The sequence below is a fragment of the Poecilia mexicana genome, unplaced genomic scaffold (assembly GCF_051168715.1).
Source record: "Poecilia mexicana isolate PSO_F unplaced genomic scaffold, ASM5116871v1 scaffold_10, whole genome shotgun sequence".
In the NCBI taxonomy this organism is placed as follows: Eukaryota; Metazoa; Chordata; class Actinopteri; order Cyprinodontiformes; family Poeciliidae; genus Poecilia; species Poecilia mexicana.
Window position 1 is genome coordinate 18,202,602 of NW_028263379.1, and position 144,179 is coordinate 18,346,780.

A 144,179-nucleotide genomic window follows, 5' to 3' on the forward strand; every position below is an offset into this window, starting at 1 on the left:
CACACAAATTCCCTCTCTCAGCACCTCCAGAATTGGGTTTGAGGTTGCAGAGTATTTTACTTTTGTTGTCAAATTGCTTTGCAAATGAGGCCCACCCTGGCAGAATTTCAAAGCGTCTGTGCTATATGTGCAGCTTCCTTCAGGCACTGGTTTCTGAACCTTCATCATTCTGTATGCATATGCACAGTACTGCACTAAGCGCACATGGAAGACTAGATAAACATGCCAAGCTGGGAGGAAGATGGAAGCCGGCATGCTTATGTCTTGTCAAGCCTGTCTGTGTGTTGACTTTGTGTTCCCCAGCATGACTGACATGGTCTATCTAATAACATGGCAGGTAGACAGTATGAAAGCCTTGTAGGGATCTACCCATTAAAATGATATTCAATCATTTTTTGATGGGCTTCTTTTTTTTTTTTTTTTTCCATCGCCTGAAACCACGCCTTGTAATGATGCAAGGTCCAAGCACCATTCACACTGAAATGTTGCATTGCTTGGAGACTCATCAAAATAATTGTTGTGATATGTTCAATTCTTGCCTTGGCAGTGACAGTAATGTGAGATGATTGTGTGATGAGGAACATTTTTGTTTCATGTTGACTTCATTTTTGCTATACGTCTTCCTGCTCCATGGTCATATGTTTCTATAATGGGCTCGTCTTTGTGATGCAAGTATTGGACACAAAGATGCTGCTTTGATTGCAAGTCCCATTCAGCCTCTAAATAATAATAGTGCTTGAACTTAAATATTGCAATGTAGCTCCAGGCTACTGTTAATGAACAACAGCAGGGTACAGTTTGAGCTGCAGTGGGGATTAAAGAAATCCAAACCTAACTTTGTCTTTCAAAGGCAAATAATAAACAGTGGGGTCACTTTCTTTAAACCCCAAGCGACTGTGTCATTATCCTTGGAGAAGAGAGGCATAATGTCTTCCATCTGAGTTTAGAAATCTGTGCAGGTTTCAAAACCTACAGAGCTTTAGAAACAACCTTATGTTTTAATAAACGTATTACAGTGATAAATACTCATGACATCCAACTTCATCACCTTGTGTTCTCGCCCCACCTAACCCATGTAAGCTTTTATTATAGTGTTAAAAAAAACGCATTCAAAAGATGTATGTGTATTACAGTTTTTACATTCTGCATTTTCACTGCCTGTCGAGAACTATCCTCAAATTGCAGAGAATAAGCAAGCCAGCAGAAATCCATTGAGAGGGATGGAGACAGAAGGGGCACGAGAAAGGGAATATATTTGGAGCTATGTTCTGTAGATCAAAAACATGGCAGTCACATGATCAAAGGCATTTGATAATCCTTGAACTACATTGCTCCTTTAATCCTAGTCAAAGAACTGTATTTTATTGGTCGGGGTGAAGAAGGGGGTAGGGTGGGATGCAGTGTTGGGGTAGCAAATGGAGCTAGAAAAGAAATAACTAACTGATAGGAATACAGTTTACTGAATGCCGTGCTGCACTTTAGCACAGGCTGGGCAAGATCACAGCATAAAGCCTCCTTGTATGACCACAAAATGGAGGCAGAGTCGTTGGGGGTGATGAGCACAAATGTGCCACGAGTCCCTGTCCACTCAGCTCTGAATGGTGCTTTTGTTTCTCTTCCGTGAGGCTTCTTGGGGAAGCCATGAATGTGACTACACTGTTGTATATTACATCTGCCACATGAACCGGTGTTGGGGTTGTACATCAGCCTCCGCAATTATTGCCAACCCTGGTGAGGATGCCTGCCGGAGCCCCAAAATAAATAAGTGCAATAGAGACTTGGTGGCCCCCAAGATGAAAATCTTTTCTGCAGTCCTTTTACTGAGAGTTTTGTGAATTTTATATCTCTTCTATTTTCCTACTCATAATGGTGAGGAAAAACTTCCAGTAGATCCCTATTGTGTCTCACGGTTAAAGTTGTTTAGAAACTTTACAAATATTGTTCTATCACCATTGGCACATACCTACCTCATACTTAAATGACTTATTTTGTTGTCTTTTCAACTTTTAAGTATTGGCTACAAGAAAGAGGCACCCGTTTCACCATATTTATAACTTACAAAAAAAAACAAAAAAAAAACAGACATAGGCTAATGAACTTTTCCACATTTTGTAATGTTACGAACCCGAACACATGTATTGCTCTTACTCATCTTGAGGTATTTGGTAAAGAAAAATTGGCAAACGTTTACATCTCTGATTGTGCAAAGATGCAACAGACCTGCCCTAAAAGTCCGTCCATCCATCCACTATTAAACACTTTTGTCCCTGGTGGGGTTGGGAGTGGAGCTGGTGTCCATCACCCCAAAAGTCTTGAAGCTGAAATGCAATACACATTCTGCAATGTCTTGAGTCATAGAAGCTGAAAACAAATGCAAGCCGCACTTTTTAGATCTATATCACAATTAAAATTATTAAAATTAAATCACTTGTCACTGTTTTCCATTGAACAATTAAGCTGTGCTTAGTGTTGGTCTACCACAAATCCCAATGAAATAAATCAGATTGTAGTTGTAATATGAAAAAAAAAAAAAGTTGTGTGAATATATTCATTCAGGAAAATATCAGAGTTGCCAATAATAGTGATCTAAGTGATTTTTTTGTAAATAAAAATGGGAGTTTCTTTCCCCACTGAAAAGAACTTCATTTTTTTTCTCCTAATATCTTCAGAGAGAGAATTTGACACGGCAATAAAAGGTTCATTCTGTTATGCTTTTGGCACTTCAATACCAGCTGTGTCAATAAGTGTGCAAGGTGTTGTATGTCCCCTGTTTTGCAGCACAGGTAATTAAGACTGCTTATGAGTTGTAGGAGCCTGTGATGGAAGGTATCGGGTTGAAGAGAAAAAAATGTTTTGAGGAAGAGCAAAATCATTTTTACTAAATCAGCATGTCTCCACGAAGTCAGACGAAGAAACCTCGTATTTCAGTTATCGTTCCATTTCCTCAGAAAATTATTTCTGTTATATATCATAGAATTGTGCTCTCTGGGCCTCATCAAATTACAATAACCACCCGCAGCACTCTGAAAATACAAAAACATCAATATGCGGCGTAATCAAATGCCCTCTGTTGCAAGCTCTGTCAATGTTGTTTCTTTATCAGATACAAAATGTCCCTGACCAAAGTTGAAAAGGGACAGCTGTTTTTTGTGTTTTGTGCTCTCACTTTGGTTTTCTCCTCTGAATGTGCCATTCTCCATATCTCTCATAAATCTGAGGATGAGCCATTAGCTGTTTCTCACAAAAGCTGCGTGGTTTCCCACTGATGAAATACTAATGATTAATAATTAGTGTCTGCAGGAGTGGGATTCAGTAGGACTGGGTGACATAAAAAGTGACATTTTGCTCAGCTTGGAGAATAAAATGAGAATAGAATCTTTAAAATAAAACAACTTTCACTGCAGCTAAAGATTGGATATTTGTATGTACAAACAAAAGATTTTAAATTATCTCTGGCTGGCATCAGGGATTCTTATTTAAATGAACAAAAGTCCATTCTGACTTTAGAAACACATTTTATACATGTCAGTCTTTATTTCACAACATTATTTGTGCTTTTTAATGAAAGCAATGACTTAAAAATCTGCCTATTACTTGTTTTTAATTAAAAAGAAAATTCAACTGAATAAAGTTTTTTTTTCTGTGTTAACAGAAAATACAATATATCTTAAGTTATTTACAAGCTATAGTGCAATAAGTTCTGTGAGGCTGTTCTTTTTCATTTCTAACTTACTGATTAACCTTCAGTTGAAAAGGGCCAAATTTTCTGTGTTGAAAAAGCCTGGGTCACTTCATAATTAATATGGAAAAAAAAAAATCACTTTCTTTTCCATTTTCGCTTGCGTAAGAATATAGCCACAAATTTAAAATTCATTATTTTGTAAGCAAAGTTTGGAGCCAAGGTCGAGTGATTCCCTCAAATCTCTGCGCAAAAACCAGAAAAAAAGAACATTGAGAAAACAAACAAAAGCCACTTTTTGCTCATATTCCAAAAGATGAAGAAGAAAAAAAAAACGTGTATTTGCCTGTCGTCGTTAAGATATCATGTCTATATTACATCCTCAATCTGTAGGGAAAATTTTGTCTGCTAATTCTACCGTCACAGAAAGACCCATTTAGTCATTTATATTTTATACCATGGTGTTTACGCTACGCTGAAAGCCTGCTTGTTTTTCTTTTTCTTTTTTTCCCCCCCCTCTTCCTTCGGCTGCTGCGGCCAGTGAGGTGTTCTCCTCCTACGCGGCAATGAAATATAGATGTTAAGAGTCTGGAGAGCTGAGTGTCTCATCTGTCCTGGTGATACCATAAGGCAACCATTAATAGTGTCACAGCGCATCAGACATACCACAGGCACATAATTGGATATGAGGACATAACTGAAAGCACCTGCTTGGAAATCAACAGGGCCTTCCCAGGGGGTAGACCCTTAGTAGATTCCAAAAGACATTTTCCGAGCCCATCCACTTTCCTGCTGGGTTTGGCCTCACCCACTGCTCTTTTCATTTCTCACCCAGGTCAGTTTAAGAAGGCTTGTTGTTTACTCTTTTTTTTTTTTTTTTTTTTTCCTGCAGTTGCTTTGTGAGTATGCAAATACTTTGGATCTCTGCATAATCACAAGCAGCAGGACCATCTGTTGTTGCCTTGTTGTCGTACCTTGTGTGTACTTTTTAATGGTGTTTTCTTGTGTCTGAGTGATGTATTGGTGTATTAACAATGTGATGATCATTTAACCTCAAAAAGTGCTATCAGGCGCCTGTGCAAAAGTCCTGAACATATGCTCAGTGAAATCTTCTGACAAAGACGGATTTATAATCCCTGTGGAGAGATAGAAATATGGGCAAAAGCATGGGATTTATAATCAGGATAGCAAAATGGTCAAGGAGAGGAAACTAGTGCTTGGGCAAAACACCAACCTCCATGATAATCACGCATTGGTGCATCTTAATAAATTAAAAATATCCCAGAAAGTGGATTTATTTAGGTAATTCAGTAAAAAAAAAAAGTGAAACTCATGGATTACAAAAATGCATTTGCAAGAAGTGACATATTTGAAGCATTTATTTCTGTTAATTGTGATATTTCTTGATTGAAGCTAATGAAAACCCACAATTATTCTTCTCATAAATGTAGAATATTACAAAACGCCAATTAAAAAAGCCCCTTTGAATACAAAAAAAAAAAAAAAACAAACAAAAAAAGTATTTTATGGCCTGGTTACTTAAGCAGGTCATAAAATGGAGTTTATATGTCATGTAAATTAAGTTTGGATTATAAAAGAGGCTGGCAATTCAGTGCTGTACCCAACATTGGAAAGTTTAGTGAAAGGTAAAACTCTGATAGAAAAAGGTGCACATACAACAGCAGCCTTCAAAAAAATGAAGGCTGCAAACACATGAAATCCAAACACATGACTGTTTGTTTGATTCAAAAATTATCCCCGTCCGACACACTTTATGATGTATTGTCAAGAGTGTGACGAGGTATCAGACCCAACAGAAGAGCTGAGTTCTGTTGTTCTTGTAAACTAGGGTTCCTTGATGCCTCAGCTGTGCAACAAGCTGAATACCTTCATGCCAACTACAGTATCTCCTGCAAAAACAACCACAACCCATCAAAGATTGAGAGCATGTACTACACAATACTTGCATACGTGCAAGTTACTACTACAATATTACTATTAAAATAACATGCAAATTGCAGTAGTCATGCAAATGACCATTTTCTGAAAAAACTGGAATTTGCTTTTACATTAGCTGAAAGTCAGAGGTAACAAAATTAACAGAACAGAGCATTACGTGTACGAATTTAAGTTTTTGAATTGAATTACTGATTTAATTAACTTTTCGTAGACATTATAAATTTGAAAACCTGCATGTCACTCATTTGTGAGACGCTGTGGATGAAAACTGTCTGCGAAATGCTACATGAATCGCCTCACTCCCTACTAAGTGAGGCACAGAGAGATGGGGCTCCTGAAACATTTAAAATGTGACGATCAACAAAAGCTGCTGCTTCTGGATTAGTGGGTGGCAGAGAGTGGAAGTGGAGAGCCACTTAACCCCCATGAAAAAATATAACAAAAACGCTAAACAGCAAGCACCAGGACATAAGCTGCAACTTCTGTCACTAAAGATTTGCCTGGAGATGCACTCTACACGTCCCTGATAATGTGTTTTTCTTGTAGAACCCCGGCCAGACGCCAGAGAAGTCTTTCAACTCTCCACCACCCATTTGTCCTCATAAGGTAAGCTCCTGCTTCATATAAGTCAAGGGATAAAACATAATTCTGTAAAATAATGGCAGATATTTTAGGATGTTCTTAAGTTACAATTGATATCTCTATTTTGTTTTTCTTTTTTTTTTTCTGGAAAGGCTACTCTTTAGTTTTTGCCGACCTTGTGTTTTTTTTTTGTTTTTTTTTTCACAAGTCTGATCAAAGCCTCAATGAGTGTATTACTATTTTTGAAATTATGTATAAATTCTAACTTTTTACTAGAGATTCTAGCAGAAGCTGCTTTTATTTCAAACCAACAATTTCATTTTTGGCTCTTCCTTTGAGCATTCTGTTAATCATTCAAGACCTATTTAACATGAGGCGAGAAGGGCAGAATTATTCAATGCTAATTAGTAGTTATCAGGCACAGTCAAAGTCATTATTTCCCTCTGATAGTCTCAAGTCATCTCAGTGCAGTAAAGTTACTCTCCCTTTCAACCTTTCCTCTCGGTGCGTGCTTCTTGCAAATGTGATAGGGTGCTATACAGTGAAGTTCGCACAATTTTACCTCACTTAGCACCAAACACATCAAAAATGCCTACGTCCTTTTCTGGATGAATGGCTGTTATGGTGGAGAGTGGCTCATTGCGAAAGTGGACCTTGGTAAAAGGAGTCCAGTGGATGGAGGCTGTCTGACAGCCTGTCATCAACTGTTCAAAGCCTAGCACTGCTCTACATCCCTAATGCACAACCAGCTGTCTAAAATGACTCTCGGTGCATTCATATCCAAAGATAGTTGTTAGACAGTAAATAATAACAAACCAATGTGTTTCTCCTCCCATTCCGTTGATGAGAAATCTAATGGAAAGCAATTTACTTTGTCGTTTGTATGCCAGTGCCAAAATAACACGTCTGGTCCTCAACCCCATGGCCTGAACTTTGAACGTGGTTCCCTCTCAATTTGCCAGATTCTTTCATCGTGTCAAATGTCTGATATGCGTTAGGTGTCCGAAGCAGTAAAAAATACTTCTAATCACGCGTTGAGTTGTTTTTGCCCAAGTGTGTTTTACTTTTTTTTCTAATTTTTTTTTTTTTTTTTTTGCCTGTTCTTGTTTTAGTAAAAGCTAAACAGATGAAGAAAAGGACATTATGGCCCTCCAAAAACTGCTGCGTAATAGACAGTAGTTTGGGTTTTTGCTATTTTACTCCTGGATCAAATATGGACAGATCCAGGCCTCAGTTGATGTAACACTGAAGGTTCAGGTTACTGGTTTGGTTTTTAACCAGAAGATGGGTCAAAGCGACAAAAGTTTAACAATGAGGCTAACAAAAATGTCTTGAAAAGAAAAGCCAGTAATAAAGACAGTTTTCAAAACAAAAGTTTTACTCAACATATAAGAAGAGTCATGGTGGGACTCAAACGTTTTTAACCTAACACAACAAGTTGGACTTGACAATAGAGAACCAACTTAAGTCAATATTTTGAGTCAGTCTTTATGTTAAAGTGTTAAAACTGACTGGTGTCTGATCCAATAGCATTAGCCCAGCATCTGGGGAAAAGAAACAACCCAGCACTTTTCACTAATTTGTGACTTTTAAAGACATGATTTATTACAGAAATAACTACTTTCCACAAAAACACCGCCATATAACTGTTTCCTTGTTATGGCACGTAACTGGAAACACCCTTTTTTTTTATAATTTAGAAATAAATTGTAAAATACTCACATTGGTAAATGTTTTTTTTTTTTTTTTTTTAACCAATGTGTTTTTCTCTGTACTACAAATTGATAACTAGCATAATCCAATATAAGTCGGCATTGAAACAAGTTTTTGTGCAGGAAATACAGCCTTACTTTGGATGCCTGTACAATGTCTGCCTGCTATATTTCTATCTGATTATATCCTGACTGGACTTCTTCTCTTTCTGTCTTCAAATAGTTGACCGGGGCTGATGTAACAGGGGAACACCGTGGGTTTGCGGATGGTGTTATTCACGTTTTAGCTGTTAGCAGTGGAACATAATCTCCCTCTAGTCAGCTCACATTAGTCTCCATGATCCGCACCAGCCCAATATGTGCAGTGAATGCAATGGGGCCAGCTGGGGTAATTTAGTATGTCAGTCAGCTCAGGAGGCTGGTAAAATGAGTAAATGGCTGAATACGATTTATATGTAAAGAGTATTCTGATTATTATGGTTCTCAGAATGGAATACATTCTCTCTTTTGAAACTTTTTTCTTTTCCTTCTACATTGTGTGAATCCCCCAGATAGACATTGAAGTGAACAGAAGCCTTTAAAACTGACTGCTCTATGATTATATTAAGAGTGTGAGAGGGAGCGAGGAAAAAGGAGGAGGGAGGAGATCTGATGCCCAAGCACTAAGTATATATAATTGCTTCTTGACACACTGGCCAAATTCTGCAGTGCCAGGATCTGAACGAAGATGATTAACGGCTGTCCTGGTGGGTGGGCACTACAGGTCGTTCAGGGCCTTTGGTTTCCATAGTGATACTAGTCTAAAGGCCATATATTGCATAGTGAACATCCCCATGGTCCACATATTATCAAACTACAATTATAACTTGCATCAAGAGCATTGACAGGGCAATGCACAATTCTTCTATTTATCTGCCGAGCATTCATTCCACTTTTTTTTTCCTCTCAATTGTTCACCTCTGCTTTTCTTAAACGGTCCTCCCTTGCCAGTGAGAAGATAAAAAGTGAGAAATCTTGCATTATGTGAATAATTGATGTGTGGGTTCACCTCACACCGTCATTACAGTGCAGCATTCAGTGTAAGAGGTGAAGGTAAGATCATATTTCTGACACAGAGCTTGAGGCACTAGAAACTGTGTTGGTTTTTCACAAGGTATTATGCAGTATGCATTACAGGTTCACATCACTGCATGACAGGGAACGGAATGAAATATAATCACTGATGCAAGCATAGAGACACGCCATCGCATCTGTAGAGTCGTAATTGTGATCTGTTCGTTTCTTTGTCAAAGTTGAACGATTTTAACTGGAACTATTTGAGATGGCCTGATGCATTGACACCCATGCACCAGCCAATTTATTAGGTACACCTGTTTAATTTCTTGTCAACACAAACTGCAAATTGATTTGATCACATGGCATTATCAAGGAATCTAAACGTAGTGACAACATTGCTACACCAATGTAGAAGAAAGGGCATTAGAGTGACTTTGAGTCTACTAGGGCTGTTTGTGGGGTACAGGCCAGTCAGAGCATTTCAGAAACAGCTACTCTGTGGAGATTTTTACTTGCAGAAAACTGTTATAAATGAAAATATCCATTGGATAGCCATTGTATGGACCAAAATGCCTTGTTAAGGACCAAGGAAAATAGGGAGAAGAGAATGACTAGACAACATTAATTTGGATAAGGTTTACCAAACACCATATTTAAATTCACAACAGGATGTCGCTGCCGGGATGCGCATGAACTTCAGAGAACATGTTGGGTGCCACCCTGGTCAGCTAAAACAGCAAAGTGAGGCTACAGCTTAGACATACTAACCAAAATTGTATTAATAATTAATAATTTGGAAAGTGTTCACTCATCTCATAAGTCTCAATTTTAGGTCTAATCTGGTGTCACCTGCTAAAAAACACTTTTTGCTTCGTACAGTCTGGGTTCTCTGGGCTGTGGAGACCTGATTGCTTCCTGGAGGCGCGGACTGTGTTGGGGTTTTAAATTTTACCCAATTGCTAACATTTGCCAGTGACGTATGGAATGCGGCAGTTCAATGCTAAGGAGCTTACCGGTAATTTCCTGCACTGTAAACAACCATCCTCCACTGTGAAAATTGCGAAACTGCACAGGAATGCAATAGCCAGACTAAATCAGATGTAAAGAGCATACAAAAGATGGATCCATCTTTTGTATGCCTTAGCTCTTCATGCCTTGCATGAAGAGCTAAGGTGCTGTAATCATGTGTGGGATGGATATTTTTTGAGCCCCTTAGTAGCATGGGCATTTTTTAAATGCCACAGCCTACTTTAGTATTACTGCTGACCATGTCCATCCCATTAAGACCACAATATCCCTTTTTTTTATATATAACTGCTACTCCTAGCAAGTCTATCCATTGTGTCACAAAGATCAGATTATTTCAAACTGGTTTCTTGAATATGACAATGTGTTCACTCTACTCCCATTGTGTCCACAGTTGCCAGATCTAAATCCAGTAGAGCACCTCTGGGATGTGGTGGAACGGGAGATTTGCATCAGGGATGTACAGTCAAGAAATCTGCCTCAACTGTGTGATGTAAGCAACTGCTGTCATGTAAATAAGGAGAAAAATCTCAGAGGAATGTTTCCGAGACATTGTTGAATCTTTACCATTGCAGTTCTGGAGGCAAAATGGACTCTAACTCAGTACTGGCAAGGTGCATCTAATAAAATAATAGAGCTTCTATGGTCCATTCATAAACATGCACATGTCTGTAAACATAAAAAAGATAACACATGCAGAGAGGGTTTTGGTAGAGTTCATTCACCCCTGACAAAATGAGCTTGCACCGCAACTTGTTCCTGCCAATTCTGAAATAACTTAAATCTTGCATCTCATTTTGTTACTAGAAGAGAGTGCCTTGTAAAGTGAAGTGAGGAAGACCCTTTCCAAACACCCTAGTACTTGAAAGCACTTTGCCCTGGTGGTCTTGGATAAAATGCCTACCAACTGCCATGAGTAGAGTCATTCTGCAACTAAAAAAGGCAACAGAACTTGCACATCTTGGTGAATAATTATGCATGATAAAAGTGAATCTGTCAAGCTTCAGAACTAGATGATCAATATGTAGCAATTTAGCTGAGGTTTAAGCATCACGACTGTTGGTAGTTACTGAGGCATCTTTCTGTAGACCAGCATTCATGCGCTTATACATTAAAGTGCACTGACACACACATATTCAATCAATCCCCCTCTCTGACATACAAGTACACATAGACACAAGCACAAAAGTCAGCTGAGGTAAATGTGATCTCAAAAGACAAGCAGCAACAACCCACGGCTCCGTCGCAATGCCTGGGGTTGCATTGGTGGCTATCGTCAAGCAAATAATGCTTTGTGACTGAAAAAAAAAAGCCAATCCAAAGGTCATTTGTGACCTCTGGGACCAGTACTGTGCAGCATCTGTCACTAGCAAACAGCACATGTCTGTGTCAAATGGCAAAAGGTATGCAGTGCAGTCATCCTGCCATGTAATAAAGGCAGTGGGGCCTATATATATCTAGCGTCCCTGTCACAACCACATTAACAATCCTCTGCACTACGCTGGCTTATCGGCAGAACATTCAACATGTCGCGCTGTACACATGACTGGATTGGTAGGTTGGAGCTCGTAATGGCATGGCCTGCACTATGCAAACACTTCGAATTGTACACACATCTTTAAGGTCTCACTTGAAATGTTATAAGGATAAATATGACCCAATTCATTTTTTTTTTATATTCAGTCTATTCCAAATGAGCTTCAAAAAAGTTGTGAATGGGTTGCCGTTACACGGCATTTCCTTCATCTTATCAGCACCAAACTACTCTGCAGTGTTGATGCCACTTTCACCCACTCAAACACAGAAGGGCAAGAGAGCTGCCATTAAAGATGGAGGTATGCTGTTGGGAACAACTTCAGGTTAAGTGTCTTTCCCACAGATGGCACTGGACTGAAAAGGGATCCCTGTGATTTGCTGACAGCCTACTCCTTTTCCTTTGACCAGTGCTAATGATTAAATTATATGATTATCATCTGTGAATACTTGTCTGCTGTCAAATGACAGAAAACCTTAAAATTGTTGAAGAATATTCACAGATTTTAACACTCTTTTGCAGGACATATATTTTTTTCGGGAAGACTCACCATTTACACAACAATGGCTAATAGCATCAGAGGCTTAGGGGAAATTGATGTAAGATAACGCGTAATACATATTTCCCTCTAAGCCAATTTGCAATGCCCATATATCTGCATCAGACTACACATCTGTGTGGAACAAATCAATAATATTCCATTTCTAATCAAATTCCTCTTTTTGAATGGTGAAATCTGATCTACATGGACACACTTGCAAATCAGATACCCCAACGGCTGCATTAGAAATAGATACAGAGACTTTTCTGGTTTTATTTGAATTTATTCTATGGTTAAACTGTGAAGAAAATGCATACTTATTTATTACCTTAGATTTCTCATGAAGTGTAATTGAGGAAGAATTGTACATTACATGTTCAAGGTGTGGGGCCTTCCAAATATCTTTTGGGAGGGGGGCAAATGGAGTTACAACATAAAGAAAAATAAATTGGAAATGGTAAATGCCAAGATTTAGTGAACTTCAGCAAACTTGTGCCAAATACAAAATAGACAGATTTTTGGTACCTGAAGCTATAGTGAAGGCCAAGTGAAACATTAAAGAAAATAAAATTGACCTTTCTTGTTAAAGTTGTGATTTTCGAGATGAAGATGCTCCACTGTCACCGTGTTGTCTGCAGAGCTTTAGGAGTTTTTTTTAATTTTATTTATATTTTTTTAAACAGGAGGGTAAATGAACTACAGTCACCGCAGTAGATAGTTCACGGCAAATGACAAGGTAACTAAATCATTGTATCATGTGGTGCTACACATATCTAAAGCATGTAAACCTCACAACATCAGTGAAACGTGTGAATGGAACATCAAGTGTAGCAAGATTAAGAAGGTTTACATCCATCCATCCATCCATCCATCCATCTTCTTCCGCTTATCCGGGATCGGGTCGCGGGGGCAGCAGCTTCAGAAGGGAGGCCCAGACTTCCCTCTCCCCAGCCACTTCTTCCAGCTCCTCCGGGGGAACCCCAAGGCGTTCCCAGGCCAGCTGAGAGACATAGTCCCTCCAGCGTGTCCTGGGTCTTCCTCGGGGCCTCCTCCCGGTGGGACGTGCCCGGAACACCTCACCAGGGAGGCGTCCAGGAGGCATCCTGACCAGATGCCCGAGCCACCTCAACTGGCTCCTCTCGACGTGGAGGAGCAGTGGCTCTACTCTGAGTCCCTCCCGGATGACCGAGCTTCTCACCCTATCTCTAAGGGAGAGCCCAGCCACCCTGCGGAGGAAACCCATTTCGGCCGCTTGTATCCGGGACCTCGTTCTTTCGGTCATGACCCAAAGCTCATGACCATAGATGAGGGTGGGAACGTAGATCGACCGGTAAATTGAGAGCTTCGCTTTTTGACTCAGCTCTCTCTTCACCACGACGGACCGGTACAGCGCCCGCTTCACAGCAGATGCTGCCCCAATCCGCCTGTCGATCTCCCGCTCCCTTCTTCCCTCATTCGTGAACAAGATCCCCAGATACTTAAACTCCTCCACTTGAGGCAGGACGACCCCCCTGACCTGGAGAAGGCACTCTACCCTTTTCCGGCTCAAGACCATGGCCTCGGATTTGGAGGCACTGAGCCTCATCCCAGCCGCTTCACACTCGGCCGCGAACCGCTCCAGTGAGAGCCGCAGATCACGTTCCGATGAAGCCAAAAGGACCACATCATCCGCAAAAAGCAGAGATGCGATCCTAAGGCCACCAAAACGGATCCCCTCAACACCTCGGCTGCGCCTAGAAATTCTGTCCATGAAGGTAATGAACAGAATCGGTGACAAAGGGCAGCCTTGGCGGAGTCCAACTCTCACCGGAAACGAGCCCGACTTACTGCCGGCAATGCGGACCAGACTCTGACACCGGTCGTACAGGGACCTGACAGCCCGTATCAAAGGGCCCGGTACCCCATACTCCCGGAGAACCCCCCACAAGGCCCCCCTGGGGACACGGTCGAACGCCTTCTCCAAGTCCACAAAACACATGTAGACCGGTTGGGCGAACTCCCATGCACCCTCCAGGACCCTGCTGAGGGTGTAGAGCTGGTCCAGTGTTCCACGACCAGGACGAAAACCACACTGCTCTTCCTGAATCCGAGGTTCGACTATCCGACGGATACTTAAACTCCTCCACTTGAGGCAGGACGACCCCCCTGACCTGGAGAAGGCACTCTACCCTTTTCCGGCTCAAGACCATGGCCTCGGATTTGGAGGCACTGAGCCTCATCCCAGCCGCTTCACACTCGGCCGCGAACCGCTCCAGTGAGAGCCGCAGATCACGTTCCGATGAAGCCAAAAGGACCACATCATCCGCAAAAAGCAGAGATGCGATCCTAAGGCCACCAAAACGGATCCCCTCAAGGTTTACAATGAGTTTTTTTTTTTTTTTTTTTTTTTTTTTTGTTGTTAGGGGAGTTAAGCACAGTTATCTATTTGCTCTCTGTAGGAGGGCAACCTTTCCCATACTTTAAAAATCTCTTTTACAGTAAATTTCTTTTACAAATCTCCTGCACTATAGACTCATTTCTCTCTTGCTGCCTATCCTTGAAATTCTCACACTTGCCACCACGTCTCGGCCCCACATCCTGCTAAACCAATCAGGGATTTGAAGTCTTCACTTCCAATCAATTACCACCCAAATCAGTGCAGAACCCTTTGATATAGAATCATTTGTCAAATCAGTGCAGATGGCTGAGGGCAGGTACCCCTGTGCCATAGGCCATATCCATGTGGAAATCAGTGCATAGCTTTGGCTCTCCTCACACTCCCCAACCTATTAAAGGGACGTCTTTGTGTGCTCCAGAATTACCGTCCAGCTGCCTGGATAGCTAATGTATAAGCATCTTAGCTTGTCCAGGAACTAATACCTGAATTAAATTCAGAATATTTTCAAGAAGGCCAAAATCAGATTTTTGTACAGATCCTGCTTAAATTGATGGCATAAAAGCTACCCAAGGTGCAATTTCAAAATATATGACTATCACTTTTGACATGTTAGGATGGAATATACCTTAGTGTTAAAGTCGGCACAATGAAGCAAAAAAATAGCCTGAAACATTTTCAGACATTGTGTGAAAAAAAACTGAACTTAAATGGACAACTTCACAACTCTTAAAATCAATACCAAAACTACCACTATGATACTGAGGAAAGAAGTTTATCAATACTAGTTAATACCGTTAATATGGGTGGATGATAGATCATGCAACCAAGATGAAACAATATAGGAAGGTGGCTTTAAGAAGTTAGATAGGATTTAAGCAATCTTTGGGGGAAAACTAAAAATATGTCATAAGCTCAGAATCCCCACAATCATAATCTTGTACAACGGTATCTTCTGTGCATTATTGATTTTGTTTCCACTAGCAACCATATATTATCGTCTTTAATAAACACACACATTTGTGTTTATTTAATGGATATATGTTTTAAAATAAAACACGAGTTGATGAAGAGGCAGGCATTATGAATGACGTAAGCTGAATGGTATACTTTTTAAATTTTTTTTTTTTTTTTAGAACACTTGTATCTGCTGTACTTGGTTAACAAGCAGATTCCAGCAAAACAATTATTGCTATTGCTCATAAGGTCGAAATTTCCCTGACAAGTTATATTTTACCACATGGAATATTTAACAGAAATTAGCCTACTGTGATCCTGAGATGTGAGTGACAGCTTAGTCCAGGACACTGCTAGCACTGAATATATTTGCTAGGACTGCAGTGATTATATCAACAAATTCACTGTCAAATATGCTGACAAAATACTAAATCCAGACACTATTTCTTCAAATAAGTAATTACACTGCCTGATATGCATACATCATTGGCACGCACAGTGTTTATACACAGGGAAATCAGTGTGCACACAAACCCTTAGATGCATATAATTATTTTTTGTGTGTGGTTTCAAGAGATAAAGTCTTCTAACACGGCATCATAGTTTTATATTTTGAGACTTGAGGGAGACAAGACAGACAGTTTTTCTGGTATTTGGACTCCGAGGACCAGTGTCCGCTCATTTCGTGGCTTGGATCAACAATCTTCTGCTCTTGGCAAATGCTGTGATCATCTCAAAACACTCACTAGTGTCTCCGGCCATCATTTTAGCTTTTTGCACAGTTAAAGGCATTTTTTTTTCTACCTCAGTTTACGATGTTGCCACTGCTATACTATCTGACAAGTTGGGTTTTTTTTTGTTCCAAGCTGAGCACGCATTTTGGGAGTGATGATGCACAAAAGCTGCTTTACTACCTAGAGAATAAACAATAAAATGGTATGTGACTAAATATCTGGTCGTTACATATGTTATATCGCTCTAAAGTGAAAACAAGAAAAAAATAAAAGTGGAAAATAATAAATAAAAAGCAAAAAGAGAAAGTAAACCTTATAAATACTATACATTTTTATATTTAATTTATTGTATCTGTCTTTTTCTCCCTGTTCATCTAGTTTTTGTAGCCAAGTCTACAAAGATAATGAGAACGGGGGAATGTATGAGTTTGTTTTTTATGTTGCTTGACACGTTAGCCATTAGCTTGGAGTAAAAAGACAGAGCTACACAACAGGCTGGAGTGGCGCCTTGTTACAGTGTGAACAGATCGCGCTCTAAATACGCGGGTTGTGCTGGGAGAGTTGCTGCTCTGCATGAACAAGCTGTGTGAATCCGGAGAACACATCTTGTGACCCGATCATTTCAACGTATTGATCGCTTGCAGATGTGCTGTCAAAAGTAACATTTTCCTTTAGCCTAATTAAATAATCTTATTACTGCCATTTTATACCATTCAAATTGTTCCATTTCTGCCTGGAAATGTAGCAAATTCACTTTAGTGTTCTTGCTCCTGACTTGTCCTGGCTTTTGTTATATCTAACCACAACAAAAGTGACAATCAAGAAGTTGGCGTTAAACCAGCACAGAACCGTAAGTGCAATGCTTTGTATGACACTTTTGTCATTTTGCATTGTTGGCCTGTTGTTTTGCTGCTGAATTAGTTCTGGAGGATTATTATTTTAAGAAAAAAAAAAAAAGACTTTGCTCTTTTGAGAGCAACCCTTTGTTTCACAACTGTTTGTAAAAGTAGTATGCATGAGACTATTGAGAAAGCTGCACAGTTTTCAGTTTAGCACAGATCCAAACTAACGAAGCTTTATGCTTGTTATAGAAACAGCCAAAACGCTTCGAGGTAAACCCTAGTCGCACATTGTAATCATTACGTGCTTCAGTCATGTTTTGCTTTTAATCCTATTTCACATAAACTATTTATTTAGGCAAAATGTATTTTAATAGCCGACTCATTTTGTCTTGGAATTATGCAGTGTTAACAGGCTGGTGGAAGGAGAGTCAGTTCAGCCATGATAGGATTTTGTCTCGTAATCCTATTTCTTTTGCATGACAGTTTGTTTGACTGCCAGGTTGTGATGATGGTGATTCTTAACTTGAAAATCTAAAGTACACTCCGTGGGTTTTATGACTGTTATGCATAGAGTTGCATAGCTAGAGGTCAGCTGCACAGCAAGATCTTTTAGTAAGTTTACTTCTGGCATTAATATTAATATTAGGTAATGTTAACATTAAATTATGAGAAGGTCAAGAGATCCTGATGTTAGATTCTCAAAAGAATCTACTTTAGCAATCATGTTTCTGGTTCAGCTAAACTCTACTCGTGGACTTTTAATCTTCCTCTGTGTGCATGCAGTTTTTCACTATAATTTACTTTAGTAGAAAAAAACCTGCAGGATACAAAGATATTTGGTGCTTTTACCATGGTTACAACATTTTTTCACAATTGTTTCTTGTGGGGGAAAAAAAGTAATGGGCAACTGCATACAGAATAATTGCAGAACTGACTGGCCACTGACATTTTTTCAAGTAGATTCGATCATTTTACCAACCTTTTCGAATGTTAAATGATAAGTTTAAAGAAAAGGGTTGATGTATGTTGGTTTTATCTCCTTGCCTCTCCTCACATCTGCAGAATTCACTAAGAACTTGACTTGTTTATTTAATAGGTCATATCAAAGACCGTCTGTGCACAGTTCTGTCTGTTACCTTTGGTAAGCATTCTGTCTCTGTCTGGACTGACACAGTGTGCATTTAAATGAAGTGATGAGTGGGTTAATTTTCCCTTATTGGACAGGGACAGGGCTTTAAATTGAAATCGATCCTCGGAACCACAGATTTTGTGTTTTTTTTTTTTTTTACTACTGCATCAGTGGAAAATCTAGGCAAAGCAAAACAAAACAATTTTTTCCTCTCTAGTCAACCTGAAGGTGTGGTTAGGAAATATTTTGATATTGGTTTATGTGTGTGATGCTATGATGTGGTCATTTCAAAATTACTGTAAGAACCATTAAGAAAGTATCACTGTTCATTTGAAATAATAAAAGTTCCATAAACAATATAAAAATTGAGCAATGTGAAAAAAAAAAATCAGTTCTTTTTCTGTTGCTCGTTTTGTTTTCTTCAGCTGTAACAGTGATTGCATCTAACAGGAGGACTAATCAGTCATTTTTTTTCTCAGTATGTGTGTAGTAGAATATGAATGAGTAACAAATCCAACAAGTATTATGCCGGATGTCAGTCGCTTTTTCTTTCAAACTCCACTGGAGAGTGGCGATATGTTTGTTCTGTGTTCTCCAGCTCTCCTTCCAGAGTCAAAATAACTTTAATACGCTCCAGATCTGCGCAAAATAGGCCATATATGAAAATGTGTAAGGTATAATAAGATATGTTATTGCATAATAGCTGTTTAATGCTAGACCATAATGAGCAGAAATTCTAAATCTTACATTATAAGCATAGAACATTCTTATGTTGTTTTTTTTTTTGACATTGTATAATTTTCTTTGCTTCAGAAATGCAACCCTCAAAATTTCCACTTTAATCACTTTCTTCCTAGATTTATTTAAATGTTTATTGGTATCAGATTTGATTTATTTTTAAGAATTTTAATTGAAAACAATGGTTAAAAAATAATTTAAGATACATATGATACAACTGATATATATGATCCACAGTTCAGAAGAAAGGAAAAAAAAAAGACTTTGGTTTGGCCTCATTCTGTTTTTGCTTTTGTTATGCTTGGCCAATAATGACGAATACACTAAAAGAACAGCATTCTGATACGCTTCTGTGTGCATGTGATTAGTTTCTTTCTCTTTCATAATAGGTGTGCAGTTTGTACAGACATTAGTATTTTAATCTTTTTTTTTTTAAATTTTAATAAATGCAGTATGAAGAAAAATCCATAGACAAATGGATACAAAAGAATAAATAACCAATAAGAAAAATGTAAAAATCAAACATTGTAAATAAGTAGCTTTAGAGTGTAAAATGTTTGAGTTATGAATGTAGCATTGATCATAAAAAACTAAAGATCCGTAGACGTGGTCTTGGAAGAAACTTTCTTGTAATGATTTTATTTATGAGCAAAGTTTTGTTCAATGCCTTCACGTTTCAATTATGTATCCTAGCTCTTATTTAATTCCCCCCTCCTCCCATTATAAATCAGTGCAGCGCTGTGTGCTGACACAGATGCCCCTCTTAGTTGTTTGTGCAAAAAATAAAAGTCTCTGTTGTTTTCGATGCACATTCTTTTGGAATATGTTCTCATATCAAAACCGATGACTGTCTCTCTGACCCAAATTAAGAATGAATACCATTACTCAACACAGACCTGCAGACAAACCTGTTTAAAGCAGTACTGCTTTAGGCAATCAATGTATTTGCCTTTGCATAATTATTTGGAAGCCAATTCCACAAATAGAAAAGTGTACATGTTCATTGGTTTCACAATACACAACACTTGTTGGTAATAATCAATTTACACTTTCATCCCATAAACATTTCATTTCATGTATTTGTTGAGAAAATCCCAAAACATGTAAGTTTCATTCAAATCACTGAGATTTGAGACGGTACGAACAAGAGCCACCTCTTTCTTTTTATTTGCCTGCAAAACACAAAGAATATTGGTTAAATTCATTCCAGATCTTTGAAATACCTTTCCGCAAGGGGGGGAGGGGTGAAGGGGGGGGGGGGATTGAAATGATGACAGGAAATTTGAATTTTGAAATGATTATAACCATGTAAGCTCTCAAGGCAAGAACAAGTTGCATTGCTCAGGATATTTTTCTCGCCCTCTGCTTTTGCATATTTCACACAGGCAAAGTCTTTAGAGATGCAAGTCATACTGAGAGAATTTGACTGTGCATGCTAAAAAGGCATAAATACAAGAGGGAAAAAAAAACATAACCAACAGATGACCTTATTATGCTCAGTATGTACCATGCAGTTTCGGTATTGCCTCTATTTGTCATTATTACCACCTGCTATAACTGTGAGTGGGAGGAATATCAATTTGACAAAGACGGCCTCTGACTAAATGTTAAGGAGGCCCCCTGTCACGTGAGACGCATCCCTACTGTTCTGAGTGGGTAGATATAGCTGTGTTTTACTACTTATGGATATTCAATGGGAGAGCACAAAGCGGGTATTGCTGTAATAAGGCATTTACCAATGCAGAACAGTGCTGTGCACTGTGAGAACATATGTTAATGTGTTTGACTGCGGCCAGAGAAACAGCAAGATATTTGGGCAAAAGAAGAACACATGGGACAGACATCCCGCAGCATACATTTGCCTTGCACCAAAATATTTCTGGTGCACAGCGGTGGAAGAGGGGCTAAAATAACTCTGCCACTGAGGAGGACTTTGTTCTAATGATGAATCTCAATTTAGTAGGACAGGCCTACTTCGAAACGGACAGAAAAACTCAACACGTTTAATGTCGGTGTGTGATTCAAGTGGGAGTACGTCTTCCTGTGTTCAGACTATTTCTCATTTACCTCATTAGAAGTCGCCATTGTAAGAGAAGAAGAAGTAAGATGCGTTTTGAAATATTTTATTAGATATTAAGTAAGCTTAGATCAAAATGAATTTTCACAGACACAGATGATAAAATGTTTTGAGGAGTTAAAAATCTACTTTTGTACTGCTGGAACAGTGGAAGCTTGTGTGGGTTTGTGGTATTTTTAATCTACATAAATCTTGTTCTTTGTTTGCTTTGTTTTAAATATATATTTTAGGAACGCTGAATGTTACTGTGGATACAGTTTAGTGATAGAAATAATGAAATATATTATTTTAAAGTATTCCTGAAACTAAGTGCATATTTTGAATACTTATATTCACAATCCATCTGTCATATATTTTAATGTAAAAGCAGCAGCTCTTTGTTTAAACAGATGTTTAAATGTTAAACAGATAACCATGTTGTTGTTGCAGTTTATTACTGTATTGCAGAAAACCATTATGCTGCCATTTTTTACTCCTATGACAATGCAGTCTTTGGCAAACTAAAGCGAATGCATTTGTGTCACAACCAGTCTCGCTGTTTAACATAAAAATCTTCTATTTTGGTTAGAAATACTGAAAAGATTGAAAAGTGGTGCACAGTGTTTAAAGCATTCGAGAATGGACAGACATCTATAGAAAGTATATGAATTTTAAAATGTTTTGTTAAAGCCTAAACTTTATCCCATCAACAAAATGTAAGTTCTGTGTACAATGATATACTGAGACAAAATAAACCCACATACTATGTTCTTCATGCAATCTACATGTACAATCAAGTATTGCAAATATTTATTAACTGTGAATTTAATCTTGTAATTTAGAAAAAAATGTCAGTTTAGTGCAGGAATTCATTAAACATGCAAATAAGGGTAATCCTAAATAAAACCTGTCAGCTTTGCATTCAAGAGCAGACTGTTATATTCAGCCATTATTAAACTATTATCACTTCATGTTGTTGTGTCCTCATTGGAATTTATAATGGGGCCACAGACATTTGGATTGTTAATTTTTCAGAGGCTTTGTGAAATCTTTATGCCTGTGGTAACATGTGAAAAATGACAGTGAATACATTTTGAGACCCAGATGACTTCCACTGAATAACATTACAGCTAACATCTGTGTGTTTAAATTGAAGACAGAAGCAACTCCCTCTCTGCAGGAGATCAGTCCCTTGGATGTTTCAGGAGTCATTAATCAGTATCATCATTGTGCTTTTTGTTTGTCACTGACTGACGGTGAGACAGACTCTTAGCTTCAAACACGAGCTTTGCGATTCAGTGTGTCACTGCACATCACAATCTATGGACAATACCTCTGTCAGTCTGTATGAAGAACACTGTCAGATATTTCAGTGGGAGACAGATCAAACAGATGAACAATTCACAGTGCTGCTGAATCTTGATAATGACGTTTTGACACATCAAGTGGGCTACCCATCCTCTTTTCCATATTTCCTCCTTGATAGTACACTTAGTGATCACTTTGTTCTGTGCACCTCCCTGTTTAATGCAGCTTTCTCCGCAGACACTGAGTCAAGCTGCTGTGACTCACTGTGTACGCAGCCAGGACAAGTAGGGGTTGAGCAGTTCAAAAATTTCTGGTTAACTGAGCATGTAGTTCGACACCGTTGAAAAAGGTATTCATCTTTATTCCACTTACATAATGGCTTCATTTTCATTTATAACCAGATGTAAAACATTATCGGCAATGACAACACTTGCTTTGATGTTCAGCTTGTGCAAAACTGTTGAAACTCCTAATACGTATATACAGGGACAACATTTTGATTTGTGACATGTTAGTGTTTTTTTGTTTTTTAAATTATTATTACTTTTATTCAATTCGTAATTCAAATACTGGACAAAGATTTTGCTTTCATCCACGTTAATGTTTCATGTCGTAACAAATTTACCACAAACATTTACCCACAACAACTTCCGTCTCTGCCAGAGGAAGGAAATGGCTCATGATTCAACTAAGCTGATTCAGTTTAGCAATGGCATCATATGAGCAGGACTATTATCATCTGTTGTGATGATGAAAAGACGAGAGATGAATTCAATAAATCCACACTAGATTGTCAAGTGTTAATCACCCTGATCTCCTAAGCTAGTCTCACCACTTAAAAAAGATCAAAGACAAGATCCCTAAAAAATAAATACAATGAAAGACTAAATTTAAAACCTACAGAATCATTCAGAGGCGTTTGCACAGTAGTCTACTTTTTTTTTTTTTTTCTTTACAAGTTTTGAAAGATGCTCACCCTGCGGTCTCGGCATGATAAATCCCTGGACTAAGACCACGTCCACCGCTGTAATACTCCTGCTTGCTGGGGCGGGTGTTTCAAAATGCTGACACTGAAGAACACCTTGTTCCTCTCTCAGAAACAATTTCATGAACCTGCATTATTTGACACCCTGAGAATAAGAATTTTGTTGGTCCCCCACTTGGCTAATCGGGCAACGGCAAAGGGTGTTCCATTCTAACAGCATTTATTCCCCACTGGGATTCTCTGACATATATTTCTTTTTAGGATTATATTATATTTCTATTTAGGATACACAATTAAGTGGTTTATCCCTGTCGCATCGTTTCTTTCAGGACAAATCGCTGGCTCACCTTCTCACAAGTATTTTCTTAATCTTTTGAAGCTGTACACGTTACACAAGTAACTACCTTCACCAACATGGGAAGAGAGGCTAATTGTGACATGCCACAGCAAAACCAGTAACAAATAGCAAGTGAGTGAGCAGAGAAAATCTGAGCTGTTTCGAGGTGCTTCGGGAACTCGCAGCTGATTAACATGCTTTGTTTCGCAATTCACACACTTTTGTTATTGGTTTTGGCCAACAGGAAAGTCTGAAAGGAAGACATGGCTAATTTGCATCATCAGCACGTCACCATAACCTGCAGCAGTAATAGGCATGGGGTGTTTTAAACTTAGAACCCAGAGTTTCTGAATCTGCAAATAACTCAAATTAACCTTTTTTTTCTTTGACAATTGTCCCTGGTTTTGTCATGACCAATCAGGTTTGTTTAATAGCACAATGCAATAGTTCTACTTATGTAAGAATTAACAATAAGTACATGTGTAGTTGGACTTTTTTTTTTTTTTTTTTTTTGCGGTGCTATAATAATCGTGTTAATATGAATAAATTAAAGAACTCAAAAAGATACAGTATATTTTGGATATTGCATTTCCATGTACTAGCTGTCATATATAGATGTTTCAAAATATTTGACTTTAATTATACTAATCTTAATACAAATGTGTTCTTTTTCTACATCAGAATAAACTAGGTATTAGAGGGCTGTTTTTGTTTTCGTCTAACGGTATATATTAAATGGGCAAAAGTTAATAAAATTATATGAATACGCACCAAAATAAAGTGACACATTAACAGCCTTATTGGTGTGAGGCAGTAGTTTTGCTGCAGACTTCTGCCCCCAAGGAGGATGTTTGAGTACAATGATGGAGATTCAAGAATTCTCAGACATGCATGATAGAATCCAATAGAATCCAGGGTATAAATAAAATAAAATAAAAAATTATAAAGCTAAAAAAAAAACAAAAAAAAAAAACAAGAAACAAAGATTTTACACAATATCCTCTTCTCCTGTTCTCCCACACACTTCAACATTTAATAATAGAGACACCAAACATAATTAGAAGTCATCCAGTATGAGTTTCTAACAGTACGATGGAAAAAAATACCACAATTTTCTGTATTTAGACGACAGCAAAACTGAGTAACATAATTGAATTGCTTTTAAAGAAGATGGCTTGCCACATAATTTATTTCGAGAGTGTTCCCTTGATAAGAAATATGGGTAGCACTCTTTTTAAGTTTATACAAAATTTGTTGGTGTTTTTGCAGCTAGAAATTTTTAAATTATTGAATTTTGTCTATTCTGTAAAAGAGAGAAAAAGGTAGCGGGGACAGATGGAGAGGAGCAGGAGAAAACGACATCCATGCTGCACTTCCTCTGAGGTTTTATTAATGGGAAATTAAGCTCCAGGAACAGTGAGACTGAAAACTTTAGCAGTTTTAAGCATAGCTTTATAACATCTTGGTGTACCTTGATTGCAGTAACCAGCCTATGTCTAAACGTATCAGAAGAAAGTAGTTCACATAATCGATTGCTTTAAGAACAAGTTGAGATTTAAAAGTTTAGTCTTATGAATTAGGGGCAACATGGTTCAGTTTTACTTTTTCTTAGAAAGGACTAAGTGTTTATCCTTAATAATCACATGGAAGCCTGGATACAAGCAGTAAAAAAAATGTCACATTTTGATCGGTGCTCTGCATGTTTATATTAAGTTTTTCTCTATAAATACAGCAGTCGTTAGCCAGGCTCGACTCTTCATTCAGATGATGTCGTGTTTTCAAGATGAGTCCACAAAATTTCTTTAGTTTCATCCAATGACGCGTGTCCTGCCCCATATCAGAGTCCAATAAAACATGTTAGTGATGAAGTGAAATGAAATGTTCACAGAATAGGAAAATCTATAAAACATGTAAAAATAAATGAAAAAATAGAAACTACATCTCCTCAATTTCAGAATGCTTCAAAAAAGGAGGAAAATAACATAGAGCTGAATAAAGGTTCTGCATGATATTACCCTTGATGTACCTAATAAAACTGTCAATGAAGATATTTACAATACTGCTAAAGGACTACGGTTCAGTCAGTTACCGCTGGCTGAAATATTCATTCCCTTACTTGGCTTCTTAACTTTGAAACCATGACATCCTAAATTTGCATAGTGGTAAAGATCAATGTAGCTCTTAGAGAATTCTGTGGCACTTATTCAAAACAGTTCCCCTTTTCTCCCCCTGTGTAGTCTGTAGCAAAAAGGGTGAACAGGCAGTGAGTGATGTGGGTAAAGAAAGTCAGACGCCTCCTTAGTCGTAGTCAGTCTCAGAGGATTTTGTCATGTTCCTTCACTTGGTAAAGTACCAGCAACTCACCCCACATCACTACTGAGTCAGTGCCTGTTTTTCACTATTTGATGCTGTTTGATGTCTGGTGAGATGTGAAACATTAATAGTAAGGCAAAAAAAAAAAAAATCTGTAAGACGAGTGTGGAGTTTTAAATCCTCTTTTAGCGCATGAGTGACTTAGGGTAGGTGATAATTGTTGAGTTAGATGTCACTGTGTTATGAAGGATGTCCTTCAAGCTGTTTCCTGATTTTCAGGGGACAGCTTGACAAACCTCACTTTGAATTTGGCTGAAAGCATGTCTAATTGAATTTTGATACGTAATTAAATCAAGCAATAAATCAGCCCAGATCCCACTGCAACTGACAATTCAAGACTCCTGAGCACCAAAAGCTAATTATGATGAAGTTATTATCTCGGCCAAAGGGAGTTCTCTGAATTGCTTCCACCCTGTATTGTGTGTCTTCACTAGTAGTACATACTCAACCTTGAAGAAAGGGCAACTCTCGCATGATAGGACTGACGGATCCCATAAAAGTCGCCTGCGTGGTTTGCAATGTGTCCTGGCCGACACGCCATCCCACCCCAAAGCAGGTGATTTCTTTGGCGCTGAGAAAAGGGGAATTTTTACGGCGTCACATGTTGGCGCACCAAGGCGAAAAATAATCGTATCTGTTTGTTGGGAGCAATTAGGGCTGGGTGTAATTTCTGTCAATAATCCCTCGATGTGTAGGAAGTGGCTATATTGATTTACCATGGATTTAGAGCCTCATCCTCATCATCTGGTTCCCAGTCTCATATGGTTAATCAATTACATCCCCTGTGATTTGAGCATGCCTTCAGACGCCGTGCTCGGCGCATGTAATCTCTTGACATAGGGTATTAAATGAAGTCTAATTATAACTTTGCAGCTATGTGCCACATCACACTGTTTTAATACCTTCGCTAAGAAGACAAATTGGTGCGTCAGTAAATCAAGGTGTTTCACTTTGATTCAGTACTGAATAACATTTAAGTTTCTTGCTAAGGCCATCACGTGATCCTTGTAAATAAATATGCATGAAAGAATAAAATACGTTTTAATGATCTTTCTGCATGAGAGAAGTCCTGAGTATTTGAGGAGGGGAAGAAGGTCTAATTTTCCACACCTGCCTAGACAACCGCACTAGAGCTGTCTGGTATGGCTTCATGAATGAAAAGTCCCATACAACAATTACTGGAGCAGTCGTCTACTACATAATGACGAGTAAAGTGAAGGTAGATGATATTTTTCTTATTTTTTCCCCCTTTTTCTCTTTTGTCCTCTTCTATATTCCCTTTATTTTTAAATTCTCCCAATTTGTTGGACCAATTGAAACAGCAAAAGGTTAGATTGTGGAGTAATTAACAGCAGCTGGACTAATGAAATCAGTAGAGGATGGTGCACTGGGAGGATCAATACCTCACTAAGAATGAAACAAGAAAGAGGGTTGTCCAGGGGAAAAACGTATACACAGACTACTTAATAATAATAAACTGATGAAAAGGCAACAATATGTCTACTTGTAAATCAAATCTGGTCTGGACACAGTGACATTATCGGCATCTTGTAATTCTGTTGGAGGAAAATTAGTGTCTGTGCTCGCTCAAGAAGTTTACAGGATTTACACTGCTCTCTGTGGTTTGCTGAAAGGGTTTTCCTTTATTGAATGTCAATAGGAACATCAATACACTCTGGACAACAACACCAATGCAGAGGTAAATGGGTATTCTATTTATCTGAGGCTACACTTAAGTATATTGAAGACTTTATTAGCCCCTTTTGATGAGGAGGTGTTTTGTTTTGCAACAGTTTTATCACTGTGTCTGAGACAGGCTGCGCTTGCCAGAAGAACTGGGGATGCAAAACCTGATTTCTGCTGTGTGCTTCTTGGCCGAGGCATTACCGTTTCTTGTTTCTGTGCAACATGGCACACACATCCAAGGTTTCCACTATTTTATTATGCATGCGTATGTCTGAATTTGTTTTGATTGTGTTGTGGCTCGCCTGGCAATTGTCACTTTGCTCCGATTGATAGAATTCAGACGCATCTTTCCTCATCTGCAGGGAAATCTCTTGACAGCCAACCCATGTGTTTTTCCACAACCTTCTATAAACAAATTAGGTGGTAAACTGTGGCTGCATTGACATTTTGGCATAATGAAGTCTAACAAGTCCTTCTCGACTATTATTTTTGCAAACTTTGTGCAGCAGGGAAGCTGAAATACAGAAGATTCTGGTGAAAATAACCAATGAACCATGAGGAGAAAGTCAAAACAAATTCAGCAAGTCAAGAAACCGTAGCCGATAAGGTCTTTGCTATGCGTCGTGCATGCATCAACTTTCAAAGGTATTTACACTATCAAATAAACTGCTATGTAGGAGGCTGTAGAGACCGAAGCAGCAGATCTCATTATTTTACAACTATTAGGAGCATAAGGACCCCAGGGAAGAAGAGGGTTTAATAGTAGAGCTTCAAGTTATTACATCATGAAAAATCTTTAAAGCATTTATTTTTTTCTTCTTTTTTACAACCAGCCCCTTTCAATTTCACAAATCCTGTCATAACACAGGTGTACTTAGGTGAAATGAGGTAACATAACATGGCAACCATCTGGAAAGCACAGATGTGGCATGGGACTAAAGCAACGGAATAAAGCAGCAAAGCAAAGACCATGTAGAATCCAGTTTTCTTAAACTTTGACTCTAGGACTCATCTTGTAAAGGATAATAACTGATGTGGCATCTTAATAAAGATTTGGGTAAAATCCTGCCAATTTTCAAACCCAAAACTTTTCTCTAAAATGGACTGGGGGAGGATCTGTTTTTTTGAATCTGAATCATCTGCTAATAATTGTGTGTTATATATATTTTTTATCTTAATGCTGAAATGTTAGAATTGTTCTTAGAGTTTTGCTGTTGACTTTTATCTCACCTCATGAATAAGCTCCTGCGTATGGCTATAACACCCTGGACTATAATCAAAAAAGAAAAAGAAAAAAATTAAAACGGTCCTTTATGGTAGTGCTGAACCTTCAAATCAGATAGCAGCAAGTGCCAACACTGGGGGTGTGCCCACATCCCACTCATGAAAAATGTAATAGAAAATGGTTTGTAGCACAAATGACAAGAACCTTTTTTTAATGGTAGAGCGTAAATTTCATGTGCTTGCATATTTCTCTGGGTGTTTTTGCGGTCTTCCTTTTTTCCTCCAGATCTCTCAGGTCTGATGATCACTACTCTTCTACAAAGGTCCAGGCTGATACGCAGAGGTAATCTGCAGTTTGCAGATTAGGTGGTAGATCCAATTACCCCTGCATAATAGGAAGACTCTTACTATTGTTTTACTTCATCTTAAAACTAACCCATATACACTAGCTATTTTACTTAAAAACAGCTTTAGTAAGTAGTTCAATTTTATTGCCTTTACTTTTGACAAAGTAAAGTTCTTTTTAACTGACCTTTAAATAAATGTGATTTTCTTTTTTTTCTTCTTCTTTTTAAATCTTTGATTTTCTTTTAAGCCAGAGAAAAGAATGTTGATTAAAATAATAAATTTTCACATAAACTGAGAAAATGTAGGTATCTTAGGGAGCGTATATTTTTATTTTTTATTTTTCTTTTAACCTTAGTAGCTTATCTATTATCCAGCAAATACGATTTTTTTATTTTTTTCCAGGGTGACTGGCACATTTTTAAATCTTTGACTCCTGCTTGAAGTGTGATTACTATTGTTTGGACCACCTCACACAGTAACTGTTATAAAAATATAATAATCATGATAACTATTACAGTATGTTGCTATGCATACACTGATTCAGATACTTAAACAAATGAATGCTCCAGATGAATAACCAGGCTCTCTGACCCAATTCTCTCAGTTGGAGCAGAAATGCATTTTGACATATTTTGATTCTTTTTATGCTCTAAATTTAAACTTAAATGTATACTGGGTGAGTCAGATTTATTAGCTCATATCCAATACTAAGCTGAAATATTTTTTAATATCCTGGATATGAAAGCAGTGGGCTCATTGTCTTACATGCTGCATATCTAGTTTCCACAGTAAATGTAATATTAACTACCCCCACTCACCTACGCACTGTTGGATTGCACTTTTTTTTTTTTTTTTACTTTGCCTATGATTTTTGATTATTCTACCTCTATGGCAAACTGCCATGCTGCGGCTCAGACCTTTACTGGTGAAGAGGAGTTGTTGCTGCACTTCCAGTTCACACTGGAACTACATCTGTGCTATAGTCTGTTCAGTCACCAGATTATTGCAGAAACGGAAATAATCGCTTCCACACACTTCTCATGACATGTAGTAATGCTACAGTACGTATCTGTTGCAGTGGATGTTCATTTTAGTCCCATCTACATTCAGTCTCATGCATTGAGCAGCCAGAATATCTGAAAATTGTGATACATTTGGATAGAGAAACAGAGCACAATAAGGCCTGGTGTTTTTAATCAATTATTTATCCAATATTTTAATGATCAGAGTGCCTGGGGTGATCAAAGGCAGGGCTGGAGCTTCACTGCCTTTGCTCGCTAAGACATCTCTCTGTACTTTGATGTGGTTCACCAACAAATGCACTTATCCAAAGCATAACTCTCTCCCTGGGTTGGAATTGAGTGCTTTGAAACTACTAATTTCAGAGAAATACAACACAGAAAGACACAGAGAGAAGGTCACTGACCAACCAAAGCTAAGGTAGAAAAAGGAGATTTACACTTTATAGTCTCAAACAATCAGATGAACAACTGGTACTTTGAATGCCATCTAAATATGAAGCGACCATAGGTCAGCTTTTCAGATCCCTCATGTACGTTATCATATATTTAATTGGTTGGCAAAGTCTCTTAGATGAAATACATGTCAGTGGTGTTGAATAAAACATTAGTTAGATAGGGAATAACTGATGGTAGTTTCTAGTAAAAAATGGTGGTGTAAAAAGCCTGTCAAATGATGCAAATGAGAATTTCTCAGGTGGACTTGGCACATGCTCGTGTTTAATATGCAAAAAAGTAACAAACTTTGAAAAAGTCATTAATTTTGCAGTAAAAATATTGGCTGGTTAAGAATAGTTATTTGTTCTTATTATAACATTGATACAAGTAAGCAGTGGTGCTGTGGTGGCGCAGGGGCACAGCACAACCCACATATTGAGCCCTTGGTCCTCGTGGTCGAGGGTTCGATTCCCGGCCTGGTGACATTTGCCGCATGTCTTCCCTCTCTCTCATTGCCCTCTTATCTTAAAAAATAAAATAAGAGTAAGGAGTGATTCCTTACAGCCAGTGTTCTGTTTAGCATAGTGAAATGTGTTTTGAAACTTAACTATTTATTATTTTTGTCTTACCAATTTCAAGTTTGGAAATTTCTCGAACACGTCTGTCCTTGTGCAACCTTGTCTGTGTGCTTCAAGTAAATACATACATGAATACGAATTATAACCCAAGGATAAATGGAGCAGTAGAAGCAATGATGTCCAAACCCAGGCGGTGAGCAGAATGGAGAACTCAAAGACTTTATGCCAGTAGATTTGAGGGTTGTCTTCTAAAAGCACATTTCAATTCTAGACAGACGGGTGAAAGATACTTTGTTAATTCCTTACAGGAGAATTCATGTATCCAGTAGGCGCACACAGAAATGCATTCTGACATAAATGAATAACAGGTCTGTATTAAAAGTTATTTTGCATGAGTGTGGTTTTACTTTAAATAATGCAGTGTTGTCTGATTTAAAATGAAGTTATGGTTTGGGTACACCCAACACATTACATAGTTATAGACAAATCTCAAGTATGACTATCAAACGTTTTTTTTTGTTTTTTTTTTAATTGGGGATTCTTGAACATTCCCTTTATTAATGTAGTAATTGGATACACACCTATATTTGTTTTTAAAAAGTCACACAAAGACTGTTTTGCCTTAGCTTCTGTCTTGTGTAGGGTCTGTATAAAAAAGTGGGATTTATCTTGAAGAAACAACGAGACAATAGATCTGAGGTCCTCAAACTAAATAGTCTACAAAAAAGCTAATGTTGATGCCAAAAGGTTTACCTCTACTAGTTTATTGGAATGGTCTATAGTTCGAGAAACTGCTTCAGACGTAGCCGTTTGAGTTTGGTCCATTATTTGTGTGGGCCAATACACTGACTCAGCAAATAATTAGGCTTAGGGAAAAATACTTAGCGGACAATATTTTATGTCTGTTACCTGTAAGTATTGCAAAACACCACAAAATGTGTTGAACAAAGGGAGTGTATTTATAGCATTTCACATACCTCAACATGTCAAAGCTATGCGATTTTAGGACATCTAGGCAGCAGAGTGCTGTTCACTCAAATTCTCTTATACAGTATGCTATGGAGCATAACTTTGCATTTCTTCTTATTCTCGTGACAGCAGACTTCTTCCACCTGCCAGTGGGGGTTTCTTTAGATAGTACCTGCATGAACCTATACATTTAAAAATATCTAAGCTTAATATTTTTTGGTATTCTGGGTAGGTGAGGGAGATGTGGACACATACTGTATCTTCATGTGGTTTTTCAGCAGATAACTGAAAAGGTATCAAAAGGGGTTCATTGACCTGACTCTGAAATATACCTTGCAGCAATACAGGTTGTTCTGTGCTGTTTATTTAATGCATGTGATAAATCATTTACAGTCTATGGATAGCACAGACTATCAATTATTAGCAGATTAATTTAGACATAACTGAGACAGGGAGCCAAAAAGGCAATCCCTATGGTCTTGTATGTTTGACTAACTAGAAAAACAATTTTATTGCTGTATTGCCTCTGTTTTTAATCCCACACACCCTTAAACAAAAACACCAGAGCTAGCTACTACTTGGTAAATAGATTGTGGTTCTTAAAACATTTTTGCTAAAAAGACACACGCCTTTCTTACCAACACCTGAAAAGCGGGACTATGACAGCTATGCATTTCATCTCAGTCTGTATTCAAAGCAAAGGGCATTTTAGGGTCAGACAACTCCAGTTTATATACAGTTATATTGATGTATGAAATGAATCCAATGCTACTTGGTAATCATAGCATTAACAGTGCAGATATTTTTGGTGTATAATGGTTTTTTTTTGTTAAAATGTCTGTTTATGAAAGCTCCAGTGATTGCATTGAGTCGTTAAGGTGGTATCAATCCCTCCTACTGAGCTGGAATATGGCAAGTATGGGAAGAAACAACTGTATTTTAACAGTAGCAGCCCTCCATCATGATCAGGTTCACTATCAACAGGCATGAATCATTTAGCATCTTGATACTGAATGGAAATTATTCTTATTTGTTCTTTAATAAATAAGTCTTGCACGTACAATGCAGTCCCCATCACTTTATATTGTTATTTATATTCTAGAAATTTGATACTCTCATTTTTGATTATTTATTAGTTTTTTTTCATCTATTGGTTACCATAATGAAGCCTTTCGTTTTTAGTGAACAGCTTTGGTAGCTGTTTGATAGCTGTTGCTGTTTCTCTCTCAGCAGCAGAGTCCTGTGATGGCCAATTGTAGTGGGATAAAGCGTTGAACTGGTTTCCTGTTCATTGTTTGACCGTTTCCCCACAGCAGTCCTCTTGGCTTCTCCCCTTGACTAAGTGGGTCCTCACTGCCAGACTTCTTTTATTTTCTTTGCAAATAAAGTTGCATTTTCAGATTATTATACACAGTACAAAGAAAATTAAATTGGTGATTAAAAATTAAACACTCTTATCTCTCTGTGAGTTATCTCAGTCCCCAGAGAGAGAGGATGCTATTTTGTAGGCTTGCGGGTGTCTTTTGTTCCCAATTTAGAAGCTTGTCGCTGTTTATTGTTAATTTTTGATGCTTCATTTGATATTCTGTTCACTTTCCTCTCTGAAATGCAGAGAAAACATCTTTATCAAAGTGCCAGATGTATTTGTTGTGTTGTCAGAGTGTCAGGTTTGCCTGAGTCTTCATATTTCTGAGATTTCTACTACCTTACATGTTTTGTTGGGAAGCCAACTGAGCACTACCAAACTCTGCATTTTATTTAAAAACAAAAACAACAAAAAAACAATATATACCCTTATTCCCAATTTTGACTTAAAAATAACGGTAAAATCACAAATCAGTAAGGTTGTCAACCGTGAACTCTAGCTGACTCTAATAGAACTGAAATGTTCCCGGCACATTTTTGTTTGTTAGCTCAAACTATCTGTTTCCAAAGTAAATATTGAAAAAAAAATTTAAGCCAGCCACTGATCCAAACTGAATTGTTCTTGTCTTCCAGGAGGCCTGTCAACTTGGCAAGATAACCTCTGTGAATGTAAGTCTCACACATGCTCCTATTTTATTTATTTATTTATTTTTTTACATGTTCTCTCTTAGGCATGATCTATGTGTCTGTGTGAATAATCTATAGAAGTTATAGGAAATTAAACTCGGCATTGATTATCTTTGTTCAGTTTAAATGTTTGCATAAGAATCACTTATTGCTAAAAGAATAGCTCAGGATCTTTTGAAGCTGGGTTATGAAGATGTGGGCAGAGCATGTCTGTAATGTGGAGAACTGAAATATTTTTTAGGCCTACTTTATTATTTGATAAGAGGAAAACAGAGTATGGAATATCCTTTGTATGTGTTTATTTATTTTTTTTAATTCTTCTTTGTTCTGCAATATTGTGACATTGTTGGAACATTATTTCCATCCATCCATACATCCATTCATTAAAGTTTACATGCAATAGATATAACTTACGTTTCAGGGGAATATGCAATCATGATCCCAAGGCTCAATATTATCATGGTGATGCAGCTTGTGACTGACAAAACAAATGTTTCTGACTCTTCGATGTTTTCAACAATACCAACACCCTTACCATTTCCTATGAGCTTTTCATCTCGGCCACTAAACATACACATCTGAAGTTGGCATCGAGAGAGTCGCTTTAGCTTGCCAAATACATTGTTGCCATTCAGAGTTGGGATGTTTTGGACTTGTTTTGTAAATATGAGATCTTAACACAAAAATGCAATCAAGCAATCTGTTTCCATCTCTACTATAGCAAACATTGATCTTGCAATGACAACTGTGAATCAATATACTGTACGAGTCAAGTTGTTCATTTCCAAGAAATGGGAAAACAATTTACACAGCATGAATTTGGGATCTCAGCATGAAAACACGTGGAGTCTGTAAGAGCAGTCACTATCTTATCCACAGTAAGTTGGAAGAGTCATCTAAAATAATCAAAGTAGAAAGCGTTGTCAAAGCAGGCGAAGTTTTCTCATCTTAAACCCCCTTACCCACTAATATTATGTATTTTAGAATAAAGTTTTCTGAAGATAATTTTTGTGTTATTTTAACTGAAAATTGCACCAATATGTCTAATATTTTTCAATTTCATACTGTTTACCATTTGCTTAAGAAATTTACCACAGTGTTTTCCAGCCTTCCAACAAATAACCATAGTCTTATTTATATGTAATACAAAAATATAGGGGGAGGGAATATTTCTAAGCTAATGTGTGTCAATAATTGTGCAATTAAGGTGGTGGAAATATCTTTTTTTTTCTTTTTAATTTGCCTTTAGCTTGACTCTGTGGTGAGAACTATGAGAAATCTTTCTTCAAACTCGGATTTCTCAGACAACTATCTACTGCAGGTAAGATACTGCCTGCTGATAACATAAAAAAAAACAAAAAAAAACATTTAAAAATATCTGATTAAGACCTATAAACTTTTTTTGGTAACTCTTTATTTGAAGACTGACATGACAGTGTCATAAACATGACATAACACCTGTCATGAACATGAAGACGTCTTTATGAATGTTTATGAATGTTGTCATGAAGTGTCATTCAGTAAATAATGACACTTGTAATGTAAAGTTGCTCTAAAAGTGCCAACTTTGCATTAAATTATGATTTACAAAATCATGCAAAGTTGGCATTTTTAATGGACTTTTAATGCAACTTTTAGAGCAACTTTGCATTAAAAGTGTCATTATTTACCAAATGACACTTCGTGACAACTGTGATAAACATTCACAAAGACGTCTTTATGTTCATGACAGGCGTTATGTCATGTTTATGACGGTGTCGTGTCAGTCTTATGCACACCCCTTCAAATAAAGTGTTACCCTTTTTTCTGAATAACTAACACTGCAGCAGAGTATATATAGACTTTTTGAGAAAAGCCCGCTCAACACTTCCTGAGACTGACCATTGAAAGTTTTTCACAGCATTAATTAAAACTCAGATATTTCATTTCCCACAAAAATGTAAGATTTCATTTTGTAAAAACTTGAAGGAGTGGGGAATATTTTTTTTACGGTCATGTAGCACACTTTCTTTAAAAGAGACAAAGGACGGATATTGACTTTCAGCTGAGGTCATAGGTTTAGAGAAGTAACATCAAAAAGATTCTACTCAAAACAAAAAGGAACTTCTTCAGGAATAAGATAAGCAAGGCGAAGTAGGACATCCATCCCATGCTATCTCATTTATGTATAATATTTCTTACTGGAAATGGATCATAATGCAACTTCCAGCTGTATTGATTGTGTGTTGTAATGATGCATTTCATGAATGGGACTGATAAGAGTTGGGTACTTTGTTCAGACGATGCATTAAAAATCTGCAATAGATCAAAATAATAACTTTTTCTTACTACACTTCTTCTTGGAAAGTTAAGAAATGTGTAATGCACTTGACTGTGAAACAAACTTTGCTGGTATTCATATCATTATGCATCTAAGTATACTTAAACTATCATTTATCCTGATTATGTTGTGGCATCTGGCAATCAGAGTTTTTTTTTTTGCTCCATTTCATTTGTTATATGGTAGTCTGAGTTTTGCCCTTATTTATGAGTTTTGGATGGTTAAACTATCTTTTGTCAATGCCAACTGGACAGAAAAAAAAAAAAAGAAGTTTTTCTCTACCTGAAGTTCGTACAGTGGGTATGCAGCTCCAACTTTTATTCAGTTTCAGCAAAATATTGCTGAGGCTCTGTACAGAAAGGTTTGTCTGCTCAGCTTTTCTAGCTTTTTTTTTGTTGTAGCGCATTGCTTCTATTCTCTGTAATCTGCATTAATTTCTACTGGTAATCTGAACATTGTATCCAAACGTCTTGTATCTGTCACATTATAAACACAAACTCAAACATGTGATAGACCAACATAAAGTAAAGAAGAGTATATGAGTTTTACAGCTTTATGTGCATTATTTGCATTCAACCTTATCTCAGTCTGATAGCTCTGAATACAAGCGTCTTCAAAAGTAGTCTTATTTTTAGAAATAGAGACCGGTAAACCTGAAGTCTGAGAGTGAAATGCTTTGTTAGGAACATCTGGATCAATCAGATGCAGGATGGAGCTTGATTCTTAACGCTTGGTTATTAAGGACTTTGTATGTTAGAAGGGGAATCTTAAATTTTATTCTGGACTTGACAAGGAGCCAATGGAGGGAAGTTAAATAGGATAAGTGCGTTCTCTCTCTTTAATTTTCATCAGAATTCTTGCCGCAGAGTTTTGGATTAGCTGAAGGCTTAACTGCATTTTGTGGACTTCGTCATAGAGAAGAACTACAGAAGTGATAAATCCATGTAGTATTTTTTCAGAATCTTTCCTGGAGAGGTTGTTTCTAATTTTGGCAATTCTGGAGATGAAAGAATAGAACAATTGTTCCGGGATTCAAACAAACAAAAAAACACATAGGTCCTCGACTTTATTACAATTTCATCCAGATCAAGAAATCGACTAAGCAACTTGTTTGTCAGAGGTCCAGCTTCAAATATGACAACTTCTGCCTTGTCAGAGTTTAAAAGCAGAAAGTTCTCATGGTTTGAAGACTGTAAGCTACTTAACTGATTGGATTCATCAGGATTTATGACTAGATATAGTTGTCTATATCTATAGTTTTATATAGCTGAGACAAAGTTTTTAAAACGGGAATAGATAAAGCCATATAACTTTGAGAGCGCTGAGATTAAGTCAAGATGGAAGGAGGATAACACAGAGCTAAATATGGTACACATCAAACTTTGAAGAAATTGCAATATAGGCTTAAGATTGGGACTAATCTTCACCTCTCAATAGAAAAATGACTATAAACTTAGAGACAGAACTATAATCGCGACTTGCATCATAATAAATTCTTGTGTTGGAATGGTCTAGTCAAACTCCAAACAAGTCAAATTGCAAATCAGAGGGAAAGCTAATCTGTTTTGTCTGATCATAAGCTATTCTACACGTAAGAAGTACGATGGATTTACTCTAGATGTACAAAGTTGGTAGGATATACCCCCAAAAGTTGTAGCTGTAAATGTAATGTTACAGCTACAACTGTTTTTCTAAAAATCATTGATTCAGTAGATCTATATGAATAACTATGCCACAGTTTTCAGATTCTTATTTATTAAAAAAAACAAAAAAAAATGTTTTCCTTCCACTTAAAATTTGTAATGTATAAAAGTTTTTGTTCATAGCTCGTAAAATTACAATAAAATCTGTTTATCTTTAAGCTGCAAACTTACAAAGTTGTGGTTTAGCATTTGTATCAAAACACTCATGTCTTCTTATTGGTAATGTGTTTTGTTTTGTCGTAGTGGTCAGTGCATCTCTATCGCAGATGAGTCAATAGCAGAATAAATTGATGAAAATTCATTTGATTCGTCACAAATCACTCCTCATTCTCCCGACGCCCTTGTCAGAATCACCTCCTTCACTCGTGTTCCTGCTAAACCATCGGCTCACCCCCAGACACACATTTCCTAACACGTATTGGGCTGCAATGGAACAACGTGTAACAGAAAAAAACTCAGCTCTGAAAAAGTGTCATCTGCCAGCAGTTTCTGTTGATGCACATTTTTGACATCATAGAATATGGGGAGACACTCCGCTTTGGATCGAGGTATTCCTTTATAGATTTTTTTTTTCCTTCTTCCCTCTTCATGTGTGATGTAACAAATCACCATCTCCTCAGAGCAGATTTATGCAGGTCTAGGTGTGCCCGTGAGGTGATCCTTATCTGAAATGGCAGAGCCAATCTCCCCTGATTCACTTCTAAGTGGTCCCTGTTTATCACTCAAAGTGAGGTGGTTGTCAGCCAAGTCCTTTTCCGTGCTGCGCCGACTTCTTTGCTGTTTGGAGAGAGTGATAGTCAAGGTAAAGTGCATGGTATAATAAAACTCAAAGAGCTGTGGTCAGAAAAGGACGAGGTGGCAGGCACTTAGCCTCCAGTCCTCTATCTCAATGTAACGGACTCCTAATCTAGTAACCCGTGAATCCTGCCTCGTCTGCGTGGTTACTGGAGGTGTTTGGTGGTGGGGGTGCAGCGGGATGGGATTTTCTGGCAGGTTACATGCTAGAAATTGGCGTGCATTTCTGCTGTTTATTTTATCTCTGTGTACATACTTCTAAAGGCAGTGTTTTGTCTGACTCAAAGGGCTTTGTTTGGTCTTGATATCTCTTACTGCAGCTTGTCTTTGCTTTATGGATTTCTGGCAGCTTCTCTAAATAAGTGATCATGCTTGACAAAACCCTCACCTTGACTCCTGGTTGTTTGTTTTCCTCTGTTTTGTTTGTCTTAATGTTTTATTCACATCAATCATTACCACTGGGAGCAAAAGTTTTATTTATTCAAGACCCAATAATGGTAGTTAATCCTAATTAATATTGTAACTCTGAATAACTTGGTATTGAGCACATCATGAAACCAAATTAGGCTTTTTTTCACATCTGGCATCAGCTTGAATGGGCTTGAATAAACAGAAGTCTGAAAAAAAACCCAGGAAGACACTCCCTTTACGCAAAGTGATTATGTCCTAATTGTCACGCGCAGCTGTTTGTTCTAATAGATTCTGGATGTCATTGTTGGAGCAAGTTTTTTTTTTTTTTTGTTTTTGTTTTAATAATTGCAATCACGTGGAGAAGGAGTCGTGCTTTTCTTGTGGTGCTGCCAACCCTCTGTAGTGGGCCCTTTCTTTTCCTGGAACCTGGGCAATGCTTTAGCTTGCATCCTCCAGCAATTTCAGAAACAGCTGCCAAAGCTGTTTGAGAACAAGTAGATATTTAGACTACTTGAAAGCTTTTGCAAACATGGCACTCAGAGCTCTGCAACTTGCCAGTAAGGTATCTAGCTCATTTTTTTTTTGTCTTAGGAAATAATATGTAAAAATCAAGAAAGGAAAAGATTTGTTTCACAAAGTCCATTAATTCTTTTCATTTCTGGTCACATAAAATTTAAACCAGGTGAGAGAAGAATACTATTTATTTTCCCAATAGAAACAGCACAACATAAAGGTTTTGTTTGTAATCGTTGTCAGTTGAAATCACTTTCACTGCCTGGCCTTTCCTTCTCCCTTATTTTCCTTATTCCTTATGTTCTTACCAACAAATCCAGACGAGAGATTTGCCTCAGGATCTTGATGAATCAAGTAAATAGAATATTTAGCTGGCTGTTTCAACATCACGGGGTTTGAAAATCGCTTTCAGGGAGCTAATTGTGTGGATTTAGGCTAGTCGACCCTTTCTGATAGTTTTCAAATGAGGCTTTTTTTGGTTGGTTTTTGGCAACCTGTCCTTCATTAGAGCTTGAGTTTATTTTAATCTTCCATTCACCTGCTTTACAGCCCTTGTTTGTTCTTGTGGAGAAACAATATGCGTTTATCAGTACACTGTAGTTGCTGAGGGGGGAAATATGTGAAAAGAGGAGCATCACCTCCTCCTGAGCTCAAAGAAGCATGTGTTAATGATGTCTTTAATTCAGGACTTGTATCTTGCTTTTGTTGCTATAGCGATGAAGAAAATTAAGATAGTCATTTGCACACCCGTTGTATTTGCTTTGAAAGACGTCTCATCAGTTTGAACAAAGCTCTGAATAAAAGTGCAATGCAATAGCCAAAGCAAAAAAAATAAATAAATACATTTTGCACTTTAGCTTCTCCATAATGTGATGTTAAACAAGTCATTATATGGGGATACAAAGGTCAAGTCTTTTACTAAGAAAACTCAATTTGTGTGTATTTTAATCTCAGTATAAATACATCTGTTCTATGAAGACATTTGAGGTTTCCAAGGGAACAGTAATAAAGAGACATCCTCATGGTGACCAAGAAACAAACCAGACCAATCAGGGTACATCTGGCCTTTATAAAGGAGTGCCAAGAAGGGAACCATTGTTAAAAAAAAGTCTTAAAAACTCTTTAATGTTTGCAAAATCCTACATATTGAGGGAAGCTAATACAACATCACCCTAAAACGCTTCTTACTTATGGTACAAAATGGTGCATCATTCTGTGACGAGGCTTTTCAAAAGGAACGGGAACATTGTTCAGAGTTGAGGGAAAGATGGATGGGGGGTAAGTACAGTCCTGTTATAAAACCTATTCAAAGGCTCAAAATACTTGAGATTGTGTCAGAGACCTGGACAACAAAATGAATCATACAGTCAAAGCTACAATGACATGGTTCTGATCAAAGCATATTCATGTGTTAAAATAGCTGTCAAATTCCAAAGCACAGTCCAATTGAGATTCTGTGGCAAGACTTAAAAATTCGTTAAAACTGAGACATGCTCCATCTCGTCCTGTAATTATGTTTTACAGGACTGCTAAGCTCTTACTCAGCCAGAGTCAGTAGTGATTTTTAATGTATGTAATTTTGTGCAAAAATTACATACATTAAAATGTGCATGTTTTATTTTTTTGAAACTCTGCAATGACTTGTTACTTTATCACAAACTCCCCTAAAATACATTATGTAATGTAAAAAAAAAAGGTTCATGGCAAATTAATGCTTTTGCAAGTCACTGTAATTCTAATGTGTTTTACTTTGACAGTACAGTTTGAGAAACTGTTACTGGATTATGAAATGTCTACTTGCCCATCATGAAAGTCAAAGTATTTACCTGTGTGTCTGTTTGAATGTTTTTTTTGTTTTTTTTTCGCTATATCAATGACCAAAACTGTGTGGTTCCTTTACTCTATTGTTAATGTGTTGTCACACATTGCCACATACAGGACCTGTTTTCTTCTGTAGCCCCACAGAAAGGTTGCAACATGAACTTCTGCAAACCTCTGGAGAAATCAAAGGGCCCCGCACTGTTCAGAGGAAAACACACACACACTCATGTGATCCCAACGACTTTTACAAATCAAAGTCTCAGCCTATACACATGTTTTTTTTTTTCTACCTCCTTTGTGCCTAAATTGGGTGAGCGGAAAAATTAGGACATGGTTCAACCTGTTAACACACATCCCATCTATTCTCAGGAAGAGTATCAAAGAGGTCCTCAATTATAAGTCTTGCGGTTACTTTATTAGCTGGAAAGTAATTCAATAGACTCAACAGACCAGAAGCAGTTCTGGGTTATGAGGTCGCTCTCTCAATTTCTCTCAATTAGCGGCTCTAATGACAAGATAAAGTTTGGTCATATTTCAGCGTTGGAAGGAGGTGACGATGATCGATGCGGTGTTAATCATGCTACTCTTAATACATTTAGGCACTTAATATCTTCTAAATATTCCCATCCACCCATCAACAACCATTGCTGCCACCGTTCATGATGGTGTTAATAGTCTTTGTTTGTGGAAGTGTGGAGAATTTGCCTCTTTGAACTGAGGAATTCGCTAGAATGCTTTTTCCAATAACAGGCTCTACATATCTTAAAACAGCACACTCCTGTTATGTTTCCCTCTGGTGACCAGTAAATGAGCCAGTCAGTTTTTTTTGTTGTTTTTTTTTTCAAAAGAAACACACGGAAGTCAACGTAGTAGAAAGGAGGGTCATGGGTTACACTTTGAATTGATAATTACATTGGTTTAGAGACACACTGTGGGCTTTTAAGATGGTATATTCATACATACCCACACACACACGCAAACACACACACTCACTCATGGGCACAGAAGAAACAGCTACCAAGACAAAACACTATTTTTTTTTTTTTTTTTTTTTCGTCTAGCTCAAGTGATAAAATACATGCAGATAGTCTTTGGAATAATGTGGCATTGTTTTGAGATAAGCTACCTCTGTTTTTTCTGTCTTCTCCTTAGTGTAACCGAGGTGACCAGAATTTTGACTACAGCGCTCAATGCTTTCAGATATTACATTTTGAAATATTGAACAACAATGTTCCTCGCCAGAGGAGATTTCTCTCTTTCTTTAGCTTTGTAGATCTTGCTGTGAGGTTCTCATTTAAACCCCCTTGCAAGAGGAAAAATACCATCCAATTTAAAGTTTGTACGTTCTCCGATGCAATGCTTATTGTCAGACAAAAATGGAGATGGTATTTTAATGTCTGTAAATGAATCACTAACCACAGGACTATGAGTCCTCTTTAATGGCTTGTGTCTTTAGCTTGTCTCTCATCAGACTGTTGTCTGTTTATCTTCCGTAGACCCAACGTCGTGTGACCTTCCATCTTCCGGATGGTTCCCAGGAAAGTTGCAGTGACAGCGGGCTTGGGGACGCTGAGCCCAGCAGCACAGCCAGTGCCACCCAGCCTCTGCCCCTCAGCTTCCCCCAGGAGGAGTACTATGAGCAAGCGTCACCTAATAGTCGCACCGAGGGAGACGGAAACTCAGACCCTGAATCTAGTGAGTTGCGATCTTTTGCATTTTTGAGAGAGCAAGCAAACATTTCACTTTGTGTTTTTTTTTCTTTTTTCTTTTTTTTTGTGACTTCAAATGCTGAGGATTTGATTTCACCATCTATGATTTTAAATGGCACTAATACTTATAGCTACTGTTTAAAGTTTGATTATGACAAAACAGCCTTGCAAAGATTAAACAAGCAGACGATTCTTGTCAAACACCTAATACAAGCCAGCTGCACATTTTGGACTGTGCTCTCCCAGTGTTGAGAGCAGATATGTTTTTTGATATGGAGCATATGGCTTTCTGCTAAGGATACATGTATGACTCTGCATGTAGGAACCACAAGTAAACATGAAAGGTTATCCATCAGTGTCAGAACAATTAGATTTTCTATTGAAATAGACTGTACCACTGAATGCACATTAACTAATAACAATGTCCATTTCCCTGTGATGTGACAGTGTAACCACTTTAAGAAAATATTGCTGCAGACCACAGGTTGAAGATCTTGAGTTGCAATGTGATCCTGCGTCTTGTGATTTGGTAAATAAGTGAAGGACTATTCCTGCGCTTAAGAACAGACAACACGTATTTATCTATATGATTCAAAATATCATATAATTTGCATTAAGTGTATTTTTCAAAACTAAAGAAAGGTTTAAACTCAGTTTGAGAATTTTGAAGCCTATTATATGTTTATAAAAAGCCCACAAGAAACCGTTTTCAGTAATTTCTCAGAAGTATGACATCACATTGAGAAAAGTGTGAAACACACAATACTGACTGGACCTGACTGAAGCATTCTACAGTGAAATGCATGCTTCACATTTTGGAACTGCAGTAATGTTCTGTGTGTTCTATTTCACAGATTTTCTTTCTTGAAAATAAACCAAAAACCACCGCATTCATTTTAGATTCACAAATAAATGGGTTAATTAGCACCGAGCTACAGTTATTAAAGAAAATAAATTTTGTAGGGCTGATTTTTGTAAATGTTGAGAGCTTGGCTGTGTAATGAATGCTGTGAATTGTACCCCTGAGGTGGGAACTTTGTTGCTGAGATTTTCGTAAATGATTCACAAGACAGCTGTCACTGCATGGCTTACTGCCCAGCGATGTTCCCCATAAAAAGCGTCAACTTCTTCCTCATGCATATACAATACTTTCTCTCTCTTTTTTTTTTATCCCTGTTCAAGAAACTTGCTGGAGGGGAAAAAAAGAGGAAATTTTCTAGCATTGGCATTGGCGATCCAAAGCACTTTTATCAGCAGCAGTGATATTGACGAAATTATTTTGCCTCACCGCAGAACGGACAAGGTTATTCTGAGTGCCACCTCCTCTGTTCAAGACGGATATTCCAGTCCCAGTGAATCAGATTTTATTTTCTTCAGGTTACCTTGCATCACATTCTGCAGACAGGACAAAGGCTCATTTCTGCACATGCGTTTAGTCCTTCTGTGGTTCTGTGTGTGCGCGATTGTCAGCATTGCTTTCAACATGACTCTGAATTACCTGTCAGAGAATGTTTTTCGTTCTATGTAGCTGAAAAAAAAGAATATACAGGACAGCAAAAAACGGATAGCTTTGCATACACCCACATGTAGTGCAGTCACTGTGTCGCTGTTGTAAGTGAGACAACAGGCCCTGGTTCTTCCCCAGCAGCTGGTCTGGCATTTCTGAGGCTGGAGTGTCGGTGTGACAGCCTTCATCATTTTCATACAGAGGCTTTAGCAATTTGGAAAAATGTTCCCCGTAGGAAGTGCATTTTGTAACTTAACTCACCCCCATGTTTTTTTAATGCACCTGTACCTCTGCATACAACAAACACTTAAACATACATCCTTAGATCAAACCTCTTTTTCCCAGGCTGTTCGTTTTAATGCGTTCACAGTGTCGACGGCGGTGATTCATGTATGTGATTCATTTAGACGCAGATGCAATTATTCAACGTTTCATTAATATTCAGAGACATAAACATGTAATACTTCATAAAACAACTCAAACATACAGTTATTATCCACATTTCCCCCAGGGCCGTGTTTGCCGAAGTGCATTAGTTTTAAGGTCGGGAGCAATGCTGATGTGATAAATGCTTGTGTGTTTTTACAAATCGCTTCACTAAGAAGCACCATAAAGTGAGCGCAATGCCAGAGTCTAATGTCAGTAATTGGATATCAGAACAGCTATTTTTAGTTACTTGACCACAAAGCTCCTTCTAATCCTCTGTTATCACAGCGATTTTACGAATGTCAATGTAATTCTCACTGAAAACGTGTTAAAAGCTTGTTGAAGCTGACAAGACGTGATCATATTCAAGGACGGCGTTTAAAGACAACGGGGAGATTTATTGAATATCCATACGAGTATTGTTATGCAATTCATCAGTATCACAACACATATATTAAAATTCTCAGACATACAAGGGTCCTTGAAATCCAGACACTACGTAGTTTACATTCAATGTGCATTCCAGCTAAACATTTACCATCAAGTGCAGCTGAACATCACGCTTACTCTGACATTTTTTGCATCATTCCAAGACAAAGTCGTCTGAATCGCCCAGCTTCGTTTCGTCTTCCACAAGTTAAGTCAGATAAACTCTTGACTCTGTTCTGCTCAGTTCAAAGTGAAGACAGCTCTCGTGTGCATTGACGGTCTCGGAGATGAGTGCGTTTGGTGACAGAAGGGGGCCTAAGATGGATTAGATATGGTTTTATCAATGAGCACCAGAACGGCACGGCGGCTTCAATTTCTTATCATATTGTCTCAATTTGTAAAGCAGGGAGAACCAGAAGAGAAAAAAAAAAAAAAAAGGAAACATAGCAGAGGAAGGATGGAAAGTGAACCAAAAGAAATAACGATATTAAAGAGGAGTGGTAGGAGCATAGTTTCTGGAGTCACAAGTTGTATTGTTCTGTAAAGGTACAGCTTGGATCTGAATGTCAACTCGCACTGAATAATTTTCTGTGCCAAAGGCAAGCCATGTGGCCTTCTTATGACAATGAATTTCTCGACTCCTCTTTAAACCTGCATCTTTATTAGACCACCTTCTCTTGAAATAAAGTTCATATGACATTTTATGTTTCTATTATTTATGAGCTGGGTGGCTGTTCATTTTATGGGCTCTTGCCTCCCCCTCCAGGCTTTATTTGCCACCCTGCCATCACTCTTGTGCCGTCGCCTTTTCTTGTCACGTTTTGTTTCGAAAGGTTTGATTGCGCCGTCTCTGTCCCAACAAACAGATTAACATAATTTGCATCCAGCCTCCTCACATATTTGACAACCTTTTATGGCATTAAAATTTCCAACCATTTAAATTGTATCTGACCTTCTAGATTAATTTGAGCTTTGTGATGTAAAAGACAGAAAAATATATATGCCCTCCCTCACCAAAGAAACAATATTTATTTTTGCTTACTGTGCATTTCTGTAATGTTTTGAGTTACGGTTGATTTTCCTCTCCCACAATTTAACTCAATTTGTTTTGACACATATTTCCCAGAATTGCAAATAGCAGAAAGTCTGGATATTAGAACATGATGCTTGACCCAGTTAAGCTAAGTCATTTTTATCTGTGGATATGTTGATATTTGTCTTAACAGTGACCACTGACTTCATGGCTTCTCTTAAGCTACTTTTGGAGTGAATTTCTTTTTTTATTTATTTTATTTTTGCTGCTCACTTAATGCCATCCCAGCAATTCTGACATGCAATGCAATAAAAAAAATGGTACAAATCATCATGTGGAAAACAACAATCACTTGTAAGCCTTGAGACAAAGTCTACCAAAGTGGGAGCAAATCCCTGACTCTAAATCCCCAACATTTTTCTAACAATACATGTTTTTTTTTTGTTTGTTTTTTTCCTCTTGATGATTTGTAATACACTTATTTCTTTCTCCTGTTGTCTGAGTTTTGGGGATTTAGGAGCTTGTGCTTTTTGCCCACTTACAAGCAGTTCACTAAAAGCGGTTCCGATGTGGGGCATTAGTCTCCCAAAGACACACGAGAAAAGCCATACACCAAAGTGCCGTATGTTAATCTGTAGCATATGGCTTTCAAATGACCACTTTGTCTGTCTGAGATCTAATCTGCTATTAAAATAAGCCAATCCCGTTTAAATACTGCAAGATTAATAAGATTAAAGTTTTAAACGTAGTCCGTGATGCATTGCAAATCTAAAGACTTGAAAAGAAGGTACAAGTTTATCAACTTACAGATTGTGACCAGTTGTTTTGTGAGTGATTTCTATCCACATAATATTTTATGATTTCTGATACCAAGAGACAAGTAATCTGATTAGACAATAGCACAATTTGAAGCCTTTTAGGCTTTGGAAAAGGCTGTTTTACTTGGGGCTTGACTGTTGAAACTTCTTTTGTAAGAAAATCTACATAGAAATATATGGTAGTCGGTTCAAAACTGGATCATGATTGAAGTTTATTTTATCAAGCATAGATCTTGGAGGTGACAGCGCAATAAGAGAAACAGCTTTTTCTGGCAGAGGTGCTCCCAGGCCAGATGAGAAACCTAGTACCGCCAACTTGTTCTTAGATCTCTTAGGTTTCTTCTCCTATTGACATGTCCCTGGATAACCTCCAATGGGAGGCCTTCAGGGGCATCCCAATTAGATGCAGACAACACCTCAATTTACACATTTTACATTCAGAAGGACAGACGCTCAACTCTAAGCCAACTCCGGATGCCCAAGCTTCTTGCCATAAATCTAAAGCTGAGTCCAGCAACACTAAAGACCTACGTCACTTTAACCAATTGTATCCATGGTCTTGTTCTTTCAGTCATAATCCACATCTTATGTCTCACGACCGTAGGTAAGGGTTGGAATATAAAGACAGCAGTAAACTGAGAAGGATGTGACCTTAGGTCTTTCTTCACCATGACCAGAACGTAACAGGCAGACAAGGCTACAACTCATCTGTCCACCTCCTGTCCAGTCTGAGCATAACTCGTGAACCAGATACCAAGATAGATCAATTCTTCAGCATAAGGCAAAAACTACCTGCTAACCTGGAGGGAACAAACTGCCTTTTTCTAATTAAGTCTTCTCTGGACCCATAAAACACTTGTGGCCCACATAACCAAGTTCCATGACTTCATTAGCAACGCCATGAGAATAAGAATTTGGTCCACTGTTTGACAGCAAGGACAAAAGCCACGCTGCTGCTCCTGAATCCATGGTTTGAAAATGACGTCTCCTATCCAAACCTAGATTAAGCTTTTCCAGGGATGTTGACGCAGGTGACTCCTCAATACCCAAGGCACATCTTCTGACCTCCTTCACTTAACTTTTAGACCACTAACCTGGTCTTGCACTTCACTGACATTCTCTCAGTCCTCCATGTGTCATTGAAAAAAGCATGTTAACAATTACAGTCTGAATTGTAATAGTCCTAATGCAATCATCCAGTACAAAGGTATTTCTAGTAGAGGAGACAACAAAGTTATATGCTGCTTCCAGAAAAAAGTAAAGTGCATTTTGTCGTTCATACAGTTTGCTTAGCACATGATTGTGTAATAAGAAAAATGTTACACTATTCAGTACAGTTGGCTATATTAATTATTCATATGAGTCCAATCTCAGTTTCACTTTGAGGGTTCTCATATGCAATTAGATGTAATGAATGTGCTTCTTAATTACATTCATTTGTGCAAATTTCCATTCCCCGCTGAATTTTTCTGGGGAAACATTGTGACACTGACCAATGCCATATCATTTGCAATGTGACTAAATCCATTCAGCATAGAACAATTAGTCGTAATTAGTGTTACAATGTCATCAGCGACCAGGGGGGAAGACTAAGCTGACATGCAAGGAAAAAGAGCACCCTTGTTCAGAGTCAGAAGTCCAGTAATGCAGCAAGAGCTAGATAATTGGCTGACCACAGGTTAGAAATATGATGAACTGTTGTAGGACTGTTGAGGGTTTTTTTTTTCTTTCCCACACTTTTATTCAAGCGAGGTTGGCTGAGCGGGCGTTCTCTTTAATAGCAATGCCACGCTTAATAAGTGCCAGTTCAACCTTGTGCTTTTTCCAGGCACTCACATCATCTACAGCTGACAAATGAACAGTTTCTCCACAGTAATTAAAGAGTGAAGTGCCTTGCTTAAGGGTACATCGCTGGTGGTTGAAGGATTGGAGAAAGTTTTTCTCATTTGTTTCACGCCATGACCTTACATATTCTCATGGTATCAGATTTATTCGTAAAGTGATGTGGATATTTAATTCATGCAGCACATGAAATCGTTATGCAGGCCATTCGTTTTGCTACAGTTATCTGACAACCTGCGCACCAACTTCTCCAGATCATTTTCTTTTTCCACCATTATGCTTCCAGACATGTATTCTCTCTTTGATATAAATAAATAAAAACCTGTGCCTTATGGCTCCCAAAACGTGTTACTTATGCGACAGTGGGAATACCTGAAGCATCAGGGGAGATATACCTACGTAGATTGGACCTCTCTTTTTAAGATTATTTCAGATAATTTTTTTCTTCCTCTGTCCCCCTTTTTTTTCTTTCTTTTTTTTTGACCGCCAGAGTTAGAAAGGATTTAAATGGACTCATCTGTATCCTTCTCAACCGACTGGGATTTGGTGGAAGTGTTCTGGTCTCAGAGGTGAGGTGGAGGGGAAGCCCCATTTTATCTGGTTCAAATGCCACACCAGTTGTCTTGAAATGAGAGAGAGGGAGAGAGAGACAGACAAGCTATTGATCTGGAGGAGTCAACTCAGCTTGCAGAAATCTCTCTCTAGCCTCCTTCAAACCTTTAAAAAAGTGTCATTTTAGAATCCTTCTTTTTGCACCATTAGGGTATCGTCTTTGTTCCGTTACAGAAGGCGACTATGAAGTTGAGAAGGCTTCTTTCTTGTGCCGATAATCCAGATCTCAGCAGGACAAGCCCAGCAGAGATATTAGCGAGAATTAGTTCAACTTGAACAGTAACTGCCATGTTTAAGCATCGGTTTCAAATTGATTTAGCGCCACTGTATGCTGAGTTTTTCTTATGGGCACTGCACAATTAGAATACTCATCCCAAAGTTGTTACCATGTTCGGTAAGTCTTGTGTCTGGCTTGAAGAGGGATCAATAGGTGCCAACTTTGATCACATCTCGGAACAATGTATTCTGAACTCGGCAGGGCTGGAGAGAGACTTCAAACAAGGATAAACCCTCAAAGGGCCTCAGCCAACAATTCACTTTGTTCCATTCACTGACTCTGTGATTCTTAAACTGAAATGGCCTGAACAGAATGTTAAACCTCATAAAACGGCGGATAAGAAATATGAAGAGAGATGAGTTATCTCACTCCTCAAACATATTTGATTTGATCTCAATTATGTCATTTAAAAGTCCAGTGACGCACCAGAAGCAACCCTTCCAGAACGCTTTATTAGATACTAAAGGTGAATATTTCCAGTTGTCGCCATTAAATGCATCAAAGCTCCCAACATAATTTACCAGGAGTTTTAAACTCCGAGGGAACCATCACCACAGATCTCTGCAGAGCAACATTTGTTAAATCCTATCAAATCCTATTTTGATGTTACAATGCACTTGGTTTATACAGCAGAAACTTTCACTCCTTCAGAAGCAGGAGGAAGACAAGGGAAGCTATCAAATATAGATGTTGTAATGTTTTATTGAACGACTTTTGTTATAGATAGCCTCTGCAAAAATCCCAATCGTTTTCATTGTTGGGCTCCGAGCTTGGGAAGGCATCAGCATGTTGGCCCGCGGTAAAGCTTTTTCTGTTCCTCCATCCAACCTCTCACAGCAGTGTATACCCTAAATTTATATATTCAATTTCAGCTGTGTAGACTGTGTGTGAATACATGAGTTCCTTGTTTTAGATGTGATGCTTGTGTGTAAATTCTGGCATGATATTAGAGGTAGGCCTCTGTTGTATTTTAATAAAGCCCATTATGCTCCGGTTTGGGAGGTGTCGTATTTCAGTATACCCATTAGTATGGTTTATTGTTTATAACAGCATTAGAGAGGACAAAATGGGCTTCGAAGGAGTGTAGCTCTTCTCCTTTTTCCTTTCGCCCCACTCATCCCTCCTTTTCTCCTCTCCTTTGAGAAATCAAGCAATAGATACATTAGAATGCTTGGTTTCATCACTTTCTCATTTTTCACATACAGTTGGTCTCAAGGATAAGGATGGCTTCTGCTCAGAAGGACTTATTGACCAAAATAACTCTGCATCAATATGTCTCCTGAAGGTTGAGCAGACCATAGCATCTCAGGGGTTGCATTTTCACCTCCTCTCTATCTTTAATGTTATTGATCTAGGAAGCTACAGCCATATGACCGAAGCCATTTTAAGCATCTTTGTCCTAAAAGAGCAACAGTATTGATGCGTCATAGCAAACTGATTGTTACAAGCATGCTGACAAATTAAATTTAGTGTGCTGATGGCACGCTGTAGTCAATACAGGGCATTGCAAAAGCATTGACGCACATCAGGTCATGTTCCAGCCAGAAACCCTCTGTGTATTTTATTTGGAATTATGTAACTGGACAACATAAAACAGTGCATACTTGTAAAGAGGATGGGGACAAATTTAAAATATTTTCAAATATGTTTGCAAAATAAAAATCCAAAAAGGATTTCAATCATTTATATTCAGCCTCCTTTAGATTCTTCTGAATAAAATCTTAGCGTCGCCAACTGCCTTTACAAGAAACCTGATCAGAAGCGAGATGAACCCAAAATGTAACTTTGTGACTGACATTCAGGAGGCAAAAACCCAACGCCATACATCACCCATAACACACAACACCTCCTTTGAAACATACAAGTATGTTTCAAAGAGAGCATGCTGAGAGAATGCCCTTTTTCTGCAAGGACGGTCAAGCTTACCAAAGTCAGTTGGAAGGTGAACTAAATGAAAAATGCAGTATGTAAACCTGTTAGAGGGTGCCATTGTTTGAAACTGGTGTGAGGGTAATATATTTACTGTATATTTATGTCCTATATATGTATATTTATGGCCTATTTAAGGTCCGATTCTAAATACGCTTGAGAATGTGAACCAAGATTTGAAAATGGCTGTTCTTAGATGCTCCTCTACTGATTGGAAAGTCAAATGACTGGTCAATGAAAGCTGACAGTGACTTATTCCAACATATCTAACTGTGGGGACTGAATGGAAATACCACATTTTTTTGTTTTTTACCATTTTTTTAATATGACGCTATCTGCCTAAAGGTCATGTACTAAATTTTGTATCTGATAAATGTTCTAAAAGGTACAACTTTGTTGGATTTCTTTCTGTCAGATGCGTCGCATAAAATTGCAATAAAACTAGAACACAAAGGCAAACACAAACCTACACTGCTGGTGATATGATGACACATGCAAGTTACAGTTTGTTTTTAATTTGCATCCTGAGCCATCGCTGACACCTAATGCAGGTGCTGAATGCACAAGCATGTATGGGATCTCCCCTCACTGCGCTGTATGGGACCCTATCCCGACCCGATCAATGTATATACTGACTGCTTGATAAATTGGGCATTTGTGGACAAATAGATCACGTCAGAGACCACTCACGGTTTGGTAATGCTGACAAATGGAGTGAGAGTATGGTGAGACAAAGGACAAGGAGTAGGGAAAGCAATAGAGAAGGAAGTGAATGAGGTTTTTCAGATGGGAATCGGTGAGTGAGTGAGTGGATCCTCAGGTACAGTGGGCCCTTCAGGACATTTGGCTTATCAGAAAATGAAAAGGGGATTTTGAGGGGCTTGACACTAAACATCCAAACCTGCTTGTTGTTTTGCCCTCTCTGACAAGAGAGGTTGCGTATTCAGCACATTCACCATGGTGTGTGGTGTTTTCTGCACTCATGCCCGACCTCTCTGAGAGGCACCTGTGGGGACCTCAAGGCGATGTAGCACTCATGAGGTCAGTCAGCTGTCGGCAATTCTATGCATGAAGAAGTAAGGCAAAAAAAAAATTAAAGCAAATAAGACACACACACACACACCCCCACACACACACACACACACACACACACACATATATATATATATATATATATATATATATATATATATATATATATATATATATATAGCAAGGCAGTACATGTCCTTTTGTCCCCATTTCCCCTGAGACACCTGCAGGTTTGCATTGATTTGTCCTGATTCCATTCAGTCAGAGTCCCTGCAGGATTTCAAGTGTCAAACATCTGTCAAACTGAGGCACCCTCATGCTGACTGATTCAGAACACGTGTAAGAGCAAAATTTTTTACAGAGTTCACTTTGACAAGGGACCAAGGAGAACCAAATGATGTTTCCATGGGTTTGGGGGAAATTGATATTGACACATTGTTTCAGGATAATAAGTTTAAAAGTTTGCATGTGGGGAGAAGTAGTGGAACTCTTAAAGCTGCTGACACATGGTCTCTAATTTTGCTATGTATGCAAGTGTATCTAACATATTTTTCAAGTGGTTCTAAATGCAAGCCCCTCCTTTTGCTGCACTCCAACCAGTTAGAATGTAAGCAATTATTAGACTTTTTTTGTTTGTTTTTTTTCTTTTTTGCATCCGAAAGCAGGTAATGTAGTCGTCCAGTACTCTACAGCAACTAAGGGAGACTTACTCTATTATACATTCACAGTAGCAAACTTGTTCAGGGGACAACAGGCACTTGAGATATATTTTATTTTTTTCTTGGTGCCCCAACCCTGACTGATACCACCCTGGGCAACTGTTCATATAACCCATTTCAAAGCCACCAGTGTATACACTTTTAAATTTTTTTTTTAATTGTCTCAAACCAGACATGCCTATAGATTCTCAGTTTTTCATGTTTTTTTATTTTCAGGAAAGTTCAAAGGAAGTAATTTTCTTTTAAACGTTAACGTAGAAATATCCCTGTACATTCATTTTCTATGGAATTCGTGAAACGACAGGACAGTCGCTTCTCTTCATCCAGCCGAGTGACTGGTGTAATTAGTGCATGTGAAATTTCGAGCTTGTGCACATAGATGTGCACATGCAGGCTTGAGGCTGACATTCTGTCAGCGCTGCATTCTCTTTGTGTTTAGTTCTGGCTGGAAATTGTGATTCTTGCAGCTCAATGCATGTTTTTTTTTTAATAAGTTGGAATTGGTCTCTGATGTAGAGGAAGGGTCTTGTCATGGCTTTGAAAACTTCTGATAGGTCAACTGACACATTTGAGTTACTTGGAGGCACATCTGTGGATGTAATTTAAGGCCATACCTGGAACACAATGCTTTCTAGTTTGGCATGAAAGTCAAAAGAAATCAGCCAAGACATCAGAAGAGAAATGATGGTATTGCACAAGTCCTGGGAACAATTTCCAGATTATTGAAGGTGCTGCATTCATCTGTTCAAGTATAGACGAGATGGGAATGTTCAACCGTCATACCGCTCAGGATGCAAACAGAATCTGTGTTCCAGCAATGAACTTGCTTTTGTCCAAAATGTGGAAATTGACCCCAAAACAAAAGTCAAGGTGCTGACTGAAACTGGTAATTCAGTATAACTATTCAGACTGAACGTGACTTTTTCCCAACATGGGCTGGAAGGCCCTTCAGTCAGGAGGAATTCATTATTTCAAAAGAAGCATGTATAATCCACATTGCAGTTTATTATTATTATTTTTAAGATCTGAAAAGGTGTGTGAGAGGGAGGTGGCCTACAAACCTGGCTCAGTTACTGCAGTTCTGTCAGGAAGAATGAACTAGAACTCCAGCAATGTATAAGCTTGTGGAGGAAAACCCAAATGGTTTGACACAAGTCATGCAGTTGAAATGCAATGTAAACTTCTGATTTTGAAGATGATAATAATAAATTCTGACATTTTCTAAGAATAATTTTGATCATTCTAACTGGCCTAAAACCAGAGAGGTCTGATCTGAGTTAGGATGCGTCTTTTTAGTCAGTGTGTGTACATTTCTGGACCCAACCGTCTCTGCGGCATTTGTAGCATCCCAGACTTGCAACATTCAAGCCAAGAGGTATTTCTACAAATCCAAAATAAGTGGCACCTTGAGATAGCTAAATAATGCATACTTCATTGTTAAATTCATTGCAAAACAATGATAGAGTTATTGAAGATGTAATTATTGACTGACTCTGTGCTTTAAATTAAACTAATAGAACAAAAAAGGTGACTGAGTAAAAGAAAGTCAGAGAGAATTAAATGTCTTTGCAGAAAATGGACTGAAACATCTCCTGAAGCCAGTGTCAGGCACTTGTGGTAGCTATGTCTTTGTTATGATAAAATCGAGGCCCTCTGTGACTGTGCCCTTGATTCTGCAATTGGCTTAACTCGGCAGGTCACCAAGGGGAAGCAGATGTTGTCTTGAGGCATGTCCCGGTGCCGCTGTAAGGACTCTGGCTGGTCTTCCTAAGCTTTACAGGTGCAGAGGGGATGGTGGATCGGGGGTTGGAAGTGCACTAAGCCATGGCTAAGCTGCCACAGGACAGAGCTGGGAATGTTTCAACGAGCAGATATGCTCATTTTGATCCACTGAGGTATAATAATTGATGATCAGGCCTGCTGTCACATCTGGGATTCACTGGTCCATGCTATAAAGCGCCCTTACAGCAACACATGGTGGTGGGGACAGAGGTGCTATTGGGTCTCGTGCTGACTTCTATCCCATGTCCTTTAAAAATGAAGATCAGAGGAACATGGGTCCATACAACACATCACAGGAAAACCTCCCCTTGCACCTTCTCGTCTTACACGTGTTAGATGTACAACTGAATTCACCCTTGAGGGAACACAAAAATTTGATCACTAAAAGCTCTTTTGAAAATGATGTTGCCTTGAAGCCTCTTATGGTTATTACGCTTGTCTATATAATGGACAGGAAAAGCACACGCAATAAATGTCTGAGATGAAGGACAGGGGAGATAAAGAGGGAAAGTAAAAGACAGCCACTAAAATGCCAAAAAGAGTCCATTTAGAAACATTTTAGCCCTACAGTAAACAAAAATGCAATTCAGTGTTCTCCGTGCATCGTAAAATGGATCTTGCAGACCACACATGGGCAGCATTTAGGCTCTTTTAAAAGAAACGGCAAATGTTCCGTAATTGCTCTTTTAATGAATCTACAGAGAATAAAAGAGAAAGGGCTGCAAGGAGGGCTAGAGTAAAACCCACTCCTTTTTAAACTCCAATATTTCATCATGCTTTAAGCTCCAAATCTGACCCACTTTTCCCCCCCTTCCTCTGTATATTTGCTCTTGCTGTACTCACAAGAAATAAATAAATCTCACTGTTTTTTTTTTTTTGGGGGGGGGGGGGTATCTTGATTAATTATTATTATTTATACTTGGCAAAGCACTGGGATTACTCGTATGTCAGATAAGAAAAGAATAAAAGGCAAACAACTACAAATGCACCTTGATCAACACGAGCAAACCTCCCACATTGCAACAACAGCTACAACTAAGAAGAGAAAGTCTTGGCACTGACAACCTCAGGGCCTTTGAAAACCTCCCTTCAGTTGAGCATGGTTGTGCGGCTGCAACAGATCAAACGAAAAACAACAGACCAAAAGGAGAACAACCAAAGCCCAAGCAAAAAGTCTCCCAGCATTTCTTTTATAAAACAATTATGAATGTAGTTTCTCGGTATACATTCCAAAGATAATCAATAGATTTCCATTATCCAGGCCAAGTTGGACCGAATTTAAACCACCGAGTGGCTTTGTGAGCTACAAAAAAAAAAAGAGCTCTCGTCCATGTCTGTTGTCATTGTTGGTCCTCAGTGATCCGATCAGATTTAAAACGCGCCATTCAGCCTCATTGATTTCAGTTTACCACAGATTGCAACGAATGAACTGTTGCTTTTTTTTCTTTCATCAGTAGCAATTACTAAACAAAGAAAGCCTAATATTGCAGCACATTAGAAGCCATACGGTTTGTGAACAACAAGGTCTGAGCTGCTTCTATAATGTTGCTTGAATTTTAATACAAGATATATACATTCACTTTAGCAGGGATTATTGTATTTCTATGCGCAAATGTTTACCGCTGATGGAAAAAGGACTGCAGACAGAAAATGAATGCTTGAATTGGTGCTTTTGCACATTTAGACGTATTGCTCTGACCTGCATTCTTATTTTTACTGCTACGCAGGAGCATGTGGTGAGGCACCGGTTTTCAGACTCAGGTGTTATTGTAATGACCTAAATAAAATATGATGCACTTATGAAGCATAGTCAAATTAGAAACTGATCTAAAAACTTAAATGATAGTCATATTTTTAATGGCAAACAAAATACTAAATGGTAAGAACAATTATTATTTAGGTTAACCTACAGAGATGAACACATGATTCAAATTGCATGTGTTGCAGGGGATTTTTGCCCTGTATTTTTTTTTTTCATTTCAGAGTGCAAGAAAGTTCTCGCATTAAAGAAACAAGATTCTTTGATGTTTGAAGTGAGCAGTCAGATAAGTTTGCACATTTCTGTCTGAGTTTCATGTGTGATTTCTCACCATATGGTCTTCTTTAAAAGCTTTGTTAATGTTAATTATTTAGAAATGTTACTGTCGTTAAAAAGAAAATGCTGCAGGAATGCAAAGTTTATGCTAATGTTGTAGTGTTTTATCCAAATCAATCTCAAACAAATCAAGATAAGTTTTTATCTGAACAACCACATGTGAATGAAATGTTTTCATTATCAATATACCCTTTCAAAAGGTTTACTAGCCCATTGTATTTTTACCTTGCATTTCAGAAGACATGCTGTATTAGGTAAATAATGAGCCAGGATGCCATGGATTTTTTTGGGCATCTTGAACATTTTCGCAGCATGACTGTCACAGCCCTCACACACTGCTGACAATGCACATATGCACCCCGGCTATAACATTTACTCAACCGCTAAAGTGTTACAGCAATGACTTAATAACATCACTTAATCTCTTTAACCATGTAAGATCCAGTGTAATAGTGCAGCATCTTTATTTAAAAAAAATAAATAAATAAATAAAAATTTTTTGAGACTAATCATTACGGTTTCCATTTAAATCTCAGGCGGTCAGTTGATCCTTAGATGGAAACTTTCTCTCTTTGAATGTTGAGCGGGGGAAAAAGACGTTATATTTTTGCCACAAAGATTAAAGCGGATGTTTTAGCTTTTCAGTTTGACATATTAAAATTTAGATTTTGAAGCATAGCTATACAATTATTTTATTTCTTTTTGTTTGGACACTAAAGCCAACTTACGATGAATCGTAATACAGTTGTCGATTGTTGAGCAGTGCCTTCTCGTGATGGAAAATTATACACCACTGCAGGAAAATTAGGGTGTTAACCGCCATCATAGGAGCTCAGGTATGGGAGTAGCTAACAGCCGCTGAAGTGGAAGAGTGAGTGAATGAATGAGTTGGCACACTGGAAATGAGGTAGGGATTTGTTGTGCTGGTTTGAGATACCAACTCAGTGATTCTTTTGTTCTGCGAGTCACCAAATCTGTCATGTATCCATTTTTAAGGGCTGCTAGGCTACTGAGCGATTTGTTTATTCACAGCTCATTGAAGGAGGGGAACCAGTGGGTTACCTTGTTTTTTTTGTTTTTCATAGAGCTAAATTGAAATTTTAAATTAAATGGGTCACAGTTACAGTAGCAGTTGCAAAGTCAAATATTGTGCAAGTTTCCTTCTTTGTATAAAGAGAATGAAAATTAGCTGATAGAGATTCCCAAGTCAGTAATTCATTCAGGACCCACACATCACTAGTGCCTTGCTAATTGTAGTCTGTACCGTGAACAACAACAGAAACACTGAACAAAACCATGGAGTAAGCAACACAAGCACTCTAAAGGCAGGCTGTTCCTGCCTCACTTCATCTATGATAAGCGGTGCTAAACATGTAAACCCAACCAGGAAAATATACTACCTCTGCTATTATTTTATTTAAAATTCAAGTACATGCAAACATTTTTTTTTTTAAGTGGTAAAAAGTCAGGAAATTAAAACAATGTGTTTGACTGGATTCAGGAGTGAGTGCAGTAGTGCAGTCATATTTGGTATCTCTCATCTGTGCAACATCAGTGAGAGGGATCGCAGAAATTCCCTTTGACTTGATAAATAAATATAAAACAAGCACAAAGTTCTTTGTTTTTAGAGGTTCTGCTATTTTTTTAAGACCTTGTACTTTTTTTATATGACAGTACAACAAAGGACTTCAAAGTTTTTGCTCTGATTTATTTCTGTAATCATTACTGTTCTGTTGTGAAGGATTCATAGAATTTTATTTTCTTTTTTTCAAAAGTGAAAAATGCACATATTTTACAGAACTCCGCCAAATTCCATCTGTCTTACCTTCAGAGCATCTGCCATTGCTTACAGGGCCATCCACCTCTCGAGTCACTGGGACTCCGTGACATCTGTCCCAGCAGATAGAGAATCAGGATAGGGCCATCCATTCTGTTAACGCTCCACTGAACTCTGTGTTATGTTCACCATAATTTGCTTTTGGTTGCTGCGCCATCCCGGAATATTGCTTTGCAGCAGCTCAGACAAACTTGGCGGGTAATAATGTGTCCCTTTTCGGCCATTCTGCGAGCAGATAATTTGATAAACCTCCAGACGTAATGGCTAAGCTGGATCCCGATAAACGTGGGTAGTGTAACAGGGGACTGGCATTTTCTCTAATAATTTCTGAAGAGAAGTTTTTTCCTATGATATTGTCAAGAGAGAACATGTTTGGTCTGAAGGGAGTGTTTTTGTTTGTTGTCGTTTTTTTGGCTGTGTATGGCTTTTTTGTTTTTTTGTTGTTGTTTTTTTCAGTCCTTGGAATTGATGTGCATATATCTGTTCTGTTACCATAATTATGAAGATGCATGTGAACGCTGCATTTTTGATTGATTCAGGCAATCATTTCTTCTTCTATTTCTTCTTAAAATTTTAGATTCAAAATCTATTTTTTTGAAGAGGAAAAACCAACTAGGTTTAGGCATGCAAACTGTTTCTTAATGCCATAATTTATGTCCCAGCAGTGCTTGCTCCTGCACTTCTTTAAACCAATAATACTCTTTGCTGCACACATATTATTCATTATTCCTTTTTGTAATATTTTGCACATTCAAATCAGAGCAAAGTCGGTGAAACTGACCATCCTGTGACCTAAAAGCTCACTCAGCTAGCGCTCACTCACTTATGCTTTCTCTCAATCTTCTGAGGGTACACGCGTCAGCTATTCCTCATATGGTAAAATATGCAATCTGTGCCTGCCAGTCTATGAGCGAGTTTGGGGTTAATCCTCATGAATACGTGACTTTGTCTGCATGAATAAATAAAAACCTGCTCACTGGGTAATTGAGGTGCTGTGGCACTAACAAACGAGGACACAATTTGTAAATAGGATTTTTTTTTGTTTTTTTTTTTTTTTTTTTTGCTCCCGCTGATCTAGACCCTTGGTGATTTATATCACATGAAAGGGCTTACTAAAATTATATTGATTCACTGTACAAGGAAGACGTGACATTGAAATGTTGAGTTCTCCCCTCAGGACTCTGAAAAAGATCTATTACGTTTCTGTTTTTCATTTCTGTCAATTTAGTAGAAGCTCAAGGGTAGAAATGCCACTGAATTTTGATGGCTAATTTTGTGGCAGGTAAAAGAATTTTTTAATAACCTGTGATTTAGAATCGTATAAATCAGTATGAATGTTTGACAGCAGCTGAAACTCAAGATGGAGCTCAGAGTGAAACAATAAAGAAAGACGGAAAGCTATAGGAGACCGAGACTTGTATAGCCCATGACTGAATCATGTCTTTTTTTGTCTTAAATAAATCGTTCTGTATATGCTGGTAGATATTTTTTATATATGAAACATAATTTAAAAAAAAACAAAACATAATTTTATGTTTGTAATAGTTTGTATGATAGTGACATTTTAAGTATAATTACATATGTATATTTATCTGTTTGCTTATGTGAAAAAATTTGATATTTAATGTCTGTCATCTTGTTTATTTTTTCTATTTTTCATAAAATATAGCTGCTTTATAGATTTTTTTTCTACCAGGTGTTATAAAAGCTTACAATGTGACACATACTTTAAGTACTGCATGCCACAATCTTCTTGGGGGGCCGGCGGTCGGCCTGGTTGGCAGGCTGGACGGGGCGGGACGGGACGCGCTCCTTGGTTAATGGTTAGAGAAATGCTGCGGCATCACAGCTGAAAAGGTTTGCCATGCTTTTTAGTTATCATTGTACTTTTAAAACTAATAAATAGTAACTCATGTTTGCTGTCCATGTCCTGATAACTTTTAGGACCTTTCATGTGCTCACCTGTTCTAAAAGCTCATGTCTTATGTTCTTCTGAACAATGAAAACAAAGGCTGATTCTGATTCAGAACAGCCAGCCTGAAAATGTCCAACCCATTTGTCAAACGCTTACTTTGCAGAAGTTGGAAGCTAGAGATAGGGCAACGCTCTCAAGCATGTTTTGAGGTGTTTTACATTCAAAAAGCGAGAACTATGTACTTCCTGGTGTTAAATATGTGAATGTATGACTAATTTCATGAACTGTTGAATTAGCTTCTTTAACAGAGATGGATGTGCATAAAACGTAACAAATTAAGACACTTGGCTCATGGAATAAGAATCTATGTAGTTTGTTCAAATCTGACATCAAATGGATACAATTACAGGCCGCAGTGCTGCAGGTGGCTTGATTGTTGTCGTGCAAACAATGAAGCAAGCCGAGTAAGCACATTTTATTTATTTATTTTGCATTTAGGGCAGTAGCTCACAATGAGCGAAATTGCATAATTTATGTTATATTCTTACTTTAGTGTTTACCTAGTGTACACTAGAAGCATTTAAACTGGATATTAAAACTTTGTTTTCTGCCACACAGTACAGGAGAAGTCAGTTGTGACTTTTGATATGGGCTAGATGGCTCTTTGCCCAGAGTGACTTCATCAAAGGGGGCAGCACAAGCACTCTGAAATAGAAGTTCAAACCTGTCTGCCATTTCAGGACTTAAATTAGAAATGTGCCCTAAATAAATACTGGAGACTTGAAATAGACTCTTGAGCCAAGGCTAGAAAATTAACAGAATGTTGTTCTGCTTGGTCAAACATTTACCCATTATTTATTTACTCATGCTTTGACTTGCTTACTATATTGTAATTAATACATTCAGTTGTATAACAGTTGTTAACAGCTAGTTTGCCAACTTAAAAATAAATCTCCATTTCATAGTGAGAAGAAAACACTCAAGACCATATTTAGCGCAGTTTAGATTTGAGTGGGAAGTGTGAAGACGGGGATAAAAAGGTGTTACCTTGGCCATGACAAAGACAAAAAACACTGATGATGATATTTGACATTAACGTGTTTTGATCTTTTTTTTTTTTTAATTATGTGTCTTTCAGCTTACATGTCTATTAAAATTTTCTAATGGGGTACTTTGCAAAATAATATACTGCTGCCTTTAGCAGTTTTTTGGGGGGGGATGGTGAATTAAATTTTAAAAGATAACTGTTCAGAAATAGTAAAAGATTAAAAGATAAGTATTAAATGTCCATACATGTAATAATAATTTAGGCACAAACGGTGCAGGATTGGATTTCTTGCTTACTTGGTTGTCCATATAGTTTTCATCACATTTTGGTTGGATGGATCTAAATGTGCAAGGTGTTTGAAGAATTTTGGGCTTAATTGTGTTAACCTTCACAGTTGAGCACAGAAGGGGATCTCACCCCCCAGGGTGGTTCATGACAAAAAACATCAATAAGAATCCGTCTACAAGCTTTTAGAAGTTTTTCCATTTGGTGCTGCACAACAGGGACACCTGTTGAAATACTGTAACTTTCAAAAATATTTAATGCAGTTAAAACACAAAAGGTTTGATAAGAAAAAAAGAAAATGTCTACAATTATATTGGGAGATGTGAGTTCATAGGCCATTAGTTTCTACATAAAATCCACAGTTTGAGCAGGGTTTAGAATGATTGTGAGAAATACAAATTATGTTTGTGATTGTTCAGGGTGTAACAGTCTCCATTCTGTGCTCAGTTGAGATAAAGATAAATCAAAATGTGAAAATTGCAATTCATTCAGGTCATTCAGAGGTTATAATTATACATTATCTAGATATGTTTGTTTGCTGCTATTTTTTTTAATATATATATATATATATATATATATATATATATATATATATATCTGATAATTGCTATGATATCCAATCTGCACTGCCTTTGACAGAAACAATTACCCCCTTTAACACCAGAAGATGCAAGCGATCTCAAGGGACAAAAAGGTGTAATGGCTGACAATTTGGCTAACATTTACTGTAGCAGCAAAAAAACAACAAACACACACATGGATACTTATCTCACAAGATATGATGCTGAACAATGCCTTGGGAATGGGATAATCAAAGTCAGGCAGGACACCTACAGCTTTTAGCCCGTCATTTACCACCATGGTACACTTTTCTGTTGTTCGATATCCCACCAAAGCAAGCCAGGAGATGTGCATTGATTTCAGGGGGGGCGAGGGGGGGCCCTCTTCACTGTTCTGCCCCTCACAGCTTTTGCTTGACCCACTTATTTTCTCATCTTTCCTTGTTTTCTCATGAGACTTATGCTTTGCACACCGCTTTTTCCATTACAGAATCAGTGGATGCAGGGCAAGTATGATTGTGCTGCATCGCGTCTTTCTCATGCTCTCCCTTTCAGTCTGTGTAAAACTCACACCAACAATCTAGCTACCTGAATGAGTTAGATGATACCAGCTCAGCTAGCCAGCAAATAAATCACCAGACAAATTGACGTGTATACGACACAAGAGAGACCATCTTTAAAAGAGTTGTTAAACACTGCATTTGGTATACAGATCTCAGCCATGATTGGTATTGACAAAAAGCAGTGTGCCCATTCAAGAAAAAAAAAATATATGGCTGACCATATGGCTCTGGACAGCACCTTATTGTTTTATTTTTTCCTGCGTACTGTTTTGGGAGCTCTTTCTGTCCAAGCTCAGAGAAATTCAAAGTTTTTAGCGCATCGGATCACATTCTAAAATCCACATAACAAGCCTCCAGGTAGCAGTGAAGCTTGTTTTACTGAAGGTTTGATCTTTTAAACGAAAAGAGATGCAAGCCGGTAAACAAAACACCCTGATGAAATTCGATCTCACACTTTCATGTCTGTTCATAGTAACTCGTACACAACCACAGACAATAATTTTAAAGCAGCGGTTCTGAAAGTGTGGGGCGCATTCCCAAAGGAGGCACCTTGTGGTATCAAAAAGGCTGTATTAGATCCGTCCACATTTTTTGTTTTTGCTGATTTTTCTTCCCATTCCTTTGTTAATGGGATTCTACATAGCAAGCAACATTTTTAATCACTTTAATGCATTTGATTCAAAATCCGAGTATTTCAACCTGAGCTGCATAATTCTACACTGAACAGAGATTCTTTAACACACAATTGAAGCTTCGTGAATTATTTAAATTTATTTTTTTAACACAAGAGGGAGGTGTTTTGGCATACTGTCTGACAATTAGAAAAAACATAAAAACTGCAATAGAAAGACCAGTCAAATCTGATATGAACACGCCACACTAATTAAATACTTTGTAAAACCCTGTTGGTGAGATGAATCTTTCTTCTATTTGTAAAAACAAAAATGAATTCTCCAGAAAAACATCGCCTAGATGTGCCGTTAGTATGAAATATAAATTATGGTTTAATTTGTGATCTAAAATTTTATATCAACATGACAAAAAAGGAAAAAAAAATCAAATAGAAGGAAGAGAGGGGGAGGAGGTTTGCAGCTACCAAACAATATAGCTCACTGGAAATTTAAACCTTCTGTCTGCAGTATATTCTAACCTGGTAACCTAGACCCACAGCTTGCCCAAGGCTGTCTTACATGTGTTGCGCAGCTGCAAGCCAGGCAGAGCATTTTTTTTCCTGTGCCGCTCTCTTGAGATTTGGTATGGCAGGGTGAGAAACCAAAGAGCAATATCTTCATTCAGGTCAAGATAATATCTGTGAATTCTGTCAAGCTTGTGCAATTCCTGAAAGGAACACAAGGAAGTCAGAACGATGAAAAAAACACATTGAGGGGGGAAAAAATGAGTGTGAAACATTGTAAAAACAACAACTTGTAAATTCTAATTTTGACTGGCTCTTGGATATTTTCTTTCTTTTTCTGCTATGTTGATTGCTCATCCAGAAAGGATGAGGCTGCTGAAGGGATGCAGGAGGCAGAGCATACGGAGTTTAAGGCCGGAGTTTAGGTTTCTTTGGAAGGCTGCTTAATATTTCTTAATAGGGTTGAAAGGACGCTTGAGGCAAGTCAGTGGAGATTCTGCTTTCCTCCCTTGGATTATCATTTTTAAGCAGCTTCCTTGGGAGCATCCAGAATGAGGGTTTCAACAGCTAAGGATGGGGGGAAAAAAGACCTTAGCAATTTAGTTATTTCACCAATTTACCTCATCTGAAAAGACTGACAAAATCTGCTCCTGACTCAGGCAAAGAATAGACAGTTCATCCCTAAATCCAAAAGCTTTGAGATGTTCACTTTTTTTTCAGCTAGATATTGTGGTTTGATATGATTGTTAATCCACTTGACATGCTTATTCTCAGCGTATTGTTGATTTATATATATATATATATATATATATATATATATATATATATATATATATATATATATATATATATATATATATATATATATATATATATGTGTTGGAAAATCAAGTCAGTGTCACAAGCTCTTGAAAAAAGAACAAAAAAATTATCTCACTTTGGGAAAAAATATTATCATATAGTTAGGATGGAAAAGCAAAACATTGCCTTGCAAAAGTATTGGTAACCCTTGAATATGTTTCACTCTTTGAGAGACGCAAAGTATACCAACACAAAGTAGAGCATAATTGTGAAATGGATGGAAAATTATAGTTTTCAAATATTCTACAAATAAAATTATGAACAGTGTTGCATTGACAGTCTTATGAAATGATACTAGGTTCAGGCTTTTGTTTTTTTCTTTTTTGCTGTCCTTGTACTTTCTAAAGACAGAGTTTCACTAATTTTGAAAAGTAGAATGAAAATCAATTTCAATCAAACTGGATATATCTATTAAACATTTAAGTTTTCTGAAAAAATCTGGCAATTAGATTTTGTCATATAGGCCATTCTAACACATAAACATGCTTTGATTTAAGTCATGTCATTTTAGTGCTGACTGTATGTTTAGCTAGCGTCTTGCTAGCAGGTGCCTCCAGTTGTTTTTGCAGCTTCTGGCTCCTGTTCTTTGAGGAATATCGTGGATAGCTCCATCCATTGCCCCATCAAATCCAACTCGCATTTCTGTCCTACTGATTAAAATTATCCCGGCAAGTTACCACCAGCACGATTACATTCCTAACCTTTACAGGGTGTTCTTTGGTTTTCATGATGTAAATACTGTTGGTTTTCATGATAGTAATGTTTTCTAAAAATCCTCTGAGGACTTCACAAAGCTACTGTAGTTATAAACAGGCCACCTCTATTTCATTTTAATAAACTGTTCGCAGCAATTGATTGGTCTGGATTTTATTTAGCGGTAAATGAGTAATAGGGGCTAAATATACATATGTACACCACACTTTTCAGATTTTTATTTGAAAAAACAAAACAAAAAAACACATTGTTTTACTTCCACTTCACAGTTCTGCACTACTTTGCCTTGGTCTATTATACAAATTTCCAAAACAATACATTGATGATTGCAGTTGTTTCATGACATAACGGGCAGAGCCTCAAGTTGCATTAACACTTTTGCAAGGGAACGTAGAAATACACAGTGATGACAGCTCAAGAGAAAGCTGCAATTTTATACTGAAACAGAAGGTGAAATCACAATTTTGTATTCCTATTGATCTTCGGCAGCAACTGAATTACAAAGGATCCACGCAGAGGGGCTGCATTTTCACCCCACTGTGTCATGGTAATACACATAAGACAAACTCTGTTCTCAATGGGTGAAAAAGTCTGAACTGTGGAACTACAGGTTACCCCTTTTCTGATTCTACCTTCAGAGCAGTAGCATTTGCAATTTTCAACTGTGGCAGAATGTGAGCTCTGGCTGTGATTCCTCTCTTTGCTGGTTTAATGTTTAAAGAAGACATGCAATTTGAATTGCTGCAGAGCTCATCAATATGAAATTGGACTAGTGGAGGGAAACAAAATGTAAGGAGGCAGCGCAGCAGCTGGTATGCCTCCTTCCGCACACCAATACTCCATTTCGTACCACAGAAAAACAGAGGAAGACTTTATGGGAAAACAGAAATCCTCAGGCTTTTCAACCTTCGGGGGATTTCCTATCAGCTGCAAACAGTCTTGCAACACAGATCTGAGTATCTCCAATTTAAATCTTGAAAGAAAATGTCTTTTTAGGGGGACAGGACAACCCATTATAACATTTATAAAATAAAATAAAAAAATGAAAAAAAAAACCAAGCGAAACACATTGTTTTATTCGTTTAAAAGGAAGCTTTAAAATCTATTCATAATAATATGCACAGTTTCAGTCAACCCAGTCTAAATTTACAAAGTGTTTTAATGTGCTAATTATATGAATAAACAGATCTGTTCACTTGAATTTAACACTCTAAATCTATGACGCAAAAATTTCTATGGGCATCTGAGCTTGTTATCTGTCACTCAAATGATGATCCAGTAGCATCCATAATGCCTCCAAAGCCCACCCGTTGTTTTCTGCTCACAGATCCTGCTGTGCCTGAAGATTTGTCTGCAGCAGCAAATTATTAAATTGTATTTTTCATTCTCGAGGGTTGTCAGCGGTCGGGCAACAAACAGAATTTCCCAATACGATGTTGATTACCAGAGGGAATGTAAAATAGAAGAGCCTAACTGCTAAACAGGAATACCCCTGGCAAATTTTGACAAGTGCTACCTATTTTAAATCTGTTTGTTAATATCACGCCAGACTCGCATTTGGCTGATAATCAAGCTCTCTTATAATACAAATGTTTCTCAGCAGAAGGAAATAATTTGTATGTAGAGACAGTCAGAGTTCAATAGACTTTCTGTCATTGACTCCTTCAGCTGATGAAATGTGCAAGGCATCAGGGCGAGAGGGAACCATTTGCAGAGTTGACAGATCCCATCATGGATGACTTTAGCATACCTAAGAGCTGCTCTTTCCCTGCCTTCTCCGTGCCCTCTGCAAGTGATAGGGGTGATGAATCAGGCTTTATGGGCCTTCAGGACGCCGGCGAGGCCAATCCATGTGAATCACTGTTAAAATCTGACATAACTTGACCGGCACCTTTTAACAAGTTCCAAGCTGTACTACACCCACAGACCAGGTGCATTCAGATCACTCCCTAATACACTTTGCCCTCCTGAGCTTCCCACTGAGTAACTGTGTGTCAAACCTGACTCTTACCATAAGTGATAATAATTTCTGCTTGCAGCTGGGATCAGGATCTCCTGTTTTCATTTGTTCGCTGGTGTTTTTCCAGTGCTGGGAGAACAACAGCTTTTGATCTTACAGCTCAGGTTGTGATGGATTTTTCTACAACTAGGGCAGATGGTAGCAGTTAGCACTGTGTCCTTATTCTGAACGCTTTCCTTTTTAAAAAAGACCACTAAAACATAAAACAACAAAGGCAAGTGACAATTGGGGATGAAAAAAAAAATCTAATCAAATATCTCTATATATTCTTTTCTGGCTCCTAATACATTGACATGAACAGGGTTAAAAAGAAAAACATAAACTAAAAAGAAAAGCCCATCGTACTCTCATTGTTTCATTCTTATCAGAGGCAGATGAGTTAATCTTTTTAAAGTTGTTTCTCTTTATTAAAACCTCGAAAAGACTGCTGGCAAGGAAAACTCATGCAACAGCAAATAAAGTTTGCGAAATTATAAAAGTAAAACGGTAGAGTAATAAAAGCAAATAACTGTGGAACAATTACGGTGAGTTAAGATAAGTCTAATGGAAAGTAAAATGTAGTTAAGTGAGGTTTTTTTATTTCTTTTAAAAAACATCAATATTGTCACCAGCTGAGTGTTTCTAGTTCTCTTTTCTATTAAAAATGTAGCTGTGCTCGACTCAAATGGAACAAATATTTTTTTTTTCCCCCTGATGTTCTGTGCTTAAACCATTTTGCTCGTGTTTTGTACCGTTTGTCTGAGACATCGGCAAACTTTAAAGGGCATAGATAAATAGTTTTATAGCTTTTCCTTTTCATCTGTGTTCAGGTTTACCTTCTGATAGTTTAATTTCCATGCGTTAATGTAATATATAACTCTTACTAACATGTTGTTTTTTACATTTGTGTTAAAACCGTCACCATGTCTTAACCGTTTGGTATGAGAATCCAACGCGAGGAGCGCAATTTTTTCACAGATTATCTGTATCTGCTTTAATGAAAAACGATGAGCACAGAACAGCTGGCAATGCAGCCAAAACTTTCTGAAGAGCAAAGATGTGACCCTGTGCAATGCCTAACTTGGGCTTCATTGCAGAAAAGTCGCCCAATACAAAAGTAGCAGCAGCAAATTCTGCAGCCTGAAGGTGAGTTCAAGTGAGGGAGATTTATGCTCTGATTGACAAAGTGGGGAGGCAGTCAGGAAAAACATTGTCTCAGAAACCCAAGCAACTGACATTTGACCTAGAAGATTAAAAGAGTTCAGTGGCTAGCTCAGGCTGCCTGTAAATCAATGAATGATGGAGTGAAAAAAACAGAAATTCAAAAGAGGAAAAAATATTTTACCATTCAGAATTATGCAAGTTTATGCTCCAAGAGCATCAGCAATCCCAATTATCCCAGCAACTGTTTTACCCAAATAGCACACTTTGTTTTTGTTTTTTGTTTTTTTTGTTTTTTTATGAAAATAATGAGAGTAGTTGATAAAAGCAACTGAAAAACTACTTTTTCTACACATAATTGGTCCAAGTTTAATTGCTAGAGTTTACACAAACTACGCTAAAGTAACTATTGCATGTTATTTGCAATAGTTACTTGCAAACTGTTGCACGAAAAAGCAATGGACAAGATCATTTTAATTTGTCATGTATGTTTTATGTTTGAAGGGTTTTAAGGTCTTGTGGCTTTAAAATGGAAGGAAATTTCAGCTTTGATATTTGGTGTCTATGTTATCTGCAATTTTAAGACAAGGTTTTGCAATTCAACAAATAAAATTACTATATGAATTATGCATTTAATTCGGGTAATTCAATAATATCTCAAATAGGAAGGACCTAACGGCTAAATGTCGTATAAATAATGGTGCTAAAATAGCTAATGCTGGATACAGACTTTAATTCTCGCTCCAAATTTTCTCAGTTGATCCATTGCTTTTGGGGTTCTACTTTCTCCCGTAATTGTGTATATATGTATGTGTATATATATATATATGAGCACAGCTTAGGGAACGATCGCTCAGTGCACCAAACTGCGGGATTACCGTGACCTGGGTATCTGATGTCTCTCGCCTCTGATCTTGTTTGATTTCTGTGTTGATGCTGTGAAGCCTCAGTACAGCACAGACTTACCACATGTGTGTATGTTTGTGTTTATGTGTATGTGCATTTCTCTTATGGTTCACCAGTCATGGAGAATAACACAGCTTCATGACTGCACACTGCCCTTAAAAAGTATGTGTTTTGCAACTGAAATCAAAACAGCCCAAAACATCTTTTATTTCACTTTTACATTCAGCCACAGGTGAACAAAAAAGTGCCTTCAGAAAAACTGACAAATTATTATTCCTAAAAAGAGGCTGGAATACTTTCTAATTTATTGTACAGCATTAAAAACTGTAAAATTCAGGCTTTTCAATGCGTGCAGCACTCTCTGCATTTCAATATAAGCAGATAAGTGTGTCAGAGGCTACAGAGCTGTTTTCCTGCACAATTCAGCTGCTTTGGTCGTTTTATCTGGAAGCACTTTTGGTCTGACATGCTTTTTCTTCTTGTTAAATGTCACTGACAGGTTTTGACATGAAAACTTAGGTTAGCAGTATCCAACCTGTCATACTGTATTTGTAAACAGCTTACGTTTCCTTCTCGGCGCAAAGAAGAGAGGAGGTGAAGCCTGACAGCAGACAAGGGATTTTAACAAACATCCTTGCATGCATACATAATGCCCCATTTCAAAAGAGAGACAGTTTGCCGCTCCATTTCATATGTAGCATTTCTCAGAGAGCCCCAGGGATACCTTCTGTCCACACTGTCTATGGACTGCAATGCACTATACTTAGCAGCTCTGATTCATACTCTATGGCAACGGAGTTCACCACACCTCCTATCTTTGCATCAAGGGAGTGAGTGATTTAGTGTAATGAGATTCTGCCTCCTGAGGAATCCACGTCTCCATGCAGACTCAAAGTTTCTTAGAATAATCTATCTCATGATGAATTGCTCCAAGTTTTCCATGAAATGAACTTTGGTCCTCTGGACAAACTTTGGACAGCCGCATTGGCTACATCAGCAGCTACATGCTGCGCTTATGTTGTATGTATATTGATTCACGCTGCTGAGTGGTACCATTGCTGTCCTGCACAGCGGCAGACAAGGCCAATAGAAATCCTGTGGATTTCTATGGCTCAAACGGGTTTAACTGGTCAGCAGAATGGGGATCTCCTGGGACCGAGGGGAGTTGAGCAGAGGGATACATCAATTTCAGGTGAGAGGAGACAGGTGACCCTTGACTTTTGCCTCCCGCTAGCTGACCTTGAAACAAGATTTCTGTCTCTGAGCTAAGGCTTAAATCTTTCTGACTAGATCAATGTAATGATGTATAGAGTCTTTTACAGGAAGCTGGGCATGAGAGCTCAATATCTAAGCACAAAGGGACCGTTGGGACACCATGTGTTTTTAAGTCCCCTCTCTGCATTCTACATCTGTCTAGCCATCCATCCACAAGGCCTAAACATCATTGCTGAGCCTACAGATAATCACTTAATATTATTGTATTTCTCATAGTGTTGTAAAAAACATGTTAAATCGCTAACAACTGCTGTAAATTAAACACCTAAGTTTAATTATTGTCCAATTAAAAATAAAAATATGCTTTGCTTTAAAAGCAAACTAGTATGAAAGCTTAATAAAATCTAATATAACATTTCTGAATCAAACAAGAAATGTTTTTACTTTACATGTCTATTACTCTCTTTTCATTGTTGGGATTCACAGAAACACCCTGTTCTCAAATTGTCATCGCTTATCATAAGGCACAATATGTCAATATGCTTTTGTTTCTTTTGGAAGATTAACCAGAGTTTTTTGGAAGGCATTTACTAAATTTTCATATAATAAGTTGATAAATTGCAAAATAAGGAGTGAAGTGCGAGAATTAAGATGTGGATAAAAAATATATATATATATTTAAAATGCCTGCTTAATAGCAATCTGGAGGTATGACAAAATCATTTGTTTAAAAATTACCTAAAGTCATTTTATAGACAATGGAAACAACATTAAGCACTTACTCAAGGTGTCTATATTTTTTGGTCTACTCTCTAATTGTGTGAAATTGACTATTTATGATACTTAAGTCATAATTACTTATTTTATTTAGTTCAAGTCAATTCTCAAGCCTAAGTATCGACAACACTGTCTGTTCTGCACCATACACTTGTACATTCTTGTGTACTTTAGCTTTCTAAAATGGGGCAACAATATACTAATCTTATGTTCAGCCATGTTTCTTTATTTTTAAAATAAACTAACTCTGTTCCAGACTAGTCAAATTAGAACTGAGCCAATAATTTATCAAATCTTCCCCTGAAATATAGAGAAAATAACATTAAGTTGCACTGACTTTGTAGCTGGATGGAATGAGGATTAAGGACGGCTTGCTTGTCAGAACACAACCACTCAACGAATTGATAAATCACAAAAAACGTGCTCTCACACACTGAAAACTTTTTCTTTCTTTTTTCTTTTTTTTTCATGAGCTTGTTTTTCACCAATGAACAGACAATGTGTGACGCATTATAACTGAGGATTGGACAGCAGGATTTACTAAATTTAAGTGCTCCTTGCACTTATGAAAATGTAGTTATTTTATCCAGCAATTTCAAACATTTTTTGACTAGTATAAAGACATTCACACACTCCCTCGTGTTATTACGAGTGCATTTTTATGAATTGCTTTCTCTGTTTTTTTTTTTTTTGTTTTTTTGTTTTTTTCCAAGCTGCTGAACCTTCAAAGGTCATAGAGATAAAAACAATGCATGCTAAAATATTGTGATCAAAAGGATAGAAAACCCAAAAGCATTACATGTTTGGACTCCACGTTTAAGGGGTGGGGAGGAGCTTCTTCTAACTCTGATCTCACTTTATTTTGCTTTATTCTATTCAATAGTAAAATTAAAGAGATTGCATTTGTAGATTTGGAATTGAATGAAGGGGAAAATAAAACAAAAACATGAATAATTGTTTAAAATCCTTATTGAACGTTCAGTATGATTATCCCCTCATCAGTGACGATGTCGAGTTTAGTTTCTGATTAGACCGGTGATTATATTTCAGTCATTGACAGTTCAAAATACTTATGTACAGATGCAAACAAACCGCCATTGGGACCACAGCTCTTGGTACCAAGCATTGCTAAAACAACAGCCAGGTGGAGGTTTGTGTTTTCACACCTTTGGAAGGAGCGAAAGCAAGCAGATGGCAGGCCTTTAGGGTCCATAGCACATTGTCGACAACGAATTACAGTCCAGAGGGGAATGGAATGGCTGATAACCTCCATCCCATGGTTCCATCTGCTGAATCCTAAGCAAGGAGAGTGCATGCAGACATGCAAACACAATGACGTCCTACAAATGTGATGAATAGGAAAAGAATTAAAGCAGCTTTACTATTGAATCAGCACACCATTTTCATAGCACGTTGCATCGTTGTGAAATTGGCTGAATTCAAATTAATAATGCTGGGGTTTTTTTTTTATGATTATTTGAATAAAAATAATTGGCATAAAGCTTTTGACAATAGCTCATAATAACAGAAATTGTGATGTAACAAACTAAATTATGGTCCATCAAAAGGATGGCATTTGTACCTGGGATACAAAGCAACCTTGAGACTGTTTGGCTCTTTGTAGTGATCCAGAAATTAAAGGCTTAGAAATAGCAGGCAGGCTTTTTCAAGAAGCACGTTTCCTTTGTGCTGCTGAAACAAAGTGGGTTGTCGTGCTCCATACATTCACCAGGTCTCCAAATAAAGCTTTCATGACAATGAGACTAAATCTAAATCTTACAGTGGCAGAACGAGGCAGTGTTCTCAGAACGAGAAAGAAAGGGAATAATGTTGTATCTAATTGCAGTTCCTCACTTTTTTTTCCCCTCCTTTCCAACTGGGTTTAATCTAGCTCCATTCATGCCCCGTGCTAATCACAACTTAGTCAGAGCAGCAGAATTGCTTCCACACATAATTCACTGTGTTATAATTACACTGTGGGCACTGTCAAGCTTCTCCAGAGCAACCAACACAAACAAAATAAATACAGTTATTTGGCTTTATTGAGATCTTTAATACATCAGTATTTCAAGAAGTAAAGAAAAATGGAATCCATCAAGACTTTTTGCCTGCTCTCCAGACAAGCTAACGTTGTCCATGCTGTTTTTGTGTGACACGAGTCCCCTCTCCCTTCAAGCCACAGTGTAAAAAAATAAAATAAAATCAAAGACTCTGCTGAAACAACAGCTGTTTCTACTTATGTAAGGGCTGCAGGACGACTGTTCATATCCTGGCTCATTGAAGCTGTCACAAATCATTAATCTCTGGCCTGTCTTTGGGGCCACGCTGTCAGGTTTCCTTTGGACATCTGTGGCTAGACAGACGCAGGATGTACTGTTTAAGCAGGTGCCTCACACCTCTGTGATCTCCCTGAGATAGCCAAAATAAATGAACCTCACCTGAAGCACTTGTGCCATTGAACTTCTTGGTTAGAGCGATGCGGGTAAAGGTGGTGGCTGTCACATGGAGAGTAAAATTGATACCATACCTGCAGTATGACCTGCGACTGTTCCAATTGTGTGAGCTTCGTGGACAAAGAAGGAATAAAACATACAAGGCGAGAAAGAAAGGAGGACAGACATTAGGAGTATTTTATGTGATCAGTAAAAGGAGCCATTGTGCATTTCATGGAAGGTTGGGATTTACACAGTTTTCTTGAGAGTGTAGAGTTCTGTTGTATTGCTTGGTAAAAATCTGATACAATTAGCATTAGAAATGTTTTTAGAATGTTTCAAATAGGGCAAAAGATGGATATAAGATGCTCTGGGAGATCATATGCCATCTACTGGTGGAGAAAAGCAAACAACACACTTTGGAGATTTTTATATCATCCTGGGTCATGTACAATAACAGTATATCGTGCATTGCCAAAATATTCATAGCATTTGAATTAATTACATTTTAATTAACAGAGAAGCACATACAAGAACAGCTAAAAAAAAAAAAAATAGAATACCATGAGAGATACAAGTTTCATTTTCTGAAATGAGAACTTTTTTTTTTACTTTGTCATTTTCTAACATTTGACTCAGGCATGGACTGGAAAGAGAATCATGCAGGTTTTTAAAAAAATATTTACATTATGACCTGCATATGTACTGAACCTCTTATAACTCGATAAGCCTTAATAAAATACTGTGGAACCAGCTTCCATTATTAACGACCCACCTAAACACAGTCCATATGTTTATAAAACATACTGGGAGCAGTATAATTTTGTGGAAACGCTTTTTTTATAGCAGGTACAATAATAATTGCTCAAAGTTGATGGGAAGATGGATAGAGCTAACTGCAAATTCATCCTGAAAAAAAGGGTGTATTGATACTTTTGCTAGGTAAAAGCATCAATAAATTTGTCTCAGTTGAATAATAATTTGTTAAAAAAAAAAACAGTCATACTGAAAGATCCAGAACAAGACAATCTATTTTTTTTTTTTTTTTTTTTTTTGTTTGAACTGTATGACACAGATGTACATTTGGGCCGGTTCTTTTTTCAAAGGCTTGCCTTGGAAATAATAAAAGAGTTTGGATTAAAAATAGGTGTTTCGATAACAAGGCTGCCATTAACATCTCGGAGGTGATATTCTTTTTAATCAGCTTGACCCTACTTGTACAATCTCCCCCATTTGTGTTGGAAACATTACTCTTTGCACACAAGGTGTTTCTGGATTGATTAGAGCAAAGGTCGTCGTGTAATTATCTCAACATATTTGTCAGCTGGCAAGTTATTGACTAAGAAAAAACAGATGGCATCATAGGTTTCAACAAGACTGCTGTTTTGGCAGGCGCATATTGAAAACGAGGTAGCTAATTAGTGTTTGTTTTTGTGTTTTTTTGTTTGTCTCTAGAAAATAATCTTTTATTGCTTAACCTTTACACTGACACGTTTGTGATTGAGTGCAAAAGTTGCATATAAACAGACATTCATCTTTATCAAATTAGTATTTGAGTTGAAGAAAGTTGTGTTTTTATTCATTCCCTTATTGAAAAAAGAACACGCATAACAAAACTGGGGTGCAGTTCTCCCTAACAACATTAAATGTAGCTCTTCATTAGTTAGTTCTGTACAAAAGTATTAAACTGACAAACTTTGGGACCAAACTTGAGCTTCTCTGTGGAGAAATGAATAGTGAAATGGTAATACTGTGATGACGGGTGTGTTGTGGTGTCTCATTGAGAGTACGTTTTTTTTGTGTGTGGTTCAGACAGCTGAACACACTCACTCACACACACACACACACACACAATGTGCATCTGCTTTATTATTAACATCTGATTCAATACTGATTAAATACTATATGCCTCTTCCCTTGCTGTAAGGATAAAGCACCTTCCTTTTTCCCGTTAAATGCCACAGTCTAAACTAGAGGATTGTTCTCCAGCCACCTTAAAGGCACCTACATCCTTTTGTTCCTGTGTGGGAGTGAGATGAAGGCAGGGAGTTAAAGTTTTTCCCACACAGCAACGGCAAACAAGGAATAAAGTTACAGCTTAATGCAGTCCCCTCGAACTTTGTTCTCTGAACATCACAGAGTTAAATATAGCTGAAATAGCACCCCAGATGTTGTCTGTAAATTAGAAGAGTAAATCATGAGTCAGTGAAAGTATTAAAACAAAACCGGGCTTTTATATATGAAAAGGCTAATTTTGTACTGCTTGAAGTGTGATAAAAACGTGAACGTTGTCCTAATGGGCAAATTATCTGTGTTTTGCTTTTTCCACAGTAAAAACACAAAAATATCTGAATTCAGACATATTTATTATCAGTTTGTATGATCAAAAAGAACAGCAGGAATAAATAAGCTGGCTAATAAATTCAGGTTCTAAAGATTAATATGCAAGTGACGCATGAGCATGATCAAAGACATAAGTGAAAATCTTAAAGGGCTCTCAACTGTAACCCTTTAATTCAGTTTTAACAGTGGAAACATACAGATAGTTCTTGATATCAGTTAAAAGGTACAAAAGGGGAGACGATGCATGTTCCTCACATCTGGATTAACTTTCCTTTGTGTGACGGTTTCCCACATGTGTTTCTCATGGCAGGATTATAGGATGTAGCAAACTGGATATAACATAAAAGAAAGTCTTCTGGGTGTGCTCTAAATGTGAAATTTTATTGTTAGTATAAACACACATCTTTCACATATAGAAGGTATATCATAGAAAGCACATATTTGCAGTGTTGGGTAAGTTACTCTTACAAAGTAGTTGTAGGTGCTGGTTACATTTTTGAAAAAGTAACTGAGTTAAGAAATCAGGTACTATTTTGTAAAAGTAATGTAGCATCACCGGACCGGGGAAAGTAACTATTAGAATATGTGTTTAAATATATAAAATCATTTTAGATCTTCTCTAGAATTTTAGCGTATATATTCAAATGTTTGAGATAAAACTAGATGAATAAATAGAGAATTAACAGAAGTTATTTACAAACAGGAATGTCTGCGTACTAATTTTGTGGCTGTATTATATCAGTGAAATCACAGTCGTACCACTTGAAGAGCGTCGCCCCATCTGCTTCGCTCCCCCCGAGTTTACAGCATATTAGCTCCACCTGGGTTTAGACTGCGCCTGGTAGCATCAACACAATCGTTGTTGGCGACTAGTTTTGTTGACGCATGTGACGTTGAGAGGTGCTGCGTGAGATTTAAGTTGACTGTATCTAATATAAAGAACATTGTTGCTACTGGGGCATAAATTGCTTTTCACTTATAGATTTGTGCTTTTATCTCTTCGAGACAAAAATGACATCTCTACTTGCAGCTAAGAATGCTGTCTTAGATTGTCTGGGCTCTCTCAATCCACAGCTCTGTCTATCTGCTTTGTTTATTTGTGATCACTGTGCATCACTGCTTGCATGTGGACACTCGCCCAAGTCTGCCTCTGATTGGTTTATGACAACTTATACAGGCATGCGATTCTCCCCCCACCCCCACTTTACCTCCTGGTCAAATGAAGATTGCTTCAGTCTTCTGTGTACTGAAGTAAATTAACGCGCTGCCTTTTATTGTCAGTAATGGAAAGAACATTGTAATGATGGGAAAGGCAATAAGTTTGATTATCGGTTACTGAAAAAAGTAATGTCATTAGCAGCGTTGTTTATTTGTGCCTTTATTCCCATCACTGCACATTTGACATTCCCTCAAATATGTTTCTGACATGTGTTTATGTATGTAAGTAACAGTATCTTTTTGAATGTTACACAATTTCGTCTATTTCTACTTCTGGTTTTTGGCGTGGTCAAATGTGAATCATGGGAACCTAGGATGTTTCTTTTCCATTAGGTGGGCTGGCCATATTTACCCAGGAGTAGCTCCGGTAGAATTCCTTATGTTTTAAATTAGCTTCAGTGAATTTGTTTTGGCTCAACTCTGTGAATACATAAAGCTGTCTTGGGAATGTGAGCGTCCTGTTTAAACTATACAGCGACTGTCCAAGAATCCAATTCCAGCTCTGCCTGAATAATGTTGCATATAGTTTTAATAATAACTTTATAATGGCAGAAAAAAAAAAAGAAAATCATACACATATGCTTGAAGCCTTATCATATGGGATTCATAACTGTTTGGCAATATAAGTCGCAAATAACAGTAAATAATTTACTGTACATCTCCCCCCACATGTCAGTGTTATGACAGCTAGAAATGAAATACCTTTGTTTTTATTGGGAAGTCATTCACTTTTATTCACGGTTAATTGAATTTATTTACAGTATTTCAGCCTCAATGGTTGATGTAGCATCCCCGGATCATTCTTTTCAGGACAGAAGACAGCATTCCATTTAATTTTGTTATTTTCCCATTAAAAAAAAAAAAAAAACACAGAAAAAAACATCAAAGACGGAATGATTTAATTAACAATATGGGGACTCTGTGTACAACCGTCTGCATTTTGCAAATTACTCTTTGCTGAGAATAAGTGACTTATCAGGAGCATGCAGACATCACTGTACACCTCAAAAGAAGTTGTGTTGACACACGGAAGGGGAAAATATGTGTCTCCCCCAGACAGAATTATCCACTTCACAGGTATTTTCAGTTTACAGTTTTTAGTTTGAAAAATTAATACCCTTTCTTCTCCTTGCAGTGGAGTTTAAAATCCTTTGTTGTGTTCACTGTGAAGTGCAGACAGAATAAGGAACAGAAAGCGAGTTTTGTCAATAATGCATAATACTTGTGATTTATTTTTTGCTGCATTTCAAATTTTTGATTATTGTTTCTGATGGGAAAGTGTCTAAAGAAAGCAGTTTGTAAATGACTATTCCCTTTGCATCTCTTGGATTTAGCTCTGTCATTCTGTTTCACTTTTCAGGCAAAGACGGGCAACTTAGCCTGCAAAGTCCTGAATAAAGGTGCCCTCAACATGTTTGTTAATGAAACTGACTAATGCTTCAGATCAAAATGAAACGTAATAACCATTGGACCATGTTATTGACTATAAATTTAATTGTCCCACCTTGGTTTTTTAAGGCCTTTATGAATCAAAGATGAACAAAAAAACAGAATAAGTCTTTGAAGTCTTTTTTTAATCTAAGAGATATGCAACACCATGAAAGCTGTTGAGTCTATGGCAGGGAAAGAAATAGAAGAGATGTAAAGCAAAACTTTGACAAAGAAAACCATTATCAGCAGACACAGAATGTGTCTTCTGATTCACTCCCAGAATGCTTTTGTCTCGGGTAGACAACAAAGACAAGAATGGCCCTTCTCCAAAGCATGCCGCAGTAGATCAGAGTAAAAGGGTGAAGTTAAGGGATGGTGTCTTAATCCTATATATCAGTATGAGCACATTAGGATCTTTAATAAGGCTAAACAAGTCCCCAGGTTGTTAAACCTGGCCATTTTACAACCCCCAGGCAATGTCTGGGGGTTTGTAAAATGACTTTTCTCCCCAGGGTGTCTTCACTCTCTCTTAGACAGAGGGTGAGATGCTTGGTCATCCGGGAGGGACTGAGTGGAGTTGCTGCTTCTCAACATGGAAGAGAAGTTTGGTGGCGTCAGGCTAGGAAGCCTCCTGAATGCCTCCATGGTGAAATATTCCAGGGACGTCCGACTGGGAGGAGACCCAGACGGAGACCAAATACATGCTAGGCAGACTATATGTCTCTACTGGCCTGGTAACGCCTTGGGCTTCCACCAGAGGAGCTGGCCAAAGTGTCTGGGGAGAGGGCATTCTGGGCTGCTGCCCTGATGGACGGACGGATAGACAATTGAGAAATTAATTAAGGTTAAGAACTGCTTCTAAACTTATTTACATTAGCATAGTGTGCGTCTTGGTATAAAAAAATGAAGGTGACATTACCATGACCACTCCGACAGACATTCACTGATGGAGTATACCTGAAAATGTCTGCAGCCACTGTGCTTGAGATACAAAGAGATGAGCTCCAAAACGGAAAGCTGTGATGAGAGAGAAAAAAAAACAAAACAAGATGGAAACAGACAGGAAGGAGATGAAGATGGAAAGAGGAAGAGAAAATTATTCCATTTCTAAAGGTGACACCCCCAGTCAGTTCAATATCTTACGTATATTCTTTCCGCTTTCCTCCCACCGCTTGACATTTCTGGGTTAGAAAGTTCCTGTTGCAGGTTGCCATTGTCATGTTACACTTAAATTCACATTAAGATGTTTCCACAGAAATTATCTTCTTCACGCTTGAGGGGTGATCTTTGTATATTATTCCGCGCATGAACAAGTCACCACAGGTGAAGGGAAAGGAAAGAGGAAGGTAGCGGATAGTGATGATAGAGATGTCACATTTGATTGTATCACTGTAATTACAGGTAAGTCATTCTTCGAACGCTGGCTAATGTTGTTCTCTGAATGACACATTAATTCATTTTATTTCATGGGACGATGAAGAGGAATGATGTAGTGTTTGGCCATTTGTTCTAATAATCACTTTAATTATGGCTGAAATCAATCACGGGTGACCTTTTTGATGCATTTGATGAACGAGTCATTTCTGGAAAAAAAAAAGATAAAGTCTTCAGACGATATACGGACTTGAAGTTAGTTCAGAACACCAAGCGCCGTCTGCCAAAGACGTGTCCAGTGTTACCTGGCAAATAATAAAATTGAGATATCGTCTATTTTGTTATTCAACTGCTTTTTTAGAATGTGGTGAGTGTGCTTTGCAGGCTTGGAGATGGAGAGATGAGGTGTATTGAATGTCATCAATCAGCATTAACCATCAACTCTGGGCTATTGACTGATGATGCACTACAGAAGAATCTCCTCTGACTCTAAAATGAAAGAGGCAACATGAGGCAGAGACACTCAGTTGATTGGCACCTCATTGAGTCTGGCAGGGGAGCCAGTGATTGCAATAGCCGTCAATATCATGTAATTGTTTTCTTACGTACATGGTCCCCTCTGCTTCTTCCATCTCTTTTTTGCTGCACAAGTCTCAAATTTCATTGTGGGTACATTTTGTTGTTTGCACGTCATTATAAAATTCATACCATCCTGATAATTTATGTACCATTACCAAATATGTCATCTCGGCATCAGAACATTAAGATTCATTGCCCATGCTAGACGGCTAGATTAGCAGAATGGTTGTAAATCTGTCCTTTCCTGCTACCCTAGGGTGTGTTAAAGTAGCCAGTTATGCCTGGAAGCTTCAATTTGACCACTCTCAATTATCACATTAAGTATGTCACTGGAATATATACACTGATCACACTTCTGTCTTGCTGTGTGTTCACTGAAGTCAAGCTCAAATTGAGTTTAAATCTTAAATGGCACCCATAACGGCTCAGGGGAATATTCGGGGCTGAGAGAGCAGCGCTGTTTTCCACCCCAAGGTCAGCAGGGAAGAGGAGATTTAATTGAAATAGAAACTGCCTACCTGATAGTTTGAAATAATTAGTAATGTCAGCGCAGAGAGAGGAAGAGACGTGTATGAGGACAAATAAAAGGGACATTGGTTCTAGATAAAAATGGCAAGTCATCAAGTCGAGTGAATTGAATGTCATGGTGATTGACTGGATTTGACTCTGGAAGTCACAACGGGAAACTCAAACAAGGAATGCAAACTATGAATTAGCTTGAAACTTTGCAAAAGATTTGCCAGCACCTTGTAGAAGTATTCATGCCCACTAAACTTTTTTCACTTTTTTTTTTGTTGTTTTTTTACCTGACAACCCCAGCTGCCACTGCATTTTAAAGGGGTTTATGTGATAGACCAACACAAAGAAACACACATTTTTGAAGTGCATGAAAAATGATATATGGTTTTACCAATAAAAATGTTAAAAATGCTGCATGAGTTTGTATTTAACCTTCTTTGCTCTAATATATCTCAATGAAATCTAGTGCACCAATTAGCTTTATAAAGTCCCCCGATTAGTACACAAAGGTCAAGTAGTGTGTACTTGTCAGTATAGAAAGATGCTATATGATGGCCTAGGAGTTTTGCTACAGAATATAAATGAACAAACAACTTTTTGAAGCCAAGTTTGCACAGAAAACAGGTCACGAATGATGTTATGGAGAAGTTCGAAGTCATGTTTGGTTCAAATCAATACCCAAAGTTTTGAACAGGTCACAAAGCTCTGCTCAGTCTATCATCCAAAACTAAATAAAGACAGCACTACCACTAACTTATTAAAACATCCTAAACAGGCAGGTTTAACACAGAGTTTTAATCAGGGAAGCAGACAAGAGGCTTTGACAACATTTGAAAAGGTTCAAGTACAATACAAATACCTTTGCAGCGCTGAACAATTCCACTTGTTTTTATTTCTGCTACTCTGAATCAGGGCCTCATGTAATATTCAAAAGTCCACAAAAGGTTCACATGGTTCCCAAAATCGTTCACTCTGCATGAAAAATAATCTTCCGTCATTAAAGAAAACTGATTCCCAATTCTGATAGACTCTAGTGTGCACCTCTCTTTGGCCCCGTATTTCTGAACCAGTTAATAAAGAGGAAATGAATTGTATCAGTGTTGCTGTCTGTGCTCATGCTGAAAAGTAAATTATCATAGAGATTGAAACTGGTGGCTTCACACAATGATTATATAAAAAACGACTGTGTTTCACTCTCTCACACACACATATACACAACAGCCTGAATTTTCTTTATTTGGATCAAAATTTCTGTCTCCACACGTTGTCCCCTGGCTCTGCTAAGACATGTCGACAACAGATAAAATACTACACAAACTGTGTATGTCTGACACATACACAGTTTGTATTTTTCTGTGTCTGCGTGTGTGCTTGTGTGTATGAGGGGCCAAAACAACTGACAGAAAGATGATCGCACCACAGGACAAAAAGAAATGTACATACAAGTGTCCTCGGGGCATGACAGCCACAAAAACTCAAAGATATGGGGTGTTAATATCTGATAGTTCTCTCTGGGCTTAACAGCATAAAAGACACCAAGGTCAATGGGTTGTCAGCCGTTGCTGTTGTACAAAAATGTGACATGGCTATTTTTGCTGTCTCCTCTTCTGTGAACAGCTTTAACCTCTGGAGCGTTATTGTCCTCATCAAAGACAAAATTTGAAAACTTACTTTATTCATGTATTATCTTTTTCTTTGGCTCAATTTTTTTTATAAAGGAACAACTGTAAGCATAGCCATGAAATAAGTGAAAGTACTGGAATAAATCATCCATAACATGCAGCGTAATGGCCTTGTGGTAAGAAAGGTATTTTTCTTTTTCTTTTTTTCTTGTTTTTTGTTTAATTTTTCTTTGGTTGCTTTTTCACAGATTTCTAAGTACTTTCTACGTAAAATAATATTTTGAAAAACCACAAGTGGCAAGCTAAAATCACTGCAGGTTAACAGTAACTGTACATTGCGACTTAAAAATCCCTTTGGAAACAACTCTTTGAAACTCTGCCTGTAAACTCCGAAATACTATTTTGATTTAGAAACCGTTATCTTTGGTTTTTATTGCAGCTAAAATTATGAGATGATAAAATTGTTATTGATAGTATTTTTAAGTTGTCAGTTGTGTACAGACAAAGTATTGGCTTGCCTCTTGAGTTTAGGAGACTTGTTATGCTTGGATGATTTAAAATTGTTAGTTTTGCTTCAAAGCGTAACCAGGGTCTATGGAGTTTGTATGCTCTCCCTTTATACATATGTTTTTTGTAGGTACTGTAATTTCTTTTCTCAGCCCCAAAATGCATGTTAGGTCTTTCAGAGAGCGTACAGCTCTGGAAAAATGTGTCATTTGGTGTGTACGCTAGTTCTGTGTTGAACTGTCAACCTGTCCATTGATTGGTAGAGCTAGGCACAAGCTAGACCCCTTCTCTGAGTAGCAAAATGAAGAATACAATAGTTACATCACAAAATGTATTATACTGCATCATAATGACTACGTAAGCCACTTCAAACCTCTTGTTTCCCTTGCCATTTTGGGCTGTCAGTTTAACTTTAAATACACAATCTATGAGTGCCCCCAAATGGTCAAATAATCATTAGCTTGAGAAAATTGAAAACAAAGCCCAGATCCCTGCCAGGTGGGCTACTTGAAGCATTTGGATTACTGGAGGAGAGGTTTTTTTTTTTTTTTTTTTTTTTTTTTTAAGTACAGTAAGAGCATCTGCTCATCGTTATAAAGGCCAATGATACAAGTTTCTGTAGCATTTGCTTAAATTTAGATAGCATATGAGCAACATGGGGAATCTCAAAGTGGCACTGCTTGTGCCATCGAATTTTTCAACATATCCCCCCAAAAATCTGTGACTTACAAACAAGTCAAATTTGTGCCAAAAATGTTATGATTTCTGTTTGATTTGATTTCATAAAGGACTTTGGACTTGACTAGAAATTTTACGCCAATGATTTTTGACTTCTATTCGACTTGAACTCTTTGTTTTTAAAAGACTTGATATCTCACATCCAAGGGTTTTACAAAGAAACGTGCCGGGGCACGCAACAATGGAACCATACCAGGTGCTCGATCCAGCCCGCTGAGTGCCCCCTGCCATTTGCCAATATCCCCCTCTTGTTGCTGCAGCAAACATGCTGCATTTGCTGTGCTGTTTACATGGTTCTTTATCTGCATCCTACGGTGACAGCAAAGACTCCACAGTGGTAGAGGAAAGCTGGGAGTGCTATCAGGAAGATGTGCGCAAAGTAAAAAAAAAAAAAAAAAAAAAAGGGGAAAAAAATGCACCTGGCATCATCCAAATTACTGATTGGCTACTATGCAGGATATAGTAGCTCTGCACTGTAATTTTTAGACATTTTAAGATTTTAGATCTAGATAGAAACTGGTGTGTCTGATGGATATTTAATTGCAAACAGTGATGCATGTGATGCCAGCAGCTGTATCAGTATTCAGTTTGGGTTGTCACAACTGCCATGAATGTGTGGCCATTATGTGGAGGGATGGATGCATCACAAAATATTATGAAAAGAGAGCAATGATTATGATACTTCAGTGTCGTATAACATTGTTAGATTTTTTGCCACTGGAGATGATTCATATTGAAGGAATTATTTTAAAAATAAATCGGCGAATTTATTTCACTATCTATCGTTACTTTCTAAATTTACTGATTTTTTTATTTTTTTTTTTGAAGCAAAATAAACACCAGAACTAATTTTTGAATAATTTTGAAGTTCACTTCCAGTTGCTGGGTATTCTGACAAACAAAAACAGAGACTTGCATACCTTATGCAGTTTGGCCTGCATGACTTTCGCTTGGGCTTCGACTCAATACTTGCAGTACCATGTCGTGGTTCCACCTCTCATAAGCAGTGACATAAATAAATAATAATATATGAATACAAGTGTAACTACAACTAAGCATTATGTGCTCTATGTGAAAACCTTTTATTTTCACTTTCTGACATCACTTAGGACAAAACTTCTTAGCACAAGTTTGTATACAGTACATTTACATACACTCGTTTTAAATGTAATGTGTGTATTTAGTCTGGCAGTGTACCAGTAAACACAATGTTTACTGGACCATTTTTCTGACTTTCTTTTTGCCCCAAGAGATTTTTTTTAATTAACAACCTTGTACTTTTAGCTTTTCAATGAGACCATGTTGCATAATCCAAATTATTATTTTTTTTTACTTGTTTGTGTACAGCACTTACCACAAAGTTTGTGCTATGTATTAAGGTTTTTGCAATTATTTTCAATTTTAGTTGATTTTTTTGCCACCTCCACTTTTTTACGGTCTTGAGTTTGTTCCTTTTTTTTTTTATTTATTTATTTTTTTTAGCTTTTTCTATGCTGCTATTTTACACATGCTCTTCCCCTCTCTCCTCTCCATGTGTCGATCCGTGTCTGTCGCTCTCTGTGCTGACAATGTCTGCACTCAACACACCCCAAGTAAAGTGCGTGGTGACAGAAACATTAACACAAGCCACTGAGTACCTCTGTGATTTTAGCGAGAGTGTATGTGTCAGCTGGGGCCCGGAGGAGTAAAAAGCACACATCTGAACTTTTGCTGGCTGGTGCTTGGGTGGAGGACTGTGACAGTCAACATCAAAACAGTAAAAGTAAAGCTGTGATTTATTGAATGTGCTGCTTGTGTCTGCTTTCATGCTTGCCAGTGATACATTATATGACTTTTCTCTTGCTTTCAGGGAACATGGCGATGTGGATGAATTAAACATGTTAAGCAGGAACAGGTCTCTCTCTGAAAGCCTTACCCTTTTCACGATAACCCCTTTTTAGACATTCAGTGGACTTATCGCAGCGTATAAATAGGACAGAATTCATTATTCAGGGGAGGTTTCGGTGAAAAATTAATAGTTGTCCCCGGAGGAGGTTCTGTGGCACTTCGGAAAGGGAAAACCTTTAAAGTGTACATGCTCTGGGGAATCTGGAGAGAGTCTGCCCTTCATATTAAAACCTTTACCATGCTACACTTCACATTGATATTGGAAATGTAAGTTTGCTCATCACTAATGACTGTGACTAATACCGTACACAGACTACATTCATGCCTAAGCTGTCTGCAAAACATTTTCAACGCAGAGGGAAGAAAAAGGGGGGACCCGTCTGCTTCTGACGATGACAAGTTTTGCAGATTACACATTTTCTGTGCTGCCTTTTAGGACAAAACGGCACGAGTCGAGCCGCTGACATCTGTAAAGACTCCTTTTTGTAACCACATTGAATTATTTCTCTCAGAAGCACTTCACAATACAATAAACCGTCACGCTAGAAAAACACGACAAAAAAAAAGTGTGCATCATGTCCTCCTCCCAACACTGTCATAAAAGAGATTGCACTTTTCAACATACCCAGATTAGTCATGTCCTGAAATCTTACTGATGCTGCTGCTGAGTTGTTTTCAGTCTGCCTGTTATCACTTGAAAGATGGGCTTCACAATGCCTTTGTATCCACTTCCTATCTGCCCAGCTCTGCAGGCAATAACAATAATGTATGGCTAAGGGAAAACAGCTAATCATCAATGACTGCAAGATATATGGCATATAGAGTGGCACCTTGTTTATTACCCTCTCTTTTCCTCCTGCGGCATCCTTCGGCTATACGGAGAGACTGCTGGAACTGAGAGCTTCTTCAATGTTAATTTGATTCATTCTTGTTTTCCATAATAATTGGGGGCAATGGGTCAGTGTGATGAATTTGCTTGTTACATGACACAGGATGTAGCACATCACAGGATGCTGTACAGTTTGTCTCTCCTGTATTTTCCATCAAGCAAAACGGGCGACACATATTTATTAGCCGTATTGTTAGAACACACACACAACCTTGCAAAAATATTCCCACCCCTTGACATTTCCTCCATTGCATCTGGTTGCAACTATGATGTAAAGGTATCTACCTCGTATGATAGACCTGCACGAAGTAATGCACGACGGTTTCCTTTTTCTTTTTCAGTAAATGTGTGAAGTGTGGCATGCATTTTTTTTTTTAATTCAGCTTCATTATGTCGTCTTTCCCTTCAATTACATCTGGGAATTGGTAAAAAAAACAAACTACATATCGTTTTCCTTACATTGTAATGATATGCTTTCTCTGGCTGCATCACATAAAGTTAAAATTAAAATATGCTAAAATCTATGGCTGTGAGAAAGTTGAATAAGGAAAAAAATTCAAGACATGTTGGGGGCCTATTAGACAACAGGTTGAATTCTTTGAGGAATTCTGCTCATGCTTCAAATCGGCTTTTAATTTGAAAGCTTATAGTGTTATAAATGACATTTACATTTTTAGATCAGAGTCGTCTCCAAAATAATCAAGATTGTTTTGATAGTATTCCAGCTGGAATAATCCAATCTTCTCGCAAATATCAAGACTGCTTTGTCAGCTCTTACTTAATCAACCTATTATTTTCCTTTCTTTCTTAATCCCTCCAAAACATTTTCACTTCCCTTTCATTCCTTTGCTCTTTATTTTCATCTCCCGCAGCTCACATTATCTACACAATATGGAAATGTTCAGCCATTCTTAGATGTGCAATGAATCTTAAGACCGATTCAATTTTTTTTTGTCTTATAAATAAACATTTATGTATTGCCTCCTTGTCAGCACCAGCACACCTGCACTGTATATCTTCAGGATCATCCAGTGCCGGCGCAAGTGCAAATTTACAGGAAGGAGAATGAATGGCTACCCTTGTATGAGATTTTAAACTGTGAGCAATCACAAAAAAATGTGTGTGTGTGCACCTTCGCGAGCGTGTCTTGTGTTTCTACCCCCCATGGAAACTCTGTGCCTCCTCCTCTGTGTGTCATTGTGGTGATGAGCGCTGATTGCAGATTGTTACGGTGTTTGTACCTCTCATCTATCTGGCCCATGCTGCGTATTTGGCCAGGCCTGATTGTGTTGATGGTGACACCGGCATCTTGTCCTCAGGTAGGGAGGCCCAACGGTAGCCTGGGTATAATAAAAGAGATGTAATCAACCAATGTCAGGCGTGCACGCAGACGTTGAAGAAAAGAAAGAAAATCAAGTATAAGAAAACTGTTTTTGTGTTTTAGCTACCAAACTGTGCCGTCTGTTGATGAAAACCGCATAAAAAGGCAGTTTTAGACGTCAGAGTGAGCTTTTTTTGTCTGCAGGCATCCTGTGTGATGGTGGAATAAAATTTTCAGGTGCTTTTTTCTTGCTTGACATCAAGGGTGAGTGAAAGATAAAGGATATGCATTACATTAAATCTGTACATTCTCTCTGAGTTGTATAGCCTCAGTGGAGGAATGGGTGCTTCAACCTGCTACATACTTTTAATCAATGGCAACAAATAGAAAGAAGCAAGTGTTTGGCACTTGCTTGTTCAAGAGATCCTTTCTCTCTTTGTGCACTTTGTCCTCCCTCTGTGCTTTGTTATTTGTTTTGGTGTTCTAATCTTTACCAAGTCAATAATATTCTTTGTAGTCTGAAATTGTGTGTCGGGAACAAAAAGGCCTCCTCCCTTTGTTGAAAGTACCTGTCTGTGACTTTTTATGCTCTTTCAGACTTCCAGATAGAGCAATCATTAGATGTTGTTTTCTGCCTGCAATTACTTTCCGTTACAATGGGTCAAACACTGGGAAAGCAAAAGGGGTCGCGGGAAGACAAGGCTAGATGGATTACAGGCGAGGAACTGTATAGGTCCCACGAGCGCTGATAAATACGTATGTGGCTCGGAGACTCGCTCTTGTCAGAGGCGTCTTAGTAAATGCATCAGACGTAATTAGTCTAGAGTATATATGGACAACCTCACTTCCTTTTTATCTGACTCGCATTGTCTCCTCTAAAAAAAAAGGGCCATTCATTACTCGGGGCGCCATTTGTTTTAGGAGGGAAAAAACGTGGAGCGATGGGTTTGCCATTTCTAATATCTCACATTGCATCAGTGCTCCATAGAGTTGCTTTGAAATTTATGTTTCAGTGCAAAGATCTTCTTCTTTCCAATATCAAAAGTATCCGATTTAATCTGTTCTTTGTGCTGCAATTCTTAAAGTTTTGTCTCCCTGATGATAATAGCCAAACGGATGAAGTCTGGGGTCAGTCTTTGCCTCAAGTAGATATCACAGTGTCTTTTTCATGTGTGATGGTAGGATAGAGCTAGGGATGGATGGATGCTGCATTGCTCCTCCTGTGTGTTGTCGTGAAGACGAGCTCTCGATTTACCAGTTGCTCAGTCTTCCGATCCGCGCTCATAGTCTAGAGAACAAAAGAACAAGATCCTGGACACTAAGCTCTATCATTCAGGAGAAACTCAGGGTGGAGCTGCTCCTCCTGTGCATAAAAAGGAGCCACTAGAAGTGATCATAGGGTGGATTTTTTTTTTTTTTTTGAAAGTATTTGTGGGCATTTCATACTCGAAGGATACCCTGGGGCAGACAAAGACCTCACAGCATCAAAATACACATTGAATAGCATATCAGCCACAAATTCAAAGCATTTAGGCATCTAGACACAGTGAGGACAGCTTGCTGAAATTCAATTCAAGCATCAGGATGCACAAGAGTGGTTATTTAAGTGAATCTGAACGTGTCATGGTTGTTGGTGCCAGATGGGCTGGTCTGAATATTTCAGAAACTGCTGATCTAGAGGGATTTCCATTCACAAACATGTCCAATACTTAAAGAAAATGCTCAAAAAAAAAAAAAAAGAGTAAATATCCAGTGCGGATGCAACTGTATTAACAACAACAAAAACAGATTTATTGATATAAAAGGTCAGAGGAGATTTTTTATCATTATTATTTTTATTTTTTTTTACATAAACAACAAGCTCACTGCACTCCAGTGTGCAAAGAGAAGCAATGGAATGGAAGATTCCCATCAAGGATATTCAGATAGCAAATCTGTAGAAACTAGGAATGCTCCCGACACCTTATGATTATTTCCATGGAGAATCTGAATTTAGCTATATAATGTAATGGATGGATGGATGGATGGAGTCCTTTCATTGTTTCCTCTTTGAATGAACTTGCTTAGCTGCATTTAAAGATGTGGCAATGAGTTGACATGATAAAGAGTAAAAATGTATATTTCTGAGAAATATGACTATTGACCTTGCTGTTATTCCTCACCTCATCAAAACACATACCATGTCTCTGTTCTTCCAATAGAGCCTTTATTTCTTCTACATGTCCTTGATCACAGTGACACTGACAGCCTTTACTTGGGATTGTACTGTACCTTCAGCAGCTAAAAGTAAAAATAAAAGAAAGCAAATAACATTTAAGTCTGACATAAAAAGAAAATGCGCATTCTAAGCGATTGCCATGGTTACAGGCTTTTTCTTTTTTCACAGATGTCAAGGATTGTTAGCAAAGAACTTGCAAACTGTTACTTTTATCATTATTAAAGTCCCACGTAAGAAGAACTTTCAAAGTATGTTATTCAACGTCCAAGCCGTCGTGGATCAGTCTCTGTTCAGTCTAAAGAATATTTCTGTTCTGCAGGAGCTTCAACACATCACCAGGACTCCTGCCTAAGTTACTTACATTACTTTTTCAAAAAGACTAAACTAACAAAATTCAAGAAAGACATTAAATGTTCATAACTGGGGACCTTTGTGTGTGTGCTTCTACGTAAATAAAACAGTGATTCAGTTTTCAGATAACCTTGTCCCTCGTTTTAGTGGAAACCGAAGGCTTTTATTGGCACTACTTTTATTAATAAATGTTCTCTTGCTTGTTGAATGTTTATTGTGAGTTTCAGGTGGAATGACAAATAGTTTAATTATGAAACCAATTTCTTTCTTTGAAATAACTTGTCACATAGCTATATTTGTGTTGTTTGATTTCATACTTACCCTCACTTGAGAACCCAATATGTTCTTCTTGCATTTACTTTTTTTTATTGACGTTTTAATCACACAAGCTCTTATGATATTGTAATAACTGTTTTTTTTCCCCTCCTGATAAATATTAGCATGTAGTACTTCTTAATCGCTCAGCCATTATTAGTCAAAGATAAGATAGCATATTTTATGGAGCATTTTTTTTCCCATATATATATATATATATATATATATATATATATATATATATATATATATATATATATATATATATATATATATAAGGTTTATTTTAATGACATTGTAAAAAAAAATCTTATAACGTCTAGAATATGTATTAAAACTTGAATTTTTGTGCACACAATATCTTCTATGACTGTGCAAGATAGAAAATCTTCACATTCTTACAGTGCATATATATAATGGATGGTATAACTTTAACAGTTGCTATATAACAACTATATATTTTTTCCTTTTTTTCAAGAAAAACAAATTTTTTTGGTAGGCTAATGTATTAAAAGCAAAAGTGCTCAGTTCAACTGCATGTTATGCAAAGGAATAAAAACACAAGATCACATGCAACGGTGCAGACATACATTTACTCAGAACACCCTACTGGTGTTTTTATTTGTAAATGCATTGTTAGCAATGTATGAAAGGTTCAGCCCTGGTCCACCTTCCTGATAGCTCTTCAAAGACTCTAATGTCCTAGATGCATGCAATTATCCTTTTAATTAGCAATAATGAGTTTGTGCATGCTGAAATAATGAGCTGAATCGTGATATGTGTGCAGATCTTAATGTGAACCTCATCAAGATGTAACAAGCTCTGTCACTAAATATCATTAACTGTCATGTTACATCTCTCATACTGTTATGCTGAGAAGGTCCAGTCAGCTGAGGCCTGACTACTTTCTGTGTGCACGTGTGTGTGTGTGTGTGTGCGTGTGCGTGCGTGTGTGTGTGTGTGTGTGTGTAGGTGTGTGTGTGTGTATAGACATAGAGTTTAAGCATTGAGGATCATGTGTTTGTGAATTGTATTACAGCAAAAATGTAAGAGTTCAGCTCTTAGAAACTAAAGGAGTATGTTAAACCTACATGGAGTCTAGAGCTGCATCAATCAGAAGTTTATGGCCGATTTCAGATCTCAGATTTTTGTAAAGCCTAAATTTTCCTAAAATAGGGTTTTTTTCCCACTTGACAAGGGGTTAGTTATTGTTTTTATTTGGAGGAGTGACAATGTCCCATCGTTGTTTGTCAGAGTGGGTGCTTTAAAATAAGTGTTTATCATTTTAAAACAAAGGCCAAATGTTTATCAATCTTAAACATTTTAGCAATTATCACTGTTAGCAAGGATAGCTTAACTGAAACAGCACTCTGTTTTTGATCGCCTTCAGAAATACAGATATTTCTCAAGGAAATATGCATAACTACCACTTCAAAGGTTCTCATTTTCAAATATAGCATGTTCTGTAAAAGAGGATAGTTGAAAAGCTTGGAAACATAAAACAGAGCAACGTAGCTGTGTTCATTTATCTTCTGATACCTCGCTCTCTGTTATTCTCTCAGTGCCTGAATAAACTTCCCGTCTCAATGTGTAACATAAAATGCTGTTTCCCCTTTAAATAGTAATCTCAGTGGTTCCTTAACTTCATTTTAAACTCTCCTCTTATACTGCAGCCTGGGTATGGTGTGTTCAGCAGTTCAGTGAGATAAAAAAAAAGTTTGTGCTTCTGAGTTTGAAACCAGTTGATTGGTGGTCAGGGTAGATGAAGCTGAAAATCAACCAATTTCGGTCACAGCGCAATTTCCTGACACATTTCTAACAGGGTCGTGTTTTACATTACAATGCTGGAGAAAATGTATTTTTTATATCATAGACCATATCTTTCTATAAGTACGTTGAAGCAGGCACCTGAACATTTGATTTATTTCACTTTGTTTCCGTATTACAGGTTGTTCTAAGGCAGAATGCACCCCTCCTTCAGATCAGTCAGGGTTTCAACAGTAATTTAAACAATATTTACACTAGGGGATGTCTTTCTAGCATATTTTGCATACCACCTAGGAATCCTTCATCTGTCCCCTTTACCAAGAAATGTTCAGTGTTTTTGCAAGTTGTGTTTGGCTGCCCAAACGAAAGTCGTGGCCAAACACCGTTAAGGTGTTAAAACAGGTTTGCTTGAGCTGTGGCAGGTTAAACAATGTATTCATGCTGCATAACAAAATGGCTCTGGGCTATCAAAGGTATTCACTTTGTAAATGATCAAAAGATCAAGGAGAAAACATAATGTCATAGGTCACATAAGGTCTTCAACTACTTTACAAAGGCATTTTTCATAGATTCCCCACTGGGACATAGTGCTTTGAATCAGATCATGAATTGATTTTTACAGTGAGATTCAGTGAAGTCTGAGTAAGACTTTGATTGGATGTTCAGTGAACATCAGACAGTGTGGGAAACTATTTTAGCCACATCACCAATGCTAAGTAAAGCTGAATCTTCACAAATGAGCAAAGTAGGCCTGATCTCAGTCGCGTTGTCTATGACATCCCATTGTTTGCTATTATCCCCACTTGTCTGCCATTCAAATTTCCTTGAAGGGAACACAGGGAAGAATGTTCACACCACAAGGAGATCTGTTGCATCACTGATGTATGATTTCTTCCGTAAGCTCCGTGGGGTACAGTTGTTTTCCCAGAATACAAAAGGCAGCGGCATCACAAAGGGGCTGTGGCGCACCTCTGGCTGACAAAAGCAGCGAGAGCTGTCAGCGACATCACTCAAGTCTTCCTTGTACCCTCCCAAACCCGCTGCAGCCTGTCTGAACTATCCCACCGGAATTGAAAATAGTACAGGCTCGTGTCTTTCAGAGAGGCAGCTTAAGAAATATTTTATACAAAACCAGTCTGTTGACATAAAACTGTTATTAGTTCAAGCTGTGCAAAGAAGGCCAAAGAGTGTTTTAAGTTCTATAATGTAGCAGAGTCCATGTTCCTTGGACATATATGTATATTAAAGAAAAATAAATGTTTTCGAGAAGTATTGTATTCAATGTTTTACACTGGTTGTTTAATTTTTTGAGAAACATTGATGTTAATCTTGTGTAATAAATTCTTTACTAACATTTCAGTTTTCTTGCAATTTAGGGAGATCACAAATATTTGGTAACAGAAACATCCACTTTGTTCATTTTAGTTTAAATATTCAAATTACAAATAAATAATTAAATGATATATATTTATTTAAAGTTTTCTAAAGCTAAAACTATAAAATGATGATGCCGATTAAGAACGTGCAATGACAAACATTGAATAAAACATGTTTAATATGGATCAGAAGCAGTGTTTTGATTTTATACCTCATTTCTTGATTGGAACCAAAATTAAGTGTCTTTGTAAACCCCAACCTGCAGGAGATTTTATTTTTTTTATTATAGATATTTCTTGAGATGAGTTTGAATGATTAACATGTTCATAAGCGTGGAATATTTAAATGCCATCACATATAGCTATTGTAAGATTTATGTAATGCAAGCTGGAGCCATCAGTGAATTTGTTCAGACTCGGAGGAATTATTTATTATTAATCATAAAATTGTTCCCTATCAACGGAGTGATGCTTGGTGCAGCATCTGAGGGCTATAGATCAGTGTCCCTATTCTGTGCAGACAACAATGTCTTTAGTACTGCCACATTGATTTTATAAATCAGGTTGATAGAATAAAGAAGATTCAAGATGTAAAAAAAAACAAACAAAAAAAATTTGTCAACTTATCTAAATGTAGGATTTTGATGCTTATGTTACCTATAGCGCCCTGATAAAAAACCATTAGTGACCCAAAATTGCTACAGCAGCAGGAAAAAAAAGAAACAAAAAACATTTGGACAAAGATTGACTGAGGCTCATGGCAGAGACTTGGCTCGGCCCTATTGTGCTAGCTTGGAGAATGAGAAAGCAGCATCCATTTTTGCCTTAATGAAGTTAGTGACCCTCTGAAAGGTGACACATTTACCGCCCAAGGGATTTATACACTCCTGCTCTGTGACTCCAGTTCAATATGGAGAGGACAGATTTGGCTCTACGGGGGCAGTCCAAATATACCCTCACAATTTATACTGTGCGGCTCATTTTCAGACGCCGCTCTGATAATTAACGCTGGCACCAAGATATTCAAGCCTTTGCAGCACAAACCTAAAAGAAAGGTATTTCGCACCAGTCTACATGAGGCATCAATATCAAGACGTTTGATCAAAATTAAATTACATTTAGTTTCAAAATGTCTTTTTAATTTGATCTAGACTTTGATGAAACACTTTTTTTTTTCTAAAATCAGTGCAAAAGACCTACATTGAGTGTGTATCGCTGACAAAATAATCCTTACTTCACTTTGCGCCAGGGTCTAAAGCATCTTAATTATTTATAACGTTCTTACTTATGCAAATACACTAAATAATTTCTACATGACAGCTTGAAGCTGGGGCCTAGAGGAGCAGTGTGATGTTTGAATGAAGACCTTTCTTTCCTTTGCATGGCCCAGGAAGCATAACACTGCAGGCTCTGGGTTGCCTTGGCGCATACTGTTTTACATTCTAATTATCTGCCATGACAGGCTTTATTGCTAAGTCTCTATGCTGAAGCCTCATCCCAGACTCATTCCACATGTGATGTCAATGTTGGGATAATGAGATAAGATACTCCGAGTCCTTATCTTTGCACACTGGTCTTGTCATTAGCTCTCTTTTTTTTTCTTCCTTCTTTCCATGCAGGAACCATAAATGTTGGTTCAGTGTGTCTTAGATTGAGTCTCCTAGACTCTTTGTCGTTTGTAGATCTTTATGCATTTTGTTTTACCTTTTTCTATTTTCATTTGTTGCGTAACTGTTTCTTTTGTGTGCCATCCTAGAGTTTTCAATATTCCTGAAGCAAGGCAATTTCTTCCCTCCAGTGTTTGGTCTTTGCGTTTTCTTAATTTCACCAGATTTGTTTTGGATTCTGAGAAATCAAAAGGGCATTGACAGTGATTAAAATAAACAGTGCTTTGTTAAGATGTTCATTAAATATTTAACACACTACAGCCAATCTGAGACACAAACAGCGAGACATATTTTTTCAAACTCTAATTAAGCTACAGGGAATTCATCGCATATTGTAGGTAAACAGAAAGAGTCAAGGGGATACCAATGGAAATTAAATGCTCTGCTGGTGTTTTTCTCATTACAAGATGAAATGAAACATTTATAACTGACTTTCATTTCACTAAAAGGCTGACATTTTGTGGGTCAACCCCAGATAAGAGTGCAACTTTTTTCTGTTTATTTTATGATTCATGAGTTCACTTAGTGCATCGACAACCTCAAATCAATGAGATCCAAAGTCACTCCCTGCACTGAGCGAAAAAGAGAAATAAATATAAACTTTTTATTGCATAAATGTGTTTCTGAAGGGACCATTGATATGTAATTCCCACCAGACATCAGTAATCACCCAAGTAATATACCTTTTTATATTCATATTCTATAGTCGGGCTATGTTGAAATATCTCAAATTTTTCTGTAGATATAAAGCTGTCTTGCTTCTTATCAGTGCAAAGTAACGGAGGATAGTGTATTTAACAGATGGCCTTCAAACAGGTTTCTTATAACCAAGGCATTGTTGAAGATGCATCTCTGATAATTGAAAAAGATCTCTCCAATAGCAAGTGTCCATATATATATATATATATATATATATATGGACAAGGTTTGATTCATTTTCTAGGAACTCAAAGTCCAACAAAAGAAGGACAAGTGAACTGCAGATGTTTTCCATGGAGAACATCTAGTTGCTTGTTTGAGTCTAGATGCAATACTCTATTTGATTACACTTAGTCTAATTTATGGAAAAATCTGTTTATTTCTGTATGCTTAGATTATTTTGGTTGCCTTCAGCATCTAGTGTGAATTTCATTTTAAATCACCTCAGAAATATGTACAATATATACATGTTCAGTGCCTTTTTAAACTGTTTTATTAACAGTTTTTTTTTCCTCATCTCCTTTCTGTTCTTTTTGCAGCCATTGAAGTAAATTTGAAGAAAGCTCTGGCTGAGGCATCCAAGACCTGCACCCAGGAGTGTCTAATACTGGGCCACTCTGACAGCTGCTGGATGCCCCCGACCCTGGCCCAGCTCCAGAGCCCTGGCAGCAACAGCCCCACCTCCACCCCTACCACCACCACCATCACTGCTGCGCTCCCCTCCTTTGGCTTCCAGGGAGTAAAAGCTAACATAGGTGGCATGGGGGTCATGGATGGCCGCCACACTCTGGGTAGATCTGTGCCCAAAAGAGATGAGCTGGACAAAGGGTTCACCCGACCACAGTTCTACAACACCCTGGATAGACACTGCAGCAGTAAGAAGGAGGACCCAGTGAAGGTCATTCCACTGGCAAGCTTCTCCTCGCCTGGGCAGCACACTCCTACTGGTGGCAGCAGCTCTTTCCTACACGAGCACCAGCTGTAATTCTAAGAGACATATCTTCACTGGCCTGACTTAGAGTAAACAAAACTCCATCTACAGATGGCTTGAGACTTAATAGTTGCTATGTTTGCGTACATGCGGACGTATGCAGGATTTCAGTAACTTTGATCAGCCCAAGCTCAGTTTTACCAACGACGACACACGAGTATGAATGAAACCACGATAACGATGTTCAGACACAATCAAGTGGAATCAGTCCGACAGCTTATGCATTTGAAAGAAAATGGAAGTCTCAACTCATCACGCACTTGTATTATAAATAAAAGGTAGTCGTATACCAAAGTAGACTATTACAGGAAAAAAAAGAGCATTCTTTTGCGTTCTGTTTGGTGATGTTTGCTTAGTGATAAGAAAAAGGGACCCACACACTTAAAGCTTCACAGGCCCAGCTTACAGAGACGGTGTCCTAAAAGACCAATTCCTGGCAAAGATGCAAATGCAAATGCAGTACTTTGTGTTATGAGTGAGCTAAATCAGGCTAAATGTTAATTATGAGCTCTGGGCTGGTGGTGTTTCTGTTTAAGTTCTAGTGAAGTATTGCTCTTTATACCAAGTGTAACAAGCTCCTTTGGCAGTGAGAGATGTTGCTACCCAAACGTGTTTCAGAAGTCTATTTTGGTCAGGGGACTGCAGAAGGGGTTACAAGAGAGAAACATCTACAAAGCATATCTAGGGCAATGGAAGACGCATCTTAATCTTTTGCATTCTACATTTTCACCATGGACCAGAAAGCAAACGCAATTTTCAAAACAACACAAACTATTTGCTCATGCACAAATGCGTACTCACAATGTTTTCCATATGGTGATTGCAGCATCACTGCCAATCCTTTTAAATGTTCACTCCCAGCATTACTGCAGTTGCTTGATCTTGAAAGGCAAAAACAGATGTGCTTTGGAAAAATAGCTTCTTTTTTTTTTCTTTTTTTTTGGTTTTGTTTGCATTTTCAATTTTTCTGCTCAGAAACCCTTCACAAACACATCCATGGATGCAATTATGGCATTCACAGCCTAATTACTTTGATGTGTGATTTCCGCTGTGAACCTTATTGTGGTTTGGGAGCTTAAAGAGATTTGGTTGGTAATCCAGTAATAGATACAAGGGCAGAGAAAAAGGTGACAAAAGCTCAAAGACTGCAGCGTTATATACCTCTTTTGTTCTTGTGTTAACAAAAGTATTTCACACATCAATTGCTTGCAAGTTGGTGAGTTTCGAAGATCAGCTTTTACATTTTGTTGGCACTAGAAAAGAAATCCCAGCTAGAATTTTAACAGCATTTAGCGTCTAATTATATCATCTTTACTTTCTTTGTGTTCTCTCTGCACTTATTATAATAAACACTGGGATTTCTTTAAGAGGTGCCCCCTGAAGGTCATTCCTCACACGGTTTAAAATGGCATCTTTGCCCAAACATGCAAATTTTCTCTGATGATAATAACTACTTCTGACTAACTTGTAACAGATTGGGTGCAGCGTAATGTATTGCCACAACAATAAGTAACTTTGCTGATATCCATTTTTCTCTCCTGTGCCATCCGAACCAGGTGTCGACATCATCAGGTATATGGCTCATGCAATTCATTTTCTTGTAGCATCTTGCAAATTGGGAGCAGGCCTAAATCTATAACGTAGCACCATATCCCCGAGGGAAGGTGCGAGGCAAATTGTGTTTGTATGCTCTTAGCTATTTTACTCTCTCCAACAATGCCTCTTAACAACATAAGGGAGTTTTATCTGATATTCGCTGAAATGATCACTTAAGGGAACAGTGTGTCAAGGACAAAGAAAGGGCAGTTCAATTTCACCTCAGTCAATTATGAAAATGAATTGAATTCAAATCAGTCAACCCTCCCATACACATCTGTTGTCCCCATCTGAGAACCCAGTTTCAGCTAATTTACCAATACTTTGACTTTTCTTCTGTCTTGTTCTACTTTCTTTTCTTCTCTCATTGTTCTAGCAGACTGAGTGGTATTCCTAATGCATTTTTAATCAAAACGATCGCATATCAAAGGGAGCATACATCATAATGTCAGAGAAAATTGGAGTTTTATCACTGCGCCAAATGCAGATTCAACTCCACATATCAGACACCTGCAATATTTTATCCAAAAGTTGCCTGGGAATATTCATAAATATTTTCAGTCTCTTGCTACCTTTGAATTTGCACGGAAGATAAATCTGTTAAGACTCCCGAAAAAATTGTCAAATATAAAAGAGGTTTTAGATTTTTTGTTGTTGTTGTTGAATTGTTTATAGATACATTGAAAATTGTCCCTTCTCTTAGACTCCCCACCCACATAGCAAGATTAAATAAAAGTTAAATGTATTTCCATGCCACATTTAAAAACAACAAAAGTGGTGTTCAGCTAAAATAATACATTTATTGAGACTATATTAAATTGCCAATCTATTAGGTGCACTAAGTTCAAAGAGCATCAATAACAATCATTCATATTCAACAAATATTAACACGATAAACCACCTCTGGGGTGAGGCTGAAGAGGAAATCCACAAGATGGATGAGCAGCAACTGTATGATGCTATCCTCTCAACATTGATATTGTATGGGAGGAATGTTTTCTACATTTTCTTGGACTTACTGAATTAAGGACGTTCTGGAGATAAAAAAGGAGTCCGACTCATTACTAGGAAGGCTTACCTAATAAAGTGGCCAGTGAGTGTGTATGTAGTATTGGTATGTAATCATATACGCACAATCGCACTGTAATTAAAATGAGCTTATACTGAAATATCCAGTCACCTGTGAACATAATATTTCCTGTCTTTAAGTATTACAAATAAATTCATGAATATAAACCAGTTCCATTCAAAGCCCAATTCGTATTTTCTCTTTGGTTCTTGAAAACTAGGCTGCATTTGGTTTTATCATGTTGTTCCTGATGTATATTGGGTGATGTATTTTTTATTTTTTTTAAACAAAGTCATATCATTTGACTGCCTATTATTATTATACAACATAAGGCAGCTCTGGGGAAGTAGTTTATTTTATTTTTTTTCTGTGTCAAGATTACTTTGTCTAAGGAATTATTGGAAAAGTCCAAATGATTAATGGTCACAAGTTTTCACTTTGCATGATTGTGCTCTCAATGTTTTCATATTTTCTTTTGTCATTTCACTGCAAAGACAGAAAACTGAGAAAAAATATATATATATATATTAAAAAAAACAGCAAAGCCTTTCCTTCCTTACCAGATTCTTTAAGAATGAGTGTTATAGATCACCATGTCAACTCTGTGTCATAGTTTGCATGAACTGTTTGGACTCTGAAACGACATTCTGACATTTTGTGGACTGTGTGCTTCATGCATCCACATCTCTAGAACCAGTATCCGTGTAGATATTAACCTCTCTTCCTGTTCCTCCACTTAATGGAGCAAGACAAATGTTATACAGTGTACACATTCAAACCTTGTGAAGTTACCATGCCACATGTACCTCTACAGAGTCACAAATATCTATACAGTCACTTGATCTGGATTTGAAATTGTACATAGCAGTACCCCCTAAGAAATGACAGTGGTTGCAAACTTGAAAGACTCTGAAAGAACTGGAATTTACTTGGTTCACAACAAACAAAAAGGGAAATACATAGGAAGTGATGAGATGACAATCTCTGTTGTAATGTAAATGACTACATATGCATAATATTCATGAGACTGAATGTGTTTATAGGTGATCTTGTGTATGTGCAAGTGAGCACGTGTCTCCTTGCAAGTATGAGCGGGTGTATGCGAGTGTGTGAGCTACCACACACCTCGCTGAACGATTTTGTGTACACAAATGTATCTTGTACAAAAAGAATATAAAACATGATAGAAGACTTAAGTATATGCTTGTAAATTAGTCATCTGTGAGTCAGGTAAAGTTTGCTTTAAGAGACGGCTTCGATGCTTGCCAGCAAATCTGTATTAGTCCGTTAAAGATATACGGTCTGTGTTGTCATGCCTTTGTAAGATATCCATCTTAATTCTATGAAAAAAAAATAAATAAATACCTTGCTATGAATTTTAATTGAGCCATTAAATATTGAGACCTCAAAGATTGTATGGATCCAGTTTTTTCTAACTGTTTCTTATTGTTTGATGTGATTCTTCCGGCAGCTTTTTTTTTTTTTTTTTTTGGTATTACAGTAATAGACATGAAGTAACAAATATTGTCAGTATTTGTCAGTAAAATATAAAATATATTCTTGTGATTGAAGAGTTTTTCTTGGAAGAAAATTTAACCAAACTTGAAGAGGTAGTCGCTTAGACTAACCTAACTCACCTAACTACTGAATGTTGACCTCAGAATAAACACAGCAGGTTAAATGAACATTAGTGTAAAAAACAGTATCACACTGGAAAGCTCCAGAAAATTACCCGTAGAATTAAAAATCTCGTAGAGCAGTGAAAAGAGGATAATCTAGGAGTGCAAAGAGCATTTTACAAGTCCATATCTGACACCATCAATATTGAAATGTTCAGACATAGTAAGGAACAAATGGCTTTTTTCAGTTTGATTAACAAATATAACCAGTTTCTCCTTTTACTTGCACAAAAAAAATACTGTAATGTCAACTTTGAAGTGGATGAACCCCTCTGCAAGAGATGTTATCAAAGATGCACGTTTCATATTTTCACAGAAAAGTTATCTTTATTTAATAGTGCCATAATTGTTGAGAAGTGTGCAATACCAAATGTCCGTAGTTTGATCTGAAACAGATGAAGACTCACACCAAACACCTTCAGTCATATTCAGTATATTGGAATATGACTGAAGTTAATTTATTTCAGTAAGTTCATTTACTGAGTGAAACGCAATATAGAAATTAATTACAAAAACAGACTGATGTTCTCAAGTCTCTGTTTTTCTTTTCTGGTAGTTGCTTACAGGTAAAGAAAACATGACATTTAGTTTCTTGGAAGGATGAGAATATTTCATCAGAGCAATAAAAGAAAAAACATATTTTTAGTACAGAAATGTGTTCTTCATGAATCGTATGTTTAATTCATGGTTAAAAGTTAATTTTCAAAGGGTTCTTATAATCTGGAAAACAAGCTTCATCAAAAGATATGTTCTTATTTATTGAGTATGACGGTAAATAAGGGCACACACCTCTGACAGTCTGATCTTTGCCATATGTGCTCTTGTTCTAAATGTTTATCAAACTTATCAGATCAAAACACGCATAGATCTGCCAGTCAGAGTAGGCCACTTAGCCACAAAGTGTCCGTTTCTTTTTGCTATAAAATGCTATTTTTGCAATTTGAGCTAAGAAATATTCTAGCCGTCAGTGTAGGTGTTGGGTGAGGTGGAGGTAGTTGAATAATTTCAGAAGAAAGAATTAGGCCAAATAGAGTTAGGAATATTTTTCCAGAGGAATAATAAAGAATATTTCTATTTTATTACATTCAAACTTTCTTCTGATTGCAAAAGGTGCTGCACTTACTTACTTCTGCTGTCTGCTTTTTGCGATTCTGCCTTTGTGAGGCATTTGTTACTGAGTTCACAATGAAATGTGTGTGTGCGCTTTGGCCACGCCGGGTTCAGAACACACTGCACAGCCTTTGTCGATATTGAGAGTGAAACTTGGAGTACACACTAGCGACACAAAGATAATGTTATGTTGGAGACTTTCATTGTGTTGGTTGCCGTGGTTACACGTGAACTCAAGATTTCGTTTGTTTCATTTTTAAACACCACTGTATGGGGTCACACATTTTTGGAACATAATTGTAGGTCATAATTTGATCTTACGCAGACTAATCATGCGTACCTAAAGGCCGAGTGTTTTATATATACACTGATTTTGTGCATTTGAAATGAAAGCAAAATTAGAAACGGCAGAAGTCTGAAATGATGTGAGTCATTTCACTTCACTGAAAGCTCTGCTCAAAAGCAACTTTTTGGTGTTGATTTAATCTTCCTGTAAAATCAACCCATCTTTAGCTTTGCTCTCTTGAGTGAAGATGTTGCATTTAAAGCATTTTAAAGAATGAATGTATAACAATGGATGTGTTATGTTTTTTTATTGCTTTTGTATAAAACAAGGAATAAGAAAGAAGCATATGTCAAACTAGTAAAAAATAAAAGAAGTAACTTTTGAGCATCTGTTGTTGAAATCCAAACTGGGATATGTATCCCTTAGAGTCATATTCAATAAATAGTTGTACTATGAGTGTACTGTAAGTACACTAAACCCCAGCCTGTTCAGCCTGTTCAGGCTGGGGTTTAGAATTACATTTCTTTGGAACATAATAACAATTTTTTTGCAGAATTTCCCCATTTACATATTTTGTAGCGCATATCTAAAATATTTGAAAGAAAATGCAGTTTGGAAGCCAAGAGTCACACGATTGGCTGCCATTTGCAAAACAGCCAATCCTTGAGCACCATTCATAAACCCAAGAGCAGCAGTAAGGAAGACATTTGCTTCTGCAGTAGTATCAAGATGGTTTTCAATGTACGTGTCAATGCATATTGTTTGGTGTTTGAACTATTAAAATGGATAGTTATAAAGGCGTTTTTAGAGGAGGTCTCATGTATTTATGGATTTCAGATATTTGCGGATGGTTGTGGTCCTAACCCCCACAAATTTGGTTCACTGCACCTTTTGAAAACAACAACCTTTATGCAGGTACTGAATTTACATTTTAATAAGTGAACATTTCCAAGTTATTGGTCTGATGTAATATTCTAAAATTGAGCAGAGCAGGTTGTTTTTCTCTTTAAAATAAAAAAAAGACATATAGGCTTGAAAATAGTCTATGTATTCAGTCTATTCAATATTCTTCACTCATGGAAATAATTAAACATTTCAATAACATTCTTATTTATTGAACATAACTGGCCATTAATTTAAACAGAATAAAATGTTTAGTTATTTAGATCTAATTGGAAACAATTTGCAATGAGCTACTACTTTCTATCTTTTTATCCATTCATCTTTCTTCATTCATCCTTCTATGTAAGTCATTCTCCCATCCATGTAAAATTTAAAGTCTCAAAGTGTCTCTTACAGCCTCAACCCCTCAAGCCACTATGCTACCTGAGGCTTTGTTTTTATCCCCGATGCTTTACCCACTTTTCATTTATGAAAATATGTGAGCCCTTAAAGAGGAAACCTCCAGCACACATTACAGTGCAAGGGTTGATGTTTACAGCAACAGGACATGACAGAATTCCTCAGTACTTGTGAGACACAAAGAGCCGTGACACCTAGCTGGTAACTCTCCAAAGCCTCTCTGGACTGTGTCATCTCAAAGTCTCCTCAGCATATGTTCAGTCCCCAGTCTCCTTACGGAGTCTGCTGTGACCTGCTCTGTTAGTTTTCCATGGTAATTGGCTAATAATAAGACAGTGACGGTCCAAAGAATCTCTGCACTGTCAAAACACATACCCAACAACAACAATCTGTATTTCCAGTAATTACTGCATATTTTAGCTAAAAGAAAATGTGATTGTACCAGCAGGCTGACACATACAAGCACAATACAAACTCCTTACCAATATGCTAACAAGCCCAACTCGTTGTACGCCTGCTTGGTTCTCAAGGTGTCATCTGTTCAAGTGTCAAGAGAACATATAGAGATCGTCAAATAGTACACTCATTTTAAATTGTAATTAAACTGGCCATCAGGTACCCAGAGGCTGTTTAGTCAACAGCAGGGTACTAATTACTATAAGATGACCTTTGGAATAATATCTGGTGAATTATTCATAGTTGAGAAAATTGCTTCAGAGATATGCCAACGACATCCAAGGGACGGACAACTGTATACACATAGAAATGTTTTAGGCAGGCCGTGAAAATGAGGTCATTTCTGAAATAGCTGTTTTGTGTCTGATGCCCTGCACAGAGGCGAGGAAAGAAAAATATGGAGCGCTTCCTTATGAAGGAATGTAAGGGATTAAATAAGTAGGCTGGTTCATTACAATCAACATATAAATCTTCAGTTTATGAATTTAAATTCTTACTGACTTAAAACCGTTGCCATGTGTGGCCACTGTATTGCGCATTAAAGCTCAAGTTCAGTGTTCGCAATCTAAAGTCATCATTCTGTAATCTTTGGATTCTTTTTGGGCTGACTTGTGCTTGCTTTTTAAACATTTTTCTCAATTTCTGTCATGAAAGTTATTTTGTGCCACAATCCCAAACACAATGGAAAAGCAAAAGTTGAAAAAAAATATGATTTATGCCTTTTAAATATAAAAGTAATCATCAGTTTCTCATTTATCTAATTTTTTTCTCAAATAAAGCATGAATACCTTTCTAACAGCAAATTCAGTAAAAAAACAAAAATCACTTATTATAAGTAGACATATTTTTCAATATTTCTTTTGCAACAGCTTAAAATCCACCCTTAACAATGTTGCTCTAAACTTACTTATAGTTTTGCTATTTTCGTTTTAAAGTAAGTCACAAATTAATTTAAATCAGATACGGCAGGTTAATAAATTAAAAACAACTGCCTAGAGAAAAGATATTGCAAATTACTATTTGTTTATGATGATGCTCAGCAAACAGTAAGTTTGTAGTTTAATTGGAAGAAATCTATTGCTCCATAAAAACAGTGGCGATAATAACTGACACAAAGAGATAGGGGAAATGAGAGAGCAAGCTGTGATAAAATATTCCAACAAATTCATCTGCCTGAACTGACTTTCACAACCAGCAGCAGCACCGGCTCCCTGAGGCTTCAGGCTGCATTTCTGTGGGGTTTTCCGCAACGAGAGGGCAGCAATCCTAAAGAGTTTATTTCCTGTCTGCTCAACCTAGAGGGACACTTTTCGGAAATTACTCCTGAGACCTTCAACAAAACTCTTCTTCATATTGCTGTGTGACATAAATACATAAAAAGTCATAAAACTAGTTCTCAAAGCTAGATCAATGTGTGTTGCCCAGTGAGTGATCGTGGAATGTGGTTGTCTGAAACACTTGGTGAACCAAAATCAAAGAAATGGTGGAAGAATAAAAGAGATACTTATATTTTTTATATATATATTCTACATGTCCTGCTTAAGGTTCGGTATTTTTGTTTTTTTTCAAGGAAGTAACATATTGAGTGAGGCAACATGCTGTGATAAAACAGTTGAAACATTCACTTATCGTGGCAGGTGATGTGTTGAAATTACATGCCAGCGCCCCAGAAATTATGCCAATGAAAAGTCAATTAGCAGTTTTTTTTTGAGGTGGAGACGTGTCCTTATGTCGTGTCAGGCCAGCCTGAAGGAATGACTTTCATTGTGGAAAGTGGTGTTTGACCCCATGTCGACCCACTAAGCTGTTTTAATCTTTGGGAGCGTTTCAGACATCCACTAACATTAAAGAAAAAGGTCACTAGTGTTTTTTTTTTTTTTTTTTTTGTGGTTGTATTTATAAACAGAATATATATGCACATATTTTACTTGTTAAAAATAGAAAACAAAAGCATTTCAAGTAACATTTTAGGCAAGCATTGGTTGAAAAAAAAGAATGAACATGTGAGCTTTAAATTGTCTTTGTAGCTGCTCATCAATGTATATGTTTACAGTGGAGTTAAAATCATGTTAATATGTATTTTGCAAGAGGTATATATTTCTTAACTGCGTTTAAAGTGTGTATTTCTAGAAGGAGTTTAGACATGGCTAAGTGTAAGATTAAAATGATCACTGAATAATTATTTTGATTCTGGGTGCTTTAAATATTAAATAATAGTAATAATTAAATAATTGTGTCTAATTTGTGCACATTTTCTTCACCTTTTTTTATGTTTCTTCACCTGCTTTAGCTCATCAGGAACAAATACGACATAGCTCCTTATGAGGAATGTCTTATTTTCCAGAATAAAGATAAAGGTAGGTCTCTATGCCTCACTTGGAAATCACTGGTTCAGCTATGCTTGTGGGGCTAAAATGTTAATGGTTTTCCACCTGGCTAAAAAAAAAAAAAAAAAAAAGTTGATACATGTTTAACACTGGCATGCCTGATAGGTAATGAAAAGGAACAGAGCTCATACCCTGCCCTTTTCGCAGTTCGGAAGTAGATCAGTGAAAGTGCTTTAGCTGCGAGTTCTTTGAGACAGTATCACAGGGCAGCCACAGTGCCTGACAAGCCTGTTCATGTTCAGCACACATGCAGCTTTCCTGCAGTTCAGGCAGGTCCCTGAAGCTCTTCCTCCATGGAGTTTATTGTCAGAGTCTATCCGATGATAGGATGCCTCTCCCTGCTCTTTGAAATCCGGAAGATCAAAGGAAACAACAATGTTGAAGCAGACTGTGTTATGTTTGTTCTTTGAATATCTAATAAAGTGCTATGGTTAGAGGTCTTATTTGTTGTTTCATTGTTGCAAGATCGCTAAATTAATGATAAAGTGGTGATAAATTAAGCAAATAATCTATCTATCTATCTATCTATCTATCTATCTATCTATCTATCTATCTATCTATCTATCTATCTATCTATCTATCTATCTATCTAAAACTTTACAGACAGATCTGTCAAAATGTTATTTTTTGTAACATAAAAAATGAGACCATAATATATAATTTAACTTTATCATTCATTATTTAACAGAATACAAACAAATATATTGAAGTAAACTAAAAAGTTCTCAGAATCTGTCAGACTGAAATAATCTTTCTTTCTCACATGCTTCTTCTTGTGACGCCACACTTTTTCTATCAAATTAAAACTTGGCTCTGGCCAGACATTCCCAAAATGTAATTATCATTCTGTTGAAGTCATTTGTTTCCTAGTTTTGATACCTGCACAGCAAATTTGGAAGTGTTCCATCAACTCCTACAGAGTTAAATTCAACACATTGGAAATGTCTATATTGGTCCACTCTGGATGGTGTAAAGTTATACTTTTGAAAGTGTTATTTGTGATAGAGTTGAATCAACACTCACAGTAGTTGAAATCAAACACACTTCAGTGTTAATCTACCCAACACTAGTGTATATTGTCAAAAGTTAACACTATGAACATGTTAATCTAACATAGAATGGTGTAAAGTATATATTAACATAGAAATTTGAGTTTTGACATACTATTGGCAAGGTGTGCTGTGGTGGTGCAGGGGTTAAGCACAACCCACATATGAAGGCTCTAGTTTTCAATGTGGTTGTTGTGGGTTCACTTCCTAGTCTTCCCCTTCTCTCATTACCCACTTTTTTTTTGTCAATTTACTACCAAATAAAAGCCATTAGAGCAATTAAAACCTTTTTTTCCCCCAGAAACTATTGGCCATCAATAATCCCCAAATTCATTTTAAAAGACATTAAATGCCGCATTAGATGCTATAAAAACACCAGCACCAGTTGCAGTATGTAATCTACTTTTATTTCAAAACATCAAACAGCACTGACAGCAATATACAACAAAGGTCATACATTCATGGTACTTTGCACTGAAGGTGAGGTGTGCTTTGAAAGTTCATTGGAAGCGGCCATGGATGGTCTTGTGATCACTGATGGTGAAGTGTCTTTGGTGCTGCTCTTGTTTTCGCCAAGACTTCCAGCCTGGAAGGAAAAACAGGAAATATAGCAGAAACATTAGGATAATAAATAAATATTTTAAAAAGAAGTTTGAACAAAACTAATCAGACTCACCTGTGTGTGTCACCGTCATATTCATTCAAATTACTCTGCCCACCTGGTTTACAAGATAAAGCATAAAAAAGTCAGAAATAATTAGTAAAGAAATTAGCTTGTAGAAAATTTTTTGGACAGCATTAAAAGTCATGCCAACCTGTCTGAAGAAATGTGTTGAAGTCATCATAACAGGCTTCAGTCACCAACATGACACACTAACAAAGAAAAAACATTTTGGCAGTTATTAGATATGCCACAGGTACAAAACACCAGAGTCAAATGGCTCAATTGCCTCCTCATTGCGTAGATAAGTTCTCTAGAGTCCTGCTAATGTAACATAGTTAAAATGGTTCAGGTTAAATCCTGCTAAAATGCACCATCTGCTGGTAAAAAGTTGTATTGCATACACCCTAGAAAGAGCGGGGTATTATGGGTAATCCTCAGAGCCATGAGGATCACCGACGATGTAACGTGTATCTGCCATGTGATAAAGAAATATTATTTATGCATTTTGTGAAGTGTGTTTGTGGTTTTCGTTTTTGCATATTGTTGAAATGCAGGTATGTTTTACCAAATATCCTGTAGCAGATGGTTAACCTGAGACTGAGTTGTATATTAACAGTTTTATATAATGATATGGTTCATTTATGTTTCTGCATTGTTCTAAAATACAGTGTTATATAAACTAAAAATATAAAAATGGCATCCAGTAAATAAAATGTCAGCATTTTATTTTATTTTTCAGAACATTTTAATTAGTTACTTTGTTTTCTCTGAAAAAGACACTCACTGGTTGTTCTTTTACTGTAAAACAAAATCCACTATGCGATCACTGTAATTTTAAATTATTTTATTGTGGTTACTTTATTATGGGCAATCCTCAGAGCCATGAGGATCACCGACGAGGAGCTTGTTTTATGCCAGAGACTGACCTTACCTCCATGCCCATTGTGTGAAATGCAGATGGAGAATTAAAGAAACAGCTGATGCCAACTTGAGCAGCTCCTTGTCATTCATTGCCACACCGATAGAAGCCACCAGAACCACGTAGGCCACACTAATCACCTAATTATTGCATTCAGGTGTGGTGCAGCAGCGGCACATCTAAATGTTGCAGGACAGTGGCCCTCCAGGACTGAAGTTTGACACGTGTGGCATAGATCAAGCCAATGGTCCAGCACAGCCATTTTGCAGTCTACAGCCAAAAACTTAAAGAAAACGACCTCCGCAGCTAAATAATGTTAACTAAAATGGCCTCCAGATTTTCCTGACAGTTTTAATGTTTGGTTAAGATAATAAATAGTCGTATATACCGTGATATCCAAACAAATAAATGTATGTTAAGTGATATATGTATATGAATCTATACTCTTGTGTAAACGGAAAAATAATGCCTCCATAAAATGTTCGATTTCTAAATCAACACCAGACTGAGTGTTGAGTTAGACTGTTGGAGTTAATTTAGAAATCAACACTGGACTGGATTGCTTGTTTAACTCTTTGGAACTCTTTAGTGAGTGTTTGGGAAACTAACACTCATGTTGTTGAATTAACACTGTATTTTTAACATACAACACTTGCACTGGAAATCTGACACTTCCGAATTTGCTGTGTGTTTAGTGTGAGTGTAATGGCAAAAGAACAAAATTCCTCTTTAATTTCAGCTTTTTAGAAGACACTTGAAGATATTGGAGCAAACTATACTGGTATATAAAACTGTTTATGATTTCATCAGCCTCAGCAAAAATCCCAGTTCCATGATAAGAAAAGTTACCCCAGAGCACAATGCAGCCACCACTGTGTCCAATCATGGGTATGGTGCTCTTTTGCACCAAAAGTACCTACCTACTCACCTACCTACCTATGCACCTACCTATTTCCCGAGGATGAAAATAAATCGGTAGTTTTATGAACATAGAAATGTTGCTGTGTACTTGCAAAGAATGAATGCGAGCCCCAATCTAAGGTGAGAGCAATATATCTTACGGTGAAATGTCACTAATTTGGTTAATCTTTACAAAGCAGTGCTATTCTTGGAATTCAACCTTTACTTTCAAGAACATCTTTTGCACAATGGCAACAGAAACCATGGTGGGCTGAAAAGAGAGAAGCAACAAGGAAAATCAATATAGCAATTATGTGTGCAGATAATGGACATCAAGGTGTTATTTGGGGAAACAGAAAAGAAAAGGTGACGTAAAGCCAATTCAAATAGCAGTAACATTTCACTGGCTCAGATCAGGTGCTCCTGGCATAGATTTAGTGTCATCAGTCTCTGAAAAAGAACATACAATGTTTTTTTTTTCCTTTTTTTAGGATGTTTTTCCAGCTTTACCACAGGAGTATTAGCATTGTTTCACACCATCTAATCACTGAGCTCTTCTTTATGCTTGCACACAATGGCCAGCCTCAGTTAAAACTCAGATCACTATTACGTGTCATTGGCTGCAACAACAAACACTGCAATTATGTAATTGAGAATTTATACAAAAGTCTCACACACAGACACACACACATGCACACACACGCACATATTCAGCCTTCCTTTTTACCTTCTCAGAAAGGGTCACCTCCAGCTCTGTCGAGCTTTGCAGGTGGGTCATAGATCTGTATGTGATAACTTGAGGGAGTTTAGAGAGCAGACATTTGACAAGCATGACAACGCTCTGACAGCCCTCATTGCGCCATGATTAATGACTGACATCCCCGTCGCCTGTCTCATTCAGAATGCAAATGCAGTGCTGTGAAAAAATGACCCTAATGCGACTTGTAACTGGATGCAGAAAGTAGCACATGAAGCAAGAACGTCAGTGGTCTCCTGGCTGCTTAAACCGGGTTGTATTGCAGGATAAACTACAAAGATAATGAGCAAGATGTTCTGGTAAGAGTGAAAAACTCTAACAGATAATTTTTCATTTCCAGAAACACATTCATGTTTGGCTGTTTGTTCAGGAATGTGTCAATATTTCTAAGTTAGAACATTTTTATAATCAGTCTCTTGTATAAAGTAATTGCTATTTGGCTGCTTTGTTAAAAAACTAAATTTTTTTCCCAACGATGGATGTCATGTTATAATTAATAAATAAATAAATAAATAAATAAAACAAGATGGAAAAAGGCAACTTTGTCAGCCCAGGTATATGTTGTTTTTTACACGTTCTCCAATGAATATTGGTTAATTAATTTACACATATTTGTGTAGATTTAATAAAGTGTGTTGTTTGTTTTCTACAAAATGTTACAAGCAGCATAGTGTGACACTTAAAAACCTTTTAAGCCATTAATATCATTTAAAAAAAAAATCCAAAAAGAGCGAAATAAATAATTTAAATTGCCACATCATAAAGTCTTAGGTGTTAGATAAATTTGTTAATAACTCATAACTGTAAGCGAATTACTGGATAAGTAACCTTCTGAATGACTGAGAGAGCGAGTCAGTGATTAATACTGACAGTAAAGTGAGCCTTCTTCTGTGTGAGAGATGGAGAGAGTGTGTGAATGACTGAGCTCCCCGACTTAGCTGCCATCACTGACAAGTCCCACTCAAAGTCAAAGTTCTCTTAGTAGATCTGACAACATGCAGGTTGACTCTGGCATCATCCTTTATTTTCTCTCTCTCTGTGTTTCTCTCTCTTTCTTAACACAGCTTTGCCTGTCCAGAACTGGTGCCAATCTCATGATATTTCATGAGTGATTGTCTGAACTGCGTGAACAAAAGTTCATAAGTAAAGCTAAATAAATTAAATGTGGGATTTATCAAACGTTATTTGAATGATTTGCATTAAAACTAAGCTCACACAGAGGGGCCCTAGTAACCGTTCTCGTATGATTTTAGATCACAAGATTCATGTATTTGTCCATTGTTTATTTCACACATGAAATTCTGGAAAAAAAAAAAAAAAAAAACGAAACAAAAACACACATACAATCAATCCACTTATTTTTTTCCACCAGCCTAACACTTCCAGTCAGGGTAGCAGGTGACTGGAGCCTAAATCTAGCAGTCCATTGGCAAATGATTTAGAACAGGGTTGCCAGTCTATCACACCAGGGCCCACACAAAGCATGGAAACTAAAATATTCTGGAAAAACTAAATTCAAATTAACACAGCTTTTCTTTTCTTTTGTTTCTTTTTTTTTTGTCATTGCATGAGAATAAGCGTTATGGATGAATTAGTGATGTGTGGCAGGAAACTAACAATATAAGTTACTCTAAATACACCACACCATGGTAAAACATGGTGGTAGCAGTATTATTCTGTGGGAATCCTTGTCTGCTGTAGGGTCCAGGAAGCTGATCAGAGTTTATGGGAAATTAGATGGAACAAAATATGAAGCATCCCTGAAGGAAAATCTATTACAAGCCAGCTCATGTAGTAGAAGAGGCCATACAAGCTAACTGAGAATCTTTGGCAAGACTGGAAAATTCCTGTCCGCAGATGCACCTCATTCAGTCTGACTGCCATGTTCATTTTGCAAATGAAAATAGTTAAAAAACAAATAAATAGAGGTTTCTAGATCCTAAAGCAGTTGCAATTGCTGCAAAAGGTGGTAAAGCATTGACACGGGTTGGCAGAATGCAAATGTTCTTCACACTTTTCCGACTTAGATTTGCAAAAGCCCATGAAAAAACTGAGAGTTGCATCGCACATTGAAGCACTGCTGCCATCAGAATGTCAGTTTGTGTAATCACAAGGGTAATGCATTGATGCTACGCATATCTATAACATACCTGCTAATATCAATGGACTTTATTTTCCTCAAGAGACGAAGAGTCTGGGGGACGTTTGGAATTACTAAAACAAGAAAAGTGATGCAAAAATTAAGCTCATTCACAATCAATGTTGCAATGTTCAGCAGAATATTTCAATTGCATTGAAATATTTTCTTTGAAATCCTGTAACTCTTTAAACTATCATTTCCTTTCCACTTCACAGTCATGCGTTGTTAAGTGGAAGGCTTTACATATTGTGTTTGTGCCAATAAAAATCCCAATAAAACTGACAAAAATATGTAGTTGTAACATGACAGGATTATGAAAAGTTCAATAGTGAATTGTATTTCTGCAGGGAACTGTAGAGTCCATTTTAAGAGATTTTAAGATGTGGCTGGAACAGCATGAAAAAATCATTAACACAAAAAATATTAGCATTTTTGGATAGACTTGTCATTGAGTAGGTGCTCTTGGTGTTCTTTTGCAACAGCTGGCATCACCATTTCATGAATATGCATAACTCTGAGTATAATATTTGTCATTGAGAGTTTTGACAGGAACTGCAAGTTCATTTCTCAGGGGCATCGCGTTCCAGAAGCAGTAGCTCTGGTCGACATATGAACGTGAAAATAAAATCTAGCTCCTAAAAAAAAACAAAACATTTTGTTACTGGAACAGCTGAATATATTTTCAAAATTCTTCACGCCCATATCACAGTGTCGGTTTGTCACACTATGGTGTTGCTATGTGCCTGGCCTTGATGAATTGCCATTCAGCTATTCAATAGTCCCACGCTCAGCAGCACATCATATGAGCAAGTGCCTTCATGAACTCTTTGAATTGTATATTTAACGCAGCATATAAAAGCCAGGTTTGAAAGACATGAATTATGACATACATGAAAACGGCTTTTCTCACCAAATATTATTAGGTTTTAAGAAATTAAAGCTGGCACTGATATATTCTGAATCCGTCAAAGAGTCAGTTTGTTAAATTTTCAGAAGAATGCCATACCTAGATTTTCAAAACACTTATGAATTGGAGCAATTACCGACACAGACCAATCTACAAAGGCAAGAAAAGAGAAAAAAAAATCATTGCGACCTTCAGTCGTGGTCTCGCTTTGATTGTCTCTTTTGCAATTACCGAACAAACTGTAAAACCCACAGCAAGGGGTGGGGGGTGCAGGGGAAAAATTGTCACATGGAGACCCCAGCAATGCTCTTGAGGGGAGAAGGGGAGAACACCGTGACACCCTTCGTCTAATGGGAATAAATTATTTAAAAAAGAGCAGGAAACAGAGCCGCATTTAAAGACAGTCGATTATGCCGAACTACAAAAAGAAGAGAGGAGTGGTAATGAGCAAACTTGATATTCTCAATGTGTTATTGCTAAAATCAGGCAAAGCCGCATGTCTCTTGTGAAGCTCCTCATTATACTGATTGTATAATAGATATAATCAAGTCACAATGTCCAATTAAGTGTCCATAAGTATTCCTCTGTGGAAAAAAAAAAAAACATTAATACGAAAAAGAGAATAAATGTACAGCTGACATTGTGGATGTGATTATGTGAAACAACGGGGCTGGTCCCTAATCAGACACTTATTTGAGGTTCCAAGGGTGTGTGGAATACATAGCAGAGAGCTCTGACTTATATCGGGTATATGTTGGAGGCAGCAGGATGCGAACAAACCGTCCTTTCCAGGTAGTTTGAGTGATTGCCTAATCCCCTGTAGCTAGATGATTGCAGAGCAAGGTCAGTTGGAAGGCTCAGACTGATTGAGTGCTGTCTGTGGTCGGGGGCTTGCTTGAGTCTCTGATGCCATTAGATGGACAGCGGCTGAAGATTCACTCCGGAGTTTTTCCAACAGTTGAGCTGAAAATGTCCAAACAGAATGACACTGGGGTGCCGCTAATCACTGGGTCACACAGATGGGGAAAAAAAAACAAACAAGAATGGCCCGGGCTGTGATTTCACTGAGATGAAAACAGGGGACACATTTATATGTGACGCCAGATATAAATGAACATGCTGCACTCATGTCTGTTTTTGATCTCCATCAAAAGAAAAATGTTTTTCATATCTCCCTGTGCAGAATGTTTAGTTTAAAAAAAATGTGGTAAAAGTAATTCCTAAATGCTGTATCCCATAGTATTGCTTGATTTTTATTTCCACATCATAAAACTACTTTTTGTGTAACTTTTGGCAAGTCACATGCTGTTGTAGGTTTTGTCAAGTTCTACAAAGCTCATAATTGGCACCGTGTTTTTTCCCAACCTGCTCTGACTTTTACCTAAACTTCAATTTAGTTCAGTTTGTTTATACAGAGCACTTTGCAAAACAAGTCATTTCAATTCAGTTACACTTAATTGATCCTACTTATCAAGCAGTACATTAACTTCAGTTCATTATTCAAATTAGTTTCAAAAGTTTTCTACCAAAGGCCTTTAGCAGCAGTGGACAGTCACTTGCCTTGATTGACTTTCCAGCAATCCCTCACACCAAGCATGCATTTAGGGACAGTAAAGAAGAATAACTCCCCTTCAACAGGAAGAGACCTCCAGCAGAACCTGGCTCAGTGCAAGCAGCCATCTGTCACAACCAACTGTGTGAGAAGTCAGAGTAAATACAGAAAAAACCCAGAGGAACTGATGTAGGTCTAGTTTGTACAACAATGAAAAGTAAAACATTAATAGCAGGAGAGCGAGATCGTTTAGTTGTTGGCAGGATTATTTCATCCAATGCTCCCCTCCAGGAAGGTATCACAGATAACACGGCGATTCATAAATTAACAAAAGTATCTTCTCACAGCTAAACGGAGTCGGTGTAAGAGCTTTAGGACTGGGTAGATGTGTTCTAAAGTCAGGAGACAGACAGGCTATGGTTTGACGTCTTTTGACAAAAGTTGCAATTGAAAACACAAAAAGTCTGGAGGAATTAAGAAAGATATTATTTCTGCTCACGTTCTGACTAGCATTATTACACTAGTCTGTCCATCACTTATGCATGCATCAGTCCGTCCTTCACTACGTCACTAGAAGTAGTGATGTAGTGATGGAAAAGACTGATTTATTTCAGCATTTATTTTAGCGAGTCATGACTTGATTGTTCAGGTTTCAATTTTCTCCACGTTGCAGTTACACTTATGAGGATTTATCTCCACTATAGGATTTGACAGTGTAAACAGTAGTCTGAGTAAACATGCGTAGGGTACGTTTAGAGAGATTTGTTATTGATTTTACATGATCTCCTGAAGTAAGATGTTTTGTGTTGACAGAGGAGACAAAGGGAAAAAAAAGATGAAAAGTATTTTCTTGCCTTGTAAACCTTATGGTCAGAAACAATATCTGTGGTTGCCTAGACGGCCGAACTGTTTATCTTCTGGTTAACTGTCTTAGACATGGCATGAACTAGGTTGTGTGCTTCTCCCTTAGGTTTGAACTGATTTTTCCCTTAATTTTTTTCAGAAAACCCCCCCGCTCTCTAGAGGTTTACTTCACCCGTAGAGCGTCAGCATACATGATCTTTCCTGCAAAAATGTACACAATATCTTTGATATTTGATCTGAACCCTGCACATTATTATTTTTTTCTCTGTTCAGAAAGAGACGGGCTTCAAGACTGTAGCTATACATCATGCATTGTCATCTGGATGTTGATGTGCATAGCTGCTTTTCTGGATGTTCCTCAAAGGACTTTTGAATCAGAACTGCCACTTAAAGTTACATATTCTCTTTTTCAAACAACAGAAAGACCAAAGCCAGGTTTTTTAGGGTTTCTGGCTCTAAAATATGATGGCATTTGTCATTTTTAAAAAAAGCCTTTCTTTTCCCAAGCTGTCTTGTGTTTTTGCTTAAATAGTTAAGTGATATTATACATGAGACTACAATGGAATAAACTACCTTCTTACATGTACATTAAAATACCAAGGGAAAGCATTGTTCCGCGCATCGAACTCCTCTAGTCTGCAGCAGAAATCCTTTACGCGGACATCTCTGTGACAGCTCTTTGGCAACTTCTGCGCCTGTGCGCCACAAGCTCCCTAAGCTGACTGTTTGGATCAAGTGGGAAGAGGCAGCAATCCCAAAGAGAACAAAATAGCAGATCCCAGCAGCTTTCACAACCAATGCTACGAGATTTACGACAGAAAGAGGGAAGGATGTGAACGTATGAGAGCGTGTGTGTGTGTGTGTGTGTGTGTGTGTGTGTGTGTGTGTGTGTGTGTGTGTTTGAGCGAGAGAGTAAAAGGAGGAGGGAAAGAGATGTACTTTGAAATCATCTGAAATGTCAGACAAATAAGATTCAGGAGAAGTATTATGTTTCCCTTAAGATGATGCTGTAAAGCTTAAGTATACTACAAACATGAAAATGCAAATGATTATCAAGCTCTACCATTTGTTTGAAAGTCCTTTGAAAAAGCAGCGTAAGGTTTTTTTTTTGGTTTTTTCCCCTGCGCACTTGTCAAGTTTAAGAATGAGGCAAAATAGTACACAAGCTTATACAAGAAACAAACCAAAATCATCTATCTCCTTAATATAAAATACAAAAAGTTGAATAACTGCAATAATATTAAACTTACTCACTTTTGTTGCTGTAGCTGCTTGAGTGCATTACTTTCGCTACACTGACAGGATGAAATCCAGCACAATTTGGAAGAAAAAAAAAAGCGTCTGCAATAAATATCACATGCATTTATTTTGACTGTTCTATTAAGCTAGAGTACTTGGAGAAAACTGAGCTGTAAAGGGTGAAAACACACAGGAAGCCAGCCCACACAGAAAAGCCCTCTAGCCAAAATTCCCGCCACTGGCTGTGAGACAAGATGTCACAAGCAGACATTTGTTATTTATGAAATATGATGATTTTCCATTATTTAAAGTACTGTGCTTTTACAGAAGGCCCTGAGCTCCAAGAAAAAACAAAAAAACAAAACAATATTTCAAAGACTAAAATAGTTTAATTTACAAAGTAAAGAAAGATATCAACACGACAAATGGAAAGTAGAATAAAACTTGTGAAAAAAAGGAAGCAGTATTAAATAAGTTCACTCTGGGTCAGTTTGTCCCTTTGTCGATCTCTACCCCCATTTCATAGTCATGTGCTATAATTTAACCCCTTCCTGTGTTTGATTCATACAAGTAACTAAACCATTTCCTACCCATGTATTAAACCACAACATATGAGTTAAATTTTAAAGTATTTAAATTGATAAATAATGGAAACAAATCATAGGTTATTCAGACCTCAAAGGATTTTAGTATCACACTCTATTCTAAGAAGAACCATTTGGGGAGAAAATGCTTAAGATTATGACCTATGATTACCAACTAATTGTAGCCATTATACCAAATATAATTATACTGGTCTATGACTAAATAGTACATTGAAATTATGAGTTATATTGTTTGTTTTTTTTTATCAATATTTGTCAAAAAATGCCCGTGGTGAGTACAAGCTGAGTCGTAGTGGGTCTGAAACATCCTGCTCAATTCTGTATCCAGCAGAGTAAAAACTACAAAGATGACAAAGGGTGAAATAGTCAGTAACCTTTTATTTGGTGCTCTAGAGTTTTTTTTTTCTTTTACAACTTTGTTTTCTTCAATTATATATTTTCACAGTTCTATCCTCAAGACTATGTATTATATTGGGCTGCATGAGGAAATGGTAACTGGTTTTAAAATTAGCGCCTGCCTTTTCGGGTTGTACCTGCCACATGAAGCAGGTTTTATTCCCCTGGATGCACGCAAAGCGTATTCATAGAGTGCTATGCAGATCATTCTATAAATCCCAAAAGGCAGCTGGAGGTTAAGTGCCTTGCCCAGGACACATCAGCATATGGTGAGGGGGAGAAGGAAGTGAACTCACACTGTTGCGAGTGCAACACCACTATTCTCCCCCCCCCTCGAGCCAAAGCCTTAACAACTTGACGTGCTTCAGACATGATATTGAATGATTGTTCTAGAAATTATATCCAATGTTTCTCCGTGTCTATTTCTTTATCATGAAGACAAAGAAATAGAAAAAAAAAAGCAATAAAGTGCAGACTTAAAATCAAAGCTAATTTTAACCCCTCTCCAGTTTCATATTCCATTATTCATCTCTTCTATTATTCATCTCTGTTTCCCTCCCTCTCATAATCCTCTAAACCGCATCCAGGTGTCCGCTCTCTGTTCTCGAGCAACTGAGCTTTAAAGAAACTGGCAGAATTGGTTTCACTTGGCTGGCCGCTCTACATCATTTAATGTATTCCACTCTATTACCACTTTTGTCTGACACCTCATTCCTTTCTACCAATATATGAGGGGGTCATTCAATAACTGACACCTCTCTTCCATACCGTAGTCACATCTCTGTTGCTGTTTGAGCATGTGTCACAGCTGAGAGGCCTGAATTTCGAAAGATAGATTTGCTGACAGAGACATCCCATCACTCGCTGTGTTGAGGCTAGCACAGGAAATGCTTCACTGTGAAGGTGCAGTAGCCTTGTCACTTTTATCTGAGGTAATTGATCACAGCAGACAACAGCTGATGTGTGCAAGTCAATTGTGGGGGGCAAAGGGATGCTGCTTATTCAGATAAAAGATCTCTTGTATTTCACCAGTCACTTTTATTGATGTGTTGCCGTCATGACTGACAGGGGTAAAAAATTCTCAAATTCCTGAATTTTGGTCAAAACCGAGGATGTCTGGTTAATTTTATGACATCTTTCCGACTGATTTCCCAATAAGGGCATGCAATCCCTAACAAGACGCAATATACACACTGGAGAGGCATTTAACTGTCATAGTGCAGGTGCAGAGGGAAAACCACTCTAGCTAAAAAAAAAAAAAAAAAAAACAAGCTTACCCTGGGAGTTCTCAGATGCCGATTAGCATTCAAGGACTTTGTGATTCATTAGTGGCCCAGCAGACTGGTTAGATGGAAGCATCTGTTATCTGGTTCTAGTCCTTATGCCATCAATGTCAGAAATAATCACATACAACAGGTGGTTTTCTGTTACAGGTTCTACAGGTAACATGAAGCTTGCTACAATACTTTCCATTATTTTGCATTGCTTATACTCAAGGTGATGACATTCTGAGGAAATTGGAAAGCTTTTCAAAGTACAGAAATACATTGATTTATATAGAAATCTTTTTTTTTTCTTCACTCTTTGCTGGCTTGGAGTTCGGACTGCAGTTTACGAAAACGTGATCAATGGATTAGCGTAACATCTAGAAACAAGTAGCTGATAAATAATTGTTTAAAAAGTTGCATACAGTTCAGTTTACAACTTTCATAACCTTGGAGGTGAATTCAGTTTATTAAGTTAATGAATAGAAACGTGGGTCATGAATCTTGAATCAACCTTGGAACTTTGATCTTTGTTAAAATGATTTGGCCAACAATTTTCATTTTTAACAACAAAATAATCTGGCAGCAAGAGAAGTCCTTTGTTATGCAGTATATCTTAGGGATTTGAGTCTAAGGTCCATGATTATGTAGCCTGGTAAAGCCAGCCCCTTGTCCTACGCCATTCGGTTCGTACAGAGGGTGTGGGCTCTTGATTATTGAGAAATGATCAATTACAATCTGAGAATGTGATAAAGAAGCTGCAGCAGCTTATTGTCTGTCTTTGTCATGTGACCAACTCTGTTTGCTCTGTTCATACATCCAGGTACAGCTCCCTGTTGGTAGAAATTAATGTTTTAATTACCATGTACTGTAGTTGTAACTGGGAGAATAAATGTTGAAAGCAAATGTCAAGTTTTGATTGTAAGATCTGAAAAAAAAAACATAAATAAAGAATCAAAAAGGAATTAATTCAGTCCATTTTTATTATACTTTCTCGGATTCAGAATTGTCTTCATTTTTTGTTTCAGTTTCTTTTTTTTAACATAATTGATCTGTTTCTTCTCTCAGCTCCTAAATCACTTGCGTTCAAATTAAAGCTCAGGTTCTGAAGAGGAGGGAAAAGCTTTCTGTAATTTTTTTTATCCTGGAAAATTAGCTGGAATCACATTAAATCAAATCAAAAGATGCTAATTTACTCCCATCCAAGATGTGAGATGTTGAATTGTAGACTGCACCTTTGTTAACTCAGATGTGTTTGGAAAAATTATAAGGACGTTCACTTCTTAGATAATGTGTTTTGGAACATTGTAGCTCTTTCAAGCAGGCAGTGCCAAGTTGGGGCAGAAAATTGAAGCTGACTTGCAGAAAAAAACATTTCTCACTGTCAAGAAAGGAAAGTATTGGAAGAATACAAGAGGCTGCAGCATCAGGAATGTCATTAGTGAATGAGCTGCAATACTGATGAAAAGTGGTTTGTTTCTTTACTGCACTTTGAGGCTGCGGAATGTACTTGGCACTGATTTTTATTAAATCTGATAAAACATAAGAATAACTGAATATTGGTGAATATTGACAGTACTTCTCTTTCTGACCTTTCTCACTAAAATGAGAAATCAAACTCCTACACCAAAATAAAGGCATTCCTAGCTTAACTCGATCTGCAGATTGAGCTCAACTGATTTAATCGGAGAAGGACTGTTTGTAAAAGTTTTAACATAAGTTCTTAATATTGTATTTACACTTAGCTAATGCAATATTCAAGTCATGTCTTGCTCTCAAGAGCCATTTTGACTGCTTCTGTCCATCTATTACAATACTTTTATTAAAAACAATGATTTTGGCATGCATTCTTCTGTGATCACACATTGCAGTTTAACTTTAAGTTTTCAAGCCTATTTAGAAATATATATATATATATATATATATATATATATATATATATATATATATATATATATATATATATATATATATATATATATATATATATATATATATATATATATATATATATATTTGAAAGTCTTAGCTTTACTTAGAGTAAACTAAATTTGAGTATTGGTATCTCTGACTTTTCTTGGTGGCCAATATGCATCTGAATCATCATAAGAATCTCATTTGATTCACTTGTCCAACATTTATTGTTCAAATCTGCCTTTTTATGCACCTCATATTTTCAGCCAAAGTCCTTGTAACGGGTAGCTGTTGTCAGTATCCCACTGTAGCATGAAGTTTATTGAAAACAACCAGGGATTCTGAATATGTATTTAGGTTTTGAGGTAAGCCTCTTATAATCAAAAGAAAAATATCAATATTTTTTAATAAAACATAACAGCTAAGCAGGGCTATAATCATGGTTCTGCTGCAGACAAGCATGGCCATATGATCACAATCATGTCCTGTTATAATAGCAGAAGAAACAAGCTGCACCTGTGTCATTGGTAAATAACCCACTCCTGATTATTAGCATCTCTGCTAATTTGCAACTCTGTCCTAATTTATTCTGCTCTGGGCAGATTGCTTTGGTTATTACAGAAATGAGATGTCGATCAATGCAATATTAGTATCTCATCCACACAACCAGCCACACCCTTTCCGCAGTGTGACCATATAATAATTTTCTGTGCTTGCTGCATCTGACTGTGTAGCTGCTTTAAGCTCTGATTCTTGTACCAGTATTCCAGGTACTATGGACAGCACACAACTGAGAAGTAATATTATGCCTAACAGAAAGAGTACCCAGCAATTACCATTTCAGACAGTTTATCCTTCTGTTTTTATAAATGCATACTATTCAGAAAATGATGTTGGGATAAACCCATCTGGTGCCATAGGCTGGTGTTTAAAGATCTGCTTGGCATTTAAGAAAATAATTTTAGAAGTTAACATAGTTACCTGAAAAATTTTTAGGTTGTTCATTCTCTTGTAATATGACAAATTTTATATTGTTTTGTTTGGAAAGCGATTTACAAAGACTGCTCATCACCTTGGGAAAAATAACTTGGTTTCTTAGCTGATTTCTGATTACTCCGTGAAAAGTAACTCAGTAGCTTAAAGATGCAGTATATAACTTTTATCTTGTTTTTTTATTACATATTTCTTGAACTATGTTGTGACGGTCTGATATGAGGCAGATAATCTGTGAAAAAATTGAGCTCCTGCACCTTCTCCCAGCGCTAATTAGAAACAACCAATCTTAGTCAGGAGGCGGGTCTTGGTTCTGCTCATCCATCCTTCCCTTGCCCCTTTGCTGTCTGTCTATCTGTCTGGAAGCTGCTAATCTGGAAACTTCACAATTCTTTTATTAAAAACAATGATTTTGGCATGCATTTTTCCTGTGATCACACGTTGCAGTTTTCCCTAGTTTACCTTGAGGGACACAATGATGTTATCAGACCATTGCCAAAAGAGAGAAGTTAACAAAAGACATATCTTTAGTCCATGGTTTTAGGGATGAGAAGATTTGTGAGAGATTCTACGTAGGTTCCGAATTAAACAATAAATAATTTGTTGCATATCATATGTGTGAAAAGAGAGATGTAAATTCTAAAGAAAAATGTTCACATAATATGAAAATAAAAGACCACAAAACATTTTTCTAAACAAAACGTTACACACTGCATCTTAAACAAACTACTTACTACGCTCATTGGTTTTATACAGAACTCCAGCTTTTGTTATTTGGGGGACCCAGGAGAAATAAACAGTCTTTTACTATATGTATAGTTGCAGCAAATTTTGAATGCATGATTTTTCCTTCAGGGAACCACAGATGAGTGCACTCATGAAGAGTTTATGGTTTTTAAACGCTTGTCAATAGATGCAATTTTCATGAAACACTTTCAAGTTCAAATTGAATTTGTTTTGAAAGCAAAGACAAAGCATATCTCTGCTTCTAATCACTGTATGCCGTTAGTGGAGCCCATAGCTTATGCTTCACGGATACCTGCTCATCAGTCATGATGCGCGCTATCAAAATTAAACATCTGGTGGTCCGCCCATCCAAGCTGGTTGCCAGATTCCTGAGGTTTCGCTTCATGTAACTTGCATCATGTATACAACACAGACACACCTCACCAGCTGATCATTTCATTTAGTTATTTGTTTTGTTATCCATTTTTTTAAATATTTACCCATATGTCTTACAATACATGTATACGTCTGTGCCATGTTGATACATATAATGACTCAATTATTGCTGTGATTTGATTTTCTTTATCGTCGTTTTGATGCCAGCATTGTTTGTCACTTTTCCTGTCAATGAAAAGTGACGTATTAAAACCCCTTTATAAATAACTTTACAATGGAAAATAATAACTGTTGTAAAGATTATGATGGCATTGCAGAGGTTTAGAAAGTAGCAAATCTCTTTGCATTGTGTTGTTTTAAATTTGGAGTTTTGGGGTTGCCATATTTCAAGCAGAAAAATAAAATGACACTTACCAAGGATGGACATTATGTTGCTCCGGTTGGGGTGGCAGCAACCACACAGCAAGTGATGCACTAATGATGGACTATTACAAAGATCTGCAATGTTGACGACACAAAGAGCCTTTTATGCCCTAAGTCTGCCTAACAAACATCTAGAGCCGCAAATGCTACACAACTTTTTGACAAACTACGAATTTCTGATAAATATCAACAATAGGACATTTAAAAAGCCAATGTGGAAGTGTCCAAAGAGTCACTTGGTTGCAGCTTGTAGTCATAAAATCATTTTCTAAAGAAAAAACAATTAAAAGATTTAAATTTCTGTTAAAGCCCTGCAAGGTTGTGATGGCTCGGGTATTTATCCCATGTCAGCTGAGAGTGAGAAGTATGGAAGTTAAAGAACCTAATTACAGAAGTTAAAGAATAAACCCCAAACATGGATCTGACTAAAAAACACTACTTATAATTTGGAGTATTATAGGGACTTCTTTCCCCTCTTCTCTCGGCCCCATTTAGATTACTGTCAAAGTCAATTAGTGCCAAAAAAAAAAAAAACGTCCATCACTGGGGATGTTTTATTCAGGTATTTTATTAAAGCCTATTTATTGCAACAGTGAATTATTCTTCCACCACCAATTTATGGCTGTGCATACACACAAATATAAAGACCTACACCTATTTACACTTTTTGTAGTCTATTCTTTTTGCTGGCTTGAATGATCTCTATCTCACAGGTGATGCTGTGTAATTCCATCCATCTGTCAATCCTTCCATCTCCTGTCCAGCACCAATCTTCAACAATAAGAGTTTCCACATACTCGAGTGTATTTCACTTCGCGGAGGTCTGTGTATACTGGATGTATACTGGATGAGGACTCAAAGCGAAAGACTAGCTTGTCAAAGTTGTCAGTATGCTATGCGAGGATTGTGTGGTAAATGAAGGAATTTGTCAAGATGCATGCACTTGATACGCTCAATTCTGAAATTTTAACTGTGTGGACAATATGTCCAAAAATGTGGGAGCTGTTAGGCTGAACGCCATCTCAAAAGCTGATGCCTACCTCAGTTTCTCCACTTTCCTATCTTTTGGTATTCCATTCATTAAGAGGTTATAATACTCCACTGAGAAATTGGATACTTGGTCAAACATGACGCACCAGAATACTTAAAATCTGAAAGTAGTGTTTAGTGTGCCTTTAAAAAAGTTTGTCAGGGGATTTCTAAGTACATATCCCACCCCTTAGTGTGGGGTTCTGTGCCCTTGAGAGGTTCTTCTTCTTTGTCCTGACCCTGGATTTACACTGCATGCGTCCGTTCATGATCACCATAATTTGTATAGCGTGCTAGTCTCTGCTGCAAACTCACAAACTCCTGAAGTCCTTCAAGAAGCATGCATGGGAAATGAGAGCTCACACAATAAGGCCAGTAACAAAAAGGATGAGTGGTGGCGTATAAAACACTGCAGTTCACAACTTCCAAATTTAATAATCTATACTTCTATTGCCTTCTCACTTCGTCTCCCTTGACTGCTATGACTTAAGCGAGAGAACTTGACTAATAGGTTTCAAAATTTGGTCAGATGCAGCAGAGAAGCTAAATTGAGAGAGCTTATTAATATTTTGGGGTTGATGATATATATACCACAAAACTCGGTATAGTACAAATGCAAAGAAATACAGAAGACTTTAATATTTTTTTTTACAAAAATAAAAATGAGGCATATATGAATTTTATTTTTGATGGGGAAATAAGACTATGCACATAAATGCACTGAGAACCTTATTTCCATAAGGCACATTAAAGGCTATAGGGCAAAATCTGATTTCTCACTTTTAAATTGCTGCGGACACAATAGCAATTTCATGGTTGTTCAAGCTGAGACGGCGTAAGAGATCTCTCAGGCTGGTCGACCTTTATCTCAGCAAACATCACAATCCCTATACAAAAAAGCAGAAAATGAGCTATTGATTTTCCTTTTTTCTTCCCCGCCCACCTCCCACTCAGCCCCCTCACTTTCTTATCTCCCTACGGTATTGTCATTCTTTTGTCTAAATGAAGGTCAGCATTGGTTTCCTTGACACTGGCAAAGAGATTGACTAGAAATATAGCAATCTATGTTTTTGAAAGACAAGAGTTTGGCAAAAGGTTGTTTTTTGTCATTGGGGATTAATAGACTCCTTTTTCCCCCCAAGTGCCACTGCTTTCAGTTTGCAAAATCTACAGACACCGTCTGACCAGTATGAGCTCCAGACAGAGGGAAAAGACATAAACACACTTAATAATGAATTTCATTAATAAAGTAGATTAAAATGGTAAAGGTTTCTACAACCCTAAGGGTATGTCTCAGACCTAATCAAATTATGCTCAGCAGAAGGTTTGAAATATTAGACAAACATGCTTGCTGTCTCTTACGATCTAAAGAAGGTTTCATGTTTGTAATCAGTGACATTACCCAGAGTAAAACTCCATCCATTTTGTTAGACCTGAGCGTAAGGGATTTAAAAAAGGGTTTTCAAAATGTTTCCTCAAATTAGCAGGGGGAATGTATGCCACAGTATTAGGAGGAGCTACTGTAAGGTCTGATGTTAAAGTATGTAATGCTAAAAATGCACCAAGGTATTGAGGGAGCAGCTACTCTAAAAGCTTAAAATCAAATGTGACATTTCAGAAAAAAGTAGGAGCAAGTCAGCAGAGGATAAACAGAAAGAAAAGAAGAAAAACATCTATTTCTGAGAAAATAGTGAGTTTTTTTTTTGTAAATATGAAGAAACAACTGGATACTGTAAATAGCAGTTTTTAAAGTTTTATAATGAGAAACTCAGCTTGATTACAGAGTAACTTGAGCCAGCAAGTTAATTTTGGTGATGACGCACAGCGGATTTACATACCGTCTTTGAATGACTGCTCACACTGCTATTGTTGTGGATTTTGTCCAATAAGCTGGCTAAAACCTGGCTAGCTAAGCTAATACTTCCTGGTTGGGTTTATGTTATTAAACAAATATGGACAAGCTGAACGTGTTGCTCATAAACTGAAGTGTGGCTGTTGCAATGTGTCTCTGCAGCAACTTCTGCGCCATGGCCAGCGCTGATCCCACTTACGGTGGAGTTGGGATGCAATATATCAGAAGATATCACCACCACTTTAATAGATATAGTAAAATGGAGAAACTCTTTAACTTTGACTGTAAATGCTATGAGGAAAAAAAAAAAGTTCTTCACCTGACACAGTCATGCAAACTTTGCGGATGGATTCTTCGCAGCACAAAGAGAGTGGAAGGACATGAGAATAACTGGTCCTCTTGAAGCTAACTGGTCCGTACTCTGGAGATGACAACTACCAGAAAGACACCAATGAAAACACTCCAGGATTACAATGGGAGGCACTGAGGTCTACAGTCCTAAATTTCAGCTTTTCATCTTGGGGTGAGTATCACAGCTTTTATTGTTTTTAGAACACATGATACATAGCACTAAATAATGTTTTGTGAAATGTATTCAAGACTTGCAGTGTAATATAATGTATTTTATAGGCCTTATTGTCCTAATTATTTACATAGGCCGAACTGACTGCCGTTTCCTGCTACTGCCTCATGAATTCATGGTCGATGTGGAGCTGTAGCTCCCAAATGTACTAAAGTTTAGATAATATGCCCGAGTCCAAATTGATTAAAAAAAAAAATCTCTTATTCAATATTACTTACAACATAATATCCCATTCTGAAGCTGCAGAAGCTTGGACCGTGGTCAGTTCTGGGAAGTTCTTAATTTCACAATTTTACTGCAAAGAAACTTTTAGCTTTTGTTTTATTGAGATATAAGATTATTCAACAGCTAGATCAGAGGTCTGTAACCTGGAGCTCCAGAACTAGTAGTTCTCCGTCCACATGGTGGTCATTCTGGTATTTATACATTAGTGCAGCGCTTGTTAATGTAATCACTTGTTATTGCCATCCACAATATGAAAGTGTTTTGTTTCTTTCTTTTACAGAATTCACAAAGCCACATGATGAGAATGATGTAAGACTGCGTTTAAAAAACAGAATGGAAATACTCTTTGCTGTTTCTCTTGAAATCTATACTCATCTAATTTGCTTTCTTCATATTCAAGAAGGGTGAAAGATACTGTTTTGTTTTAAAAGAGGCTGTTAAGTATTTTCCAGGCATATAGTGCCATTTTAAAGCACAATCAAGTAACTATGTCACCTTCAATTGTCATAAAAATGGTGTCTATGTCCAAATTAACTTAAAAGAAACTGGACACTTTATTGGTAGGTCACTTTCTTTATCATCTCAATAGCTCGGAAATTCAATGTAAGCCATTCTAAACATTAAACCAAAGGGGAGCATAATGGAAAGAAAATGGGTCCAAGAATTGATCCCTGAGGGTCACCACAAGCGAAATCAGTTTTTAAAGATAAAACATCAGTCAGTCTGACTGTAAAGTGTTGCAATACTCTGTCTTTAATCTCAAGCAGCAATGAGTTAAATGTATATTTACCAGGAGTTATTTTCTAATCACTCCACCTTGAGATCAAAAACATTTCATCTGTCAAAAGCTTTTACTCTTCTTTAGTATGCTTTCTTAATTTTTATATTTAAATTATACGGGGGGGCTATATAAGCATATGGTTTTTACCAAACATGGCAACTAATTTATTGACTGTTTCATTTGACTAAGATAATTTTGTTGTCATTGAGTTGACAAGTAAAGACTCCTGCCGTGCTGCTGCACTGGGCCCATCAAAAATGATCAAAAGCTTCCTTAAAACTACAATGACATCAATGCATTTGACTCATCGTGTCTCTCATCTCACTTCATCACATTCCCATGGACAGCATATTTTCTTAACAAATGAAAGTAAATGTCCAGGTACGAATCCATTTTTCTCCTTTTTTTGACAGTTCTTAACACTTGTTTGAGGTTTACTGGGCAGGTCATTTCCCCTGCTTGCTTGGACAGCTGCTACAGTGAAAACCCCATCCTTTCCTAAAAGGGATTGGAGGACTACTTCTGTGCAGCTTCCTGTCAAATATTCCTTTGCTTTTGAGGCCCGCTTGTGACCTCATGCACAGCATTTACTGAGGCCATATGAATAATTTATCCTTTGAATTTATCCCAACCCTGACATTTCGATGTTTGATGCCCACAGGCTTTGGCTTTAACAATATAGATAGCCCTCCTTTCCTCTGTTCACCATCAGATAAAGTTTGAAAGCGAGGCTACTGCACTCAATATCAAAACCACGGGTATCTGAGAAACTTTATGTTCCACACTCTGGATTTTTCTTTTCTATTAACTGGACTTGTTGTATCTTCACATGTACAATTGGATTGTATACAGGTTGCAGTTATTTCAGGTGAAAATACAGTTGTTGTTGTTTTTTGACATAGAGGAGATAACATAGAAACTTAATAATGGCTCTTGGGACAGTAGAAAACTCCACCAGAATACATGGAAGTAGAATATCATTAAGAAATACAAATACAGAAAAAAGTAAGCCATTTAAACATACGGAAAATACACAATATCAGCTCTAAAAATAGCTATGTTTTTGTGACCACAGATAGAAGTTTGTCAAAATAAATTACCCGTCTATTACCACAAATTAGATATAGAAACCTATTTTTTTATTAATGTCATTTTAGCAGGAGATAAAGCTCGAAAAAGGTAACTTTTTATGTTGATTTCTGTAAATAAATTAAAGTTTTGGTGTTATTCTGCTACTTATTGCAAGTGTATTACAAGAACATCAAGATTCACTTGTAATACACTGGAAAAAAAGCGCATAAGTAGATTAATCTAAAATCTGTGATTGAAAACTGGTTTGGTTTTAATTGCTGGGCTGGCAGTTTAGCTCCTTTCTCAGCTCATTCCTATTAAAACATGCTGAAGGTTGCTTTGGCTGACCACACAAAAAGAAATGATTCACTTATTTTATTGCAGCTGACATAAGAGTAAGTGAATTAGTGGCAAACTATGTTTTTTTTTTTTTTTTTTTTTTCATTTATTAGTCAATGAGCCATCTATGACCCAAGATCTTACATTTATGAGCCTACCACACAGCCTTGGGCTAAGATTCTTTATTAGACTGAGTATATGCATTCAAATCTGCTAAACATCTCCGTTTCTTTCAGAGGCATGTGCTCAGGGAGCCTGCTCAGGTCTGCCTGCTTGTCGATACACACACACACACACACACACACACACCCCCCCCCCACACACACACACACACACACACACACACACACACACACACACACACACAGGTAGTTGTAGGTCTGGAGAATTTCCAGCTCCTCACACTGAATGATGGCATGTGTCAGTAGCTTCTCGGTCTGTCGGAAATCCACCACCAGCACCTTGATCTTACTGACATTTAGCTGCAGATGGTTCTCCTCACTCCTACTATAACAAAATCATCAAAGAAGCACTGGAGGGTGCAAGATGCAGAGCTGAACCTGAAGTCAAAAGTGCAACAAGTAAATCATGAAGCAAAGTGACCCTAGTGTGTTTCTGTGGGTAGTATTTGGTTTTCTTGCTCATCGGTGCCGCAACATGCAGACCTAAAAAGCCAATTAAAGACCAAGAGATATTTTGTGAGTGGACTGCAGGTCATTGTTTTGCACAGCATATGATTGACTAATATTTGAAATTTGAATATAGTATCATGTGTTTTGTTCTTTTTAACTCTAACATTGTGTCCAGGATTCAGATAAAGTGGTATTGGGAAGCCAGAATAAATGTTTCTAACATAAAGAGAATCAATTATGTGAATACCTGCATAGTATAAATAAAACAAGCAAGACTAGTACATCTCAAAAAATTTAAATATTACATAAAAGTGCATTTTTTTTTTCCAGTCATCTCAGATATTGAAACCTAGATTCATAACACCTACTGTAAAATATTTCATGCTTTTATTTATTTATTTATTTTACCATTTTAATGATTATGGCTTGGAGTTAACCCTCCCACAGTCTTAGAGAGCAGCAAATTTTACAAACAGATGTCAGGGAAGCAGGGGGATTTGTCCAGTCAGACCATCAGTTTTGGAAACTGCAAGAAAAAGAAAAACACTCCTAAAAGTGAACTGCACAGAGAGTAAAAAAACTCATAGGGTCTAGATTACCCTGTCTCTTAAGCCTGCGGGAGGGTTACAGAAAATTAGAATATCACATGAGACCAATCAAAAATAGATGTTTTTCAGGCTTCTCAAAAGTACATACATTTCTATGTCCTTGATACTTGACTGGGTCCCCTCGTGCCTGAAGTATTGCATCAGTGCACCGTGACAAAGAGAGGATCCGCCTGTGGGTCTGTGTTGGTGTAATGGAAGCAGATGGAATGACATACACAGCTACATGTCTTGTTGGTTCTGGTGTCTCTCAGCTTCCTATTGAGTACGGCCCATAGATCTTCTATGGGGGTTCAGCTCAGGGGGGTGGGAGGGGTTTGCTGGGTAATCAAGAACAGGAACACTACAGTCTTTGAACCAGTTTTTGGTACCTTTTGCAATGTGGGCAGGTGCCAAATCCCACTGGAAAATAACATCAGCATCTCTATGCGGCTTGTCAGAAAAGGGAAATGTGACATGCTCTAGAGTTTCCTAGAGCTTGTCGTTCTAGAGCATGAAACTTCACACTGGACTTCAAGCAACATGGATATCCTTGCCACTCTACATCCAGATGCTGGGATCTGAAAACAGAACTCTGGACTGTGGTGGTGTATTTCTGAGAGTTTGACGGGTTTTTTTTGTTTGTTTTTACAAATTATCTGCCTTTAATCAATATAATCTGATAGTATGATCAATATACTGTGAGAGTATATTCATAATTTTAACAAATGTAAACTTTTTTTTTTTTTATAAAAGTTACATGCTGCAGCTTTTCGTAAAATTGATATAGTGGTTCAGGTGAATGCTATTTTATGTCAGTGCTACATACTTTTCTGCTACGTTAGTCTAACCATTAGCCTCTGTTTTCAGGACAGACCAGCCTCGGAAGTTCATGATGCATCGATTCTAAATCAGAAAAACATTATTCTAAAACGTTTTCCTTTAAAATGAAAAATAGTTTTCTACATAATTATGTGTATCTCTTTCAGTATGTTAAACATTTTGTCATTTCGTTTGGAGTTTAGGAACAGAGTATTACAACATCTCTGCAATATTTAGTTACTTAAATAGTACATTAGGGCAATTACATTGGGGAAAAATACCATTTTGACACACTACCAATTCTTCAAGTTGATTGTAAGCAAAGGGTTCCTGCACCAAATATTAAGTTCACATAAAATATACATAAAGACAACATGTATGATATAAAATTATCTGCCAATGCCTACACTACAGATTACACATACAGTTATTATAATTTACACTAATTACTTAATTTACAAATACCCATAATACGTGATGAACTGTGCATTTAAGCATTTGCCCTTTCTATGTGCCTCTCCGTTCTGTTTACACTATTTACTGTTTGATGGAAAACATAATGCATAAGTATAGCTTTTTACACAGTGTAAATTCATTCAGCCTTTTCAATTTGCTCAGAAAAATAAAATGTTACTGACCATTATAGTATCAAGAAAATTGAAGAAAAGAAAAAACCTTCAACATTATGTGCAGCACCCTGAGCTGTTTATTTCTTTATGTACACAGTTGACCTCGCTCAATGCTGAGAATACTTTTTTCATGAATAAAGGAGTTTCATCATTACATAACTAGCTATTCTGCAGCTCAAACAAAGATTAACTGAGTCAATGGTGTCTTTTAAACTTACAGTTTCTTAAACTTTGGTGATACAATGGGAAAAAGTTCCTTTAGCCTCAAGGATTTAACATGACTATTTATCGAGCAAACCACAACACACTTGTAATAATTTTTTTTCCCCTCATAGTTCTATCTCTAGTCAAAGCCCATATAAGTTTAGTTTTAAAAGACTTGAAGGGATTTCTTTTATTTCTCTACAAGGTACTTGATAAAAAAGACAGGTCTTAGAAACTGTCCAGGCATTTTCTGATATCTGACTTTTTTTTTTTTTTTTTTTTTTTTCTCTGCCCCCAAGGACATCTCCCCCTGCTGTCAGGACCTGTCAAGCAGGAGCATCTCAAAGTAAAGAGGTGAAAGGACACCAATTAGAAAGCCATTCACGGCTAAGAGAGCCAGTGGCACAGCTTGCCACAGGAAGTGGGATGTCTGACTTCCTGCATGGGGTCACAGCTGTTTGTGGGGAGGTTACTGCTACAAGCCAATACATGGTACAGTTTAGCGTCTGATGAGGCAGGCCTCATTTGAATAGCAAGGAGCCATCTCAATGTCACCAATAAATTTACATGAACCGGGTTTTTTTTTCAGGTGCGACGGGGATCAGAGTGGGGGACGTTGCCAGAATTAAGGGAGCATGGTAAAGTCAAAAGAGCGGGACCAGCTCTTTTCAGGTTGGCTAGCATTAACGCAAAGATTATTTTAGTGTAGTAGAAACATTTGTAGATCTTATTCACCAAAGCTGCAGACATAGTAGACATTCGATCTAGAGTTATTCAAGTTCAAAAAGTCACCTTAAAATTTTTGCCAATACCCTTAGTTTTCATTTCATGTTGGCTCTACTTAAACCTTTAGTGTGTTTTTTTTCTTCGTCCTCGTGTTGAAAAGGAATAAATTACCACACGTTTGCTGAAATGAAGGAAAGGTTTGAGGGACAAAGATGACAAAGAATTGTAACAGCAATTTAGATGTTGCTTCTTTCAACTATGGTTTTATTAGGTGGTAAAATTTTGGTAAAACAATCTGAAAAGCAATTTCATCCAGTGGAAAAAAAATCCCTCAGTAACCATGTAATTTAACTTGCCTTTGTGTTGTCATTATTCACTGATGAGCAGACCCGGCATTGTTGGTCTGAGTGATGGAGAGAACGGCTCAGTGAAATAGTAAGCCTGAATGTTTAGCCTCAATCTTCATGCAACTGACTTATCCAAATATTAGTCATAGCCCAAGATACGTTTCTGTTGAACTTGATATTAAGTATTTACTTATCTGTTATTGATATGGGGTGTAAGCATTTGTGTTGCTCTGAAAACTTGTGCTGTGATCTTGCTTCAGTGTGTGTTTTGTTTATTTGCATACAAGGATTGCAGTTTTTCCAGTGTTATTATTTAACAGCCATACAGAGTGGCTCAATTTCAGATATTTAATTTTCATTAGAGGTTATCATGAATGTAATCTGCTTAACTCTTGAAGTAAACAACATTGTGGAATGTTGACAAATCATGTGGTGAATAAGGAATCTCTATTTTTTTTTGTCTGCCAAAATGCAGAGCCTCCAAATAGAAAGTATATATATGTAAATTAATTCTTAATATCTTTTGTATTTTTTTCCCAGAAAAAACTGTAATAACAATGCAATGCAAATCCTTTCTCTATGTGAGCATCTATTTTAAACATTAGATAGGTAATTAAGAGTTTCAAACCACCTTTGCTGGCACAGAGGAGATAGGTGTATCTTTACTTGAGGCGGTAAACAACTGGAAGCTTCATGCAGATGAGAGCATGTGATTGGCTCCTGCTATGAGCAGCTGTCTAAAATGCCCATATTTGGGTTCAACCCAATTACATCCTCTGATCCCCAGTCACTGGGCTGATGCAGTCACAACCATTAATCTCCCTGGCTGAGCACTGCGCCATGTGTTAACAGCCAAGAACCCCCCCAGCCCCCAACAAGGTTCAAAGTCGTGCCAATCATATTGACTTCTTTGACTCCGATGTTCCCTTGAGCTCATCAAGATTATGGACAAACCTCTGATGACTGTGAAAAACACATAATGTGCAGCACACGGGAAACGTTCCATTCAACCTTGTCAAGCTTGGACCAAGGTTTAGGACAGAATAATGGTGTGTTGTTCATGTGCAATGCTGGTAAAAGCAAAGAGCAAAAAAAAAAAAAAAAAAAAAAAAAACCTAAAATTTATAAAAATGGAATTGAAAAAAAAAACCCACACTTGTACGCATTTGGATCTGGGATAGAAAAGACAGAATATCCTGGAGCTGTGTCAAAAACCAATTCTAAGAAATCATTTTCAAAAGAGACAGTTGTAAACAGTAGACAGGTTTTTCTTTTGCAGCTGCCGATTTCAAAGAAAAGAAAGGCACCTTCAGCTCTGAGTTTGCTTCTGGCTCTCTGGACAAAGAAAAAGAATAAAAGAAACCATTATACTACGTACATTTTCTAACAGTTTTGAAGGTGAAAAAAAAAACCTTTTATTTAAGCTGCTGCCTCTCTGCTTCTTCAATATCAGATTGTTCTGACCACTGATTGACTTGTATAACAGTGATCCATGCTTATAACTGGGTGAATAGAGAGCAAGGCTAATTTAAAATTAGGGTGATGGTTTAATCAAGGCCCGAATTACATGGACCACGAGTTCCACTTTGGTGAGCCTTTTCTGTTCACAGAGATTAAGGGAGGAGTCGGGCTGTTCCCCATTGTTCCTCTGAGAAAAGAAACTCATTTGCTTTGAACGATAAATGTCTTTCGAGCATAAATCATGCCTCCTAATCCTTTTACCAATGACATGTAATACAAATTGTCTCTCACTTACAGATCAGACAAAAGAGACGATGAAGAGAATTTGTGGATATAGTTTGCAGCGTTATCCTTTTTCAGTGGTGGACGTTTACCAAAATCTGCAGGATTAAAGTATTTGTGCACATTACTGCTTTCTATGCGCAGCACCGGCAATAAAACCACTATGCCAAACAGTTTCTTTCATAATGAGTGAAATGTGGATGGCCTACTTAAACTGACTATTTTCTTAATAGGCCATATTTCTTCATCTTTTAACTTTGGCCTAGCTTGAGTCTATTACACACCTTTCTACCCCAGTCTTCAAACACCATATGATTCATTTACCCATGGGAAGAAGGTTGACATTTAGCTTTGTGTTTGCCTATGCTCCATTTTTATTCCCATGACAGGGGTGACTTTAGAAAACATCCAAGCATCTGAATATATAAAGGAAAACAGACATAAAAAGGGAATAAAAATCCCCCTGTGTTCATATTCTTTATTAGAAAGATTTATGAGGTGTTTTATTTTTTTTAATTTCCTGCGTTGTTTGGCATTTGTTGCTTGAAAACAGCTCTAACAGAACAGATGCATGCACATGCTCTGGAAAACATGTCCACACCCCTTTATTTTATTATTTATCACATTAAAACCACAAATTTGAATGTTTCTTAAGTGATCGATCAGTGCAAAGTAATGCAAGATTGTGAAAAGGAAGTGAAAAGGTAGTTTTCCTTTTCTTTCTTCCAATAAATAGTTTTCCTTTTCTTTCTTCCAATAAATACTGTAAAAAAGTGGCATGCATTTATTAAAACCCACTTTGTAGAGCTATCCTCCTCTGCAATTACATCTGTAAATATTTTGACGAATATCTGCCCGGTTTGGAAATTAGACTGAGATGTTTGCCAGATATTCCAGCTGGATGTGTCGTGTTTCAAGGGACTTTTCTGACCCACATACAGCAGCAGACAATGATAAAAGTTTAACAGAGTTTTTGAAATACAAAGTGGATGGTGAAGTCTGGGTCTAAAGAGTTTATTAAATGCAGGCTGAGGGGACAGATGGAACTGGCCTGCCCCTCCTTAAGAAAATTATTCTCTCAGTATGATGCTGCCACCTCCATATTTCATGGCAGGGGCAGCTAGTTCACTAATGTTTTCTGAGTTATTGAACAAATGTTGCTTGTGTGTTTTTCTCTAATTTGGCAACTTCTGAAGGGAATTGTTTGCAACATATTTCATATATCAGTTTCAGAGCAAAAGGGCTTGAACGCATGAGACAAGATACCTATTTTAATGAGTAGAAATGGTTAAAAACCATGTAGCATTTTCTTCAACATCACATTTATGATGCACTTTATGTTAGTCTATCACATAAAATCCCAAATAAAGTCATGGTAGTTCATGGATGTATTGCGATGAAACATAAAATGGTAGGCACTTTAGTAAAGTCGCTCTAAATAATGTTAACTATTCCTTCTTATTTAAGAGATAAACTGTTAATTAAAATGAAATTGCTTGCACTCCATTCAGTCTATTCTACTTTGTTAGAAATATTTCTGACTTTGCCACCCTGCCTGTTGCCTACATGTGTTTCCTAATCTGCACCTGCCCTCCTTTCAGAGAGTTTACATCTGCGTCCTCCATCCTGTGCTTCAGGACATGTTCTAGAAGATTACATATGAGGTCAGAAGCGGGGATATATATATATATATATATATATATATATATATATATATAAATATATATATATTTATATATATATATGTTTTTTTTTTGCAGTCGGCACTTGCTGTCTGTAACATGGTGTGACCTTAGCGCTTATTCTAAAACAAACACTACAGGACACAGTGATTTTATTGACAGCCTTTCTCGGCGTGATGTCCTCTCTGTGGTTGAGAATAAAACACAAACAAATAAAGCCTGGGCGATGTGTGTTGTGTGTGTCAACAAAATCCCAGAGAATATCTGTACCTGTGGTCGCCTGTTTGTGGCTCTGTAAAATGAAAGGAGATTATGTGTGCGCGCGTGCGCCGTCAACACACAGTCCGTGTAATAGATTAAGATCAGCATGTGTTTGTGTGACTTTTATTTGGGTCTGCCTCTGGGTGCGCTTTTGTTAGTCCGTGAGGATCACATTGTTTTCAGAGTGCCCTGTGTGTGCCGACAACATCTGCTTTGAGCGGGTGATCCATCTCCTCTTAGCTGCCATATAACAAGTCATGAGGGATTTTACTCAGTGAATGCCCAGCACAGAGGACTCCATCATAAAATTTACTGTCTCACAAGGGCATTTTGGAGGTTGTTGTTTTTTTTTTTTTTATCTCCTGCTGCTGAGTGTTAATTCGAGTTTTTCTGTTCTGTAATTACTGGAGTTAAACAAACATACTTTTGTCTTGAGCAGAGACAGGTTTTGCGTTTTCTGTTGTTACATTTTTATCCTATAAAAGCAGCTCTTTCAGTTGCTAATAAGATGAGCTGAGCAACAGAACATGGTATCCCCTGCTGTTTATTATCATTAGTGTCATCTATAGTTGGTGTGCATTCCAGGATGTTTGTAGAGAACACAGGAACAGTGTCAGCAGTGCACACTGATAGCATAGCAGGAGTTAAAAGTAAGCTTTCATCCCTTCTTTGGACAGAAGACGGCTTTTAAATGCTCCTGGCTTTTTTCCAAGCTCCCAGCCTCAAGCCGGTGGGTCTAACAAGCATAATGCTTTGAGGATTGACTTGTGATTCAAACCAAATTTACAAACTGATTACTATGCAAACACTGAGTCGAGTCAAGGCATAAAACGCTCATGTTTTACTTTTTTTAATATATATATTTTTTTTTTACCAACAATCTTCAGAAGGTCCAGAGAAGGAAGTAGCCAGGATTTGTTTTTATATTACTGTGTGAGCATCTATTTAATGGGGACCATATGAAACTTTGATGTAATTGATAAAAGAAGCTGTTCCCCTAATACTAATGGCACAGTTCCTTATGATCCTTTATGCACAGACTTGCAGAGGATCAAAGAAGCGGAGTCTTGCCCAGGGCAATAAAACATGTATTAAAAATGAAGTTGAAGGATACATTAACCGGATATAAATCATGCAATTTCTTCAATTGATAACTTTAGCATTGCCTGTACTTCACAAGATGTTTTTTTAATCATTAACATGTATGATGCTCTAATCACAATTGAACCAATTGTTCTTTGCTACGATTAAACAGACAAAGTTTTGCATGGATGGAGTACAAGGTTTTTCTGTCTCTAATGAGTTACTTTTCAAAGTATAACTCACCATGGGTTTGGGGTTCATTACATTTTTAAATGTTTTCAGATGTACGTTACCACAGACAGACAGACACTCTGCACTGTACATCTTAATGTTGTTGTTTTTTTTTTTTCATACACTGGTGCAAAGGTTTTCTTATATACTCAGTGTTGTAACTCAGCAACGGAGGAAGAAGCCAAGAGAAAGACTCAGAGACATTCTCCTACTTCTAACTTTTCTCATTATCATATATGCGCATTCTGAAAAAACAGCAGAGCTGTTTTAACTTTAACAGATACAGATTTGTTCAAGTAAAATATCTTTTTGTTCTTTTTGTTTTCAAGGGACTTAAAGCGACTATTTTAAAGCTTACTTCTCTTTAAGCTGAAGTAAAACTTACTGTCTCACTACCTCTTAATGATTTCCTCAATGATTCTCCAGTTCTATATTTTGTTTTTATTGTATGCATGTTATTGTAAACATGGATCTCATAAAATTGTCTCCTTTAGGTCAGCTACAGGGATTGTATTCAGGCATTCAGTAGTGATGAACATACTGTCAAATGGTTAGCTGGAGCTATTTTTTATTTTTTTTTAATTTTTTTGCCTGCATTTGCATCATACGCTGTCTGGCTGAGACATAAATTGTAAATGCATTTTATTTTGTTTGTTTTTCGTGTTTTTGAAACAGAGCAGTTTTGCTTTACTACACATGGTTGCTCTGCTTATTTAATTTCAAAGCAGGAAAAAAAAAATTGTCTGTCAAGTTTTATAATCTATCCACGGGAAATATTTTCTGACGGTATTCCACTCATAAGGATCTGGTAATATCTTATTAGGAGGATAGGTTCTGTCTTCTCATTCTGGCAGCGCCTCACTTTGACAACTAAACTTGAAACGCATTGATTCCTCTGCCGCCACGAGCAGGGCTTAGGATAAAAAATGCTGCAAGTGATGAACAGTAAAAGATTTTGAGCTTTGCTGAAAACATTCAGGGTTTAAGCCCTGTAAGCCGGACCCTGGCACCGCCGATGCTGCGTCCACAAAAAAAAAAAAAAAAAAAAAAAAAGCAGCTTCTATTAAAACTAAACTCGCTGTGGGGGTGAAAATAACAAAGTCACACAAAGGGACTGCTTTGCCGTTTTGTCTTGGGTAGAGTGATTCCTTCGGCTGACGAATAGAGTGAGACAACTCCTGGTAAAATAAGGTGCTGCTCCCTCACAGGTGATCTATAGTTTGTCAGCACCAATCAGCCCAGAATGAGAGAACAGTCCATTCATCTGCTCATGGCTTATTGAAGATGGTGGGCTGCTTTTGAATGCCTCAAGCTCAGAGCTCCTTCCAGAGACATTATTGGATAGAGCCTATTTATCTTCCGTTTTATCAGATTATAATGCACTTTTTGATTTATTCATCCATATGATTCACTTCTCTGTGAGAAATCCCACTATACGGTGCTCCGAGGACAGAACTCGGCGTGAGAAGCAGTTGCAATTAATATGTCTCTCCAAATATTACAGCATAACAGTGGGTCTCTGCAAAGCTGATGAGAATTGCAACATCTCAGTAGTTTCACCAGACTGCAGAGCGAGTGATTAAAATGTGGACGATTTTCTGCAAGAGAAAACTAAATGTTCTGAAATGGAAACCTATGTATAGTGCTTCGATTTGCATTTAGACAAGGTAACTTGAGGTCAGCAGTGGATTCCTTCAGGATCACAATAGTACATGTTCTCACCAATAAATTAATTTTATATTTCTTGTGCACTTTTGGGATTTCAAGATTGCATGAGTCCCAGTTCCCGAGCTCAAAATCTGCTTAATGCCCTTGTTGCATGTATAAGTCAAAGCAGCTCTACCTCACTGTGCAGAAAGTCGAATAAAGAAAGATGCTTTTTTATGAACTGGCAGAAAAAAAGAAGGTATTAATACATCCCAGCTTCTGTTGAATCAAAACTTGAAGTTACTATATACTCTAGTAATAACATGTAGTTTCAGGCAAGCAATTTGGTCAAAGTTGTGCTCCAGCTGAGCTGATAATTCCTGTAAAGAACATCCAGCAATGCTTTATGGCTTTCCAAGTCAAATTCCTTGAGAAACCAGAGAGCTTGTTAGTGGCATTTCCCCCTCTTTTATAATATCTGTGAGTTTTCCTTCAAAGTAACCCTTTCACCTGGAACAAGAGTTTGTAGCACCACATCAGTCTTAAGGGTATAGTTTGTGATTTTCTGAAGTGAGGTTCTGTGAAGTTAAGAAATACTTACTATACATGTAATAAAAACATGCAATTTCACAGTGGGTTTAGTAGACAACAAATTCAAGACATTCCAACACCTAGTCGGACATATTGCTCATTTTCACTGATTTCATACATGCAAAATAACTCAAAATGAAAATATTAATATCTATAAAACACTATATACTTATTAGTAAAATTTAATATAAATACTATTACTATCTTTTTGCTGTTGCCCAAACACCTTTCATGTTTTAAGGTTCATAAAGTTTTATGAATTACTTATTGGGAGAAGGTGCCAGGGGGATGATA

At 37.4% G+C, this 144,179-nt stretch overlaps 1 protein-coding gene across 2 annotated transcripts; it reads left to right on the forward strand.

The window, feature by feature from the left end:
• The first annotated feature begins 5,803 nt into the window (after nucleotides 1-5,803).
• LOC106917956 (protocadherin-9-like) lies at nucleotides 5,804-103,304 on the forward strand. 2 transcript variants are annotated; one of them, XM_088009508.1, is made up of 6 exons: nucleotides 5,804-6,244; nucleotides 10,409-10,507; nucleotides 34,183-34,218; nucleotides 35,486-35,557; nucleotides 43,296-43,494; nucleotides 98,778-103,304. In XM_088009508.1, the coding sequence occupies exons 4-6, from the start codon at nucleotides 35,507-35,509 to the stop codon at nucleotides 99,221-99,223; spliced, it is 696 nt and encodes a 231-aa protein (XP_087865634.1). In that variant the 5' UTR covers nucleotides 5,804-6,244; nucleotides 10,409-10,507; nucleotides 34,183-34,218; nucleotides 35,486-35,506; the 3' UTR covers nucleotides 99,224-103,304. The 2 variants fall into 2 exon arrangements, with proteins under 2 accessions (XP_087865634.1, XP_087865635.1); XM_088009509.1 differs by lacking the exons at nucleotides 5,804-6,244; nucleotides 10,409-10,507 and having other exon boundaries at nucleotides 33,736-34,218.
• The last annotated feature ends 40,875 nt before the right edge of the window (nucleotides 103,305-144,179 follow it).

Excerpts from the sequence above, each read along its gene's own strand:
- LOC106917956 (XM_088009508.1), top strand. The coding sequence starts at position 35,507 with ATGAGAAATCTTTCTTCAAACTCGGATTTCTCAGACAACTATCTACTG. Across the intron at positions 35,558-43,295 it reads CAGACAACTATCTACTGCAG|ACCCAACGTCGTGTGACCTT; the intron begins GTAAGATACTGC and ends TATCTTCCGTAG. Across the intron at positions 43,495-98,777 it reads AAACTCAGACCCTGAATCTA|CCATTGAAGTAAATTTGAAG; the intron begins GTGAGTTGCGAT and ends TTCTTTTTGCAG.